Raw genomic sequence first — 144,179 nt, forward strand, 5'->3', positions numbered from 1 at the left:
GGACCAAGCCTCCTCATCCTATGAACAGAATATTAGCCCCTCAAAAAAGCAGGTTAGGCCAAATTATTGTAACTTAAAATATTCAATAAACCTTTTCATAAGTATAAGTATTGGCTGTTCTCATTTCTAGTGAATCTGTTGATGATTTCACACTATGCAACATTATACAGTATTTGATCCTCTTTCTGCATCTTAACTTCCTTTGCATTATGAAAATCTATTTTTGGTCTCGTCCAAGACTTTTGTGATGTGCGTAGCTCCATTTAATCAAAATATTCAATTAAATGTATTTATTTGACATTTAATTTTTACGTCAGCTGTGTGCTGTAATACATACTATATGTCTCTGCTAACAAGTAAAAAAATCAGTCCTGAGATTGTTTTATATTTTACAGATATACTGTATCTATACTGTACATCACTACACTTTTAAAGGAGTTGATATGAGAAACTTTTTTATGGGCACAATACAGTATATATATAATCTCTCAAGGTACTATGGTTTCATTAACCATTTTCTGCTTTATATTGAATTTTTAATCTATTTAAAGAATTCACTTACCAATTAATTAAACTTCTAATATATAGAGCTACAAAAGATACATTAATGTATTTAAATCTCAGTTGTGACCATATATACTGTAGGACAAATGTATCAATATTATGTCCCTGACCACTTTCTAGACAAAGTTGTTAACTTGAAATGCAACATTAAGTAATTAAACAAATTTCAAAAGAAGCAATAGAAACTGAATTTTCCTGATTTATTTCCTCAATTTGCCAATGTGCCATAAAAAGTAATGAATTGCATTTGTAATGTTGTAGATTAGGTCTGGCCATGCATTGACAATTACACTTTTAATACCATCTAATTCTAGTTAACTTTCAGCCATCTAACTTCTGGAATTTTCTTTTAATTGGCCCAATATTCAAAGAACTTAGGCACTTAACTCTCCATGTGAAGCTTAAAGATCTACTATAAGTCTATTAATGTGGAGCCCAAAAACACAAACGTTAAACCTTTTTACAAGAATATGTAAATTTATGTTATTTTATGTTTCAAAGATTTGGTTTTTAGCAATTAAAACACACATTATGCATGCACACTGTTTACGAATTAAATCCATAACTGGCATTTTGAGAAACCTGTTGCCAGTAAATTGTGAATAGTTTGGCATTTATACTTAATTAGGCTTAGCATATCTTCAGTTCAAGCCTGCTACACCTCTAATTGCAAGGAGCTAAAATGAAATGCAGAAGGGCACGTTGCTTTAATGTTTACTGATCCTACAACTTTTTGAGAGTCAGTTTTCAGGTTTTCCATCAAAATGCTAACTCACCATTGTAATGAGTCCAAAAAATCATATGCCAGTTCACAATCACATACCATTATATAACTATTTAATTACAGTCCATCGATCCATTTTCTATCCACTTTATCCAATAAAGGGTCACTGGGGAGCTGGAGCCTATCCTGGCAAAAAATTAAGAACAAAGCAGTGGATGGGAGACCAGTCCTTTACTGGGCCCACACACTCACTCACACAAGGGCCAATTTTCCGAGAAACCTATGAGAATGTCTTTAGACTATGGAAGGAAACCAGAGCTCCTGGAACCCACACTAATAGGGAGAACATGCAGATTCCACACAGATAGCACCCCAGGTTTGGAATTGAACCCAGGGATCCAGCATTGCAAGGCAACAATGCTTAGCACTGTGCCATCATGCCACCCTCATTTAATTATTAGTAAGCTGAAAATCCAACTAATGTTCACAAATGCTCTCAGAAATGCTGGAGCCCTTCAGGGTTATATTTTGTGTTCTTATAGTTTCTGTTTTACATAAACTACATGTCCATGGCCACACTACTGGTTTTAATATTGATTGCACCTTTGAGTTTCTATAGTTACCAATCTGTGAATGCTTAATTCAACACCTTTGTTGTGTGTGGTCTCTATTCCTGTGGTGCTGAAGCCATGTGTTTAAAGATGCGATAAAACACTTTAGAGTGATTAGCACTGTCAAATAACATCATTCACACCAACCACTTATGTGCTGTTTTCTCAGAAAGAGCAGAGCACACATAAGTGTCATTTTACCATTATGATAATTCTTAATATTTTCCACATTCATTGTAAACATTTCACATATTGCCAAAGTGGTTATGTGTTTCAGAAGCTAAGTTCCTGCAATATAGGGTTCTGCATGAAGAAAAATGGCAATGAACAGTAATCTTTAGCAATGTGGCACAATTATAAATGTACATACTACAGCACTGTCTCTCTGTAAAGTATTATTGATCTTTTATTTTAATCAGCTATGGTGAATCTGAATTATTTAATAACCAAAATATTTTCCTAAATATTTCATTATCGGTATCTCATTGTTATCTGATAGGTAAATAGCCTTCGATTGCTTTTACTTTCTGTATTTTTTTTTTACCTGTGCCCTTTATTTCTTTTATTCCAAATGTAATACATTTAAAACTAAATAATAAGATATTCTATGGGTGTCAATTTCTGGAAAGTGAAACAGGAGAAACATTTGTTTAAGATTGACTTAAACAATTAAAATATATAAATAATGGAACATCTGTTTTATAACATTCTATCACCAAAATGTATAGAATATAGAATATCAATGTAGAGAAATATAAAGTGCATTGGTCTTCTCACTGTTTTGTAAAACATATAACTACAACCTGTGTTTGGTTTGGTTGAAAGGAAAGTGCAAAAGAGTAGCAGCCTTCCGATTCCACTTTTCCTCTCCCATCTTCTCTTTACCAGTGAGCCGACACCAAGACTGCTACTCTTGTGAGTGTCCCTGCTTTTAATCACATACTGTAGGTCTAGGAGTCTCAGTATTCCTAGACTGCCCACTCCTAACCTTGGGACATTTTAACCTTCCACTTCTAATTAATATCTCACTAAGAGACTGATCTTCCCTTGAAGCTCCAACTCTGTCTCTCTCCTGAGCAGACACAGACGTCTCACTGTGAGGCGTCTGTCTTTCTTTCAGACATGCCTGTTCACTTCCTAGAAAAGGCTGTCCATTGTATTGATCAGTCCCCTCTGGGACTGCACTGGAAGCTGCCCCTTCCAGGGTTTAGATTAGTGGTCCTCAACCTGTGGCCCGCGGCCCACCACACACGAAAGTGCGGCCCGCAACATCCTACCCATTTTTAATAAATTACATTTGTCTGCAGTCGATTTGTTTGATAGAAAATAATAAAAAATAGATAGAACTCGCAGCCCGACTAAGAGTGTGTTCTAGTCACGTAAAACTGTTTCTGAATAGATTCGCTGGTGATCTGATTAATTTTCATTAATCTTTAATTTCAATAAAGTGCTGTACTATATGTAGGCAAAGAAAAGCCCACTCACAGCAGCGTTGCCTAGCCTAGTAGCCTGCTAGTTCGTATGAAAAAAAAAGAAAGAAAAATAGAAAATGACATAGGCCAGAGAAGAAAATGACAACAAAACAAATACAGATAATGAAACGTGTGCAAACAGAATAAAGAAGAGTCGAAGCATCAGCAGTGAGGGTAGGAAAGTATTGGAATGGAGGAGCAATTTGCCATGATTGATAGAGATGGGCAGCCTTTCTATTTGCTTTGTAGTAAAATTATTGGAATGTAAAAAGACATTTTGATACTACTTGCAAGAAATTTGACAAGCAATACTCACCGGATTCAAGTGACAGGTCTCTCAAGATAAGTAATCTCGAAAGTAATCTAGAAAAAACTGCTATTGCCAAGCAGAAAATCATGCAAGGTATTTTAAAAGCATCCCAGGTGGTGACGCTAGCTACTGTACATTCAAAATTTCATGGCAAACCATTCAGTGATGGTGAACTAGTAAAGAACTGTTTTCTTGAAATGTCTCTTTGAGGACTAGAGCAACAAGAGCGAGATAATTCACAGGATAAAAAGTTTACAGCTAAGCAATGACACAGTAACACAAATTGCAGAAATGTCTGAAAACTTGACAGCACAGCTTGAAGTAGACGTTGCTTTGGCTATGTGTTTAGCTGCAGACTAATCTATGGATATTGGGGATGTGGCTCAGCTTTGCTTTTGGGTCACATGTGTGAATTCAGAGTGTGAATGTGAGTACTATACTGTCAGGGTAAAGAATGTTAAGAATATATACAGTATATATATTATGTAAAGGAACAAGTAATAGGTTTATTCCATGCTGAAAAAAAGAAGAAAGAGAACACAACGTTTCGGCCGTGGAGCCTTCTTCAGGTGTGGTGAAGAAGGCTCCACGGCCGAAACGTTGTGTTCTCTTTCTTCTTTTTTTCAGCATGGAATAAACCTATTACTTGTTCCTTTGCAGCCTACGCATGCTGACGCAGCTACCCACCTATATATTATGTATATAAGAAAATAACTGTAGTGTAACTGCAGTGTACCTCAGTAGTAAATGTAGAGGTTCGGACAGAAGTCCTTCATCAGCTGTGCAAGCAAAGTGCTTCTGAAGTTGCCCACCTGATGAATGACTTCCGTCCAAAATGTCCTATTTCTCAAGAAACCTTGTGTAACGTTTCCAGCCTTTCTCTCTATATACAGTGGTGTGAAAAAGTGTTTGCCCCCCTCCTGATTTCTTATTTTTTTGCATGTTTGTCACACTGAAATGTTTCAGATCATCAAACAAATTGAAATATTAGACAAAGATAACACAAGTAAACACAAAATGCAGTTTTTAAATGAAGGTTTTTATTATTAAGGGAAAAAAAAATCCAAACCTACATGGCCCTGTGTGAAAAAGTGATTGCCCCCCCTGTTAAAACATAAATCAACTGTGGTTTATCTCAGCTTTGGAAAGCTGAGTTCAATTTCTCTAGCCACACCCAGGCCTGATTACTGCCACACCTGTTCTCAATAATTGATATTGATTTAAATCGCATTTAAATCACCTTTATTTAAAACCCATAAATAAAGCTGATACTGTTTAGACTTTTAATTATTTAAAACTGTATTACAGCAGGACAATGCACAATGCAACGTAAATCACTATCTTTGTCTTCTGCGTAATAATGTTCACCTCTCTGTCCAGCAAATTAACAATAATAATAATAATGAACTTTATTGTATATGGCGCCTTTAACTTTATTGTATATGGCGCCTTTAAAGGTGGCTCCTCAAAGCACTTTAAAGGATAAAAACAATAACAACAATAGTGTTAGGCTGGGCAAACAATTTTTTTTTTAATAAATATACAAAATGAGATATAATGATGTGTTTCGGCTTAGACTATAACGAAGAGCATAACACGTGGGCGGTGTAATGGGCGCCTCTGGCTTTCCTATCTATACCGATGCACTGCAAGTACAACCCCCTCTCTGCGGGAGTGCTGGCTGTGACGAATTAAGCCGGTTTCACAGGTATTTTCAAAGTAGAAGGGGGCGAGATTTCCAGCGAAAGACACCTTCCCCCCTCCAAAACCACCCAGTAAGTACAGTATTTACTAGTTAAGAAAGCTAGGCTCCTCAATGAAATCGCTTTAACACGCAAATGCGTTGGTGTAACAGTATGGGCGTGGCAAGCTTCTAATGTCAACCCGACTACGGTGAAAGGAACCCTTCTTTCATTGGAAGACAATGAACATATTCTAGCCCTAAATGAATTAATAGCAAACATGGTTTACATAAAATACATTTTTCCAAGAAAGTTTAGCCTTTGTCACTAATGAAACCACTAAATAAAGACATAAATATAGAAATCTTAAGATTTTTAAAATACATGACTTTGCTAAAATTTATTTAAAAATAAAAACGATTACAAACACCAGCGGAGAGAGAGAATGTTGGTTTTGCATAAGGGGCGGGGTTATGGAAATAAGGTCTATTTGGAAATGTGGAGTTACATGTTCTGGCTGTTTGTGAATTATCGTTGTTGAGTATGGAGTGTTGAGGTATTGATTTTGTGTAATGCTTTATGTTGAAAATTGAGGTGGATTTTGTTTATGATAAAGAGGATAAACTGGGATGGGAGGTGGGTTTGGTTTTGCATAAAGGGCGGGATTATGATAATTTGAGGAATTTAAGAGAGTTTGCTGGCTATTTTTAATTTGTATTACAAATAATTTGTACAAGATATTGAGATTTGTTGTTGTTTTGTTGAGATTTAACTCCGCAAGTCTGAGTTCTTGTGTCTGTCCTATCTGAGCCTGAAAGTATTACAATATGTATCTTTATAGCAGGTGGTGTACAGCTTTTTAGTATAGATTACACTTTTCTAAAATGTATTTAAAAAATAAAAATGATTACAATCAAATCTTTCCACATTTGATCCCAAGATCCCAAAAAAATAAATCTAAACGGGGAGAAAGCTATGCTGAAAGTTTATTAAGATACTTAGAAGACAAAGATATCAATTTATGTTGCATTTGTCTGATTGTGAATCAAAAAACACATATATGACGTGATTTAAATCAATATAAATGTTTATATTGTAACACATAGGTGACTATTCATTGTTATTAAAATGACTTAAATTCGATCATGTTGTGATATTTAGAAATATAAAAGTCAATTAATTGTCCATAATATTGCTATTCTATTTTTTCAAAGAAATGTCGCAGTACACGAATATAATCATATCGTTATTAATTTCTTTAGATACGCGATTCCATATTATATTAGCAGAAAAGTTTAAAACTACCACTTTTTAACACGCTATTTCACATGTTAGTTAAAGACTTCGATGCTTAAAATGTTTAGGGAGAAATGGAATACCGGTGTGTATTTTTTCTTTAAAATACCGATTCCTGGAATCTGACTGGATGACACCCTTCTGAAGTGGTTCCATAATATCTGGTATACAGAAAAGAAAGTGTTGATTTTATGAAAAATCAATTATGAAATTATGAAATGCTCTATTAAAAGCAAGGGAGTTTTTATGTCCGTTGCAGTAAAAGACAATGCGTGACAAAGTACGGCTTGGACAGAGTCCAAGTGCTTGTACAAATGTGCTAAAGAAATTAGCAAAAAAAGTAATTCCTTTATCATTCCTTTATCGTATTGGCTAGCTAATGTCCTGTTTGTCAAAGAAAAAACTAAAAGTATTTTCGTTTAAAATGCATTTAGAAAGAATGTGGACCAGCGTAATACTTTGAGTTTACAGCTTGTCCAAAGTCATTCATTATTAATACTGTTAGTAATATCTTCAGTAAAGGCTTTGATGCATAAATATTTCTGATAAAGGTAGGTTGTGTACTTTTGTCCAACTGAGCAATCTTGCTTTCATAAAATATACCAACTTTTTAATGACTGATGATTAACATGCTGTAATACACAGTTTAAATTTAAAAGCTCAAATGCTGTACATGAGAGGTTAAGCTTTATTGGCTTCTCCTGGCGGTTTTACAAGGTGATTCCGGATACCTTCCGGCATGACGTCAAATGACGCGATATACCGTGTGATACTGCGTTTTGATGCGACACGCCCACCGGGGGATATACCGCGAAATAACCCACCCATTTTGAATGGCTGCATCTGTACACATGATTAATAGCTGTTATGCATGCAGATAAGGTAGGTCTAGTAGTGATTTATCCTGTATATGCAGCCCACGAGACTTGCTTTTAGCCACGGTTGCAGCCCAGTTGATAAAAAGGTTGAGAACCACTTTCTCTTGGTCTCTCATTGTCCCTGTGATGAGCTGACAATAGAGACTCACTGAACGCTCTGATATTCCCTGAAACGCCTGACAGCGAGGGTTCAGATCCCCTGAGTGGAACTGGACTGTCTATTCACTAAACCTTATATACTGTAGAAGATGGGCTTCACACAGGTGACACCAGCTCCATAATAACTTTGTGAGTATGCAATCTTAATGCATTCTTCAGTGTATCTGGAGTGTATCAGGACATCCTGGTTACTTAACCCTTTATCTGACCCTCCAGATCCTGTTGCCCTCTTATACTCATCCATCTAACAGTCTCCCATCATCAAACTTTTATGGTTCAGTTTTGCCAGATGTAGAATGTTCTCTGAGGGGAAATGGATCAGGGAATGACCAACATAATTTAATTACAAAAACATTATTATTTAAATAATAATTCAAAGGTTAACTATAATTATTAACTACCCACATAAATGTATCAATCTACTTTAAAGATATTGTCTATCATTGTGAACACATAACCTTTAAAAGAGCCAGGAAGACTTGTGGAGCATACCTTTTTTGTTTGTGTAGAATAGATGTCAACGGTGCACTATTCCTCTAGATTTATTTTTTATTTTTGACAAAGATATCTATAAATACAGGTCTTTGGATCCATTCCTTTCACAGTCATAGTAATTTATCTCAAGCAGTTATTTATACACCTCAAATCTAGAATGTCCCAGTGAACCATGATTTGCAAGGTCCATACTGACTGCAAACCTTACTTTTCTATTTATTATCATATGAGAGGAAAAGAAAAACATGAGTCAATGAGAAGGGCAGAGGAGGTAAAATAACACAACACAATCAGGTTTTGATTTCCTCGAAGACAAAGTCAATTGTTCCGAAATGCATTTTACTAGCTAAATCGAATATTTCATACATTAACTGGCCTGCATGAGGAGAAATGTAACCGACGAGTCATGATGAGTACGGCCTAAAATTCCACTTGTCAAAAAGCTGCTGCATTTGAAGCACTACAATTCAATCCAGTATAAATAACATTAAATAAAAGCTTTTTTATGGATGCACATTCAGTTTTTCTTGGTTCTGCTTTTTTCATAGCAATCCATTGATAGCAGTTCTGAGCACATGTACACCAGCCCTCTGCCTAGGTATAAAAAGAAAATGAAGCTGGTGTTCTGGGCTATCTGATCTGTGGTTAAGATGAAGGCTGTTTGTGAAGAATGCATAATGAAAGGAAGAAAGTAAAAAAAATCTGTATATGGGAAAATGAAAACAAATTATGTGTGATTTTTAAACACAAGATGAAAGGAAATCAATGTAGTGCTACAATAAAATGTTGGAGAAAAGTCGAAAAATGAAAACAAAGATTTAAGGTATTGTCTGTGTCTGTGTGACCACTGTGAACATGACTGTATTATTCAGTACTTCAGTAATATTCCATCTGATTCCTCATGTATTGTTTTAATTTGTACATACAGTACTCCAGTATTTGTTCTCCACCATAAAGAAATAATTAGTGAACAGAACAGACACCTGTTGATTAAAAAAAATGATTAAAAATACAAAGTGTGTCTTTATGGAAAATATTGGCACCTCAAGCTATTTAGGCATTGAGGATTTCCTCTTAAGGACAGTGATTCCTTTTTAATGGAAAAGTGATTATTTGAAGCCGCAAATGCTTTGTTCTACAAACTGCTGTGGCCAAATGTAATCCAATTTGGATCCCAAACATTACAAAGTCTTACTCACCATTGATGTGTGAATCCCGTGAGCCAGGCTTCAGAAAGACTTATTGAACTTTTCAATCCTCATATTAGATTACATAAGGAAACTGCCTTAAACCCAATTAAGATTCAGCCTTTTTTTACCCATGGATTTGAAACATTGATGAAATATATAATGCACCACTTACATATCCACAATTCTATCTGTTTTTCTGCAATTATGCCCGGCAGTCAAATTGATTTACAATACCAATGTTGGCTGTGAGGTCCTACTCAAGTAATGTGAGATGGTTGAAATCGAGGCGAATGGCAGGCTGGTGTCGAATGCATACAGTAGTTGTCATACTGTATGATCAAGAATACACTTTCAGAATTTTTCGGGTTCCTTTACTTGGTTAAATTGTTTCTGACAATATTACGAAAATAAATCTAAGAGTGTTTTATAACTGGAAATGTAATGCCTATCTTTCCTTGTAACAGAAGAATGGAATGTTGTCATCTGTAACTGGGTTTTCTTCTAATCTTTTGGAAATAAGATACAACTGTAATTCTTAACTTATTGATAGTCAAATAAATAATTATATCCTGTCCTATATTTTAAAACCTTAAACCTATAAAGGTATTTTATTCAGCATAGTGCTTAATAAATTCTCTGTACGATTATCTTTACAAAGTAATCACAAATTAATTAATTAAATCTGGCATAACACAGGTAAAAAACAGGACCTCACCTGTGAAGTTTCCGAATTTACTAATACTCTTAAATGATAGCACTTCAGAGAATTAAATTGTCCACCCAATGTTTTTATCCACAGAGTCTGAATACATAAATTTCAGCACTTCTTGCAGAAAGAAACATCAATGTCCTTTTCTGTTGGCTTCTTTGCCTTCACAATATGTACAGTAAATGCATTTGATACTTAGAGAAGTATGAAGCAAATGGTTATATATTTTTTCATGTAGAAATAAAATATACTTTCACACTGATTATAGTTTATATACTTGCTGCATCACATTACCTCCACAGACCTATTTCCAATCTTTAAATCTGATTATATCCTGGTTATGCTCTCTCTCATTTAATTTGGTTATAGGAATCACTATACACTGGCATTTTATGTCATTCTTATTTCAGAATGACATCTCCTTTAATCACATTTCTCACTGTTTAAAAGATTTTTTAGAGATGAACAATAATCCTAAGATCATAATCATAATGTAGTTCTCTGCAAGCATTAGAAGGGCAATAAAGTCACTGAGAGTTTTATTCACCTTTCTACTCTTGTGAGGCAAGCACACAATCAAGAAATTCTTAAAAACCCCACTTGACATTTGCTCAATTAACTCATGAACAGGCTGAGCTCTCTGCATGGATTAAAGAAGATTAAAGAAGTTGAAACCTCCTTACTTACACAGCATTTTACCTGAACTGTTACTTACTAGTGATGTAGTGTCAAGCAGTACCTTAAATACTAATATCACCATTTTTTCTATTGTCTCTTTCCATAAAGATACTGTAAGTATCAGATGTAATTTTGCTTTTTTTTTAAGTCAAACACCCATTGCAATGTTCTAGCTATAGTCTGCTATCTACAGTATATGAAACTCAGGAAAAAAATATTTACAAAAGCCCCTTTTAAGCAGATAGAGACATACTGTACATGTGTCCCCTAATTCTTTATGACTGGACAGGCTTCTTGAAGGACTAGTTTGCTTCTGAAAACATATGGCCTCTTTTCCATATTCTGGATAATGTTCACATTAAATTGGCTCTTCTATAATACTGTACTTGCTTTAGATGAGAAGAAAACATTTGATCACTGGAACTATTTATGGAGTTTTGTAGAAAACTTTGGTTTCAGACATTCATTTATTATTATCAAGTCAAAGCTGTCATGTTTAATTAGACATATGTACAATAAATCTAGGAAAGCAATAATTCAGACATGAAATTCAGACAAAGGTCCTCTTTGGTGCTTCTGAAATTATTCTGCTTTCACAGCACAGCACAGAAAATGTTTTACCCTAATGCAGAAATCTCTTCTTCATCTTGGAGTGTGGAGCTTTATGCTTTATCTACCTAAGCTGAAAATCCTCCATGGTCGGCAGCCCACTACATGCAAAAGTCTAACCACTTTTCTGCAGCGAGTGTCAGTAATATCATCTCAGTCTATACTGGAAGGGGAACCTGACAAGGCTGTTATCACAACCATGATTATTTGTTCTTTCATTAAAACCTCTAACCAAAGGTGTTCAATGAAATATCAGTGTGTTAGTGCCACTGGTATACACGGATCCAAATATATTTCAATCTATATTGTTGACATTTTCCTGGTTCTCTGGTATTTTTAGTTCGGTTCTTCAGCCTTAAATCTATTCGAAAACTCTTCATATAAAAGAAAATTGTAAAAAACAAATATGTCTTTGAACCTCCTTGCTGCAGCAACTTCACTTCTAGTCTGCATTGTTATTAATTTACAGTTTTTAGGTTTTGTTTATGTGTATACTGTACCAATATCTCCTCTAATGCTCACAATAGTAATGCTTCAGTTTGTGTATAAAAGAAGGTCTAGTCTATTTTCTACAAGGGACCTCAAGCTTGATCAAAGCTCTGCAGTATGGCATGATACTGTACCTTTTCCACGTTTGAAAACCTCAATCACAAGCTAATCTATTTTAAAATTGTACATGGATTGTAACCATTACTATCCTGATCATTTGAGATGAAGACTGTTCCCATGCCTCTTTGTCAGAACTGTACTGTGTTTTTAGTTGTGATTGGTGTATTTCTGTTACTTAAAAAAATAATATTTCAGAATTGTCAAAAAATTATTGGTGCAGGCTTTACAGACTGAAAAATAGGTGTTTAGAGAGAGTGTTATATTCAGGAATAAAGCTTTAATTTATTCTTTACTATACTGACAGTGTTTAGTGGCAGAGTGTATGATGTAAGTATTAAGAATCCTTCTACTCTTAAAGACATAAGGTTAATAAGTGGTTTCTGCCACGTTTAGGGTGAAAAACTGATGGCATTTCAGATAGAGTCACCATTAACACATATTGTAGCTTGTGATACAATCTTAAATATGGATAGAGTACGGTATGTACAGTACACTATATGGCTTAACATCAGCTGAGCAAACAAAGGAATTCACAACTGTCAGCAGTCTGACAGCTTGAGGTGAAATATAATGTATACCTTATATGTATAATAAATATGTAGAGAAGCAGTATGCTGCTGTAAACATTTTATTAGGTTACAGTATTATAAAACTTTACACAAATGCACCAAACAATGTTCTACATGCACAACATTAGTATACAAGACAAATCCATTACTTTTCAATATGAAATCACCATATTTTTGGATCAGCTATCTCACAGAGATAGGGAAAACATTGAATTAATACAGCAGTATTAACAATTAAAGGCCAAGTGTTGAAAACGTATTACGTATGTTTGCCTTTCTTACACATAATATTCATTCTATTTATCCAATAAGACAACTGTTTCTCTTTTGTGGAAATACCATTTTTTAAACTGGCAGACTCTGTCTTTTGATTGTTCAGGTGTTCTGTGTTTCATACATGGGTGACTTAGTCAACACTGAGAACTATGGGTTAATGCATTTTTCCTTATACAACTCTCATTTTCCCACTCTTATCACATATACAGTAACTGTACAAGAATTTAATTTTGCAGATGTCTATCCCAAATAATATACGATATGTCTTATGTTTGTGCTCATTACTTACTGTAAGATAATATCATAACTTATTATATCCTTTTACCACTTCTAGAAGACCACTATGTTTTTTTTTTTACAAAATTTTGGGATATCAATCATAAAACACTTTTCACAAAAAGAATACTGAAATATTTGCTTACAAATGTGTAATCAATGGATGGAAAGGAAGTGTTATATACAGTGACTGATGGCTTTGAATTTTCACTGTGTACAGAATGCTTTCCTCAAATGCAGAAAATAAGATTAGAAGTGGGTGAATCTTTTTGGAATGTACACATGCTGTTGTTTTATCTGCTAATTTTAGATTTTTTGTTCCTATTTTTGTGCCAACACTTGACCTTTAAGGTAACTTAGAAAGGAAATTTGCTTTTTGTATATACTGTATTACTTCTTTTCAAATTTCCATTCTATTGGTAGATTTAATATTTAATGATTGAATAGCAATATTGTATTGTCAATGACAAAAGACAGTAGAAACAGATTCATCGTGATTTAATCTTATTAGTAAAACCATTTTGTGTTGTTGCTGATGTTTTTAATCATGAGGATGCTAAGGGAAACTGTTATAATGATCTAATTACACAGCTTCTCATCTTTAATGAGGAAATGCAGTGCTACTTAATACACATATGTATTTTTTAGAGATTACAAGCTTGATTTTTTATTAGTTCATCTCTTTTTCATCAGATAAAGGACTGATTACATTTAAGACCCAGCATGATTTATGATTTGTGATGTGTAGAATAAAAACAGGAGAGAGTGAGACAGATAGAGACAGATAGGCAGTCAAACAAATGCCCACAACAAGTACACTGGCATCAGTCAATCTACTGTCTAAATTGTGACAGCTGCAATAATAAGAGAGAAAATCAATATCCCATTGACTTCACTGCAGCAGAATCTAATCAAAGAACACAGGCCTTTATGAAATCACACAATGAGTGGATAGGACAACCTAATGGTAACTGCTAAGGACTTTAATCAGACTCATAGGCCTGAACACCTGTTCCAGTGGATGAACAGCAGCTGAACAGGGGTGCTGTGTCACCTTGGTTCATTCCCTTGTGATTTCTTTCAACTTTGAAATCAAGTGCAATGTATGTGCACAAAGTGTATCATCCATGGGAATGTGAGACTTAACCTTTATCAGGTATAACAGTACTTGTTAAATAAAGGCACAACCCTACAGCAGTTCAATGAAAAAATGATATTTTCATTTTTTTTACATTTTCAGGTTATCCAATCCCAATTCAGATGGATGTGATCTACAGAAGACACACAAGCTTTTTCTCAGCAAGATACAGGTTTAGATATAACAACAGCCATAATTCCACTGGACCTGAAAACTTCCAGCATGCTATAATTAATTCAGATGTCTTAATAATTCCTTAATTATGACAAAACAGCAGACCTTATACTGCATATGGGGACATGTTGACTGTAGTTTCGATGATATTATAATCAGTCATGTGTCATTGTATACCTTCCATTTTTTCCTTGTATTTATAAATTATTTCATATTTTTACATAATATACTTACTATAGTACTGTATGCATTATCTTCCATCTGATGTTTGTGTGCTTCATCTGTTTTCTTTCTTAAAAGTAGCTTTCATTTGTCCCATGTTCATTCTTTCTAGAAATTTAGATGAATAAAGATCTGAAAACTTCTTATACAGTAGATCATGGTCCCATTTTCTGATGAAGGCTCTAACTTTACTAATACAATGGGCAAGGCTTATTTTACAAGGGTATAGAATGCCACTGAAAATTGGAAACACCCAAGAATATTTTAAACAATGCTGAACAAATACAAACATTTTAAACCTGTATGTTAATGATGATTATAACATTTCTAGAACTTTTAATTTTGCTTTTCACTGCATTATCTTCAAAGGTGTCCTTTTGAAGAAATCCAATCTAATAAGCATTGTCCCTCCCCAAACGACAGCCAGATAACACATTAACATACAGTAGCCAACTGTCAGACTGAAGTCAACAATTCTTAATATCAACGCAGCTGTAAAATATGAATTATTAAAAGAATAACTGCAGGCCAGCAGTTTGCTATAAGTGCCATTAGAGCAGATCCAGTGTGGGGAAAGTGGTGTTTTAAAGCACTACTTCGCTGTAAGTGAAGAATTTCCATTCTGTTTCGGGGGGTCTGCTAGATAGTCTCTGAAGAACCTTAGGGCTCACTGGATTCCTGGTTGAAAATACCCTCAGTAATGTAATTCCTTAAAATCACCACAATCTGACACCACTGAAATGTGTGTGGAATCCTTATACGAGAGAAATATTTATACATTTTATGTCGTAAAACATTGCAAAGTGTTCATTTGCATAAAGGTTTCAAATTCATTTCCTGGAGGGCAAAGTGTCTTCTGGTTTTGTTCCATTCTGAGTTGTCAATTACTGTAGATTCTTTAGCCTAATTATTAAGATATTTAGTCATATAGGATTGTTCTTAGGGTTTCTTACTGTTGAAAAGACATTCAATTCACTACACCTCAGAGCCTGGTTAAATACTACAGTTATGCATTTAAATAATTAGACAACGTCACTTAGAGCTCAGCTGGAACTAAAATCAGAAGACACTAGGCCCTCCAGGAATTGAGTTTTAGACCCCTGATATACAACGGAAGAAAACAGTCAGCAGCCAGTGCTTATGAAGCATCAATGTCAATGTCAACTATAATTATTGTTGGGAAAACAGAAGGTTTATTTTCCTGAACTATGAAACAAACAATTTAATTGTACTGAAGTGAATCTTTAAGCTAAGATACAAACTTCTACTTAGATTCCGAGTGCTGATGTTCAGAACACCTAATGGGAATTCTGTTAACATTTCTACAGGCTGTTAATTCTAAATTGTTTCTAAGTCACTCAGTCGGAGTCTCACATTAGTTTTACATGGGTATTATCCTTTGGTAGGGTTGTGCAACAATTTTATCTGAAAAAGTGAGGCCTTTAAGAAACTTGTGCAAGAAGAGATTATAAATGTTTGTTATATATATATTTAGATATATAAAATTGTTGTACCTTAAGGCATGCTCACACCAATGTAAAACATTTGCAATAGTTAGCCGAAAGGAGGAAATGAAAAAGAAGTTAATTTAATGCTTTTTTCTGAATTTGAGTTAAGATGTCTTTAATGACATTCTTTCCAGTGATACCTTCGTATGAAGTTCAAATCGAACAAAAACATTCGATCGATGGTTAGCACAAGCAAATGTCTGCTGAAGGTTCTTGATATCATTTTGGGAAATAGCAATATTTTGTACTCCTGAAACTAGAGTGAAGTTTTCACATAAATGTGGCCCATATTACTGACACTATTCTAAAAGGAACAAAATTAAAATGCAGTTATTAATAAGTAATGCAATAATAATTAATTGTAGTTCAACTAATAACTAAAAATAATTAGTTTTTTATACATTCTGTTGAGGAGTAAGTTATTGATTACTTGCATTATGTGGAGATTTCTAACCCTAAAAATGGTGTTATCTCTGAATTTATGGAAAAAGCTTTGTGAATACAAGGGTGAATCTCTTTGTTTTGAAAATAAAAAAACAGATATCATAGCACCTTCTGTAAATATATACAGTATGTCCACAAAAGAGCAACTAAACTGGAATAATCTGCTTATGATATTCTATAATACAGTTTCAGAAAAAGCTTTTGTTTGATGAATAGTACTGTTATTTTGCTTTCTTTAGGGCATGTATTGTATGGGTCAAAACCTAAAGGTAAATGGCAAGAAACTGAATAAAAATTAAACTTAATGATACCATACTAAAAGCAACATAATTTTGATGAAATGAGGAAATTCCAAACACAGTTGCCTCATTTAACAACTATTTTACTAAATCATGAAATATTTCATTTGATCAGTTCTTTAGATACTTTCTTTAGATCAAGATACACAAGATACGCAAACACTAACGTTTGGAAATCCCATTCCAGACCGGTTTTCTTAATTAGGGATAATGATACACATTAATGTGTTTAAATTGTCAAATTTCTGCCTTAAGACATTTAAATTGAGTCCATGCTGTCATGTACAAATGGCTTGAATTTGGATTTATTTTAAACCTACACAAAAATATTGTCAGTAGCACAATAATGATTTTGTGTGTATGTTAAACTACTTTGGTATGTACGTAAATGGAATTAAGGCATTTATCATCTTGAAGGATAATCTAAGCTCAAAATAAACTGGTATACCACCATTCCCTCATGGACCCATGTATATTTAACACAAGTATATTGAACTGAAATTTTCAAATGGTTTTAAAGGCAAGTATAACATAACTTGGTAATAGATTTAATAAGCAACATGCACTCTATCCCAGTTTCTCTGAGTGTATCACCATGTTATGTTATACTTGCTATCAAACCCTTTCAAAAATGTTAAATACACAAAATAGCAATAAGAATTCATAATGGAGCTGATCAAAGAACTAAAGGGTAATAAAAAGCTTCTGGTGCATTCAGAAAGGTACAATATACGATAGTCTAGGCATTTGAAAAACTTTAGGTATCTCACAATGTAGATCTGACTGTAGAAAACAGTACTATGAGGACCACCGAAAGGGTGAAGGCATTGAAAGTTGACGTACTGGAGCCTCTAGCACTCATGCCTGTAAAGAAATAAGAACAGTAGGAGTTTGTGGCCAGGATTACAGTTTACCGTCACTGAAATATGAGTTTTAACATGGGTATCACACGTTTACCATGATTTTACCATGTTTTGCACTGGTTTGTTACACTGGTTGGATTATGTTGTTGTATAGTAAACATACTTTAGAAATGTATTATAATAGTTTTACAAGGAAACTACTGGAAACAAATTGACAAACAAATGCAAAGCCATGTACAAATCCCAATGAAAATCTACCTATGTTTTCATAGGAGATAATAATATGACATTGTTTCATTTTATGTACAACAATGCTACAGTGCCATATGCAGCTCATAGTGCAATCCTTTGATGTCTGTACAAAACTTCCGTATAGTCATTTTAATACATGGACAGTTAAGAGAGATAAGAGATAAGATCACTTAAGATAAGATAAGATAAGTTATAGGAGTAATAAGGTGATGAAGATATCAAAACCATAGCTGTTTAAAAAAGTAAAATAAACAGAAATAGCTCACACTTACTTAGTTTATGAATCCTAATTTGTTCACTCCCAGCTCCCTCTCCTCCTTCACTTAAGGCTTTAACCTGTATTAGATAGTCATCGTGTGCAGCAAGGTTCAGATCCACAGTGGTCTTGTTAGTTGTGAGTATATTAACAATGTTGCTTTTGTATCTTCTGAATAATACCTGAGTATCAACAGAAAAATATACTATACAGTACATCCCTGTAAACAAATCCTTTTCTTTTTCCATCTATTTTATGCACTCAGGAATGCTGTTTTCAGTTTTATAATATCCTTTATAATGAATACAAAATTTGTCTCCATTTCTTCAAAAGTTATACAATCTGTTTTGAAAATCCAATGGGAAATGATTTGCAGTTCTTTAAGTAATCGTTCCATTATTTCAAAACCTAATCTTGAAAGCATTGCAATTTAAATAAATCAAATACAGTACTTTTTGATTTTTTTTTTCAAGGGAAGGCTGAGGTTGACATTGTTCAGGATTTACCTGATTCAGTTTGCACTATCAGTTATGGTGAGGTTTTAAAGTAGGATTAAGAGACAATGGAAGATCTTTTTCATTAAAGGCAGTAGAATAAAGCATGTAATGTGCATAAAAAAGGACTGTCTACTGTATATACTGTTTACTTTCATAACAAAAGTGGATTGATTCACATCCATTGTTGCATTGATTGCCTTAAATCTTCACCGACGTCTACAGTATGTCTAAATTATCTTCTCACACATCAGGACATCTGTTACTGTATCTCTTCTTTTAGTTTAGAAGTTTTTAAAACCTGCACTTTTTGATGATTGCTTATACAGTACATGAACCACAGCCTTTGAACCCTTCAAACTGTCTGAATTGACACACAAGAGGCCTGGTCTGCTACTGCTTTATAACTCTTTCATTTATTCCTCATCATTTCACATGAGGTAGACCACCCTAGTCCTTGAGTGCCAGATTCCTGCTGGTTTTAGAGAAACATTTATACAAGCACCTGATTACAACCCCGAAGACACAGCTAGATGTTTCTTCTCATATATTTAATTGGTTAATTAAGTTAAATTAAGGTCTGAGATGACAAACAAACTCAGTAGTCCGGGACCAAAATTACATCTTCCTATTCTGGATAACACCCACTACTTTTGCAAGGATGAGTTATTCATATGTGATTATTATGGCAGGCGAACAGGTTAAAACCCAATTATTTGTTTCTTTTGTAGTTTTATGTGTCTACATCTGTAGAACGTTTTTGCTTTCCGACCATGCTAATTCACAGGAGGCAATAATCTGAAATACATTTTGAAAAATAAGCCAAAAAACAGATCTCTAATATAAGTATATACCTGTTACTTACTTGATACCCTGTGACTTCAGACTCATTTTCCATTGCTGTCACAGGATCCCAGCTTAAAGTTAGCTTTAAGCCAATCAGGTTCCACTCAATATTTGATGGAGGTTGACTTGGTGCTAAAAGGAAGTGAATTGGTTAATACAAATCACATGATAGATGTTTTATCTGTATCCTTACTTTAGAAGTAAATAGTTTTGGCATTTAACCCTTTTCAGTGAACAATTTGAAAAAAAAAAACATATTTTAGCATTAGTTTGTCTTCTACAGGACATTATGCCTACAGTAGTTTTTCATTTTGCACAAGCAGTTATACAGTCAAACAAAACAGAAGAAAGCTTGTCAGATAAACTGCTATAGTTGTAAGTACAGTACTGTACGGAGTATTTTAAAAGCACTCACGTGGTTTTTTGGTTGTGACGTTAAATGAAACAGAAGAAGGGCCTGTTCCAGCAGTATTAAATGCATTCACTGCTATGTTATATAAGCTGTTTCCTTTCAAACCAGTAATATTAACTGATGTCTGATTCCCATATACCCTTACTTTCCCTATAGTATCAGGTTTTGAGTCATATTCCATGTACACAACCTGTGGAAAAAGAGACAAAGCCAGAGGTAAGTCAATTATCCTTGCTGTTTTACAACAATATTATAGTTGAATGAGCCACTTTTGATATAAAAAATCCTCATTTTGGAAAGAGCAATATCGTACTTACAGTGTAATATATAGTGTACACAGTTTCCCAATTTTATTGCTTGTCTGCTTGGCCTGATTTCACAAATTAAATATGAAGCACACAACTTGAAAGTGTCAATGTTCAATAGCTTTTTTAGAAAGAACAAGCCTGGAATGTCAATACCTAGGTTTTCATTTTAGCACAACTTACAGGATAAAAAATACAGTTTTTCTATTCCTTTTACCAAATCATCTTCAATGACATAATAGCACTAGTTCTGTAGTTTGGCATTACTGGTGCCATGGCAACACAAGGACTGCATACTTTGGAGCAAAGGTGATGGAAATAGAAAGAGCATTTGATGAAACTACAGTGCACTTTTCACATAGAAAAAAATAAAAAGATGAGAATGGTTTTATTGGCATCAATATGCTGTTGCAGAGGCCTCAGTAACTTTAGACCAAGGTATTCAATGCTTTTTCGACGAAGATGTCTCTAAGGGAACCTGTGATGTACTGTACGCTCTAGATCCCATTAGCCATCAAAAAGTATTTCACAAACTAATGCTCAAGAGGTGCCATTTTGGGTGTTCATTACAGTGAAAGAAAGACATAATACCTCATATCCAAGCACCCTTCCAGAGGTCATCTTTGAGGAAAGAGCCTGCCAGACAACTTCAATTTGTGAAGCAGAAACACTTTTTGCTGAAACTATCTCTGGTGCTGCACTGGGTTCTAAAAAAAATTGAAAAGACAAGCTGCACTGGAAGGCTTGCTCCTCACAGAGAAAAATAGGTATTTCATTAATACATGAATAAGTATACAATTGTTTCTCTTTAATTTTAATTGGAGCTGCAACTGACATGAAAGAATATTATCTGCAAGACAAATTAAATTAGCACAGTAAGCTACTCTCAGAAATTAGGTGCCACAAAGCATCTTTTAATGTATGCATTGGAGCAATAACTAATCTAAAGTTGGCACCCATAATTGTTTAATCTGTAAAATCAAATTAATTTCTGAAATAGCTTATTTTTTCAGGTCCTGTCATATTAAAATGAAAACCGAAATGCACAATTGCTCAATTCTCCTGTGGCATCTGAGTGCCATTGATATAAATATCAGAGTTTTTCATGATTGTCTGCATCAGACAATGCGGATTCACAAGGCCAAACGACCAGTTGTGTATGGATGAATTTCTAATAATACATTTTTGCTCAATATTTCCTCAGAGATGTGTCATCTTTGTCTCAAGTCTTTTTTTTATTTTTAATTTTATTTTTTGTAGCAGGTTTATGAATGTGTAGATATGGCATTTGGTCATTGTCACTGTCTTAGACATGAAGCTATTTTATACTTACCTTCTTCAGCAGAATATACAGTTACTATAGGACTGAAAGGCCCTTCTCCTTTGTTATTGAATGCTCCAACCTTTACATCAAAAGGAGAAAATGGTGAAATGCTGTCATTTCGATAGACATATCGAGCTATTCCTGGTGTGGTTATAATCACTCGTGTCCACGTCACTGTGGAGGCGGGTCGAAATGCAACGATGTATCCAAAACCTTCACCGTTTTGTAGTTCCTCAGGGATGGGCTATGAGCAAAACACAAAACTATAGTGATATTAAAACAAATACAAAAAAGACATGTTCTTACTTCTATACATTCATACAAATATATAGGAACCTGTTAGGGACATAATAAAGACTCTTAGCACCTCATACACTACATGCTGAATCTACACCTTATATACTATACAGTGAAAACAGTGATACAAGTAGATCACAGATAATAGAAAAGACACCTTATAACACCTTTAAACAGGTAGACATAGACTTCAACAGATGTATACATTATTTGCATTCTATTTAAAATCACATCTCCATTATAAAAAAGTGCCTCCTCACTTAAAATTTCTTCAGTTCTAGATTTCCTCTTTTTCCCACTTTTTCCCAGTTTTGTGTATTGGAGTGAATAATATTCTAGAAAGGGAGTGTAACAAGGAGGCAGGAAAGGGAGTATGGATCCTGTGCTGGACGCAGGAGAGAGAACACTGAGAGTTCCAATCCAAATCACAAGGCTAAGACATACTGTAAACCACGAAACAAGCAAAAAGGTCTGATAGCGGTTAGACAGCAGGAGAGTAACAATCCGAATCACAAGACTAAATTGTAAATGAGGAGACAAGCAATATGGTCTGATAATGATTAGATAGCAAGAGCATATAACGCGCACTAGGGAGCTCATGGAGAATCCACACTAGTGAGCGGGTAAGTGAGAAAAAGGGGAACTAAAATAGTGACGGGAGTGAATGGTGATAGGTAAATTAGTTATGGCATGAGCGTTTGTTAAACACAGTGCTCGTGGTTAATGTGAGACCGGTCTGAGGCGTGTGCGTAATGCGTAACAGTAACCCCCCCAGGGGCGGCTCCTGACGCCCTACTAGTCAAACGTGGATGGGTATGAAAAACGTCTTCAATGATGTTTAAGTCCAGGATATCAGCCTCTGAAACCCACGATCGTTCTTCTGTACTGTAACCGTCCCAGTCTATCGGGAATTGGCGGGAGCCTAAGATCTTATTCACCGTACAGGTGGGTGAGCCATCAATGAGTCGAGGGGAAGATGGACGTGGTTGACGTCCAGAAAATGGGGATTTGTGGTAAGCCATCCAACACTGGGTTAAAAAACTCTGAAGTTTCGCAGGATCTCCCTCAGATTTTTCCGGAGTGGGGAGGAGTAAAGGGCTAGTAGTGGCAACAAGAGAATGTCTGGCATGGGTGCCACGGGTTAGGGTGGTGGATGGGTGGCGTGGTCCACTAATCGGTGAACTGCTGCATTCAGTTGTCCAAGAGCCTGGGACTGCTGTTGAAAAAAGGCGAAGGGGTCATTCCGGTCCGCTGGATCCATGTTGAAGCTAGTTCCTGGGGCTCTAACCTGAGAGATGCTGTGGGAAGCATTTTCCATGGTTTTTAAATTGTCCAGTTCTGGAATCAAGTGAATTTTCTATTTTGTACATTATCTTAATTAAGTAGATTCTTGTCATGGCCTGACCTGAGGTACCCACGAGAGATGTAGCTCTTTCCCATATGAACAGCTTCCTCACGGGACTCCAATTCCTACATGCTCGGTTCGTGTGCTGAGTCACACTTCTTTCTACCAAGCCAGCACCTCATCTAATTGGACCTGACTTCCTATTAAACATCTGAACTGCCATTGTGGAAGATGCTATGTCATTTAAGCTTCCAGTTACCGCTACACTTTGTTCTATCTTTGCATCTCTCTGTTCTTACAAACTAGCTCTACTTATAACCCTTCTCCTGATTCCTAATCAAGTTACCAGGACATGCCTGCTGGAAACTTCTCTGTGGCTAATCATCCTTCCTGCAAAACTAGTTTTCTTCCTTTTCTGGATCCAGCTCTGCCTCCTGACTTTCTGTATTTTCCCTCTACACCACTTTTGTTTTTACCTGTTCACTCAGCGATCTCTATCAGACTACAGAAATCACCAAGCATCTGTTGATGGATTGTGTGCCTTTCTTTTAGCCGCAGCTGTCAGCCAGAGCAAACTTCATCATAACAATTCTCTTTTCTCATCTTTTAGGCCTGCTAGATGATAACTCTAATCCTAACCTGTCACAGTAGCAGAAACAGATTTGACTGCATCTTCCTGCCCTTGGCCTTACGGGATCCTGGTCTATCCTAACATTATTTAGATGAAGCTCTAGACTTCCAGAATTCATGGTCACAGTGAAGAGAACTGGGGAGTCTGGAGTGCTTGGAGTCAAGGCCTCTTTGCAAAAGACTTCTATAGTAGCTCATTTGTAGGTCCATAAATGGAAACTCAAGAGGGTGTTTGTGTGAGGGTGGGGAGGAAGGTAACTATGAGGATGATGGGGGATTTTGTGGTATGAGGAAACTCTTTTTCCTTTTTTTTGTATGGTTTTTTATTCATTGTTTTTTGAGTTGAAAAGATTAAAAATAAGATTATGTTAATAAAAAATATCACAAGCGTTCACACATTACAGAATAGAAGAGCAGACAAATTATGTAGTGTAGTTGGCAAGGTTCCAGTACAGTATGTAGACTAAGAGTTTGAAGTATAATTTAATTGATTTTTACATCAATTAAAAAAGTATGATCAATAAATAAGTAAACTGATACTTTGGTTTATATTACAGGCCAATTCTCAATAAAAGCACTGGGAAAGCAAACAAAACCATCTTCCATTTTTGTTGCTTCTTATATTTGACAGCTAAGACAATCTAAATGAAATACTTTCTAATCCTGAGCTAAATTGCACATCCACGAAGTGCAAACTACTGACTTTGGCGGGGGCAGTACAAAACCTTCACACAATTGTGAGCTATTAAACAGATGTCATTCATTACCTATCATTGGAGTGAAATAAAGCGGTGATAGATCACTTACCTCCCATGTTATTACTAATTCTGTCTTAATGCCACCACCTCCGCTTACATCAGTAGGAGCTGTGTCAGGAACTGTAAGAAAAAAAGAGATAAGCATGTATACTTGTATTCTTTAATTGGGATTAACATATAACAGTATACTATTTTATTTTCAGGATATACAGTATTAATTGCTTGTTAAAAACATCCCTATAATGTCAACCCTGAAGTAAAGTCAATAAACATTACTAAAGCTTTGCTGTCAGTTCAGCATTCTGCATAGAATGCACCTTAAAGACCATGAAGGTAATAACATTCAATATTTGGAAAACTTTCAAATCCAGTAAAAGAAGTTACTTAGCTTTTCAAAATGGATGTTTTGACTTTCATATTTGGCACATAATTTGTAGTCATGTAGCTTTTGAAATCAAATCTGATTTGTTGTCATACTTTAAATAACTTCCGTTGACATGGATGAACAAAAAAGATTTTCACCTGCATCTTCTGTTCGAGTTTTGATTGATGGTGGACTAGGTTCCCCAACTCCAACACTGTTACTTGCCACTACACGAAATTCATACTCCACCCATGCATTTAGATCCACTACTGTGGCTGTTAATGTATTGCCATCAATAACCTCAGGAACTAAGGGAAAGAAATGAAGTTAGGGATGTTTTAAGAACTAAATTACTATCGCTGCAGCATTATTGTTTGTGCTGGACCAAAGAACATGTATTTCATAGAAATAAAATCACTTTTTAGCCTACGATGCCTACGATAGCTCTAGATTAAAATTCTGATTCTTAGTCCTACAAAGCATTCATAATCAGCTCCTGGGCTTGCTAGTAGGCTAGTGGACACATGTTTGTGAACACAAGGCTGGAATGTAGACAGGCTATTGACACACCAAAGTAAAAGGAATGGGCTCGTTATATTTTAATGCCAGCTAGCTTCCCTGCAGGCTTGAACCCATACTGTATTTTAGCACTTAAGTGAAGCATTTTTTTTTATTGTGCTTCACCGACTTTCCTCTTTAAAAACAAAAAATCAGTATGCTTAATTCCATCATTCCTCAATGTTTGTCAACAGTGACCATCGTGTTAAATCCATTTATACTGTATGAACAATTCAGTCAGGGAAACCAATGTGTTTAAATATGTAGTCAGAATCACCTGAACACTAAAAACATTATTCTAACCCAGTATGTTGGCTAACTATGCAATTTTTTTCTAACCCAGTTAGCTAAGTACATCATTTAATTCCAATTTATAAACAAGTGGTCTTACATTTTCTAGGTAGAACATGAGTGTCTCCCATCTTATTACTGCTGCATATCAAAACTCTTGAATTGCTGGTAAAAGACTCAATATATTTTGTGCAAAAGTGAGATAAAGGTTTTATAAATCATATAAATTGTTAGCATTCAAAGGTCTGTGAAATATAGTTACTTAAGTACAATTCAAAGTCAATTGGACGTACTCTATGCACTGTAGTCGACACAGACCTTTATTTAAGAGATTTGATATTATGTTTTCAAGGCATACTAAGCCCCCATTGAAACTACTGAAACTATTGAACATGAGAATTATATAGATCTGAGTTTGTACTCATAAGCATGTCTGAAATTAATTTAAGAGTTGTTGTTTAAAGTTCTATGTGTAAAATGGAACTTACTAATATTTTATAAATGTACAGTATATACAATACGTTGTAAGTAAATACTTCGTAACCTTTCTTAAGTGTGGGATATAGGTTCTGATTCATATGATGAAGCATTTACCTGTATCAATTGCCTGCCATCCCACAGTGAATGGTGTTCTCCCCTGTATGATATAGCCAGTAATAGGACTTCCATTGTCTCTCCCTGGCCTCCAGGATAGCTGAGCTGTGCTGTCTGTGATCTCTTCCACTGTTACAGCTTCTGGAGGGCCTGGGGGACCTGACTCAATCAAAACAAAATCCAAAGTTAGTTTTAAAATGATATCACCACATACCCTTTTGTTCTTCAGTGTGTCACAGAAGATATGAGAAAACATAAATTTTCTAAAATTAAGTATTTGCAGCAATTCTTTTACTATAAAAACACTAGGCAAGGAAAATTTCAGATTCAATATGCAAGACTGTATACTGTATGTGCATCTGTCTTTTTTACTTACAATGTCATATCACCACTATCAATCATAATACACTCCTTTAATATGTCTGAAATGAATTCAGAGGATTTTAACAACAAGAGCAAGTTTATTCCAATAAAAGCATAACAGTGCCCTAAAGTTAACTGATCAAACAACAGGGCAAGAGATGAGATACGCAGAGACATGATTAAATCTAACACACAATTTTCCTAGCCCACACAGGGGCACCCTTATTTATACCATTCTGGTGTAACTTGACATGGGACCTTATTTCAGGCAGGTGTCAACAAACCAGCTCCTGCCAAGCACCATCCAATATCTCATTTTTATTAGTAACCCCTCTCATCTATACAGCCAGGACATTATGGCCAAAAAGTCACCCCTGCAGTAGCTGACTGTTCTGTACATAGCTTACAAACTGTATATTAAGCAATGACATGCACAGGCATGTGCCTTTGATAATTAAGTAACAAAAGCAATTGGGTACATACTCTCTGTACTCCAAAATAATTTATTAATGCTTATTAATGTTTTAGCATACAGTACATACAGTAAACCTTCCATTGGACCTGCTGCTTTTGTATGAAAATAATCAATTTTAAGGTAGTTTGGACGAAACATGGTACATGCAAACACGACAGGTTGCCTCTCAAGAGCATGATCGTTTTAAACAAGCCGACATTAGAAAACATTGGCACTGTGATCCAATCATATTTCGTGTGTGCTTAATATGCACGCACTGCAACATGTATTTATAGGACAGTTTTTGTATAATCACAGAAGACTAGCTTTGGCAATTATAGTCCACAGCTGGATAAAGCTGATTGGTCACATGAAATGGCAGCCAAATAAAAGGTTTAATCTGTCCTTCTGGTCAAATAGAAGAAATCCTATGTGTTATACTAAAATGGTCCTTACTCTTGACTTCTAACCTTTTCTAAAGGTCACATGCAAAATCTATTTCCTTAAATGGTATAGACTCGGTCATGTTTATTATGGAATACATATACAGTAATTGTTAGTTGCTGCTATTGTATATTTTCCACTATAGTATGTCACATTCAGTCTTTAAACATCAACCCTGATAGTTAAAAAAACACCCATTCATTTTCTAATTGCTGTATCCAATATTTGATTGTGGGGGAGCCAGTGCCTATTCCGACAAGCAATGGGCGCAAGGCATTATACACCCTGGACAGAATACCAGTACTTCACATTACACACAGTGGCACAAACACTCACACCAGGACCAAATTTCCCACAAGCCAATTCACCTACCAATATGTCTTTCAATTGTAGGAAGACACAGGAGCACCTGGAGGAAACCCACGCAAAGACAGGGAGAACATCAAAACTGCATGCAGACAGAACTTCAGGAACTGAACCCAGGACCCCAGTACTGCTAGGCAGCAATGCTGATCACTGTGCCATTGTGCTGCCCTTACATAAAAACCATCAAAAATATACTGTATGCTTGTTTTTTTTATAAAGCAAGCCCTCAACTAAAAGAGAATTAACTTAATATAACCAGATTTGAGTCAAACCCCTACACTCAAAAATGTGTGAGATCACTTGCCTGCTGTTGGCAGAGACAGTTAGCAGTCATTTTTTTTTGCTTCAATATACCTAAAATGTAGTGAGTGAGTACTGTAGCGGTGGTGCATAATATTTGTTATCCCTGCCAAATATCAAGATACTGTAATGTCTACCTGACTTCCCATGTCTATACAAGAATGGGTTTTTTAATTGGTTTCCTGGCAAAAAATAAAAATAAATGCACAAAAAAGTCACTGGCCAAGTGGCAGTTCTAATTAGGGTGCTTATGAGATTTCAAGAACACTGGTTTAAAAAATGTGACTTTTTCAGTAACATTATCTTTCCCCTAATTACCCATGTATCAGATCTGCAATCCTTCTGAGCTGTTCACTTTTTCTCTTGATCAGGCAGAAAGAGCCTCAGAAATACAGGCATTACATTAAAACAGCTACATATTTGTGATGCATGGTCAACAGCAAAAAAATATGTCATTTGTTATTATTTCATGAACCAATACATGTTATGCTCTGTGCAGTAAGCAACAATATTCAAGTTCACTAAGGTAGAGCTACTGTATAAGTGCACTTTGTTACATTATTTATGTTTAAAAGTTGCTTTTTAAAAGGTGCATGATAACATTTTTTAACTCAATTGCAAAGTTCTAGATAATGTTATGTTAGAAAATCAAAGATATTTTAACTATAAAACGTGCTAGCAGTATTTAATTTATGTGATAGAAGACTGTATTCTGGAGCTGTCCATTTATACTGTATATAAATGTCTAACAAAAAAAACATTGACTAATTTGGTGGTTGTTTGATAAAAAACATATTTCTTTACTATTTGAGCTTTAAATTGCAATTGTTTGATAACTTTTACCGGTGGCTTCTACAGTAGTTTCACATATGTCTCCTTGCTATTGCTCTTTCTTGTCACTTAGAGATGTATGATAACACTATAGGCTTACTGTATATAGACACCTGTAGTACCTGTTGCAAATCATATTGCATGAACCTTAATTTATTTAAAACAATATTGCTACAATCTCAATAATCTGTTTATCATGAAAAAGTGTGGTCGTAACTGTTCCTATTATGACTACAGTCCCCATCCCATCTTTCCCTGGAGAGGTGTGTCTCCTTCACTGTCCCCATGTATCATTCCAGCAGTATTAGCCTGCTTTCCGCGGCAACGGTAAAAGGAGGACAAGCCACTGCAGTGCAGTTTCAATTGCCTGTCTCTCTTTTGTTTTCTGTGGTGAACAGAGAAGACAACAAGGGGCTTCAATTCAGGTATTCAAAATCATCATAGACAAAGTTGATCCAAAGAACGTCTTCAGAATCAGCTGTGAGCACAAATCAGAGAAGAGATATAGAAACTTTGAAAATGTGCATTTAAAACAGAAAAGGAGACATTTCTTTATACCATGGGTTGTGGGAATCTCCATCAGGCTGCCCAACTATTTTCCTGATTTAAGCGATACGCTGGCATCATCAGGGAAGTGGGTAGATGAGATGAATGGGTCAATTACCTACTGAAAATAAAATTAAATAAGCAAGATGGGCCAGATAGTCTCCCCTCATTTATAACCTCTTGTAATTTCTAATTTTTAATTGTTCTTATGTTTTTATTACTTTTTGTAGGTTATGGGCTTCCCCTTCTAGCTAAGCTACTGTACATTCCTCAATTTCTTGGTCTTCTGTCAGAGGAAGTCACATTTCTGGAAGTCCTACTGCATTTAGTCAGACAAACACGGGCTACATGTTCTTCAATGCCTCATCAAAATTTGCTGGTAGGCCACCAAGGTAGACAGCATAAACTAAGACAGTTAGAGAGGCCAAGGCCCAAAAGAAGCTTGGGGCACAACACAATAACACAATGGCTTGAAATTGTGCAGTTCCCTTCCCTGTGAGCAACCATTCTTCGGGCCACTTCTATCATTTGTTTTATCTACCAATACCTATTTCTTAGATTGAAGAGAAATAAACCACTGTAAACCAGAGATGTAGCCCAGCACCTCATTGATCTCAAGGAATAAATATAAATCATTACAGGTGAAGTTTTTTTTTAACTCAAGTCCACACAGAAACTAAAAGTCCATTCCTGAGCTAAATAACCAGAGCCTCTCTGAAAACTCAGCCATCCATTTTCCACTTGTTTACTGAGAAGTGTTAATTTGATGCTGTACTAGATTGGCACAGGTAAAGTCCTTATCAAGAGTATTAAAATGTGCTGAAACTCTCACAGTCTTTCAGCTGTGTTTTCTCTGACACCAACAGCCCCTCCCAACACTGCTGCCACAAATCCTCTATAGCCATTTCTTACTGCTTCTACAGTATTTCAAACCCCTGACTGGTATAAACTTATAGTTTCCCTTAGAAGGCCAATGCCTCCTGCATCCTTTTTGCTCTGCAGTGCTCTGAGTGGAAGTAGTCCTCAGTCCCAGCTGACAAGCAGGGTCGTCTGCTTCACTGGAGGCAACATCTTTCATGCAGCAGCACTCTCACAGAGCTGCTGGCGGAGCAGGTCAAGACAGAGGCCTTGTTGTGGGCCTGGAGAACACCTTCTTCCTGTGCTGCTCATGCAAGGGTGACAGACTGCTATTGTCACTTTTTTTTTCAGAGGGATTTTTGTCCCTTTCTAAACTATGCTACTGCTCAATGGCCATAGCCAGGAGATCAGCATGGTACTTCAACTGTTAATGCTTAAAGCACATTTTTTTAATGCTTAAAAAAAGTTTTTGAGGGTCTATCTTGACACATCAAGAACAGCGCTGTTAGTGGCAATGGTATCTCTGACATAACCATCGACCTGTATCTCTATTCAGCTGTCTGTCTTCCTCTGTTATCTGAAAAAAGAACGATTTACTTTTCTTCCAAACAAAGTTCTTCTGATGGCCCTGGAAATATACTGTAGATTTAGGACTGGCCTTGTCTCCCATCTTGTTGGAAAACATGCAAGCTCCTAAGTACAAATTGGCTCCTGGAGATCCAGGCCCAGGAAAGCGTGGGTCCTCCACATGTGCCAATCAGAACTCATGATTGATGGCATGTGTCCCAGCCTGGGCCTCCAACACTTGCAGTTGTATCATGGACTGTATTGTCCTGTCACTTCTGTCTCTTCCCAGCATCTTCAGCCCTTAAAACTGCAGACTGAATTCCCAGATTGAAAAATGATGATGGTGGAGACAATGTTAATGAGAATTTACAGCTGTATTGCAACAATAGTTATATGCAGGCCATTCCACTCAGCAGGACCATCCAGTAACACTGTTATTTCCTCATTTGATCAATCTGCTCCTTGCTGCTGCTTTGTAGGCAGGAGACAATGCTCTTGCCATCAGGTAGCTTTCCTTCTTGTAATCCTGCTCCTGCTCTGTGGCTGATCTTGGCCAATCTGCTGCACCAGGGCAACATGATAGCTCATGCATCTTGCTTGCTACAATTACCGTCCAAAGGTAATTGTTTGGTCAGGCACGGCATGTCCTCTACAATTGTCCACAGCTGCCAGGTCTTCAGCCTCCCACAATCAGTCAACCACTGAGATAGGGTTGAAATATGGTGCTAATAATATTATAGTACTTATAACTGAAGTTCTTTTTCCACCTGTTCAGAGTTCCACACAATGTTTTATTAAAACATGAATACCATTTAGATCCTGAGCTTTAGTCTAGAGACTGCCTTCAGGTACACCACTAATCTTATGTTAGGCAATAGTAGCTATAATTTATCAATTTAATCTTCTGTATGCATGTCCTTGCTTAATTTTCAAGAAGCTCATAAATGCACACATTTATGTATTCATTTACAGAACATACATTATACATTATTATTAATTTACCTATTACAATATTTTGCAGATTCACTGATTCACAAATAAACATATTTTACTCATACAGTATATCATATGACAGATACAAATTTTATAAGGCAATGTCTTATGTAAGTGATTAATAACAATGCACTTTGTTGTTTCCAATGTCTTTATTTTTTTTCTTCCTGCACCAGGAGCCTTCTAGGAGTGTTCCAGCTGTGTGAATCCTCTGTTAATGCTATAATTAAGAATCCTTTAATGCAGTGTTTCTCAGTCCTAGTCCTGAAGTACCCCTGAGCCTTCTGGTTTTTGTTCCAGTTGAGTACTTGATTAATTAAGGTTATTGAACACTGAATTGAACCAACTGGTTGGTTTTTGTCTATTTTCTGCAGTTATGTCTTTGTTATAACAGTAATTATTTTTTTGCCAATTAATTCCAGGAAATATTAAAAAGAAATTCTATTTCAAGCATGTAAGTTGTTGCTTTCCTATAATTTCTAAAAAATAATAATGATTTTGTTAATTTATTATAAATTAATTATGTTCAGGAGGGAGTGCCACTGAGCCAAACATTCACATCATAAGCATTCTTAGTTATGTACCATTGTCTAAATTCCAACATCAAGTAATCAACAATGAAAAGGTTTGTGAACACAGCTTCCAAGACAGGGTTATTGCTAAATCCCAACCTTTTCTTATTATGCATGGTCTAAAAGGGCTGATTTATAGAAGCAAATAGTTCAATTAAAAGTTCAATAAGCTACATTAATCAAAAGCTGAGGCAGAAGAAAATAAAATGAAGCACACAGGTACTTCAGGACCAGGACTGGAAAACAATTGTTTAATATAATTCACAGTATGATTCAGCTCAACTCCTGGGATTCCAAATGTATTCTAAATGCATATTAAAACATCAGAGTAGCATATAGAGCACAATGAACAGAATAGAGCTGAATATGTCACTGTTGTGCTTTAGAGTGAGATAATTTATTTGCTTTTACAATGCATTCATGTATTGTCAGTTTGAAACTGAAATTATTAAAAGGCAGAAAAAACAACTGCATTTTTACTCTTCAGCTTTCAGTATGATTTTCACAATAAAATGTGGATCTGCTAATAACTTTCAAAATGAATTGCCAAATTCATTGTTCCTCTCATTACTGAATATCTGGTTTTCTGTGGCCTCCTGATAAATTAATCTCTTTTATTTGATTTTAAACCAAGAAACTTTACAGTATAGTTTGATCTTTCTAATATCTACGTGCCTCTCAACAGTTTAAATCCTAGCTTAGCATCTGCTGTATCTACTGTATTTAGCTTGACTAAGTTTAATTGAAAGGTATTCATCATTCTTAAACGTATTAGCTAGCTTTGATAAACAGGTTTGATAAGGTTGTCTTGTTACCATGTACCTAATGAACACACAATCTGAATTGCAATTTCTGCATCAATTCATTATAATCATAAATTATAATTTGCTCCTATTGCTTAGAGTGAATTGATGAAATTGTAAAAAGAAAGTGTGGCACTTCTGTACATGATAGAATTCAAGGGAAAACCATGTTAAACTAAACAAGAAAACCTATGGAACTATGAAGTAATCATCAAGTTCCCAGTCAAAATTAAAATTAAAGCCAGAAAGAAATGCATCCCTGTTTTCTTCTTTAGTGATCATACAAATTATTTTGTATCCATTTAGGGCTCCACATAAACATCCATGTCAGTTATCTCATGATCAATAGGCAATGGGAAATGCACTTTTCTCCTCCCCTTCGATTTTAAATATTTAAACCTAACACAGATTGATTTGGATAAACAGTAATGCAATATGCCTGCTTGACAGTTAAAAAAAAATACTTTAAAGGCTTGAAGGCAAAACATTGGCACAACCCGCCAAGCTTTTACCTTCATCCCATCACCGTGAAGGATGTTATCTTTATATTTTCCAGTCTGTTTTTATCAGTATTTTTATATCAGTGAATCGGTTAATTTGAACTGTTATTTTATCTAGATTAACCATTCTGTTTGCCTGGATACTTTTGCAGTCCAGTCACTTACCTTTTACAATTAGTACGGCTGCAGATGACAAACTTTCTACATCTGTATTTACAAGACAGACATATTTTCCAGCATGATTCAATTGGATGTTTCGGATCATCAGATCTCCTGCTATACTCTGAAAGGCAAATTAACACATGTTCAAAAAGCTTATACTAAATTGATAACCATGAATATATATATATATATATGCCAAATTTGTACTTACATAAAATACAACAAAAAAGCAGAAAAATATAAATTAGATTTTGAACAGAATTACAACAGACTAATTTGCAGTATTGAAATATAATTAATGGTAAACTGCTGTTCCAGTGTTTAAATATTCATACTGTATGTTTTATATTGGATGTAAAAAGTGGTCAATAATGGAAAAAAAATTCACTGTGCATATTTTTGAGCAAAATCAATGATAAAAAACACCCTAAAAAATATCTTAATATAGCTGTGGAAAATGCAAATTTGGTAAATTGGAACACTCCCAAAACGTTTAGTGATGCAACCTTCAGGGGAGGTGAATAAGATGAAGAAAGCTTTATAATCCTCAGATGCCTGGAAAACTAATATAAATGTCTGCTGTGCTCTGTAAAATGCCAGACTTAAACAAATATTCACATTGGCCCAGCCTGGAGGCTTTGCAAGTATTATATAGCCAAGAAGAAGGGTACAGTGTACAAGTACCAAGGAAAGAAAATACACAATATTTAATTGGAAGGATGATGCTAATTAAATCTTAATTATATAAGCAAGTAAGAAGAAAATGGTCAAACACACAGCGTAATAATATCTTACACACATCAGCTCCTGGACTGAATTTATAAATATGTTTTTCTCTTTGGAGACACTATTAAAGAATAAACCTGTGTAAATATTTTTTTCTAATTTGCATTTCTAAAATACAAGTAAATTTAGTCAGGGATAAAGAATTTCCAGGAGAGGACAAAACGTTCTAGCTAAAAGGGCACCAAGGACAAATCACGAGAGTTCAAAAGAATTATGAATTATCTGTCAATGAAAAATATGTATCTTGTTTGCTTTCCCTATGAAAAGACACAATACTGTATGTACATTAAAAATGTAACTTAACATGAAGGTAAAGCCTTTTCCTATGTATAGTACTTGCATCACTACAGTAAGTACAGTACTTCACAATGCTGCCACAGCCAAGCCAACAATTTTATACTGAAGTGGAGCCAGCTCTTGGGAAATGCAAAATAGTTATTCTATGGCATTATATCACACAGCAACGCATGCCAAGAATTGCCCAGAAGAAGAATGGGTCCAACAACGGTTTATCCAAGAAGTAATCAGGTTGGAAAGAATTTAGGCAGGCCAGATTTTATTAACCTATATGGGTTTGGGCCATGACCCTGGAGTTAGCAACCTTGCCTTTTCAAAAGAGCATCTGGGGATCTGTAATGTTGACTGTAAAGCAGTGATAAAGTAAAGCAATATTAATACTGCTTGAGGCTACCTTCTATTAGAAAGGGAAAAAAATGGGCCTTCATGCCTCTCTTTCCGTGTGACTGGCAGGAAGCAAATGGTAAATTAATGGTTAATTCTTTTCCTTATATATAAGTGTTACGACCCCAAGTGTCTAGTGCATTTTCCAAATGACCTTACTCCACTACACAAAACAGCACAGTCATTTCAAAACCTTTTCGGTACTGTATCTTCAAACATATAATCAAATATTAAGTATAGATGCACTCAGATATTGATATGTTCTATTTTACCATTTATTGATAAATGCTGATGAAGGAAACTGCTATATCTGGAGCGTTGAATCTATGGGAGAATTGGCTTTAATTATATGTGCATATAAATACCATATTTGGTTGTTATGAATATATTAACGAAATGTGTTTATGTTATGATTATTGTACAAGTTGTTCCATTTTGTTCCCATTTTGAATTTCAAATGATTAAGCAATGATAAAATATTTTACTTATGTCTCTTTTTTGGTGTTCGAAATATTTTCAATTTTTCAGGACCTCCGTCTCATTCAATAGACACTTTCAGAAGAGAAACTAGATTTTTAATTATCCTTTCCAGAAACATAATGTACTAATTAGTTCAGCTAACTTTAAAATATCATTCTTGATCTTCTCAATAAACTGTTGGTACAGTATGCCAATTTTCCTTATGTGCACCTCCTTAGTTTAGTACTGAACTTGCACACACACTTAGCCTGTATTGTACTGTAGTAACCTGGTATGATCTGCAGACTCTGGCGTCTCTTGAATTAATAACATTTTCCATGCAGAGTAGACCAATCTAATTTATGAAGGCTTATAGATTTCTAATTAACAATGTAAGCAAATATGTCATGACTTTTCTCTATGTCAATGCTGTCTGAGTCATTTCCAAATTATTTTGGAGCACAAGATGTTTAGATAGTGCTGTGCTTTTAATATTAATATCCTGTTCTTTTGAAAAAAAAAAGATACGCATCTTTCTCTCTGAATAATAAAGTCATTGGTATTAAAATTTCAGAGTGTTTCTAAATTGATTGATTGAAATAATTTATATTTGCATTAAAAATAAGTGTGCATTCATTTTCATGAGTTACGTTGAGGTAGAAACAACATATAAAGAAATAAAATCCAATTATTAATTAAATTATGATATGCAATAAAAACATTTTACAGTACACTAATAAAGTGAACCATTGCTTTTAGAAAAAAACAAAGTCACAACAAAGCCTTGTTATTATAAAACAAAATAAAATAAGAGGTGCTTTTAAAATTAACTGGTCTATTAAAATGCTGTTTTTTTTAATTTTCCATTCAAAGCATGATCTTTAAGTGTTTATGTGCTTATCGGAATGTGCACGGTGGAGCAATGAAACTAATTAAACAATAAGACAATAAGGGAAGACAGGACATACAGTACCATTGTGTGCTGCATAGCCTTGATGTGGCCACCATTTACAGTATGCTTATGATGGATGACACCCTCAGGTGGATCCCAGTAATGTTAATACAACATATTTTTTCTATTCCTCGTGCTCCCATTTGTACGTGTATGAAACTGTTACCAAAAGCATACCAACTTCATTTAATAATGCGGTTGTTAGAAAACACACAAAAGGACTTCCTGGACATGTACTGTATGTGTATTATGGTGTAACAATTAATTGACTTACCCCACCCACTTTTTCAAAATGATCTCCATCTTTGTCAAAATCTATGAGCTGCCCATTGAAAGACCAGGAAAATGATACATCCAATGCTGGATCGTAAGAAATCTGGCATGGTATAACGATGCTTTCTCCAACTATTATTTCCATGTTTGTTGGTCCTTGGAGTATCCTTGTAGGGTCTTTGAAAACAACAACAAAAGTGTAAATAAGTTACTCAACAAGTCAGCAATATTTATGCTTCTAATCATAGTCATAGTCGTAGTCATAATCATAGAATCATAGTATAAAAATAATAAATAAAGTATTAGTTTTTATACAGACTGATTTTTTTATACTGGAACAGTCTCAGCAAGTAAACAAATGATGTTTAGAAGTATTACTTTATATTTTGTTTTGAAACTCTTAATGTTTTTTTTCTAAAATAACAACTACACCTAAGTAAATGGTGAGAGACGTGTGTGGTAATTGGTTTACAGCTGTATTTGCCAGCTTATCTTAAGAACAGCCATGGATAAATTATATGAGAACATTAAATAATGCACCGGCAGTAATAAATGCTTTCGGAAATTGATGGCAGCAGAGTATAGGAATCCTTGGAGAGAAAGGTCAAGTTAATTAAAGCTACATTAGATTAAAAAGGTTTTCAGATGGTGATGTATAAGTTTTTGTGTGAAGTAGGAGAGTCCACTGTGGATATGCATGTCCATAAAACACCTACTTTTTAATTTTTTTTTTATTACACTTTAACATTTTCAGCGGATGTGTATTTTCTAGAGCATTTGCTCTGTACTCTTATATAAATTGAGTAAATGTGAACTAATTACAGTTTTTATCAAGAACACATAAGTTGGACCTACAGCAATATGAACAGAAATACAAATCTCCCTCAATAAAATATAATAAGACAGCATTTTTGTGTAGTAAACAAGTAACTATGACAAGTACAACACAGTTAATAAACACTTAAATGACACAACTGTATTAGTATCATTGATAGTGTGAAGCTGCATTACAGTACATCAAGATCTGTAATAAAACATCCTATGGTATTCTTAAGGATTAGATACATTGTGTCCCTTGAGTAACAGAGCTTTTGGTACACATACTCTATGTAGGTTATAAAGTGAACAACATAAAACAGACTCGTTGTGAAACCTCAAGTATTGATTTACATAACCAGTTACAAGAAAACAGGCCAAGCCATTAAAGCTACCAACATCAAATCATTGCAAACGCTTTTCAGATCTAAAGATTTAAAGAAATAAATTGTTAAATATACATATTGGAAAAGTGGTAGGAAACAACTGGCAAGCACCCAGAAGCAGTATAAAAAGAAATATCAGGAATAAGCTATGAATCATCAAGAATTCTTCATTGACATCTCGAATTGGAGAAATAAGCTGTACTACAGGCTTTAAATTAGTCTACATATCTCTATTGTTTCGGAATACAAAAGTACAAAGTTCAAGTTCTTTCATACTGTAACAATTGAGTCACGGAGAAAAAAATACTAAAATGAATCTGATATGTCTAATAACTGTGCAACACAATTACTGTATGTTGAGCTCTACCAGAATTACAGATAATACCCAAACAGTGGGTCTGTCCACTCCCAGCAGTAATTACAGTAGCAACACTTTTCAGCATTGATTCTACTTGATGCTCAGTCAACAGCATCTGCACAGCATTGCCTGAGACAATTCAGTACTTATTGAGGCCCAGATTCTAACTAGGATAGGAAGGGACACTCTTATGAAGCATACAATCCACTTTTATTGTTGAAAGGCAATGTATACAGTATGTGGAAAAACCTAAGAACATGTGAAAAACGCAGCTACAGAAGAAATGTTAATACTGCATATTACGTTTTAATGGTTTCAGAGATAAGGCATACTACAGCTTCTACTTCTTCCATGACACTGCAGAGTTATGCACTGTTTTGTAACGGTGCATGTACAATATACAGTATGTGCATATCTTAGAACAAACACATTTTCAGAATTATCCTGTTTACCTGTTATGAGTAATCTTCCTGTTGTGCTTGCAATTCCGAACTGATTTCTTGCCACACAGGTATAGCTTCCTCCATCAGCCTTTGTGACATTTACTATTTTAAGGGTTCCATCTTGAAGAAGAGTGACCCTACTGAAAATAAAATCTGATGTCATTAATTATTTTCAGCTTTGGGTCTAAGTTAAAGTGAATATATTTAAAACAAATAAAGCTCATATTGTTAATATATTGTATGTATAACAGTTGTCATAAAAGATGACAATTTGAGTGTTAAAAACAACTGGGATTTAAGAATTTATTATGTTTAGTAACACATGGTTTAAAATAAAAAAAAAAATCAAATACAGCACACAGGTTCTGTGAACCCAGAGACCTTGAATATTCCACTGAATACTGGATTCCATGTAGAAATGCCCTTTTTTCCCAATCTGATCAGTTTAGACTGAATTTCTTTTAATAAAGAAATAAAGTTTAGACCTTTATTTCTTTTCTCAAAACCTAATTCAAAATTTAAAAGGTTCCCCCAGACTTCAAAACCCTAGAGACATCAAGGCACACAATTTTGTCACTGGAAGTGAGCCAATGAGACAGTGCCACCCACTGCATGATGCACCTACATAATAACAAAGTTAAATGCCATAGATAAATGCAGTCTTTGATAAGCTGCCTCCAAAGAAAGCATGACACCAATCAATGAATAAGACTGATAATCATATCTGCAGTTGTCTTTTAAATCAGAGAAAACAGAATCATCCCCAGTTCTTATCAAGTTAAAGATGCAATTAAAATTAGCCTCCTGAATTTAAACCAAGGGCAAGTGAGAGCAGGTGCAATTCAGATGTTTTTGAGGCAGGGTTTGTATTGCCATATTGTTCTTATATTATTTTGCTGTAAATTTATTTAACCCAGCACTGCATTATACAAATGCAAATACAATGAAAATTGGGAAACATTATTTTTGACTAAAAAACAAAAACAAAAAGAAAACTCAGGTCTTTAAACTGTATCCTTAACCTTCAATGAAAAATAAGTACAGTATATATTTGTCACTTTTTAATCCTCTTCTAAAGTGAATGAAATTGAATTAAAAGCTAGAAAAAGATATTCTCAGATTCTTTATAATGTTTCTTCTGAAAAACCATAATATTATAATAATAAAGTTTTTATACAGATCTATACATTCATGGTTCATGCTTAAAGCTATGGAAAATGTTAACTGTTCTTGAACATTCAATGTTAAGCATTAAGTTTATATTCAGTATACATTATAGTGCAATATATTATCAGCTTACCATTGGAACACTTTATCTAGACTTACGTCTCTACAAAAATCCTTCTAACTTGACAGCCAAGGATTAGGGAAACAAAATGAACACATAAGATTTCAACTGTTAGAGAGCTTGAGTGAATTGGCCCCTTGGGGATTTTTTTTTAATAAATTAATACTATCCCCTAAGAAATCGGCAATTACTGTACATGCTTTGACAGTATTTGTCTGAAAACTAGAAAAAATGAAAACAAAATGAACAGAAAACTGTATTTTGTGCCTGCTATGGATAAAAGCATTTTTAAACAATTTGCACAGGCTCTGAAGGGAGCATAAAATAACTTATATAACCTTAAGAGAACCTTTTATACAAAGAGAGGCTTGAATTTGACTAAAAAATGCACATGGATTTTCTTAAATGTCCTTTTTAACTTCTATTTAATGGCAGCCACACTGAAATCCAAGACAGCACTAGGTGCATGTCCTTTCCCATTTTGTTTTCATTCAGCCCCACTAGCAATTACAGACCCAGGCCTTTCATATTTACAACATTATTATTCTTGTTACAGCCCCCATCTCCCACTTCTGACAAAAATGCAATTCTTAGTCTCTCAGTGTTGACAACAGGGATTCCACTATAAACCATTTGAATTGATCATCATTTATGCTTCTAAATGACAGAAGTTGAAAAACTGCTGAGGTCCCAATGGGTTTTCTGATTTAGTATGTTACAACTTATGGTATTTCAAATGTAGCTTTAGATCCAGCACTTAATGGCAGGATATATAATTCATGAAGATGATGGTTAACATTATTTTTCTCTCTCCCCTAAATCTGTCCATTTGTTTCCTGTTCCCCATTTTGAAGCAACAGGGTCAAGTTTTCCATAAATGCAGGCGAAACTGCACACTATTGATCATCAAAATTATAAATTACCTTTCATTTCTGTGAAGAATCTCATTCCCCTTCTTCCACAAGCTAATTGCTTTGGGAGAAGCTTGGGGCCTGCACTCTAAAATCACTTCGCTGCCTGAGCGAGCTTTAAGCAAGGCCTTTAGTGGGTTCTTTGAAAAATCAGGAGCAGAAGCTGGAGAAAACAGAATGAAAACCAATAACAAATAAGCCAATCACAGCCATCACAGAATAACAAGGCCCCAGAATAACAGTGTTTTCACTGAAGTATGCAGCTAAATACAATTCATGGAAAATAAGGATATGATTCAGAGTTCTGACATATCAGTGACTGGGTATACCACCTGAATATAACTAATTCATCATTTATCACTAACATTTTCTCTAATTCAACATTTTTTGAATTTGACTCTTATGCTACTCATCCACTTCAGAATTAATTCATACAAGTGCTACTGTATTTACTGTGAACCAATTTCTTTTTCATAACCAAGGGCTTCTACTTCAGGATATATAGTTAGAAAATAGTGTTTTTGCAAAGGGAATATCAAAAAAGCCAAAGTAACACTAAATACACTTTTTGTGATGGATTGTTAAACATTTTTTGGAAGAATGTGCAGCTCAAAGTGATGATTGTTCATCAAAATAAGATTGATTTAGATATTTTCTTGATGATATTTTTAATTGTTCACAGCTATACTGCTGGATTTCAATATTAATTTATGTCTTTATTGCATATGTAGAACTAAGATGAGATTTTATGAATATTGAATATTATGTTTTGAAAGTTCGAGAAAAATCAGTAAATGTTGGCTAACAAAGTACATTAGGACAAAATTGGCAGAGGGTCAGTGCAAAGAACAAATGGTGTTCTGTAAATTCAATTATGAAAAATAAGAGCCTATTGTATAATAATTAATTAAGATTAATACTTTCTATTTCCTGAAGGTTCAAAAAAACTTTGTACATTTAAATATACAAAAAATATAGATATTTACTCCAAATGTTTATTAGAGAAAACCTGTACTGGAACATTAAACCAAACTTTTTGGATTAGTTTTTATTTTTTTTTATTTTTGGAATGCAATAACCTGTGAGAGATTAGCAAAGTTATGCTGACAGGTTGCCTGTTTTGGTCACCATATTGGAATATTGTGCAAAATGTAAATACTTTTCAAATCTATAATTCTCTTAAACTGAATATCTTAGAGATCAGACACTTTTTGGGCCATGTTATGCTATGTTGTGGTATAATCTAATTCATCACAAATTGATTGGTCTTGTGGTTTGGTCACCATCTTGGATTTGTGAAGAAACTTGAATGACTTCTCCTTTGAATCTGCCAAGTGAAGCAGACCTTAAAGTAGATCCTGTTGTCTATGAAGCTGTCTATCAAGTTTGTTAATGAAAGGATATAAAAACAACGGTTGCCACGAGCCAATCAAATTGAAGGTTTGAGTAATTTGGCTCATGAAATGAGTAATAGGCTCATATAACATGAGGTAGTCCCAAATCCTATGTCCGTACAATGAATGTGGGAATGAAACTGACCAGACACATTGTGTGGCTTCCATATGCAATAATTCAATTCAATTCAGTTTCACAGCACAGACCTGAAACATGGTGAATAATGTTACCTCATGTTCAAGACTTCACACGTGGTCAGGACAAGGTGATAGACCAAATGGTTTGGGCTCCATGTTGGATTTGCAAAAACAAATTCAAGCAATATCTTCTCTAAAACGCCATTGTCAATTGTAATAAAATATGTAAAATAGGTAAAGATCTTCATCTAACTTGTTCAACACAATTTGCTGTATGTAGAAGCATGGCCACCACGAACCAATCAATCAGTTATGACACTGAGCTTAATAAATATATTAGGTGCAAATGGGTTGTGGTCATTGTAACACATGTAGGAAAACATATATACTGTAGTCAGAAAAAAAGTCCTCATCTGTGACTTCTTGTACTGTATGTACTCCTGATAGAGTCTATAAACTGTACAGTATAGCCATAGTTACTCTGCAACACATAAAGCAACCTCTTTAAGTTCTGTCCCAAAACTATTTGAGTTGTATGACTGTAGGTCTTTAACAGCCTCAGAACTCCTTAGAAGGTGCAGATAGATTCAACAGAGATGAGGTAAAGAAAGTCTGGAGGAATAGGAGGAGCAGTGAAGATGAAAGGAGATGTAGGGATAGATAAGGTAGGAAGGAGTAGGGTGGTTGAGACTATGGTAGCCAAGAATCAGGGTTTTGCACCTGAATAATACAGAGCAAGTGCAGGGGCTGGATTGATGGAGCCTCTTGAGAGAAGTGAGAAAAAGAAAAGACAAGGCGAGCAGCACATTCTGCAAGAGTTAGAGTGGGTGGATTGCATTGACAGGGAGAACAGCCAAGAAGAAATCACAATAGTTTAGGTGGGAGATTACCAGGGTCTGGGCCAGACATTGCATAGACTATTTGGCAAGGAGGGGGTGGATTCTGTGAATGATGCTCAGGAAGTGACAGGAGTGTGCCAGGGAAGAAATATGTGCAGGAGAGGGAGGGGTCAAGAGTGACACTGGGGTTCTTGGCAGATGAGGAAGGGGACAGAGTAGTATTGGAGTCATAAAAAAGAGATGGACCAAGAAGATGGTGAAGGGATACAATGAAGGTTAGTTTGATGTGATACTTTAAGATGGTAGTGCAGTCCACAAGGAGATGGTTGTGAGGCAGACATATGGGAGGAGACATGCGTATCAGTGGAAGGAAATTAAACTAAATTTGAGGATTATCAGTATAAAATGATAACCAATTGGAAGAGATTAGAGGACACAGATAGTGAGTGTAGAAAGCAAACAGCAGGGAACACAGGATAAAACTCCAGTGGAGGGAGAGTACAGAAAAGGGAACAAGCTTCACCAGCAGACCTGGTATGTACAATCAATGAGAGAAGAGAAATGGGTCATAATTCATGTCAGAAATTCCTTGGTCAGCAAGTGCTGACAGGAGAATGGACAGATCTGCAGGGTCATTGGTAGCAGAGAGATCAAGAGAGATTAAGAAAGAGGAGAGGGAAGCAATACATATTGTGAAGAGAAGTAACATAAGAGAACAGTTTCAATCAAGTGTGTTAAGTGAAATACAGACTGCAGATCTGGCTTAACTGCAGTTTAAGAATCAAAAGGTACAGTAAGTTGGGAGCTGTCAGTGCAACACCCACTCTAGGGCTTTAGAAAGAAAGAGGGTGACAGGGTAATAGTTCTGAAGGGATGGTGGACCAAGAGTATGTTTTTTAAAGAAAGGTATAATGCAGGCCTGTTTAAACGCAGAGGGAAAACATCCAAGAGTAGAGAGGTGTTACATGCAGACGTACAGAGAAAATACAGTGAAGGAGATTAGCGGAAGCAACATAGAAACAGTGAGTATGTCTAGAATACATGTCTTAGGTTAATTTGTCTAGAGCAAGGTCTGAGTCAGCAAGGGTATAAAGGAGAAGAGGGAGATAGGAAATAGAGGAAGTAGTAGGTTTGGGAATTATAGTCTTCATAGAATCTGTTCTATTTTGTTGTATATTTAAATTGCTTACATTCCTTGTAACAATGTTGTCTAAACTATCCTTCTGTATTTTTGGTACTATAGTTCTATTTGGTCATATATTTTTCAAATCTTTGTGTGATCTTTGACCAAGAATAATTAGTGATAAAGTACATTGTTGTTTTTTTTCCTTCTGCAAGCATGTATATAGGTTTCACATAAGATGAAAAGATGAACAGACATATTGTATTACAATAAAAATGAAAAGCAATTTTACCTGATACCATTAGTTCGGCACTAGAATATATAATACCATGTTTGTTTTCTGCAACACATTGATACATCCCGGAATCTGACATATTTAGGGATGCTATTGTAAGTGCTCCATTTTCAATTTGTATTCTATCCTGTTAATGAAAAACAGATTAGTTCTTGTGTGTAGTGCTGTATCAGGGTTTTACTTTTACACTCTGAATCACATTTGTATTAAAAATATCAGTTAAAACTCAATGTTCAATTGTGTTATTTTAACTGAAATTAAAGTGGGAGAACAAGGTAGGTAAGAGACATGCAGTGTTTAAATAGAGAAAGTCAAATCCTGAACTTGAGATGCAACACAGAATAATGTTCAGAGACAATCACTTGCATAACAATAAGAGAGAATTGTATTTATTTCACTACCAACTGGAGTTCAAAGTAAAGAACATCAGAGTAAGGAATTAATATTAAGCAAACACTTTTTTTTTAAATCGGTAATACAAATTTTAGCCCCTTGCAAGCCTGTTACAGTCATGTTACTTCTCTGGATTCTGAAACGTCTGCTGTAAATACCATCTGGATCCACAGACCTTAACGGTCTTACAAAAAACAGTGCAGACATTATGGAGAATGGCAGAATTTTCTGTTTGAAGTGATTTACCTCCACCAGTAATGTCTGTCCATTTTTCAACCAGCTGTAGGAAGGCCTTGGTTTACCATTGGCCTTACAATCCCAAGACAGACTATCCTCGATTGACATGGATGTATCTCTTATTGTTTGTATCCAGTGGGGCTTAGCTATAAATAAATAGAAAGTTTAAGAAGAAAGTAAGCATTTCATTCCATATTAAAGTGAGTGTTAAACTATTTTACATTTGTTGTGAGTGGTGATGGTTAAATGTGATTCTGAGATTAAAATTACTGTTTAAATATTTTAAATGTATGACGTGTGCTTTTATTAAACTATCCTATATTTCTCAATGCAAAAAAAGGACATGCAGATTTGAACAATCTGAAAATATAGTTATGCATGCTGTGAACACGTAAGAATCTGTTCAATGTATGGAAAATGCTTTTTGAAAACTAATTTAACTTTTGTAGACTGAATTCACACGCAGACATTTTGTGAATAGAAAAGTTAATTTCCCAAAATATTTAGTACAATTTGACATTCTGCAAACAATCATGTAAAATTCCACATAGTACTGGCATCATAAAGTGACAGAATTAGATTTAGTTCAAAAATGAAAAAAAGATGCAGAATAAATCCCATGCGTTCAGATCAAGGACACTGAAATAAATATTGAACAATATTTGTGGATGGGTTAATGAAACAAATCTCCAATGCTCTGACTGCATCTTCTTCTTCAAGAAACCAGACCGATGGGATTCTTGGATCAATTTGCAACAAACAATAAGATAAAGAAAACAAACTGAATGTCTTTCTTACTTTGATTGTAGGTAGAACAAAAACAATTAAAAGGTAATTTAACCCACTGGTAGGTAATGGACTAAGTAGCACAGTAGTTATGATAAACCCTTTAAGAACTAAATTACATTTTTACCAGGGTTTTGGAAATTGATATTCAAAATTATTGTGGAAGATTACCTTTACAAATGAAACTGCATATTTTCTTATTTATTTTGTTTATACTGTATGTCACTGGCTCCAGTGTTAGCTTCAGACAATGTTATTTCACAATATATTTGTTTGGTGCATGAAACAGTTGAACATTTTAAAAAGTTCAAAGTTAGGCTTATCTAGGACCCAGAGGCAAATAGCCTAGTTTTCCATGCAGGAATTAGCACAGAGATGCTTCACCAGCCTTTAATTATAATCAAAATCTGTTTTACAACTAAATACACAATAAATCACTACTGCCCCCCTTTTAACTTTCAGGGCAATAAAGCTTCATTTCAAAAGCTTTCACAGGAAATAATTTAGTGCTATTGTCACTTCTTAACATGCACAATGCTCTTCATGTTAACATTTTGTCAACGTTTATTTAATAAGCTTTATTTTTTGACCATTGTGGCTGTAGGAGGCACAAGAAAGGCTACAAATTCAGAGTGGATCTGGAGAGAAAAAAATAATTATTGTTGCAATGAAATAAAATATATTTAACACTCATTTGCTGGCCTATTAACAAATTTTGTATCAATTACACTTTTTTCACACAAAAAAATTATCAGTAATTATACTTTCCCATCTTTCTAACTGTGCAAGCACATTTAAAACAAATATCATTGCATATTGCATCACTTTCAATCAGGTACAGTATGAACGATAAAACAAATTGCTATTCAGTATCAGAAACTAATACAGTATAAGGAACACATAAATAAAGGTTTATTCCATGCTGAAAAGAGAAGAAAAGAAACACAACGTTTCGGCTGTTGAGTCTTCTTCAGGTCTCACCATGGAATAAACCTTTACTTGTACAGTACAGTACGTACTTGAACTAATACAGTATAAGCCTTTTAATGGTCACAGCAACCCATATCCTATCCTAGACACATATGATGCAACACAGGTCTGGATAACCTGGATGGAGCACATCACCAGTAATGTCTGTGTAAATATATTCTAAATCCATAGACATTAAAACTATTTTATCTTGTCTGTTTTTCAACCAGCTGTATGAAAGAGTTGCCTTTCCATTGGTCACACACAATGACTCCGATAACCTAGCCACTACATCTTTGGAACTAGGGCATCTGGGGAAAACCCACAAGCCCAACTCCACAAAGTACTCCAGTTTAACACTGAACAAAATATTCATTGAGCTCTAAGGCAATAGCATTGACGGCCACACACCTGTGCATTCTGAAAACTAGCCTATGAAAAACCAGCATTTTTTAATATGATGATCTGAACTTTTCTCCACACATGATCTCCATTCTTATTTCAGGGCAAAGCCAGAATTTTCAAAGAAAAGATCATTGTACTGCACATACCATGAAAAGAGAGACGCCCTTTTGCAGCATTTTTGCCTCTTGTATTCTCCACAATACATTCATAAGACCCTGCATCTTCTTGTTGAAAATTTGGAATCTCAAGGACTGCATTAGATTTCTTCATTTTGACTTTGCTTGGAAATGGAACTCCATTAGTCCTCCTCCAGGATATTTCAGGAACTGGGCTACAATGTGAAAAACAATACAAGATGGTTTTAAAATTATTCAATATGTTTAATGAGAAAAAAAAGTATTAGCATGTTTTTTTATTTTATTTTAGCAAAGAGAAGGAAGAATTAATAACCTCCCCACCCCCATCTTCTCCTACAGTATCTACTGTGTAATAATGAATCAGTCTAAACTGAAAAAAAGCATCAGAAAGCACTGTAAGCTGATATCCTGAAATGTTATGAAAGGTGGGCAGCAATGCAAGCCGCTTTTAATGCTCATTAAAACTTTTAACATTTCTTTGTTACTTTATTTTCTTTATTGTTTGACTAGTGCTATGGCATTGCTCAAACAAACCCAAGCACCATTACGTCTCACACTATTTGCTGTTTATTATGGGAACATTGCAAACAGATCTAGTTAGCATATAAGACACATCTAGGTGCATTACAAAAGAAATCACCACTGTCACTCTTGTTCTTCTGAACATTGTGCACTCTCCACAAGTAAAACTCACCCACAAAAACAATAACCGCACTTCAATTTGCCACTTAACTAACAGTTACTCTTCTCCCCATAGTCAAACATGGGTTCCACTCAACAATAGGCCACTTAAAGGCCAACTACTGAATAGCATTTATATCAATCTTGTTAATTCAAGAAGTGTTTGCTTATGTTTAAAATCCAACCAATTTCTCTTAGAAGTTCAATCATGTGTATGACTGAGTTATTTGTGTCTGAAATTCATCGTTTTGAAGATTTATCACATTTAACAACCTGCTATGTGCTACCGAGTGTTAAAAAATTCATTAAGTAGAGAACCAGGGGAATTTTTCAAAATAACTCAACACTGCTGACACCAGTGAGTTTGAACGAGAACTGTGTAAGAATGTACATGTATCTTGTTCTTGTGAGCCAGCTGTATTGAATGCCTTACATTCCACTTTTCTTTGATTATTTTATCATTATTATTTAATGATACTGACCCTCCTTTCCACCATTCACAAGCAAAGTAAAATAATAAGAGTTTATAAATATACAGCACAAAAGATGAATATTGTAATAATAAATATGGTTGGATTTTTCATAAAACAAGATTGCTAGCACTGCAGGTAAAACAATGAATTCATTGTAACATACTGTACACACCCTCTTTAAAACCTACAACATACCAGATGCATTGTACAGTACGTACATTACTGTAAAATTTACACATCTTCTTTTAAATATATATTTTAGTCAAAACCAACAAAGATAAAACTCTTGTCCTTTTATATAAATAGTAAAAACTGATGTGTTGTTTAGATTTAATGGACTGTATTCATGAAACATTTATCACTGCGTTAAATTGACACCTTCTTAATCCGAAGAAAGAAACATGAAGTAGCAGTTGTAGGCATCACAGTTCTAATTAGAATACTAAGAGTCTTCATTTTTCATAATGAAGTGCTGTGAGTTTAGCATAGTGGAAAACACTTACAAATATGTTAAAAATCTAACAAATATATATAATTTTCTGTAATTTCTTAAATTTATTAATTTCATACTCATACTAGTTGGTCTTTCTTCCTTCACTACTATATAACTTTAGTGGTACACAATCAGCCTCATCTCTCGCTTAGGTTTTCCACCCACTGAGGACTTATTGATGAGTAAAACCTCTTTGAACAAATTCTATAGTAATTGAAGTTCTTCAATTAATGAATAATAATAACTGTCTTTCAAGACAAACTACATTAAAATGTACATTTCTTTTTCATACAAGAGAATTCTGTATGGCTGTGCACATTTTGATGTGAAATATTAACTTTGATGTCCTCACTCATTAGTAAAGCCCTTACCAACTTTGGAAAATAAGGCTCTAAGTACAGGAAAAGTCTTTTGATCCGGCTTAATAGGGTTATTATTTTGTCAATATGCCTTGATTTATCTTTGAACCCTAATGTAATATCTTAGTTTAACTAGTTATAACCATGTCCCTAATTATGTCTGCACCAAATTATATACACTCTAAATAACTTTTACTTTTACAAAATTACCGGGCATGTCTGCTCACTCTCCGCTCTGTGATGCCACTCGGTTCAATAAACCAGAATATAGATGGTGTGTTTTAGTGAGAATGGGAGCAGCATGATTCTCTGAAATGTATTTCAAGACCTGCTATTTTGTCTTCCACATTTGCTGCATTTTATTCAGAGATTTCACAGGATGTACAGTACAGTCTGAGTACAGTATTAAATCAAACAAATAAACACTTAATAATCTGTATAATTACATATTTAATGTTGATATTAGATTTTATTTTTTAAATCAATCTAGTGGTACTCTAGACAAATATATTCTTTTTTTTTTGTCGTGTACAGTAATACAGTAATCTTACACTCATCTTACACTCTCAAATGCATAGTAACTGTCGATGATCCCAAACATGTACATACTGTATACACGATCCCAAAAGCACAAATTAAGACAATGACTTAACTAATGAGAAGAAAGTACAAGGTAGAGTAACTGAGCATGATATAACAGCTTGGAGCCATGTTATAATCAATCCAACTTACTTTCCCAAAGCAAAGCACTCAAGTTTAACAACTGATCCTTTAGCAGCAGGAACAGTCTCAGGAAAATGTACTTCTATTTTTGGTTCATATTCACCCATTGCCCCTGTAACAGAGAGACGATAAGTAAATTGTATTTGTAATCAATATTGTATGACTTGTACAGTTTATGCCTCAAAATGTATGTACAAGAAACACGTTCTCTGTATAGTTTACTTGAAGTCACTGACTCAAACTGGTTCAAAGCAAAAAAAAACATCCTCAAAACAAATAATTTATAATACACATTTCAAGTTAGGTAGATGTTGGAAGTTCAGGTTCTTCTCATGTGGAGTTCTGGCCTCTTTCTTTTTCAGACTGACAGTAAATATTTAATCAACACCATAGGCAATGTTTGTGAGCAATGTGAGACTGCTAGACTTGTACAGTATAAACCAAAAGTAGGATGATAGAGCTTTGAGGGAACACAATCTGTAAACTAAGGAAAGGAGCTATATCACCAACATAATGGGAATATGTAAATGCACAAGGGCATACATGTGTAACATATTTATTTTTAAAGGATCTATCTCTTTATCAAAACTTACCATCATTCCTCAGGACTAAAGGAGTGGGTGAACTCAGAACTTTGCCCTTTGTTATGCTGTTGATCACAGCACAGGTATAGTTGCCTACATCCGAGGGCTCCACTTTGGCAATGTACAGATTTCCTGTTTCTTGAGACACAAAACGTCGATTGTCTTGCTGGACAAAGTAAGGATATTCATTGAAGATCCATGCATACGTAAGTTCTAGTGTGATTAAAAAAAAGATTTGTTAAAGTTTGTTAGTGTTCAAAACATTAAAAAAGGTTATAAATTTATAATGGCTAGTTTTTGCCTCAACTGAGATAGACTGAAGATAGAAGACTAAAACCGATTCTTGTGATTTATTCGTTAGGTGTGTGACAGCTAGGCTAAATATATAATCTTTCACAACACTGTCATTTGAGACATTCTACTGAGTAATTTCTTACACTTCAGTATTCATTTCAGAACATCAATAGATACATTTTATAAGCTCCAACAAGGCTGAAGATGCCTAGAAAAGTATTTTGCTCTTCATCATTTCTCAGGGATAGCTACATTTACATACATAAATACATAATTCTCAACATACCTTGATTTATACTATCTTCTGTATTTATTAATTAAATAAAGCACATCAGAATAGACAAAAAACAAAAGAATTAAAGCAAGTGAAAAGCTCAGTCCTAGCATTTTGTTCCACGTGCCTTTTCAAATGTCCCAGCATGCTCAGTGATTTTTCATAATGCTTAGATTCATGCCTCTCTCCCTCCTGCAAAGACTGAACTAAAGGGGGAGCTTCATTGCTTTGATGCAATATTGTGTCATCCGGCTTACATCCTGAAGAAACGAAGCTTCATGTGAGCAGCTTCAGGCAATAGAAACAGCCTTGTTGGAAGCTAAAAGGTGCATGCAAAGCCTGTCACTCACTCTTATCCCCAAAATGCATACTGCATAACCTTGGCCAAGACTTCATTTCAGCCGCCAGAGCAATGATGCTTAAACTAATTCACTCTGACTAACTAGGTTGTATTCCAGCACACTGATCTAGAGGTACACTGTTATAAGACAGAACTCACAAAACTGAAAAAGTGACAATATAAAAAAAAGAAATAAAAAGCTACTACGCTGGCAAGAACAAAGGAATAATAAATATGTTCATAGCGGCATGTATGGGAACATTCTGTACTGTCTTTTTTTCTGAGCTGTCTGCAGGGCACAACAAAGAAAGACCATTTAAAAATGACCAAAATGAAGATCACATTAAACCAGAATAAGAACAATTTTAGACTTAAAATGAACTGCACTGCATTCCTGTTCTAAACTATTTTAACCTTTGCATGCATAAAATATTCAATTGCTATTAAACGGATCACAAAAATCCTTCAACTATCTACAATAAATTGAAATAACAAAATGCAAAGAACCTGGCTTAGGTATCCATATATTAATATATCTATAATCTGAATCTGGTTATTCTTGGTAAATGTTGTAGCTGCCAGTCAATTTCCTGGAAACAAGACAAGACTACATCCTAATCAGGACGATAGTCCGTCACAGGGAACACAAGCACATTGGCACTCCACACAGAACATTAATCAGTCAGGAACCAGATACAAAGCTATGAAGATGCATGGTTAGTGGCTATTCTAGCTGAATGTCTAAATATTTTAAACAAAATAAAATACTCTGCATTTATGTATTTCAACAGTTGCTTGGAAAAACACTAGTCTTGGCAATTAACAGATGAACACAACATATTAACATACAGTGCATTACAAAATCACACTATTATAATGTTTAAAATTATTAATTTTACTTTTTGTTTTCAAATATGCTTTTTAAGACTTTTTTAATTTCACTTTAATAAAATATGTATGTATCATTTGTAATTCAGCAAAATGAGTCATCATTGGAAGGGGTGAGTATCTTTGATAATCACTGTACAGTCTTTGCTTGAATGTATTTTATACAGTACAACTACTATTTACACAGGATTCTTTATAATTGGTTTACAGGGATATCAACAATGTCTCTGTCATATTGTCCATCATCACAAATTTCACAGACACAACAGTTGTTCATTGCATTCTGTGTCAAAACTTTTTTTTTCATTTACTGTATAGGCAAAGCTATCTAGTTTTTACAAGTGAGGTGTACAGAATAAAAAAAGAAGGCTATACTTTAACTAAATTACAGCTCTTGAACTGTAAAGATATTATGTATTATTATCAACATGTGGGTGCTAACAATTTGTATAATTTGTGATTCATGTTGTTTTATGTGTAAAATGCCCATTATTAACTAAACAATTATGTTTGATGACTGACAAGCTGTTTAAAATTTGCTTCAACAATTGGATACTGTTAAAAGAACAGTAATTCATTTTTAAAATTATTTCTTCTAGCAAAGGAGTCTTTCCTAGAAATATATAACACGTAGCCCATTCTATTTTAGCTACAGAAGAATGTCTGTGAACAAACAAAAAAATACTTTCGTGGAAAGAAGAACATTTCTATTAATTGTAAATCAAATGCCATTTGAATTTGTTTTGAATGACTTACAGTCCTCACATTTGAGAAAAAGGAATCCATCACCATTCAAACAAACATAAAAAACTCCAGGGATGCTCTTATGTCTATAATGGTGAAACAATCTGAAGAACTTCAAATCTACTGCATGAAGTGCTTTCATGCTTCAACAATTCCCAAGTACAAGAGGGTGGAATCGTCTGATGAATCCGGAGAAAAATACTGACTCAAAAAGCTAGCAAACTGTTTCAGTTTCAGTTTATCAGTAGGCGGCTGTCGCATTGCGTGTCCATGTGAGAATACAGCATGATAAAGACGTATCTTATCCTTGATCAGCATCAGATTTAAACGATGAAGGGACATTAATTTATTCAAACAATGCAATATTTTTTTAGATCGACTTAATATTTAACAAAGAATACTGATTCTACCATGTATAACTTCAGAGCTAGCTCCAGCTAATGTTATACCAAGCACTATTTTCTTATTAATTATTAATTAATAAATTATTATTACAATTATTTTGTGTAATTAGTAGCACATTACTGTAATGTAAAGGAGCTGCTTTGCGATAACTTTTCACATTCTATGACTTTTAGATATCTGAGAAACAATGCAGTAAATGTCATCATAATGCCTTATAGCATTCTCATTTTATTATTGGATGTGTTTTGCATTTGAAGGTCCATATATGAGGTAAACAGCACTAACACTTTTTAATTGAGATTATATAGAAGAACCCTGAAACTATATTTTGATTGAGCTATTCTACTGAAAAAAAAATGTCAAACAACTAAAGTACTATTGTATTATATAAGTGATCTTTATTATAACTCATAGGTTGCATATCACACTTCAAGATGCATAATAGCCCAAGGCCATAAAATTAAAGAAGTTCTTTAACCAAATTAAAAACAATAGATACTCTAGTTATAATTTTGACAGAATGAGGGTAATATATACAGTACTAAGACATAAAAAATGCAACCAAGATACCTAGATATTAATTTTAATATCCAGATATTAAAAATGAAACAAATGTATATTTGACCCAATAGCAGTATGTTTTTAATTCCTTTTAGTATACACTTAGTATAGTTAGTACAGTTCACAATGACCAGATGTCTTGATATTGATGCACAAGTAGGAATTTGTACTGTAGACATCATAGCAATCAACTGTTGAACAACTGTTGTGCATACACTTAAAATTAGATATGTATAACATGACAATGATCACCTGCTTAATACACTAAAGCAAAATGTAATACAGCACTAGCAAACATTCTAAAATTCTTCTTAACAGAAGACAGAAAAATGCACAACAATTTTTGAAGTATTCATCAAGTCCTTTATTTTAAAAACCATATGCTGAACTAATTAAGTAGGTCCCCATTTGCCTGTAATAAATTAGCTCAGGATACATTTTCAATTTATTATCCAATCTAAGCTGAACACACTATCTCCTCAATTTATATTTCCTACCATTTAGGTCAGGATTCCCATTTAAGAAAATACATTTTTATTTGCTTGGATACTGATTTTGGTATAAATCAAAATCAAGCACAATTATTGGGTATTTGACACAATTCCAGCTACATTGCAAAACAGACAACCATTGCTTGATTCTTTTAGAATCAACCATGGCATTAAGTATTTTTTTAGAATTATTTCCACTGAATCACTTCAACTGAAGTGTATAATAAAATGTTGAAATACAACCATCCTTGCTTGCACAATTCTGGTGATTAAGTAGCTTTTTTTAAGATTCTCGTTTATGTCTTCTGTATAGTCTGGTATTCTTAGGACAGAAGAAAGCACCATAAGAGTGCCTGTTCATTGATACTAATGTTTTAACAACATATTTTCTATTTCTCTGGTGCAGTTTTAGCACTGCTTGGTCACTAAGATAACTATTTCCAGATTTCATCCACTTTCCTCTTATTTAATTCAAAGATAAGAAAAAGCAGTTTTACCGCCAGAATGCATTGGAGGTCCACACAGCAGCACAACTCCTTGTCCTTCTCGAACAGACACTGTACTTCTTGACTGAGTTTTGAAATTATCGATGACTGCACAGAAGAATTAAAAATGAAAAACATTTTAATGCATGGAATGGAACACAATTCATTAAAAAGTAAAACATAAATTAATTTTGACTGTGGTTAAAACAATTTATTCTCAGATTTACATTCACCTACCATTCAGTCCCTGATGTTGCTTCCAGATTTTTTAAATAAATCTTGAATTTTTGAATAAATTACAAATGATGTGGTTCAATTATAATTATTATGAGTTAAATGGTTTAACTCATGACAGCTAGATACAATTCTCAAAGTGAGAACCAGAGTGTGTTAAATCTATAAGCATATTTATTCCAGTGAAGCTGTGGGTTACATTAAAACATTATTTATTTATTAAAATTTTTGTACATTTCCTTTTATGTGAAGACATCTCAAACTATTTGATAATATAGTTAAACAGTAGCAGAAATATAACATTTTCAAAATATGTATTCATTAAATCAATTAATTAAATCAATAGTTTTACTTACAAGTTGCTCAAAATTGTACTGTAATCACACTACAATAACTGCAGTAATCCTATTTTTACTCCCTAACATCGTATGCAATATTTACTGTATACTTATATAGTATACAATTACGTAGGAATACCATTTTTGTTTTTCCCCTTTTCATGTGTTTTCTGTTCAAAATTGACTTTGGCAAATCTTTAATGCTTTAACTTGCAAGACTTAACACTTCTCAGTCTTTTACCTCATTGAAATATTTTTCTATTACCTAAAATGCTCATTCTTAAAGTCCTAAGCTTTTAAAACTCTTTCTGTTCCATTTGGAATTGGCCATGGCTAAGACTGCAAAGACTGCAAGTAAGTCACTGAACATTGATTCCCTAGGAAGTTACCAATGCAGACACAGAGTATTTGTACAAGAAATCTGTAAGTAAGTACAGTTATATCATTTGTTTTGCGAAACGTAGGTGACAGGTGACTCAGCATCACTCTTGCAAGGTATTCCTAAAGCTTTAAAAAGTTTCGGAAGAACAATCCTTGTCAGACCACATGCAAAGACATAAACAAAGGCATCCACAACAAATTGTGTGTGCACTAAGTACCGAAAAATACACAGTAACTCATGCATATTGTATTGCATGCTTTTAACTTGAAACATTAGTTAACACATTTCAGGTATTAAAAGAAAAATCAACTATAGGTATGTTACGATGACTCTGGATATCACTATGAAGGATACCTTGCAAGCCTTACACAATGTATTGCATTTAATTTCATGTTTCTTATGAATCCTTAAAACAGAGATTAAACATATTCCATCTATGTGTATTCGTGGTTTCAAATGAAACAAAACATCTGAGACAGGATTGAAGCCTCATCAAAATCCAAAATAATGCATCAGCAAGAACATTTCTTCCATGTATACTTACACAGTAGTTGCACATGGTTATATAATACAGTATATTATATACAGTATATGTAGTCTACTTCAAAGCTGTCTTTTCCTTGTAGTTTTCACAACAATTATTTAGCCAATTACTTATATAACAAAAGATGGAAAGGTGATGGCTATTAGTAATTTGAGAAACAGTTTTGTCTTTTCATACATTACTGATATACAGCTGTATAGGTTATGCTATACAACCAACAAAAAATGCCTCCTCTCAAATGATCCAGAAAGTCAAGTACAAAATATTAACAAAAGAAGATAACTCAGTGCCTAAGACAAATTATGACCATTTTTAAAAACAGGATTAATGCTGCCATGCAGGAGAAGATTAATGAATTAGTCCCTTATGCTCCTGGCAAAATCCCATGCAGTGAAACTATATTAGGGATCATAGATAGTAAACTATGAGTTTTAATCTGACAATTATGCCCCTAACAATCACGGAGGAAGAGAAAGTAATGGCAAATTTCATTCTTTAACAAATTCTCATTTACACAAGAATCGCCAGCAGTTCATCTAAAAGGCTATTAGAGTGAAAAGTAAGAGAAATTATAAACAATGCAAGAATCATCACAAAGAAACGAAATGCCAGAACAGTTTAGAAAATTTAGTATTTTTTTATGTGACAGACTGAAACATAAAAGAAATATATGGTTGCCTTTCTTCCAATGCACAGTGTTAATTGGAGAGAAAAAGACATCTACATTGTCTCTATCTACTCCATACGCACATCAGGGCACAGCAAAAGATCAGTTCTGTCACAAATATCACAGTAAAAAAATGTTTTATGTTCATAGCAACACCTGCAATGAAGCATAGATTTTTCTGGGGTTATGCTGTTTCAGCTGAGACATAATTTAACACCCATGAGCTTATCTGAACTGACAAAAATGGATGTTTCCACCCTTTTTAATGTTCATGTACTTAAAATAACTGTGCTGTATTTGTGGATGAAAAACAAAGACATGAATAAAGGCTAAAGGAACAAGTAATAGGTTTATTCCATCCTGAAAAGAGAAGAAAGAAAACACAACGTTTCGGCTGTGGAGCCTCCTTCGGGTGTGAGAAAGACAGGGCAGACAGCAAAGATTAAATAGCATACTGTAGGAGAACAACAGCTGGGAGAGTAGAGGAGGCGGGAGCAGGGGAGAATAGAGAAGATTACACAAAAACAAGTCTGTCTGTGTCACGACTATAGTCCCCCCTCCGTAAGGGTGCTCCAGCCCTTTCACTAAAGACTTCATTCTCTGCACCTGTTTCCCATTCCCTGCCCACCTTAAAAGCCAGGCGCTGACGCTCTTCCGGGCTCTGCATCTGATTTCCATATCGTGCGAGTCCGGGACCAGGAAGCGCCTGGTCCCGTTAAGGTTTTAACCCCTGTTCCTTGTCCCTGTCCGCCGGTTCCGACCCGGTCTTCGTGGTTTTTAATTCTTGTTCTGATGGATCTCCTGGTTTTGGACTTACTCGTGTGTTTTGGATTTTCCCTAAGGATTACTCTTGGATTGTTCGCCTCGGCCACACCTCCCCCGTGCACCAGCGCACCTTGGACACGCCCCCCTGTCTTCAGCCCCGTTTTCCTGCATGACGTTTCCCCAGTGTTCCCCCACTTCGTCGGATTGTGTCGTCCGCATAGGGTCCGGAAAGAACTGTTCGTTACAGTCTGGAGCCCATAGTTTCTCATTTCACCTCAGACAGCCATGATCACACTGATCTCTCCTTCTGCATTCTCAAAGAAGGGTTTCTTAACTCCCATAACAGGAAGACATCAGAAACAAAAATTATCCTGAAACTTGGGTCACACCTCCTCCCTTCTCATAATGACAGACTTTCTGTGTAATCTTCTATATTCACATGCAGGTTTGACTTCACACCTCTCTTCACTTCGCGCCACCTGAGTGGCCTCTCTGCCTCTTCCCTGCTCCCGCCTCCTCCACTCTCCCAGCTTTTGTTCTCCTATGCTATTTAATCTTTGCTGTCTGCCCTGTCTTTCTCACACCCAAAGAATGCTCCACAGCTGAAACGTTGTTTTCTTTCTTCTCTTTTCATCATGGAATAAACATATTACTTGTTCCTTTGCAACCTACACATGCTGATGCAGCTACCCATCTGAAAGGCTTAATTAGTTGAGTGCAGCATAGACAATTCCAGTTCATTAAAAGTATGGGTGCTACTGTTTTCTTTTGAGGTACTGTACTTTTTTCTCTGTTTAATTTTAATATATTAGGATAACTATTATCAATACACAACATGTATGAAGTCTAATTTGTAATTTGTATCCTAGTCTATTGCAAATATTTAAGAAATATGAAAAAAGTAAAAGATAACTACAAACTAGAAAAGATGTGAGCGCTTCACTACATATTTAGGGTGCCCCAATAACATAAAAGAATGTTTTAGCAAAAAAGAACTGTTCTTAAGCTGCTTTTGAATATTTTTTTAAAGAAATAAAGGCATTTCAATACCTGTTACTTAGATATGATTTAGATTTAAATATGAGACACTGCATATGTACATCAGAAAGTAAAAACTATTGTGTAAAACATAACAATTTGGAAAGCTTCACATTTTTAAACATAAAAGAGGCTTTGAGAAAAGAGCTGCATTGGCTGCAAAGGAACAGATAGAGGTTCATTCCGTGCTGAAAGGTAAAGAAAAGAAGCTGGCTGTAGAGCCTTCTTCAGGTATGAGAAAGGGAAATGGCAAAGAAGGTGTGTGAAGGTGTGTGAAAACAAAAGACAGAGAAAATGTGAATGAGTGAAGGGGAGTGAGGGATGAACACATAACAGGAGAGCATCTGTGTCCACACTAAGGGAGATCAGGAGAGGTGCGGAAAGTTGAGATCTACAAACGAAGGGAGATTCATTAGAAGGAGATTAATCTGTCATTGAGAGAAGGGGGAAGATGTGATCCAAGTTGAAGAATAATTCTTGTTTTGGATATCTTTCTGCAATAGGAGTCCTGAAATATTTTAAATCTAACATTTCCTTATTGTGTCAATATTTAAAACTGAATATCTAAAACCACTAATTCAGACATAGAAAGGCTGTATACAAATATTCAAAACATGTGAATGTGAAAATCGCTCAAGATAATCCCAAAGCTAAACAAATAAAAGGGCAAATATGGACTTAATAAAGAGAACAGGAAATACTTGGTGCTGCAGAAAATTTGATCCCATGTATGCCACAATGATCATCATCGATGAATGTTGCCATGCTACTGAGATCGGATTGAGAGAAATCATTTGCCAAAGTAATTGCCAGGCCAAGAGTTGCGCTGAGCTAAATCATACCAAATAATATGTTTTTCATTTTCTGAAACTCTTAAAACTTTTTCTCATAAAGTTTGGTTCAAATGCACTTTTGTACACTGTTCAAAATGTTCTGAGAATGTATTAACCTCTATTTGACAAGGTGAGATCTTCTAATTCAATTACATCGTATTCCCATCAATTCAATGCAATCAAACTCCCCAGTTTGTGATCTCCTCAAACACTGCAGTCTGTCATCATTATGAAACTGGCAAGTAGAGCTCAGCTATTTGACTATAACTTGAGCTGTAGTGGCCCTGGACAAACAGCTTCGTCTTTGTATTTCTATAGTACATGTTTTGCAAAACTAATTAGTCCATAAGTGGTATATTCACTCAATGGAACTCTACACAATATGAATCAACATGAAAATGACAAGTTAAAAACATATTGGCAAAATACAGTACAATCCACTCTAAGACATCAGATGCAGTTAACAGTTTTCTTGGCTATATTGCCATTTTTACATCGTTATATTTGGGGGTTAGAAAGAATCAGCATTGATGAGTGCATTTCAAACCACAATAAAAATAAAATGTGTGCACTAACTTGTAAAACCTTCAATGTACATAATAAAATACACAAAATTTCCAGGTATTACCAAGTGCCATATTTTACAATTCACAAAAAGGGCAACAAAACTTCCAGTGTTGTGGCCCTGTTACATTCTAAGCAAGCAGGCTTGTGAATACTTCTCTTTTAATCAATTCAGTTAAAATATTGCCCTTGACTTCGAGACAGTTTTGCCGATAAATGAAACTTGCTTGTTAACTCTGTAAGCAGATTTTCTGATGTGAAATATCTGCTGCACAACCTGTACTTTTTCGCCCGTACTTCACATTAATTTAGTTACTGTATTACATTGACTAGTGAGCAGGAAGGACAGCATTCGTGGGAACTCTTACTGTCGCCTGTGGCTAGACCAGAGGTTTGCGACAACATGGCAACTTATAGTACTTACACAAAATTCACAATTTTGTGCTTAATTCGAAATTTGTCAATATTTTTTATACCATCAATTAATTTAATATAATAACCAGTAATTACCAGTCTGCAAAATTGGGACAGCAGTACCCCTTTAACACATCTAAACTAGATTCAGACATATATTTGTACAAACCCATCTACTAAAATACCAAATATTTCACATTTTCCCAATACTGCTTTAATACCATAGCCCTCTGAAAACTTACATGCAAACTGTAGGCTTGCTTCCCTGCTAACAATGGTTCCCGATGGATTTGTTGCAATACACTGGTATATTCCTGTATCTTGGTTTTTGTCCAGTTTTTTAATTATTAGGCTGCCTTCAGACAAGCGATGTCGGTTGTCAATGCCGAGATCAATCAGTGTTCCATTTAGTGACCATCTGTAAGACACAAAGCAATCATTAACACATGACCTAACATATGTTCTGTTTATAATATATTTATCATTTGTGTTATGAAAAATAATGTTGGATGACTTTTTCAGGAGTAAAGACAGAAGGGTAGGGGCTTACATAAAATAAAATAGATCCTTCTTCTTACACACCAAGGTTATCAGATGAATGTACAATACAAAAATGAAAGCCTTAGACACTCTTACAACCTTGCCAACATTATCCATTATATACAGTATGTCCTGCTTTACGAAAAGTACCCAGAAAACAAATGAGGAACAATTGACTTGAGGAGGGAAATTGTTATGCTCCTTCATACCCATTATGGCTTACAGATTTTCTGAATATGTTGCCAATCTTGAACATTTGTTCACTCTGTAATTATGCAGACTTTGACGCTCAAGTCATCTCATCAAGTATGAATGTGATCATTTTTGAGTGGGTCTGTCTGTTCACTTGTTTGTTAAATGGCTTGGTATTTGTGCAGAGAGTTTTGTATTTTAACATTTTCTGTTTTTTATTTAATTCTGGCACAAAATTCTATTATTTACCAAATCAACTTAATTCGTTTCAGATATCATTAATATGTCATGTGCTATCATCTAACCTTTTGAAAAACTTGCTTACTGTATATATATTTCGTAGAATTCCTTTTCAGCTTTAAAATCTCCAAAAAAGAACAGCTTTAAGATTTACTGTATATACTGTATATACAGTAATATAAAAATATTTCCCTAACATTTCTCATCTAAAGTCCAAGAAACAGTCATCTTTATTAGGAATGTAGTTTGAACCACAAACTTAACTTAATTTAACTCACTAAACTTACTGCGTTATTGTGTTGATGGCATCTAAATACAACAACCTTTTCATCTTAAAATGTTTTAGGTATTTAATGTTGCCCATAAGATTCCCTATTACTATTGCACTAGTTCTAAAAAAATGTAAATTAGTACATTTTTGCAAACAGTGTTTTTATTGCTCTGAAATTGTATGTTGAAGCGTAAAAAAAACCCCATCCCCATTCACAAAACCATTTTATTTCCTCCTTTGAAAAATAAATACACATCAAATAAAAATAAGAAATCAGGTCTCATAATGAGTAGCATGTCTATATTGTCCATATTTTTCCTATCTTCAGTCTATTTATGTCTTCAACATCTTTTACCTTCAACATTTTGTGCTACATCATAAAAGTTGACAAGTTCTAATAAAAAGACTTATTGAAGTAGATGAGTGCCTAACGCATCTTATTATTTTCACCAATTTTAACTGGACAGCACCTCGACAATCTGGGGAATATATTCTTCTTTGCTCCGTTTGCCATCTCAACAGGGTGGACACCAGCCCTGAAGAATGCTTTCATATTTCATTTATCCTCTCTATTAACTCTAACTAAAATAAAATCTAAAATTATGAATCTGCAAACTGAATGTAAATTCTCAATGGCTATCAAGTACATGTTATTGCTGTTCCATGTTAACAATTCAAAACTTGTGATCACATAACCAAAGGTTATTTTTTCTGTACATTTTCTGGATGTATTTTCAGAACTTCTCTTATAAAAATATCGGCATACAGTACTGAAGCAAATATATTTGTTTCAAATTGCTTTAGTCAACCCTAATGAGAGACTTAAATACAGTAAATCAATTTTTTTAATTTAAGTGATTAATGTATTTCACTATTTGTTTGCTAGTTAAGATGATTAAAAAGGTTAATTAGCACTAAATACTACACATGCTCATTTATACTGAATGAAACTTTCATCCATCCATTTTCCAACTGCTTTATCTAATACAGGGTTGTGGAGGGGTCAGAGCGAAGGGGGGACACCCAGGACAGCCTGCCAGTTCATTGTAAGAAAAATACACATTCACTACGTATCAGACTGAAGGAGGAAACGTGAGCACCTGGAGGAAACCCAAGCACACACCGAGAACAAGCAACTACCATGAAACTTTATTTCACTTTTGAATGTAAATTTAAGCAGCAAGTGTATGTTTTAATTCAGAACTAATACCACTATCTCAACAGGTCTAATTAACACCAGTAATAAAATAGTAAGAAGTAAAACGACTTCACCACTCTAAGCACTGGTGTCATAGATATAAAGAAAACCCAGTTAAACCGAGCTTCAGTGTCAGGAACACAGGATGGCTAAAATTGTAGTGATACATAAAATACACATTTATGCCTACATCTCATACCTATCAAAAAACAACAACAAAAGCAGGGTTGAGGCATTGCCTTATCAGTTGCAGGAATGCTGGGCAGTACAATGAATTCTGTTTAGTGAAAACGAACTCAGGCTGACCTTACTGTTTGTATCAATTTTGTATGAGGTCCCTTAATCAAAATGAGTCTGACAGCACTGCTGCTGCACATTTTTTTCTCTGAAAGCCTTTCACCTTTATTACACCTATCCACTCCCCTGTTCCCCAGTGACCATCTAGCTTTCTGTGTGCTAATAGCTTTAGCAGCAGAATGGCTACTTCTCCAACATTCCTTTACCACAGAAGACGAAAACCACAGTAAATACTGTATACCAGAAACAAAATAACAAGAAGAAACATCAAAGAGCAACAAAAGATACAATCACTATGCATACTACCCAATTACATAGAGATGTACTCACATTAAGCAAGAATTGTTCAATCACAGGGTACTCCAGGTAAAAATATGAAGAGCTATAATTGGAGACTATGAAACCTCCTTTGTGCCATTAGTAACATTTAAAAGTAGTATGTTAAAAATTGACTTAGCTGCTGACAATAACAATTTGTCAATACCTATTATGTATTCAATTGGAATTGAGCAATTTTAATCTAAAAAATAGCGAGACAAGTACAATTGCCTCCTTTAATATATACAGTAGTAATATACAATGTATACTGTATATATACTCTAGCTGTTTATTTCAATATGATTTGTATCATCTAGTTTCTCCTAAATGCAGTATCTCTTGACATACACATATTCTCATTTAACCACACATAAAACATCTCAATTTTAATTCTGCAAAAGTAATTAAAAGTATACATATGTGCTGAAAGTGACAAACACAATATCTTTACTTAAGTTAATTAAGGATGTATCTAACTACTGTACTCTGTGCAGTTTTGATTGAATGCAGAACAACAAGAGCAGCTAATTGGCATCAGCAGAGACAAAGCTGTTGTAATTTCTTTTAAATGTAGATTTCTGGGAATATAATTAAGAGCTCAAACATCCCTTTGCACAAACAGGCACAAGTAAATCAAGAGGATTGCTTTGTATAATTAGGATAGGTGTTCAGACTGTTGTAGCTGTATATGAATTGAGGTCTAAGGTTTTTGAACTCTATATTAAAGAAATGGCATAGTTATGTTTTTCCCTTTTTAAAGATTTCTGTCCTAGTGCAGTAATTTCAACATGTGGATTTACTTACCGGTGAGTGCTCCCTAACTAAACTCTAATCCTGCCCTTTTCTAGTTGTTCGGATAAACTTGTCAAGTTATTGTAGGATTCCTAGTCCACAGGGTCTGGAATAATGGCAAATGTGAGCCCATAGATACACTGCTTACTTCAAAGCTCACCCATATAACTCATGCATTCCATTTATCATCCACAACACAGAGCTGTTCATTGCTTCAAGCTTCTTTCTACCACTTAAGTACAGTATCTGAACTTTAGAAACCAGCAACTCCCTGCACTGGTATCCTAGTTTGTTTGCCTTGAGGTAGGGCAATCCATTAGTCATGGACTTTCAGAGATATCCCCCTACAAAAATCAATTTAGGTTCAATGTTTTTTTTTATGTCCCCTGAGTACTGAATACTAAGGGACCCAGTCAGCTCTAAAGAAACAAATATGCCTCAGTGTGCTATGCATCCCCTTCTTGTTCTCAGCTGTTCTTATCCTCCAACATTTACACTGAAAATAACTTTAAACTAAAAAAGGAGAGCAAAGTTTGATTGAATCACAAACTTCTATTTATTAATTTGCCTTCTAAATCTGTTGAGAATGTCTTCTTAGTAAAATGTCTCACAACTCAGTTCCTCATAAAAGTTGGAGAATGAAAACATGTTTTGGCCATTTATACAGGAATTAGAAATGCATTCATCTCAACAGGACAAGAATGTATTACTAATGCAATCTTCCTCTGTTGTCCTCAAGGTTTCTCTTTAAAAATGCATATATACAATATGTATACTAAGCTTGCTTAGTTGCTTAGAAATAAAAATCAGAATCTCGATTTGTGTTAGCACATTAATAAAAAGTCAATGTTTTGGGAAGAGTGTAATACCTTCTCTACATCCACTGCTGGGAGAGAGTGGAAAGCAATTTGAATTTGCCTCTGTTGGTTTCTATGAACCCTGGCGCTATAACAAGGCAATTTATTTTGTGGCTCTGATGCTTTGCATTTGTATTACCAATGGAGAGAAATTGTTGTAGCCCCTTTTCACTTGGGAAAGAGTACAAATAAATGAGGGCTCTGGTTGTTCTGATCAGCACAATGTTTTTGTTTTGTAAAAAAAAAAGCGGTTGCACTTTAGTCATCTTAAGAAAAATACTTTTTGTTACCAAAACAATATTATTTCACTAGGAATAACAATACCCAAGAATAAAGTGTCCTGAAGGGATTATAGAGTTTTCAGTGAAAATTTGCCTTAAGCTGCTTGGCTGAGGGCTAACCTGCTGGCCACAGGACAAGGAGGCCAGGACCCCATGCAGGGTGAGGAGTGACCAAGGGGCTGCTGCAAAGGTGGAGAGGTGGGATGCAAAAGACAAACACGAGGGACAAAAGGCATGGTGGTATGGCGTATAACATTGGTGCTTCACATCTCTTGGATTCGGGGTAGAAGCCTGGCTTTAGAGACATTATGTGTGGAGTTTGCATGCTCTTCCCACAGTCAGGTGCTCTGGTTACTTTCCCTGCTTCAAACCAAGCTATGTTAATTAGCATCTATAAGAATGTGTGCCTTGCATGTTTTTTTCCTGTCTGTGATAAATGCTACCTTGCATCATTGTATCCTTTTGTTGGGCTTCAGCTTACCACATCTCAGTTTTGGACTAAGCAATTGTTGAAAAAGGATTCATTAAAAAAAGAGAATAGCAAGAAATCAATTTTGTAAACTATGTACAGCATGAATTATCTGACCTCTCCTTAGTAAAAACATGTAAACACATATTTTGGATAAATAAAAATCTGAGAATAAAAATATTAAAGGAAGTTACATAATGAAACATGAGGGAATAACAATTTATAACAATTCAATATTCCACATCTGTGACTATTCACACATTTCTTTAGAAAAGAAACATTTATGACAAACATGTCAATATTCTACAACAATGTGTCTTAAAATGTCCTTTTTTTCTTTGTCTAAACATGCATTCAAAGATCTATTACAGCGCTTTAAATTGTAACAAATTTACACAATTATTTACACTTAATGGTGATGATGATTGTTGTTTAGATAGGGGCAGTAAACTATTATGAGCAGTCCTAAGTTGTTGCTTAAGCTGATTTTAACATTTACATTTAATTTGTTAAATTCAAAAGCATGTTTTTACTATTTTTGTTTAAAAATGATGCTACAACATGACATTCATTTCTGAATCACTCTGCTAAGAAAGCGAGCAAAAAAGAAACAGCATTTCGGCTGTTGCTTTAAGGGCATGTTTTCAGAACAGGCACATTACAGGAAATGTAAGCGTTTAACAGAATGTCACTCACAAGGTTATTACTTCTTTCAGATGCTTGCTTTGCATTTACACGCTGCTGACCAAGCTAAGCTACACAATCTCTTAAAAATTTCCCTAACCTTTATTTCTGGGCAGGCTGTGCCTGGGGGTCCATTTTATTGTGCAAGTGAAAAAAAACCTGCATCCCTAATGTAAATTTGTCACATTATGGTCTCCCCCTGAAAGTTTGTCTTCTCTTGACTTCATTATGGACCTTGTGTGCTTCAGTGGGAGTAATATAAACAGGCTCCACAGGTTAGATGCAATTTTCTTACAAGTAAGCTCAATATAAAAATTGAAAGAATAAATCTTACATTTAACATTACAGCATATTATGGCACTTATTAATGAATACAAAGATAACACCTTGTAGGCAGGTCTTAAAAGCCAAGCAAGGTTAGTACTGGATTGGACGACCTTTAGGGAAAATCAGGTTGTTGTAAGTAGTGTAGGTGGACCAGTAGGTGGTGCTCCTCCTTCTGTAATTTCCAAACCAATGCCCCAGTTTGATGAGAGGGGAAGCAGCACTGTTGGAAGTGTAGTCTTTTAGATTAGATGTTGAACCAAGTTTCTGGCTGCCGGCTCATTACAGACACTGTTCAATACTGCTGTCCTGGCTGAATTCCACTTTGGGCTTCTACAGTCAGGTCTCCTTAAATGTCCTCTTAACTCATTTCTCCTGATTTTGATCTGCAGAGTAGTTGGGATTGTCAGTGCAGAATGACTGCCATGCTTCACCCAGCTGGGTGCTGCACTTCAGTGGATGCAAATGCAAACAGGTGCTATTGATACATTCTTCTTAACGTTATTATTCAAAAAGGGAGACAGTAACAGGTTCTTGTAACGAACAGTTCTTTCCGGACCCTATGCGGACGACACAGTCCGACGGAGTGGGGAAACACTGGGGAAATGTCATGCAGGAAAACGGGGCAGAAGACAGGGGGCGTGTCCAAGGTGCGCTGGTGCACGGGGGAGGTGTGGCCGAGGCGAACGATCCAAGAGTAATCCATAGAGTATCCAAAACGCAAGGGTAAGTCCAAAACCAGGAGATCCATCCGACGAAGGAATTAAAAACCACGAAGGCCGGGTCGGAACCGGCGGACGGGGAACAGGAACGGGAACCGAGGTTAAAACCTTAACGGGACCAGGCGCTTCCTGGTCCCGGACTCGCACGATATGGAAATCAGAGCCGAGCCCGGATGAGCGTCAGCGCCTGGCTTTTAAGGGGGAACGGGAATAGGGATCAGGTGCAAACAATAGGAGGGAACGAGGAAGAGCTGGAGCTCCCTTAAGAGGAGGGGTTAGCGATCGTGACAGTACGCCCCTCCTTTTCAGGGCGGCTCCGAAGCCCTAAGGAAAAAAAAAGGGGAGAGAAAAAAAAACAGATGGAATCCAGGCTGCCAGGGTGCCGTCCGCGGGGTCCAGTTGTAGGCTCTGCATTCTGTAACGAACAGTTCTTTCCGGACCCTATGCGGACGACACAGTCCGACGGAGTGGGGAAACACTGGGGAAATGTCATGCAGGAAAACGGGGCAGAAGACAGGGGGCGTGTCCAAGGTGCGCTGGTGCACGGGGGAGGTGTGGCCGAGGCGAACGATCCAAGAGTAATCCATAGAGTATCCAAAACGCAAGGGTAAGTCCAAAACCAGGAGATCCATCCGACGAAGGAATTAAAAACCACGAAGGCCGGGTCGGAACCGGCGGACGGGGAACAGGAACGGGAACCGAGGTTAAAACCTTAACGGGACCAGGCGCTTCCTGGTCCCGGACTCGCACGATATGGAAATCAGAGCCGAGCCCGGATGAGCGTCAGCGCCTGGCTTTTAAGGGGGAACGGGAATAGGGATCAGGTGCAAACAATAGGAGGGAACGAGGAAGAGCTGGAGCTCCCTTAAGAGGAGGGGTTAGCGATCGTGACAGTTCTCTTCTCTTAGGCAGAAGAAAAAAGGGCTGGAAAGCACTTGAAGGAGAAATACACAGCCATGAAAAAGTCTTCATGCATATTTAAGACCAGCATCGTTTACAAACAAAGATCTACTGTAAGCTTTCACACATTTTAAGTTACTGGGCATCAGAGGTGAGCTGATTGCAAATTCAGGTCACAGAATTCCTTGACCGTGGCTTATCAGGCAAAGACCAGAATCTCTATTTGCCAGCATAGTTGAAACAAAGTGAAATACATTTTAGTTGATGTACCTGTATTTGCCAAACTCAAAGTTAAAGTGACGTACACTAGAATTGTTTTTCTTTCTATAAAGCAGTAAAATTGAAAGTTATCGGTACATACCTGTATTGTGGAGCAGGGTTCCCCTTGGCCTCGCAGGTCAAGGTTGCCTCCTGTTCTGGTAAATCAATAGGGAGAATGAGGTTGCTTGGTTCATTCACCCAGCTTGGTCCATTGAATACTCTGTCTTCTGTACAGAACAAAAACATACAAAACAAAATTGTTTGCATGCAGTGCTGTGTTAGATAATTCTCAATGTTTTTAACATACTGTATGTACTAACTTAAAAGAGACTACGTATCGAGACAGGTAATTCTGGCTAAGCTGCAATTTATATCAGGATTACACAGATAATGTTTTTTAGCACACAAATATGCATGTTAAAAGACTGGTTGGATTGGAATTAACATGAATAACCAGCATTTTTCAGCATAAAATGATCTCCGTGGGTCTCCTTTTACATAGTCCATTATGTCCTTCATTAGTGCATGAACATTGAAAGCATGTTTACCTGCCTGGAAGTAAAGGGCATTTATCTGGCTTTAGAGACAAGCCACTCTTTTTTTTCTTTGAGAAATATGTCTATCTCCTTTTGTGTAGACGCTTAAGAACATTAACCAGAATCACATCTGGAACAACTGATAATGAAATCAAGCATGACACCAGGGAGGTGTTTTTTTGCAGGAAGAGAAACCACAATGCAATGTTTCAATGAAACTGAAAATAACTTAATTTAGATTCAACAAGATCCATATCTTTTCTTATATGTTCCAATAACAATGCAACAGGAAACAGAATAGGTAGACAGTGATTGGATGAAGAGTTCATTAAAATGTATGCATTATAAGATGTATAAACAGTATATACTTTCAGATAATTAAAAAATGAAGACGTATGATACAGTTTTTGCTAGGAAAAATGTCAAGTGATTTTCACAATATCAATATACACAGAGTTTAAGAAATGCTTTGTTGTAGAGCCCACAGGCTTCCATTGCAGTATTTCAAACTTCTTCCAAGTAAGCTTTTCATAATATGATATTACAGAATAGTAGAGAAACAAAAACAGATATACTTATAAATGTATATGAGATATACTATGAGTATCATGTGGTCATGTACTGCACAGTATACTGTACACAGTATACTGTATGATATATACGGCTTCTCCTGCTATGAGTCTTTAATGCAGATATTATACTTACAGTATAATGCAGAATGCTGAAATTATTAAGTAAATACATGTTTGAAAAAAAGTTAAATTTCTGACAACTTTTTGATAAAAGGAAATTTAACAAGTTGCATAATGTTTGCAGAAAAAGAAGTCACATTTTGGTGTCAAAAAATAAAAATAAATCAGTTGAAATTGCTTTTGATTTTTCTGGGCGAATGTGAGCTGTTTCCGAATTTGTAGAAACTTCACTTCACATTGCAAGTTATTTTCATACTGACTGAACCCTTCAACTGAATCTTATACAACACAGAGAAATATTACTGTGACATCACCTAATATCCTTGCTTCTTGTGTCCCTGTTTTTCACAAGTGGGATTACATTTTACATTAAAACATTGTGTGTGAAGTGAATTATATGTGAGGAAAATATAATTATACAAATTACTTTTAAGGCCTGGTCATATAATGATGCATCATGAATGTACTCTAAACACATCTTTCCCAAAACAGTGGAGATGAAGTGCTTTCCTGCTCAATTACCCCCTTTTATATAAATACTGCATATATAAATGACCGATAAATCACTCAGCACTTCAAAAACCCGAGGGTATGCAGAAAATAATGTGCAAAGCACTAAAGGTCACAAGGAGTTTGGTTTCAATAAAATCAGTTAGCACCTTGAACGTGGACTGTACTGTAAATGACCAGGTATCCATATCCCTCTAGAACTGGAGCACTGGAGGAGACAATTAGAATGTCATGCAGTCAATATAACTGGGACTATGAAGTAACTGAGCTTTATTCTCTTCATCAGAAAGTCAATGCTAGTATACTCCAAAAAGCAATTTGCTTTATACAAACATAAAATTTGCGCATATACTCTAAGAACAGCACCTGATCATCATCGTCATCATCATCATCACCATTACAGTATGTGCTCTGATGTGTGAAAGAGACAGATTCCTGCTAGAACATACATGTATTATGTTATTGATCTGGAATGAGCTTATGATGCAGTAAAGGTCATTAAAAAATACAAATTCCATATTTTTTCAATACAGAACTTTGTTTTCATGTGCACTGTATACTCTGATTTATCAGGTACTTTTTCTTTGTATATAAACACATCACGCAGACCTAATTTTAATTTAAAAAATCATCTGCATTTTCATGCTATACTGTACATTTCATTATAGTATGTCCATTCAGTACAAAATCATAGGACAACATGCACTGCAAATCCATTAGCATTTTAAATGACAGCAAATTCAAACAAAATAATTCAATAGGTTAAAAGGTTCATTCTTTGCAAAGTATATGAAAGAATGCAGCATAAATTCCCTTTCCTCTAAAGCAAAGGGAAAAATTAATTATTATTGTTAAAAAGCGTTAAGCATTTGTATACTTGAGTCGTAGAAGGTCATTGTTTGCATAAAATACAAGCACTGAATACTAAGATTTTGTGCAGTAATGGGCTGACAGGTATGACTTTGCACACTGAGAAAAAAAAATATTTCCCCATTAAAATTACTAGGTGTATTTTCTACATTATGTTGCCTGGGTATCCAATATCTAGATTTAAAATATACCTCCAAGAGTGCAGGAAAGTTTTAAGGAAATTGTATTTCTTTTGTTAGACTACAGTTTATCAGCTTTGGCCTCATTACCTGACAATGGCAGGTAATCATCATCATGTTACAACTCATGGACACCCTCCAACAGACCTATCACTCACGCTTTCTATTCGATCATTATTTGATGTGGGATTTCTTTTCTCATTCCAACATCTCTGGAATGGGAATTCCAGTAAGATAAACACTGAATGTACCCTATGCTCTCTTCAGTTCCAAACACCAAGTAGAAAACTTCAATTAATTCTTACACCTATTATGCATGACCTGCTTCTGTTTGAGCACATTCATTATTACCATTTATGTTTTGATGCTCAGTGTTGTCACTATTCTTCATTAGAAATAAGTCGCTGTTATATCTCACCTACGATAAGACAAATGAGTAGTTTATTTTTTTTCCTCACAAGTTCTTTGATTAAAAACACTAAATTGCTTCACGTTGTGACCACAGACTTTCTCAAGGTGAAACAGAACAGTTATGTCCCCTAAGAGAGCATAACGTTCCTAAGACAACATCAGTAAGAAATGCACTTAAAAAGGCAAAACCCAGTGGAAAATATTTAAGGTATGACAATATGTTTGACAAAACCGCACTTACACATCTGCATTTATTTGTCAGACCCATTGTTCTAAATCCAAACTAATAATTTCCCTTTAAATCAAAGTCGAATAATTGACTGGAGTGAATGTCATTCGTTACAGGTAGTATATCATTCTCAGAAAACAGTGACGAGAGAGAGAGAAAAAAGAGAAAGATTTCAGCATATTTCTCAGACAATGTTATAGTAGAGAAATGTTAAATATTCAGTGTCTTAGAACAGCTCAATTGCACATGTACTGTAGAAGCCTTTCATTAGTTACAGCTTCAACCATATCAATAAGTTATGTATTATAACTTTTATCTACCTTCAATCTTCATCTGAATTAATGCTGCTGTTGACATTGATTATATGTTTAGAAATTGACCAAGAGAAAAAAAACCAAAGAAATGACTATGGCTATTAACAATGGCACCCCAGTCCTCATTTACAGGAAAAAAAATATTGTATACAACTTAAGGGCACAAAATACTTTCCTGTCTTTACAGCTTTCTTTCTCAGGCAAAGCAAAAGTTATTTTTATTATTACTTTATGCCCTTTGTGCTTATAGGTAATGATAGATACCTTCTGCAGCACTTGAGTGTACTTTGAAGTAGTGTCAAATTATACCTTTAGATCTAATAAGAATGGTGTTCAGCAGCTACATGATTTATAACATCCTTAGGTCAAAAGGCCTTTGATTGCAGCACTCCCTTTTCCACTAACTCATTCTCTTCATCTTTAAGCTACAAATGTTTAGCATATAAGTTGGAAGCTGTTTGCTCTTGAATGCTAAAATCTTTTTTTTAACAATTTTCTAAACCCTCGTGGAAAATTTCAGTTTTCTGTCTGTGTGCAGGTCTGAAAGATTCACTACTTTATATATTATAATTGATTTATTGATTCCGTGGGATTTATTTTGACAGTTTTGTAAAAAGTGATCTGAAAAATGTGTATCTTAGAGTTAATGTACTATGTAATTGTTTGACATAATTGCATACTAAATGTTATTTCAAAACCTATCTATTTTATATGGATGGATAGGCCTTTCTATCATTGATCTAACATTTCTCAATTTTGGTGTTGTAATTGAGGAATTAATTGAAAGGGATCACGTTTGTAAACATATAATCTGAAAAATGTGATTGTGAAATGAAATGAATCACATAAGCTGTTTGACAACTAAATAACTTACTTTTATATACGTTAATTAAAAACAAAGGTTAGTTTCAAACCTAAACTTATCAGTAAACTCATCAGATTATTTGTCAATATTAACATTGAAATTTCGTTTTTAATTTGTAGCTCTTTACCTTTATCTTTATCTGGCATGAATTTTTACTGTTAAGATCTTCTGCTAAAATAGGCATGGTTTAACTATGGGACAGTATGAAAAAATGTAATTGTCTGAAATCGTGATCCATGGCGAAAGGAATAATACACATAAAATTAAATCTTTACATATCATGTTGGACCTTTAAAATACCATAACACTTTAAAAGGTCATGGTTAATGGAATAAAATGAACATTTCAGTTTTCTCTGTTTTAGAAATATTGTGAAATTTTACGCTGGCCCAGAAGGGTAATCAAACTCCGTAAAGTCTCAGTTAAGGGCTAAAATAAGCACTAATGACAAGGGCACTTTGTTTGTTCTTCTCAGTTATGATTTTAACATAATCATACAGTAATTACTGTACAATGCATTACATATTTCTGAAAAATGTGTAGAAGGAAATTAATGCATATAACATTAACAAAGGATCTCGATTTCAGTTAAACAACTGGCTTTTATAAATTCAGTCCTATCAGCGACTGGCCAAATCATTGTCACTTGTGAAACTGTTCTATTTAACTTCAATAAGATTCTTTCAGCTAATGTGATTAGATTATGGATCAGTCATCCATATTGAACTAAACAACTATCCGGTTTCAAACTTGCAAAACATATCCAACATAGTAAAAAAAAATGCAAGAAATAAGAAATTAATTTAAAACTGTACAATTAAACATCAGAATAAGTGTGCATTGTATGTTTTTGAAAATAATGACTTCCTTGTGCTGGTCATTTGGAAATTGCATTATACTCTTAAAATAAAATAATATTGCAAAGGAATCAGTTTTAAATAAAAAGAAGTAGTAAGACATTTTACCTGCAAGGCAGCCAATGATTGATAGCAGGAAAAGTCGTTTCCATAGTAACATCATCTTCAGTTGCCAAGGGCAAAGAAGACTCTCATCCAATCGCTTGTGAATAGAACACTTTTCCCTTGAATGCAAGACCCTTAATCTGAAAAAAAGTAATTATAGAAAAAATTAATAGTAAGCCATCTAGTGCCAGATACACTAAGCATTTACTCTTGCAAACTTTGAATTATATTATATTATATTATAAATATTATTTATCTTTATTTAACCCATTTTCATGTAATAAAAGGTGTTTAAAAAGGCAATGTGTGAGAGAGATAAAAAAGGAAATGACCCACTTTCACAACAGAAACTATATCAACAAGTTAACACTAACACAAAAAATTATATTTTAGAATTCCAATACACTGTTGTGCTGTAAATAGCCCGCTTTCCTGAATTAATTTTCTCTCAGTTGCTATTTTTGCTATTTTTGCCTGCGCATGAGTAGCAGGTGGCCACATGTTTTCCATCCCATTGTCATTTGGAATGTGATTTGCATTTACATATGAAGGAAAGACCTTTAATAGATGAGAAGTGAACTAAAATGCAATACTAAATACACCTAACAGCAAAGGTTATGTTAATCTGGCAGTTATCCTGCATACAAAATTGTTATGTTTTGTCTTTCATTCCAAACAAAATGCATCCATAGAAGCTACCAATTTGTGAGAAAAAATCTCAGATTATATGTATATTCTTCTATTTCATTATATGAATAATGAATGATAATCATGTATTTTTTTCTGTTTTAGGATGTTTTGAGATGTACAGTGCCTTGCGAAAGTATTCGGCCCCCTTGAACCTTTCAACCTTTTGCCACATTTCAGGCTTCAAACATAAAGATATAAATTTTTTATTTTATGTGAAGAATCACCAACAAGTGGGACACAATTGTGAAGTGGAACGAAATCTATTGGATTTTTGAAACTTTTTTAACTAATAAAAAAATGAAAAGTGGGGCGTGCAAAATTATTCGGCCCCCTTGCGTTAATACTTTGTAGAGCCACCTTTTGCTGCGATTACAGCTGCAAGTCGCTTGGGGTATGTCTCTATCAGTTTTGCACATCGAGAGACTGAAATTCTTGCCCATTCTTCCTTGCAAAACAGCTCGAGCTCAGTGAGGTTGGATGGAGAGCGTTTGTGAACAGCAGTTTTCAGCTCTTTCCACAGATTCTCGATTGGATTCAGGTCTGGACTTTGACTTGGCCATTCAAACACCTGGATACGTTTATTTGTGAACCATTCCTTTGTAGATTTTGCTGTATGTTTGGGATCATTGTCTTGTTGGAAGATAAATCTCCGTCCCAGTTTCAGGTCTTTTGCAGACTCCAACAGGTTTTCATCCAGAATGGTCCTGTATTTGGCTGCATCCATCTTCCCCTCAATTTTAACCATCTTCCCTGTCCCTGCTGAAGAAAAGCAGGCCCAAACCATGATGCTGCCACCACCATGTTTGACAGTGGGGATGGTGTGTTGAGGGTGATGAGCTGTGTTGCTTTTACGCCAAACATATCGTTTTGCATTGTGGCCAAAAAGTTCGATTTTGGTTTCATCTGACCAGAGCACCTTCTTCCACATGTTTGGGGTGTCTCCCAGGTGGCTTGTGGCAAACTTTAGACGAGACTTTTTATGGATATCTTTGAGAAATGGCTTTCTTCTTGCCACTCTTCCATAAAGGCCAGATTTGTGCAGTGTAAGACTGATTGTTGTCCTATGGACAGACTCTCCCACCTCAGCTGTAGTTCTCTGCAGTTCATCCAGAGTGATCATGGGCCTCTTGGCTGCATCTCTGATCAGTCTTCTCCTTGTCTGAGCTGAAAGTTTAGAGGGACGGCCAGGTCTTTGCAGTGGTCTGATACTCCTTCCATTTCAAGATGATCGCTTGCACAGTGCTCCTTGGGATGTTTGCAGCTTGGGAAATCTTTTTGTATCCAAATCCGGCTTTAAACTTCTCCACAACAGTATTACGGACCTGCCTGGTGTGTTCCTTGGTCTTCATGATGCTCTCTGCGCTTTCAACAAAACCTTGAGACTATCACAGAGCAGGTGCATTTATACAGAGACTTGATTACACACAGGTGGATTCTATTTATCACCATCAGTCATTTAGGACAACATTGGATCATTCAGAGATCCTCGCTGAACTTCTGGAGTGAGTTTGCTGCACTGAAAGTAAAGGGGCCGAATAATTTTGCACGCCCCACTTTTCATTTTTTTATTAGTTAAAAAAGTTTCAAAAATCCAATAGATTTCGTTCCACTTCACAATTGTGTCCCACTTGTTGGTGATTCTTCACATAAAATAAAAAATTTATATCTTTATGTTTGAAGCCTGAAATGTGGCAAAAGGTTGAAAAGTTCAAGGGGGCCGAATACTTTCGCAAGGCACTGTACAAGTATTTATTTTATACATAAAAAACTAAAAATATATTACTAATACAGAAAGGATGTGGAACAGGCACACAATCCTCTGAATGGGATGTGAATTTGCTACCGCCTTCCTATTTCTGCTGTTAGTCCCACTGTGTAGTGTTAGCTACTATATGATTGGAGGAGCTGCTCTCACTGAAATTCCACTTGCTGGGAAGTTTTGCAAGCCTTAATTTTTTTCCCATTTTAAATTCTGTCAAGTAACAGCCTGCCAGGTTTCAAGATATCACCTTAAATAAAAAAAAAAAACAAAATAAACAGAGCAAAGGTCAAAAGAAGCCTGTTAGGAGAAATCTTCTGTCAGTGAAAACTTTCATCACTATCACCAACCAAAAGTAACAAAGTCAGAAAAGATGGCGACATTAAAACTGATTGAAAGATTAATAAAAATGTAATACCATATTTTACAATAACACAATGCCAGAAAGAAATTGCATTGATTTATACATAACATGCCACTCTGAAGAACATGAACAGTAAGAAAACCAAATGGTATTGATATGGACACCAATAGCTACTGTTCTAAGCCTCTTGAATAGACCCAGTTGCAAAAATAAAAGAGAGTATAAACTAGAACACTAATTTTCTATTCACATTTGCCAGCAACTTGTTACGGTACTGACATCCAACCACCGGAGGGCGCATACACCCTTATGCCTTGCTTCACCTATTCTGGTATGGCGTGGGTTAACCAGGTCCCTTTAACCCATGACCACACCTCCCTCCCTCTCTATTTAAGCCCAGCCATCTGCATCCACCTTTGCTCAGTATTGGGTTGTACCTCTTGGTATACACTTCAGAGCCTTCTTTTGTGATTCAGCCTGTCTCCTGTTTTTTTGGACTTCTGCACTGCCTACTTGTACTTGCCTTTTGGGTTTTGACTGTGGTCTTGATGAATTGAGTGCTTTCCTGGTTTTTGGACACCATGTTATTCCTTTGAGTACGATTCCTGATAACCACTTTACGGCTTCCCGGTCTTCGTCACACTCGCATACAGTATACCCGCTGAAATCAGCATAACACAGCTCTATCACCCTGCAACTCACAACTAACAACCCACTTAATATAAGTAGGTGTGAGTAGGTGTGAGCCTGGTCTGCACCTGGATGGGAGACCTCCTGGGAAAGCTAATGTTGCTGCAGGAAGAGGTGTTAGTAGGGCCATTATAGGGCACTCACCCCACGGTCTGTGCCCCAGTATAGAGACAGGGACATAACACAGAGGACCTGATTCTCTGTGGTCTTTCCAGGGCGTTTCTCGGAAAGAGTAGCGGTGTTATCCTTCATCCTTGCCAAAGTTCTCATTGTTCTTTATCAATCGGCTTCCTAATAATCCCCGTCTATGAATTGGCTTCATCACTCTGTTCGCCTCCTCACTGATAGCTGATACAGTACAGTATGTGGTGAGCGTTCTGGCTCTCTATGGCTGCCGCCGCATCATCCAGGTGGATGCTGCACATTGGTGGCGGTTGAGTGGAGTCCCGATTATCTGTAAAGCACTTTGAGAGGAGTGTCCATAAAAGTGTTAGAGTATATAAGTGTAAGGAATTATTATTAATTATATAATTATTTGCAGTCTTGTTAACTGTCAAAAATGCTAGTTCTGTAAACAATGTCTCTTCTGAACATTAGATGTTTTCTAATCTAATGTTCAATCTAATGTTCGCTCACCAATATTCTTGTTACTGCATTTAGGTTGACAGACAGTTCTTTTAAAAGGGCTTAGTAAAGTAGCATTTGGGGACAATGACTTACCACCCCCTCATTCATTTATAGGAGATCATGCATGATATTCGGGTTATGTACCAGTGAATGGATTGTGGTTTGCGCTCTGGTCTTGTAACTTTTTTGCAGTTTCATGGAACACATGCTGTCGTATTCTTGCACAAAGCAATGCCGTGACTCATTGATGTGAAATGCCCTGCTTTTTAAATACAATAGATGTAAATGTTATTCTGTTGGATAAAAAATATCAGCCAAATTAATAATAATAAAGGGTCCTGGGTTTGGAGTTAATATATTTTCGCTAAGTAGTCTCCACCACCTAAAAACTTGCAGGTTAAGACGGATTGACTTCTTTACCTTTTCTTCTTTAACACCTTTCTTATGCAGTCGCAAGGGGATTTCATACTTTGGGAATATGTACTGTAGCCTGTACAGTATTGGATATGCAACAATGGAGAAACAGAATCAGATGTGCTCAATGGACCAAAAGATTTCTCATCTGAAGACTCTCTGAAGTTCTAATAATTTTGGTCAAATAGTTAAGTAACCAAAGTATATTTTGTTTATCATTTTGTTAATGTTATTCTTGTTTCAGGAATTAAAAGCATTCCCATGTCTTCAAATAACTTGAAGTAATAATAACAACTTATATTTTAGTTCATGATCGTGATGATTGAGTTTTAAGTGGTGAAACAGCACTCAATAACAACATGCAGGAATAATGTATGCAGCTGAATACATTATTCCTTTTATAACTCTAATGTGTCTAATCTGTTTTTCTTTAACCAAACACCGAGTTTATTCATTTTATGGATGCACTTTGTTGATATGTCTGTGGTTTTCACTAGATCAAGAGCTGAATGTTTTTTAATTTTTCATTTTTTCAAGTGACAATTACTTAGAGCAGTGACATGACCATGGGTTACAAAACACATACATTGTAGATTAATTATCAGGGTGGGAATATTAATTAGGCCTCAGTGTTTCTCAACACAACAGTAGACAGCAGAACAACCTAAACAGATGATTAATTCCACTTCACATATACAGTATAAAGCCAAAGACAGCAGTCACGAACAGCTGTTTCATCAGTGTGGTATAAAAATCTTTGACCAGTGAAACTGGTTCATATACAGTACTGTATGCATCTAACAAGGTCCTTTCAGGATTATGGTGTGTATCTTTAATTGCTAAAATGTTGCATATACTGTAGTTCTTTAGCTTTAAATATGTTATGCCATGCCCACCCAAATGATATATTTCATTTTGTAATGAGATGTATTATTATTGTAGCTGTTTTTTTTTTAAATGATTTTTATCTTTAGGTTTAAAATGCCAATAAAATGCTGGCTTCTACGTAGATTTTATTTCAGTATTTTAGCTAGGACTGGGATGTCTTGACTGGGATTTGTTTTTACACCTCTTTCATAAATTAATTTTATTAATGCAGAAGAAGCATTTATTCTTTTTAGGATGGGTGTTTGTCATTATAATGCTCGTTTTTTCCAAACATGATAATTGAGATTGTTATGTTCTTGCATCTTCATATTCTCTAGGCTTGAACTTTAGCTTTTTTTGGTAAGGGAGAATAAGCTATTAGCTGCTTTTTAGCATTTGTTGCTCCCCAGGCATAAAACTTCGGAAGGGGTGAAGGATTTGGCTCAGCACAGTGATGTCAAATAATCTTTTCATATATTTGCTTAGATGAAATTGGATGAAAGTTTTATCCAGTTCACATGTCATGTTTATAGGTCTCCAAGTGACAGCTTTAATGTTCCTTAAGTTGAGAATTGATGAAAGACAGAAAGAATTCTGTAGAAAGAACCTATTAAATGCCATTGAAATTACAGTTTTGCCCTAGAAGTGGCAAAGAATACTTATGTGAGAATGTGAAAAGATTAGCGTTATATTTTTGTTAGGAAATAATTTCTAACAATGGCTGTACTAACCCATAAATGTCAGTGACCCAGATTTAGTGCCTAGAGGCATTTTTGGAGTCTATTAATTTTGACCAGAATGTCAGTATTTGCAGGGATTTTACACATAAGACGAAAAAGAGTTGCAGATACTGTATATCAGGTGATATAAGCAAAATAAAAAAGGCATCTCTATGGAATTGACCATAGTCACACAATATCCACCTACTATGACACCACTTCTGAAAATTGATTTATTTTTACTGAATATGTTAAATAGACAATAAATAAAAAATGTAACATGATGTATTTCCTCCATTCTTATTTCTGTTGTGCAGCAAACTCTAACTTACAGTGCAGCGCCGTCTGACTCATTCAGTTAAGTGTTGTGGGTGTGCTCTTTAACCCTTGATCAAAGAGCTAACAAAGATTCCAACTCCATCATGCTTGCTTTCAATTTTAATTGCTTTATCAAAACAATTCCCTTTCACGTCACACTGTGTAGACTAATAGTTATGCTTCAGAAGGTTAAAAAAATGAGTTTTATGTTTTTTACAGTGAGGGAAATGGATTGCAGAAAGTAAACCATACTGTATGTTGACTAACAATGGTAGGGGGGGGGTTTATTGCTGTGTTCAGGCTGTGATTCAGAGGTATCTGAGAAGACAGCAACATTACATTTTGATGTTTTCATAGCTATAAGTGAGCAAATATTGACTGCAATCAATAAATATCCTTTAATCTTGAAACACATCTAAAAACAACCCCCCAAAATATAAAAAATCCATGAAAAATCAGCTTTCTTATCCACCTATCCATTTTCTAACAGCTTGCTCCAATTCAGGGTCACAGGGGAGCCAGAGCCTATTCTTGTAAGCAACAGGTACTGTATAAGGCAGGATTATACCCTAGATGGGATGCCAGTCCATCACATCGCAGACACATAGAGTTTTTGGACTAGAAGGAAGGAAACTGGAAATACTGGAGGAAATCCACACTAACACAGGGAGAACATACAAACTCCAAACCCTAGGTGCAGAATTTCACCCTGGATCCTTGTGCTGCGAGGCAGAAATGCTAACCACTGCACCATCGTGGTCAAATTATTCAGTCACCTCTACCATAAAAATGAAAAATCCCATGAATGATTTTAAAACAAATTCCAAAATTCCATGATCACACACCTTCCCTGCCTCTTAAAACACAATGTTTTCCTTCCAGGAGAGCAATTCTGAAAAAAGTCATTAGAATATTGCCTTCAAACATTCAAATTCCAGTCTTACTAAAGCCATGCAGGGGTATGTCAGAAGAAAATATACTTTTATAGATGAAAACTGACACATTCTTCTCAAGAGTAAACTTTGTTCATTTATTCAAAATTATATAATCTTCAAGTCACTCCTGGGTCAGTTCTGCTGGATCTTCATGCACAATTTTCTTTCATACCCAGTCACTAAAGCCATATGGGATTTCAATGTTGCTTTCTTTTCATATTAGGTTTTTTTTCCAATAGCTTTGGACTAACTTCAGTACTAAGCAGTATTGTGGGGGAGCAATTTGAGGTTTTGGCTTTAACTCACTTGGAATGACAACCAGGCTATGAGAATAAAGGTATTATTCTCTCTACTATATGGAATTAGCCAAAGAGGGTGACAATATCTTAAAGAGAGAGGTGCAAAAATGTCAACACAGCAAAGGGGTATTCATTAGCAGAATTTGTACATGGTGTAGAAAAGTTTTAACACTTTGTGCTTGATTTTCAGGGAAAAGACTCCATTAAGCATATTTGCCTAGATATCATTACAATCTCTAATTCTCTGGTAAAACTATATATATTTTTTTTTACTTTTAGATAAAAATCGATTTTCCTGTCTTGTGTAACATGAAAGCTTTTATCAAATACATCTTCAGTGTCACAGCCTTGATGTTGGCCTACCCTTTAAGCAACCTGGTGTCTTACTTGTCAAACCAAAGGCAAACACAGGTCAGGAGCCAGTGAGCTGTCATTCCCCCCTCACTGGGCAGAGCCAAAGAAGGTGCATGCTGGGGAGGCAAATTCTAATTCAAAAACAGCAAAAAATACTGATAGTGGTATCTTTATACAGGTATATAATTTTTGCTGTTCATTGGCTGACAATGAAAGGTACAGTACAGTAGTTATATTTGAGATTAAATACTTCTGGAAAATAATTCGTGCAATTGACTGTAATGTAATGAAGCTTAAGCTATACATACATTAGTAAGTTCATGGACAGCACACTGAACTGTTATGTATTAAATCATTTACTTCCTATTTGCTTTTCTCTGTCCCACCTTCTCCCTGACCTCCTTTCTCTCCTGCCATCTCTTTGATTTCTGTACCTCGTTGGCCCAGTCTCTCAATTATTCCCACCATTCCATCTCTCTTCCCAAACCCTCATCCCCTATTCCAGGTGGTAAGACCCATAAGGTCACTCTTTCATTTTCACAGGGCGAAATAACAACATCAGATGCAGAGTCCTTGTCACTTCCTCCACATACAGCTATCATGGAGATGTACACAATTCTTCTTTGTGCCCTCACTGCTTCTTCTTCAAGTCAGTCAGATCACCTAAATAGCTATTCTGTGTGTTGCGCAACCTTTGACCATGCTATGTATCTGATCAAAGCAGCGGGGCAAAATGCCCAGCTCTTAAACTTGACATTGCTAATGCTTTTAAAGTCATGCCTGCTGACCCTTAACTCTGGTGCCTCTTTGGCCAAACAAATACTGTTTGGCAGTTGAGCTATACAGTACTATGTTTCAGACCTCCTACAGAAAAAAGGCTCATTCTCTCATGTCCAAAATATAATAGGTGATACTGCTTAGAGAAGTACTGTCACAAGAGCATTTATTTTTTATCCATCCACGCATTTTCTAACCCACTTTATCCAATACAGGGCCAGAGGAGAGCTGGGGCTTAACCTGAAAGCAGCAAGCGCAACACAGGATACACTTGGATGGGACACCAGTCCATTGCAAGGCACACACAAAGTCAAACAGTCATACTTGCACCTGGGCCAATTTGTACAGAAGCCAATTAACATACTGGCATGCCATTGCATTGTCATTTATTTTTTAATACATTTTAAGTCTTAGTTCTAATTTAATGGTTTGGGGTCCTACAGTACTTCTTTTGGGGATCCTAATTCCCTTGTCCTTTGTCCATACACTTAACCCTCAACCAAATGGATTAGGCCAAAACCTTCTTAACATTTCAATAAACATTACTGAACACATTTTATTCTTAATGGGTGTTGTCATCCCTCATGAACTGGATGTTGCCCCACCTCAACCATTGTTTGTCTTTATGTGCTTTTTTTATCAAAGCTTCTCATTATTCCATTTTGAAGAAATGTTAACAAATAACTGTTTCGTAACTGGATGGGGAATAACCAGTATTAAATGCTGACTAGTGCATTTCTCAATAGCAGTAAAAATGTAACATTTCTCTTTATATAATTTTAAAGAAAAATTTAAGGGCATTTCCTGTTATTTGTTGCTTACAGATCAGTTCAAAATACACCCCATTAAATGTTTTAGTGTACAGAAGCTTTGGGCAGTAATTATTTAAACAACATACTGTTCCACCAGCTTAATGGGAGTTTCACAGCTTTTGCTTTCACAATAACTGAGCCTAAGCAGATATAGTTGGCTATTAAAAGATCAGGGGCTACAGATTCTAAGATTCAGCAAATTATAAGAATGTCTGTTTGTTGAGACATTTGTCTGCTCCTAATTGAGGGGAAAAGTGGTTAAAGGGCCATCAGCTTTCCCCTGAAGGGTATTGCTGCCACAAAGAAGCTATTGTGGAGGAAGGATTTCAAGAAAGATGCCAGAACAATATGAAACCGTGCGTCTACTGTTTAATAGATGAGAACAAACAATTAAGATGTGTTGAAAGCTGTTGCCATGCCTCAGACATCAGCAAACCAACAGTACTCCAGTACTCTATGAGGCTCTCACAAATCTTTCTACTGTATATGGAGGTTTAAATTGGGAGCATGTATTATTGGCTTTTGTATCCATACTGACCAGATTTATACCAGCATAGGCAACAGCTGGCATTATTTACCAGTACAGCTGCAAAACTGAACCATTATGGTTAATCTCTGGTGTCTATTTTGGCACAAGTGTATATCAAACCAAAAAAGATTAATTAATTAGTCTTGAGAAAGGAAATTATTCACATTATGGAGTAGTTTTACCTGCAGATATGTTTTATAAAATCAGAATTGAGGGGTATCAGCTACTGTATGTTTATGAACCATATATTTTGGTTCATGTTTCTCTTAAGGAGGTTCTTAAGTGGAACTCATAGATCCTCATGTCTCCTAAGAATTGTATTTTCAATTAAATTAATTAATTAAGCATGGATGCCAAATGGTATTCATTCTATTGATTTTTCATTTATATTGGTACAGATGCCAGCAGAGATCTACTGAGCTAGTCGAGTAACCGGTAATATTATGCACCTGTAACATAGAATATCATATATAAGTAAGAAGCTGTTCCATTTACATATAATGAGAAGAGTATCACTTTAGCACACAAACCATATTAATGTATTATGCATATATTTGCTAAGCATGCCAAAGATGCAGTTGTAAATAGGAAATAAAATCCAAATAAGAAAATACGGTTGCTTATTGTCATGTCTTCTAGAGGGCGCTCCGACCCTTTTTGTAGTTTAGTTTCATTATTACATTCACCTGCCCCTTGTTCCCCGTCTATTATTTAAACCTCATGATTCTGAAGCTCAGGGCCCTGCATTGGAATATGGACGCCCAGAGGCCCGCCTAGCATCGAGTTGCCCCATGTCCACGGCTTGAGGGCATAGGCTTCTGAACGGCGTCCTGACCAGCTGAGTCCAGGGCTTGGAGCGCAGGTCCTCGTCCCTCTGATTTTAACTACTGTGTTCCTGGTTCCAAGTTCCCTGTTCCTTGACTTTGTCTCGGATGAACCTCCTGGCTACTGGATTTTGGACTGCACCCTAATTTCCCCTTTGGAGTGTTTCGGACACGTACACCTTCACCATGCCCCCCAAGCACCAGATCTCTGCCATCACCACCCCCCTGTCATCCCGTCCTGATCCTGTCATCTTTCCCCCGATGTCCTACTCCAGTCACTTCCGGATTATACCGTCTGCACAGGGTCCTAAACTACACACTTTACGAGAGTCATGACTGGCTCCCATTTCACTTGTAGCTTATTGGTCCAAGGATTTTGTCCGGCCATTTCCTAAAGGATTCTAGGAAATCTGCTTCTCAACTTAGCTTTGCAGTTTATTACAGACCACCACAAACATTTGCGTAAAGAAGCACCTCTTAATTTAAATTATTTTAATTTCCACATGTGCACAGTTAATTTAATCTGCCTGTGTAAGAAATGTTTTTAAGGCCATTAATTAGCAATGTGGCTCTCCTTTGGACTAATTCCCGGGATTTGTTATTGTGTCACCAATGCTTTGTTCTTGCTAAGCATTAATGTAACAGAATATGAATTAATCAAAATTCCTAAAGCACCTCATTACTCATTACTTGTCACTCAGAGAATTTCTTCATTTGACTTGTAGTGCCTAATATTTTAGCCAGAGAGTGTATAACATACATAAACATACATACATCTACATCATCTATCAATATAATACAGAGCACATTTCAGGATTAGAATAAGCAAGTCACTATTAGTTATAAAATTGTGAATACTGACCATTAACTGGTTACAGTTTAGCTACAATAAACAATAAACATTGCTTACTTTGAGTTTGTACTGTACATGCAAAGACTCCTTAAGAGTTCTATCTTTGTGAAAAGCTAGAGCTAATTAAGATTTACATTTCCATAATTCATCTCATTTTCTGGCAGTTCATATCCAATGATTACATGGGCATTTTTGTGATTTGTGTGTTCTTTCAAAGATGAAGGAAAACTGGGACTTTTGCTCTCCTGTGTTTAGCAAAACCTACTCACATATCTGCCAGACAAAGCAGTGGAGTGGAATATATTTATTGTTAAAGTGATTAGAATTGGCAAGTGCAGTTTAGTGTAGGAAGATGTTAACAATAGACTGAAACTTCTGTTGCTGTTTTGTTCCAGGATTCATTCAGCATCACAGGCCTTTAGAATGCACCTTTTAAATCTGCCACTGAAAAAATATAAAATTCAAATATTAATCTCCTGATTTCCATTTTCTATTCCAAGTCACAACAATTATTGAAGTATGCCTGCCCCCTATTTCAAGTGCTGCTGACACAGAAGCTGGCAGTAACACATGCAACTACAGTATATGCATGTTAGTTTAACATTATCCTTGGTATATAATGAAAAAGAAAACTGACACTAAATGGCTAATCAAGTGTCTGCCATTGCTTAAAGATCATAAACAACAACAATACAGTTTTATTGTTATTTTTTAATTTACAGTAAGTATGCAAATAGCCATGTAACTGTTTTTTAATAAAGATCACATTTACTTTTGTTTTCTATGTCCTCACATGCTTAGCAACCTATTTGAAAATTACCTGATCAAGCTTGATTTTATTTGGATTATAATTGCTTTTTAAACATGTTAAATACAGCTGAATCATGTTATGTTTTTTTCTTTTAATGGTAAAACGGTCATCATTTGGTCACCAGAAGTTAGGAATATACCAATAAATCAAAGTAAATTGATACAGTATGCCTAAATTAAGTTGAGACTACACATTCATTGTACACCTTCTACTTTTTTCTTACATGATTGTGAAATTAAAAACAAAATGCTGCCAATACTGGAAATCTAAGAAATGTTGGAGATTGGGTTGTCTCTTTTATCCTTCTACTATCATAGCTGTCACAATTCAGTCCCAACAGATCAGTGAACTAACATATTGAGTCACTGAACCTTTGGTCTTAGTTGCTTACTCTGTGAGTGACATCTACTGTGAGAAGCAATTGCATTCTGAAATTGTCCATCATCTCTGGAAATTAGAGTTCTTTCTTTGTTACAGCATTAACTAAAGTCCTATCTCTTAAATTGTTAGACTCATAGTTCCCTTACAAGATCAGTAATAACAAAAAATAAATATTTTTTTCAAGCACAAGTCCCATACTGTATCTACCAAAAAATCGAATGAAACTGAAAAACATCTTGTATTGGTTCTTAATCTTCTTCCTATTTGTTGCACAAATTAGATGAAAACTATTGCCAATGATTTCCACCAGATAATGTACTTTACAACTATTCATGCAGAAAATGTAGCTTTCTTATCAAGGAATATCTCACTAAGTCGTGAAACAGATGGGTAGCACACACTCTGCTGAACAGATTGTTTTTCCATTCCTCATCTTCCCAGAAAGAAACTGCACTGCCCTCATCTTTATCATAAAAATAGACTTTATTGATAAACCATTGTGAGCTTCTTTTTGTGGGTGGTGTCTCATATTAAGGATTTCCTAACACAAGGGGAAAAAAACCTAAAATAAACATATGCTGCTAATGTTTTATGTTGTTAACAATTTACGAATTGCATTAACATCTTCTGAAAGTTTTCCTGTCTGTGGGACAGGAATATGAAATCTTAAGAATCGTATGAAAGTTTTCATTCTTTGTGAAATGTTGTGACATAGAATCTGATCACTTTACACCCTTGCACCCCTACTGTCCAGTTATAAGGTGTCACATTCTACTAAGCATTAAGTGAACCTGACAATTGGCTTTATAAGAGGCTTTATAATATTTGCCATATTCAAATTCACTTAAGCATATTTCACCGTGTTGGTTCTTCCAGTAAAAAGAGAATATGGACTTTCCATAGTTTCCAAAAACAACTGTGCATGGCCATGTGATACCAGGACATAGAGGAGTTCTCTTTTAAAAAATAATGATGTTCAGTCCCCAATACTGCCTTGTCCTCTAATGTCCTCAAAGTGCCTGTTTGTGATTAAGTGAATATGTCTGCTACCTACAGTTAGTATAACATATTCTATCAGCTTCCTGCTGTTACAAGACAATTTATACCTTTCCTCTAGTATACAATGAGATTAATTACTTGTAACTCTCTGAGATATATATAAAGATAGTATTGCATTATAATTTTCAAACAAAATTACAGAAGATTTTCCATTTATTCCTTTGACTTAGTGACTTATTTTTGCAAAATTGGAGGTGTTTATAAATGGAAGAAATTGGTATACTGTAGGTTAAAAAAATAAAGAAATATAGGACTGTGTACTACAAACATACTGTTTTATTAGTCTGTTACCTTTAGAATACTGAACATTTTTTAAAGTTTCTACAAAGAATAATTAGTAAGAGTTGCTTGCTACTAGGATATTGAAACAGCATTAATTTATCAGTATGTATAGTGTGTTCTTTATATATTATGTACTACGGACTTTATACATACATTTGCACTTCTTATAATGAAGCATTACCATTATCTGTTGTTTCATTGTACAAGGCTCATATACCTGTATGTGCAGGTTGATCCTTTTTTTCTAATCTTTTAGAAAAATGCTAAGAGGGGGAGTTAAAAGCTGGATTAATCTCAAAAACTGTATATTCTGCATCATTAGTCTCATCCGTGTCTCAGGTGAAGCGTATTTTGGCACAAGATACCGATATGACCAGGCACTGCAGTGCACACAGAAGTACAACATACGCTCATGCATAAAGCAATCCCTTTAGAATGATTCTATGTTTTACAAACCTTTCTGCTTAGAGAAATAAATACAGACTCAAAAGAAATCAATTGCATTGTGGATGAATAATTTGTATTAAATGTTTTCTGACTAATTAAAGTTATGAAGAGCAAACAGCTGAAAGGAAAATGTGACTGTGCTTCAACACAGATAGGACATGATGTACTGTATTTAAAGTTATTTGCTGTAAAAGAAATTGACTGTCAGTGCTGATATTTGCCCTAGATCAAAAAGAAACCAACGAGAGATAAATCACAGCAGCCTTAGGCAGCATTACTTTGCTCTTCACAGACTATTGTATCAGCATTATATGCATGAGGTGATGGTCACAAAATAGTCTATGTTGAAATTCCTGATGGTTCATTTTAAAGCTAAAACATTATTGTAACTTCATGATGAATTAAAGTTGCATAATTGACAAATTAATTTAAAGTCTAATGCTGACACAATGCAGTTATCTAAAAAAAGCTATTAATATATATTTATATATTATTTTGATGAGATACAGAAAGCATGATCAGGTCTAACTTTTTAAAGTATGATGAAGTATAGGGTATCAAAGATTTCATGTGGGACACAGAAAAATTCCAACACAATTCTTGCAGAACTGAACTATGTAGGCATTTGTAAACCACATCACTTGTAAAAGATAATAAATTCAGATAATGTTTTCTCCCGTAATGGTCATTTATAGCAATTAAATGAACGAGAAACAAATAATTATTTGTAATATTTGCCTGAAAGAAGCATCACATTTTAAGAATGTAATTTTACAGTGTATTATTTTTACAACACAAAACTTTTCCACATTGTTATTATATAAAAGAAATCTCAAAAAAGAAATGTTTGAATCACTAAACCAAAACGATATTGATAAATGAAAAAAATATATATTTACATTTTGAATAAGAAGTCTGAGCAAAACTAAAAGGAGTATTAAAAAAATCTGAACATTTTTCCCCTAATAATATTAATTTTAAAAAGCAAATTTCAAGTGCAGTAAGTCAGGCTTTTCTTTACTTACCGAACTATGCTGAGGAAAAAGCTGTTTCTTCTTTTTTGTTAAATTAGAGCTCCAGTCTTTGAGCAGGTCATTGCATTAACTAGGCAGAATCAGTTCTTACGGGCTGCCAGTACAGCTGACTGACAATGAAACCATTTTCTCAGCTGGGGCTGGATGCTTAATCACTTAACCACTATCCACGGAGCAGCACTGTGTATATGTCTTTCTTCACTGGATGCAGTCAGGAAACACTCGGCTTCTCTGCTGTATTCCCCAAAGCACCCACACAATTAGCACACAAATCACAAAGAGCCAGAGCCAGCGCTGTCCCAATATCCTCGATTGGATACTTGCTTATAAACCCGACAGTTTTTCAGCAGCCACCGGCAGGCATTTCATGGGCTGACTGAATTATTGTAAGCCAGAGAAGAAGGCTTTTGTGCTGGGATTTACATGCTGTGCATTTCACTTGTGCTGTAACCACGACTCCAGCCCTTCTGCAGAGAATGTGGAACGTCTGTGGTGGAGTTGGAGGCATGCATTGAGAAAATGCGCCACTGGTTGTGAAGCAGACTTCCACCTTGTTCAAATTCAGTGCAACCACAAGATAATTAAACACTCACAAATCTAATGACTGAAGCTTCATCCTGCTAATCATATGACACTCTAATTTACATTTACTAATTATCACCTGCATGTTTCCTATTAGAAATTAGATGCAGCCATTAGGTTAGGTCCAAAGACTGCAAAAGAAAATAAAATAAAATGAGAGCACTGATTTATACTGTAACAAAGCAAATACATAAATGTGTGAATAAAACATTATTCTCACTTAATTATTTTCCATGAAATAACTGAGGTGCAAATTGTACAACCAATCATAAAACAATCATGTCTGTCATTAGACAATATTATTTTGTAATATGCAAATATGCATTTTTATATAATTATAGTACTTTATGTGATACATGTACAGTTAATTCAATAAATGTTTTTGCCTGATACAAACTGATACAAACCTTTAAAACTACTTCCATTAGTTTTTTTTCTGAAAATTAAAATGTTGTATCTATACCCACTTACAGAACAACTAGAAAAAACAGCAATATTCTATTGCAAAATGTATTTTGAATAGATGAGGTAAAGTTAGCTTGAAGAAAAAAACTAGCAAAACAGCATCCCCTACTGTTAAGAAGTTTATCTGCTGTCTGCCTACAAATTCTGAAACAATAAACTTGTAATGTAACTGTTTTGTAATAAATTAAATGTCTGTTTAACGATTACTTTTTAACTATTTTTACACAGAAACCCAATGACTGACATAATGGCATTAAAATGATAGGAAACACATTTTTCTTCAAATACGTAAAGCTTTTTAGTTATCCATCTATTGACAATTTAAAAAATTAAATTCGCCATTAGATGTTTTCCTTTTGTATTGGTTTTACTACAGTTTCACAGCATTTTATCAGTTGGTTTCTTTGATTTGCTAAATGCTTTACTGCACTGGGCCATTCCTTATACACTTTTAGCTAACTGTCAAGACCAATGTAATACAACATAGTGAAACTGCAGAAAATCCTTGATTAATCCACAGCAAAACCAGCAATGTGTGAAATACTGTACATACTGTACATCAAGGTTGCCATAGGAAGTCTTGAATAAAAATGCAGATGAATCCTTCTAGTACAAAACATCATATAACATTAAAAAATGTAATGTTAAAAACATAATTCAGGTGTGGTTTGGAATATTTAAAGAAGAGGATAAAATAATCACTCAGATCACCATGTTATTTCTTTATTTTGTATGTACAGCAATATGTTCCATTATATCACCCATTCTTATTTTGTCTGTTTTGTCTGCAATAACACATAAATTAGTATTTTTAGATCCAGTAAAACTGCCAGTCACTAAAACCCTTGTCAAAAAACACCACAAAACTGACTGTACAGTACATAATGATTCAAGCATAGCTTTTTATTAGCATTCAATATGAATTCTTATTTATTACTAACCCCTAAAAAGTATTGCTGTTGTAACAAAGGTCTTTACTTGTATACATACTGTACACATCACAAGTCACTTTGAGGTTTGGGTAAATTCTGCATTTTGTGAAGAACCAAAGATCAGAGTACTGTATGTAGGAATTATGTCCTTTCATTTAAACAAAAATATTTTTGTCCTTTTCTTGTATGAATTTTCTATAATACAGTATGTATTATATTTTATTATTTCTATTCACGTGCTGAGGCGTACTTTGGCAGTCTCAGTATCTGTAGGCTTTCTGAGCTAGAGCTAATGTTATGCCTGAAGCAAAACTTGGTCATGGAACAAAAATAGATTCTGAAACTTAATTCCCATAAATCATTGTGATTTATTAAATTACAACATTTTTGTTGTAAATTGTCCACTTCTTTCCATGCGTTTCAGTATGTAATAGCACACAGTATGAATCACATTCTAACTTTAGGTTTTCTTTTACAGCCTAAAAAAATTGCACATTACTGTCTAAGGCTTTTAAAAACACAGAAGTTGCAATAGACAAGAACTGCACGACAATAGGTACTTACAGCTGCACACACAGTGTATGGTTATAATTCTAAGCCTCGGTCCTAACCCTCACCATGCACTGTACTTTGTTTTGTTCTGTTTGTTGTTTTGGAAGTACATAATCACTTTCTAAAGGATATGGGTTGGGGAAGAACATGATTGATAGCTAATTAAGCTACCAAACACATCACAAGGGGTTAAGTGAACAGGGACTTTATCTGGCTGATATTTCTTAAAAGTGGTCAACTGTGTATTTTGCATGTGACCTTTGGATCTTGGCCAATCGCTGACATTGTGTTTGGTAGAATAAGCTCAACAGGTTTTCACTTGGATCTCAACTTTTGTTTTTCTTAAAAAAAAAAAAACATGGCCAATATAGAGATTAAAGAAATCATGTTCTGTATCCACTCATGTACCTTTGTGCATGCCTTGCTGCTAAAAAGTGTTAGAACAAGTGAGTGCAACCCTAATGATGTTTCAGCAGCTATAAGATTTGTCATGTTAAGTACAAAAGCACACGTTACATATAGAGTATATACACAGACATACTGTATCATGTAGTTGAGTGTTCAGCATTTTCATTAAAAGGTTTGGTTTCAGTTTATTTTTCAAATTTTGACCATTTAGATAAAATAACATCAGCTCTCTGCTTTGGTGCTTTCATGTAAGGCATTCAAGTGAATTAAAGCTTTTGTTGCTTCACAGCCAGTCACAATCAAACATTGATTTTCTCTTCCTGACCTCAATTATAAAAACAGTTTTTGCTCCGTTAGACTGAACACAAGAATGAATTGTAGCACCAAATATTTGAGCCATGCCTTGATCTTGAACCTAACAAAAAGAAATAGAAAGTCACAGAGATTCAAAGATTTAACTTTAGCTTTTACCATTAGTCATATCAATTTTTTTATGGCTCTCTGACCCTAAACATGAATAGATATTTTGACGATGTTCATATTTTCAAATGAATCTACCCATGATGATATACAGTTTGCATTCTGATTGAGAAAAGGTTTGTGGGTAAAAATCATAGAATGCAGGATTAATGTAATTAGTGAGGTACCACATACTGTAGATCTGTATTAGAACCATCACTCTTCCTCATTTCTACACAGTAGGTGGCCTAGATTCTGGTATAGTAAGTAAACTAGACAAAACCACAACTTTTACCAAATTGGAGTATTAGAGAACTTTGTGAAAGTAATAACTAAAATTTGAAAAACCCAAATAGTTTTCAAGACTTATAAAACACTTGGGGGATGATTTTGTTAAGCAGAAGAGCACAGAGTTTTACATACTGTATACTGTAGCTAATAAACACTGATCTTATGAAAGCTAAGGAAAAGACTTACTGTAGGAGTTGACCTATCATTTTCTTCTCCACAAATGCAAAAAAAAATGGGTGAACATAGACAAAATCAATGAACTTTATGTCATGTTAGAATGATGCAATAGTAAGACTCATTTAGTATATTTTGCACAGTTTTTATCTACATATTATAAAAATTATCGGTGCTTTAGCTTAAAACAGTATCATACAACTCACATACTGAAATAAATTAACCTTTTTAGTCTAGTCTATAAGGGGATATAATAATTCAAAATCCTTAAAGGTACAGTACTGACAAAGTCAACCATATGGTCTTCTTTTCTATCAACAATAAAACATAAACCAGAGGTCACAAGTGGAAAATACTGTGACATTTAGATTTGAGGACTTTTTTTAATGAAAAGGTTGTTAGTCTCTGGAACAACCAACCCAGCTATTCTGTTAAAGCCAATGTTGTGACTTATATTAAGAAAAAGCTAGATGAAATCCTCAGATCAAATAACTATTAGCAACCAAACAAGTAAGATTGGCTGAAATACCTCCTGTTACGACCACCCACCACACCTGACCACATTAATTGCACTCGTTACCTCATTAACCAATCACATCCTTTTTTTCACAATTTAAGCTCCTTGCTCCCACACTTCCTCGCATGGTATTTTGAATCACAGGCTAGTCAGTTCACTGCTTGCTTCCTTTTTCTCACTGCGCGCTTTTCCTGAATGATCTCACACGGATTTTGACCTCTCCTTTCGACCCTTGGATTTTGCTCTTTTGGACTACATCTCACCATCTTGTTTGCCATCTCGGACACTCGTTACACATAGGGTTCAGCTCGTTTATCGACGCTCCAGCGTAACACCTTCTCTCTTTCAAAATCTTTTGCATATTCTTTTGCATATTTAAACAATGATTCTAGTTTAAATTGGAATTGTTCAAATCAGAAAACACCAGACCTACTTCTTTTAACTTTGAAGAATCGGAACCTAATGATTTCTTATTACAATCAATGAAAGATGCCTCCTGTTTGTACACAGCGGAATTGCACAATTGACAACATTTATGCGTGTGATGCAAAAAAACTATTTAAAGAGTGCTGCACAATCCATGGACTGTACTGAACAACTCCAAAAGCTTGTGTTCAGATCACACCATTATGTGTTACAGTCAATATGAAGTAAAGCATGAGACCTTTGCTTTCTTGAATTACATTTTTTAACCATTACTTTAATGGTTTTTAAATTAGAGATACAAAATTATTCATGTTATTCATAATGTACATAGGCAATGTTGCTGACATTTGGGAGGCTGGGGGCCATTACAAAAACAGAAATTATACCTGGATTGCTGGTACAGGAGACCAGTGATAACAACACAGTTACCAAATAGCCCAGGCTGCCTGGCAAACTTGGAAGCAGCTAAGGGCATCCTTGAAATTCCTCAAGGGCTCTTGCGTGCCACAACGTAATTTTACTTTCCCCTTTAAGAACAAAAAAGTACAAATAATTATTATGTTTGAAGCAAAATTACAATTAAACCATATAAATGCAAAGAAGACTTTATATGACTTAAATTTTACTTAACAATGTTGATGGGTATTTGAAATCAACTTCCAGTAAAATCTGAAAAGCATTTGTTTCATTTTTATGTGTAACCTCCGAACATTGGGTATACTCTACATAGTTTTTTCAGAAACTGTGAAGCTATTCTACACTTTTGGTTACAGTGAAATGCTTCTCTCTCAGATTATTTCAATTATGAAAAGACTACAGTATACTATTCCATTTCTCACAACAAAAACAATGGAGCCATGCTGTGACCTTTTGATCAAAGCATCAATGTTCAATATTATTTGAAGTGACCATTTTTATTTAATCTAATGACTGCAGAAACAGCTCCTTCTATATTTTGGTCCCTGAGGTACCATTTGTTGTTTATGCACAGAATGTTAGGAGAATAGGTTTAACAGCACGTCACCAACACATGGTGTTCTCTTGTGTACATTGAAAATAAATGGGCCACAGAAATGTTTACTTCAGAATAGTGCCCATTAAAGAAGCAGTACCCACCCCTTTTCCTGAGAGACCACTGATTCTTGTTCTAACAGATCTCAATCACTGGTGTTTAATAGTGGCTTTAATTAACCAGCTTGCTTGTCTAGGCTTTTCCCTTCTGTAACAAGTCCCTGGTTTTAAAAGAGACCCTACTTCAAGCATTTTGTTTCCAACAACATCAGGATTCATATTGTTATACAGTCTCCCCTAATCTTATTAAGAGTTTTGATTCATATTCATGCCTTAATAGTTCTTAAGTACTTAATTGATATTGAACAGATACAGGTAGAAATGATACTGTAAAAAATACACGCTCATTGTGTGGATTATGATTTCAAAGTAAAGCAGGAGATAAGAATCCATGTGGTACAGGATATATATATATAAATCCATGGTTTGCATGTATTAGAAATTTAGATATATAAAAAAGCTTCACATAAATACTAGATTACCAGACATACAGCTTGAAATACTTACATTGCCTTGTTGCTATGGGAACTCTGATTGGATGAGAGCTGTGTGTCTCTTCTTACAGAAGTTAAGCGTGAAGAGATGAGCCAAGTATATTTTACAGAAGTAGACATCAATAATGAATTAAGAATATTATTATTGGATATATTAAGCTTTAAGACACACAATATATTATAATTCATTTTGTGTACATCAGGTGATGAGTGTTTGTAGTCTGTCTGATAAGGAAAGTATTTTATACAGAGTACAAAAGAAACTGTTTTCTCTAACATTGCATGACTAATTGCTTTTCCCATATTGCATATGAATATTTTGGTTTTAGGTTGATTAACTTTGAACAGACACTGAACAGTATTTTAGATTATCAAGCCATGCCCTACACATGATCACTGAAACAAATCATTTCATTCTTTTAATGAGAATTGTACTGTATATTGGATCTCCAGCAAACCAAATACGCTGTATTTACTGATCAATGAAATCTGCAAGATGCAAAAGAAAGGAGCCTTACATACAGTATTTGCTGATTCTTTTGAGTTTCTTCCTCTTTCCCTTTTCTTAACTTTTCTTTTAATTATTATACTGTAACTGAGCACTACTGTACATACTGCATACTGTATTGCATGGAAAGAAATAAAACTTCAAAATGGAATAAGTACGCAATTAGGCATCGACCCCCTACTGATCCTGGGAGACTTGATGGCAAGCTATTTTATTAAACCTACTGTATGTCTTTGTTGCAAAAACACTGAAAACAGTTAACTTCTAAGATATCCGAACCAGGCTTCTCTCTTTACTCTTTGCTATTGAAAGTGATCACTTTGAGGCAAGAAATTTGTGTGAGTATGAGCTAAGAAAATTGGCCATTATTTCAAAACATGGAGCACACAAATTAAAAAGCAAATTGGAACCTACCCTGGGTGCACTGGGTCAGGGCAAATTGGAACCTACCCTGGGTGCACTGGACATATGATAGACCTGAGGGCATATAACAATCTATTCCCGGAGCAGCATGCCAGTCCTTTGTAGAGTCAATTTGCAATGGATAAATTATCATTATCAAACAAAACTTCAGGAGGTCGACAGAATACTTGGCAAAACCCTTTGTGAGCCTGGGGAAAGCATGCAAACTCCATAGAAAATATTACTAAATGTAACTCTGGAATCGAGCAGAGTCAATAATGATAGAGCACCACTAACCACCAAACACAATACCAACCTCTAAACAGGGCCACTGGATCAATATCGAAAAGCATCTGGTAATACGGAACTTGTTATGGATACAAAATTATAGGTTTGGATTGAGTGATTTTTTCTCTTTTTAATCTTTAGGAATCCTTCAATTGTTCAACTGTTTAGTTCACTGTATTTGGAATCTTTATAATGTGTGTTCAACAGGTACATTTTCTCATTTTTTAAAATTTTATCTCCAGGTCAGCTTGATCTATAGAAAATCAATCAAAATGGTGTAATAGTGAACTTCTATAAATAGTTACAGTAACTTCAATAAATAGGTAGATTTTATGTCTTTAAATGTATTTCTGAAACTGAAACAAATTCAGTAGTTGTCACTTTTTTAGCAATTTCAAGAGATGGTACAAACATGTGGACTTATATAACATGAAGTTATGGTCACTGTAAAGCAAGAGCTAACATAATGTATTTTAAATTGTTTTGTCTGATGGAGAGCTATGAGATTGGTCTTAACCTTCTATGGGTACATACCATTTGTTTTATACAGCTTTTATTGTTTGTCAGATGGTGTGAAAATTAAAGTATATTAATCTTTGATGAGCACCATGATGTGATAGCTACAGTACTATCCAATTATATGTGCTGTCATCTGCATCATGTAATCCTGGATATGCTAAATAATGAATACACAACTACATAATATTAAAAATCGTGACTCTTCAAACTTTTTGTATCTATGTATCAATGCATTTCTATCAGCAACTTTAATGAAAAATGCAGTGTGCATAAAGAAGTCTAAAATCATATCATGATCAAAAGTTGTTATCAGCTAATACAAATAGTTCAATGGTATTATTGATTGAATGATTGATCAGGTTGATATAGAAATTATTAAGCTACTAGCACATTGATAGACTCTGGATTTGAATTTTTCAATTAGGATCCAATAATAATGCAGTGAAATAAAAAAAAAACTTCAAACAAATTAGCGGCAGCAACATGCACACCAGTGAGGTTCTGTTCCAGGCTTCCGAGTTTTTTTTCCATAAATCAACACCAGCTGTATTCCTGTAAGATTTTCTTCCCCTCCTCTTCCCCATTGGTGTGACTGTGAAAACACTTTGCAAAGACTATCATCCTCAAACAGCTTGGTTTACAGCGACACCTGTAAGTACTGAAAAGCTGACAGATGTCTTCCTTAACATTGTTGGTTAATACGGTCCTGTTATTAACTCATTCCAAAAAGATGCAAAAAGAAAACTGTGTTCACATAACTCTGTAGACATTATGCCAAACATTTGGCCATCATTTAGCTATATCAAATACACTTTTTCATGTTAACTTCAGGCTTCTATGAAATCAAAACCCACTCAAATGTCTAAAAAAGGATGTTTCAACTTTTCAGACTCACAAAGAATTTCTGCCAGGCAAATGCAATTTGTCCTTAGTTTTAAATTGAACTGATTTCTGAAACTATCCTGAAAAGCTGCTTTGCAGTAGCACGGTGGTATTGTATAATGGTTAGTGTTTCTGCATGCCAGTTCTACTGTCCTGGGTTTGATTTCAGATTGGACTGCCTCTTGTGTGGAGACTGTTATGTTCTCTGTGTACCCCTGTAGTTTTCTTTGGGTTCTCCAGTTTCCTCCCTGGAAAGCTTACTAGGTTTTTTCTCAATTCTAAATCATCCATGATCCATGTGTGTGTTCACTTCAATGGTCTTGCACCACATTTAGAGTGTAGTCTCACTTGCTTCTGGAACAGGCTCCAGGTAGTTGAGACCCTTATCAGGAGTAAGCAGATTTCTGATAATAGATATATAGAAGCTACTTTGCAGGACTGAGATATAAAAGATACTGTATGAGTCCTGATTTTCTGTAGGGATGGAGAGGCTTGAACATTTTCAACACCACACCATCCTATTGCTTTGTAATGTGCAGGACAAATAGATTAACAACTTTTGAACATATTGATAATACAAATGGTGAAAATTAATCATGTTACCCTTTTTTTCTTGTTTTTATTTCAGTCAAAGTATTTTTACTTTTCAAAAATAAAGTCTGTAACTATGACATTTTACTGATGTGACATTTTTCATCCTTGTGGTATTTCTAATCTTTACTTCTGATACAGCCTCACAGATTACACATTGAACTTTTAAAAGGTTACCGAGTTTCCCAAGAGCTTGTGTACTGTCAATAGTTGAGAAGAAAACAGCATCATAAACACCTCACCTAAAAATATTTCTTTATTAACAGCAGAAATGTTCGGTATATATATAGTATAATTTCACCATTAGTGTTCTTCTATAGAATCTTCTTTGTAGTTTTTACATTATGAAAGGGGAAGTTGCCTTAAGGAACACTGAATTACCTCTAGAACTGTCAGGTTAACAGTATGAATACCATATCAGACCACGGTGTGCTTATTCCACTATATCAAAGACCTACTAATCCCCCTATCTATGTATAAAACTTCCAATAAAGGCATTGAAATGATCATGAAACAAGCTGACATTGAATTGTGTGCTTAATGTAGTAAAACACTTCATAACATTGCTTAGATTGCAATCTGGTGAGCCAGAAAAATGCAAAAATATGACTGGTGCTAACCATCAATGGGGTTACAATGCTGTTCAGACACATGGAAATCAAAAATGGAATGCTCCAGTAATTACTCCTTTGCCTTATATGGTGTGCAAATATAAAGTGTGGTTTTACAGGTCTATCAGAACCAACATTGATATCCACTGGTTATATTACAGGTTGGTGTCTGAATGCATCTCTTTTTGTTTCTTGGGTGGGAATGATTTTAAACATAATAAATACAGTATGCTATTAAAAGCTAAAAGCTTACTTTGAATCATAATCTTCTTGTTTTATACCAAAACATTTAATACTTAAAGGAGGATATTACTTTCCTAGTAACTCTTGTAAGCTTACTTTATACCATACTTGATTGAACCAGGGGTATTTTTGGTTTCTCCTTGATAGGGAAAGCAATTAAGTGATTATTTATGTCTAAATCCCCTTTCTGTATGACTGTCAGCAAGACTTGTCAAAATGTGTTCTGAGCACAAACTTCAAAAGGCTGAAAAAATGTCAAGCTGGTATTTGTTTTTGTTTTTTTAAATGTTCAGTGAAGTTCTTAGCTCCACATGGTCAAGCACCACATTCAGTATGAATAGAAAATGAAGAACAGTAAGGTACAGGGTACATGTTTTTGACTTTATACATGATGCTCTGGGTTTCCCTGTTATGTGACAATAAACTTTCAATTTTTCAATTTTTTTGGTGAATTATATTGTATGTAAGGGTGTCTTCAGCATAGTAATCATTTTGTGTAGTCTTTATTTTACTACTGCTCTTGAATGGAACGCATGTTTTCTTCCATTTTTTCAGTAATGCTCATGCAAGCTAATTAAACTGTCAAAGTGTAACATCGAGTTGATTAAAGGTTGCTTTCATTTCACTCAGGCTCCAATTTGAGTTCAGTCCATTGGTGTGTCAAAAACACTTTCTATAGAGCACACAATGAATGCAGAGCAGGAAAATAATACTTCATAAAAGATCTTTAAATCAAGCAACGAATGGTAAAGCTAAATGGTAAAGAATTATGAATACTGAAAGGATAAGGTTTTCTGAATATTTAGATGTCGTGACCTCCCACATTAGGGTGTCTGAAGCCCAGAGTTGTTATTTAAAAGAAGAGTGCTTGGTAATAAAAAACATTCAATTCCTACACACTGAAAAATGTATCATAAAAAAAGCATATCATAAGAAATCAGATTTCAGAGAAATGTATTTACCAGAATCTCATACAATCCTAACATTGGTGCTCTTTACATTTCACACAACATGCTATCTTCAATTTAACCCACAGGCTAATTCTTCTGACAATGCTAAGCAAACATTCCTAGAAAACTATGAATTTAACTTATTCCTGCTATACCTGCGTTTCAATTAATACGACATAAAAGCTTCACATCATAATATACATACAATATAATCATATAGTAAACATGGTATATTGATTTAATATTAACCCATACAGTAAATAAAAAATAATGTATACAGTATATATACTGTACATATTAATCCATTTTTAACTACTGGGAAGTAGTCAATTCCTACAAGCAAATCATGGGATATTTGTTAATTCTGTTGTACACATTTATATTAGAATATTAGAATATTATTATATCATATTAGAATAATGTACAAACCTCTCATTTTTTAAATAAAAAATATTTTGTATTCAACCTAGTTTTTTTAACCCAGATTACAAGTCACTGTAAGCACTGGGACACATTTGCTATAAATAAATTTAAGAGCATAAAAGTCAGCACTTGGTTGCATATCCCTTTGAGGAAATAATTGCATTAAAACTGTGAATCACTGAGCTCATCAAACTGTTTGCGAAATCATTTATCACTTTTCCTGCAGCCACTTAGAGTTCTTGCCTGTTCTTGGTGTGCTCAGTTTTTTCTTCAGAATGCCAAAAACATCTGTGACAAAGGGCTTTGCTGTTGCCCTTGTTGCACAGCCTATAAGGCACAGAATTGTTTATTTCAATAGTATATTTCTTATAAAATTTGCGTGGCTGTATTTTGTGAGTTTAATGTGTTACCTGTTGTGGATCCATAAAATTGTTGTGTTCTGTTTGTTCAGCCATCTCGGGTCACATTTCAGAATCTGATGCCTAAATAGGGTTCACCTGATTATCACACAATCCTGCATGAATAATACATATTTTAAGCTCTATGTAATAATATGGATATGGATTGTTTCATGTATTGTGTTATTATTTTTATGATTAACTATTTGTTTTGGAACATTCCAGGCCATGTAAAAGGGATGTGTTTTATAACCCAATCTTGTTTTTGTGATGTGGCTTTTGTTTTCTTTTACTCTCTGCATTGTTTATCTGAGAAGACACCCTGAGCTTGCTGGTGGTCCTGGTCCCACAACTTTAATCTACTTTTTGTTTGTCCGGGGACCTTGACTATTGAGTTTTTGTAGCAGGAAAGGTCATAATGCAGATGATTTTTAAAGAAGGTAACAACTGTTTCCCTTATTTCATCCTAGGGGAAGAACAGTGAGCCAGTCTGCCTGGTAAAACTTAATGGGAGACCACAGCACGCACTAGTTTATATGGGCAGGAGTTTCAATTTAGTCAATCAGATTTGGTAGCTAATGACTGGTTTAAACATGGAGTTTAGCATCCACTGTATTCATGGTGATGAAAAGAGGTAGACCGGTGCTGGGGTCTTGTTAACAGTATGAAACCAGCAATATGTGATGACTATTGGAGCAGTACCACATTTATCGTTTCTTGTGGTGCTAGGAGCTGATCTTCCTGGCCAAAAAAAGAGTATTGCAGCTTGGGTAGAATGTGCTGTTGCTTCTCCCTATATTGTAGAATCGGTGACAGGGACAATATTAGGCTCTTAGGAAGACGAGGCCAGTGAATTATGGACTGCACCTGCCAGGATGGAAAAAAGTACAAACAAATATCTCACATTAACCTCCTTAAGCCCTTGGAAAAGCCTGCTCTGACTCATTGTGTGAGGAGGAACCTGAGGAAGCCTTTCCATGAAGCTTCAGCCCTCCAGTGTCTGTTATGAATCATTTAAAAGGTCCTCAGAAACATGAATTGACCAACTCTACTATTGAAAAAGAGTGATTAGCCTTTAAATGTGCATTGAAGGGCATCCATTATTAGCTGATGGAGAGAACATTTATCCTTGGAATAGATCATTGGATTTAACAATGGTTAAAATATATGAAAGACACAAACCATCATTTGACACATTAGTGTTATTAACTATGGCACAGACATCCATTCTAGACATCCAATTTTAAATTCTAATCTACCCAAAGATTTACAGAACAACAGGTTTGGGCAAAAATAGTAAAGGCATTGATTACTGGACTTACAGATTTTAATGGGATTGGTGAAAACGAAAGAACTGGAAATGATTACTTCTGAGTTGACTGTGAACCTAATTATTGTAAGCATCTTTTTTATTGTTTTTATTATCTTGTATTCCTTTACATACATTTAATTTGATTAGTCATTTACTGTATATGTCAAGGTAGATTTATTTTGTCCTATTTACAATACTTACATATTTATCTTCACCTCTTTATTGCATTGATTATTTTGCACATCACTTGTATAAATAAATCAAATATAAAATAGCCTAATGCACAAAAGCTTTTGAACAAATGAGAAACAGTGATGAAGGTCAACCTAAAAAGACTTCACACCGCCTTCCTGGGTTTCTGCAAAGAAATATATAGAATGACCTGGCTATTGAATAATATATAGAATATTTACAAACAATAGCAGGCCATTTGACCCAGTTAAATCATTTAATTTTTATTAGGTAATTGATCCATTGTCCAGACCTTTCTTGAAATACTGTAAGTCATGGTATCTGCTTCACCATCATGGTTGAGTTGCCTGGTTCAGTTTCCCACAACTTTGTGTCAAAATGCTTCCTATTGGTAATTTTATTTTTCTTTAAAAATAAGCTTTTCAAAAGTATAACAAAGAATATATGTACTGTATATAGCTTTTGTCTGTACTCCTGTTAATGAAGTAACAAAGGAGAAAGGAGACACACTCACATAAAAAATATATAATAGCTACTCCTCCAGGTTTCAATATTTAAGTTGTTAAGCTAACATCATTATGGAAGTAAACATATTGTAAGCAGGGGGTCCATGTTTTATCAAAAAGATGTGGCCTGCCTCTTACTTTATCTTCTCAACATGAGTTATCTTTAGTTTATCTTCTCATTGGGCATAGAGGCATTTAATTCATGTATCCAAAGAGATACTGTAGGTGGATCATCCTGATTTAATTTAAATCTTATATATCTTTTGGCACCAGTCATATCTATATTTTAAAAGTATCAAGCCTAGAAGCAGACAGATTACATTCTGTAGTGTATCCCAGACTTCTGCATACCATTTAAGTAAATGGATTGATTTATTCCTAAAGTGCTTAATGTGGAAAACTTACAAACCACTTAACATGGCTGCAGGCCTACATGAAGCTAAAAATGCAAAGCAGTCAGTTGGAAAACTTTACAAATGCCTTAGATAACACTTCCTCCATATTAATTGGGGGGAGGGGGGTAGTAACATACGGTATATGATATCATGTAAATAAATGTAAGATTTTTTTCTTATAGTTCTTATTAAAATACCAAAAGGTAAAAAACAGTAGTATCATTATGTCTTAATTTTCCATTGTTTTTACTATAAATGTTAATGGGCATACTGTAACATGCAACAAATCCAGAGAACATTAAATATAAGAATACTTTTGAAAAGGTATTATGAAAAAATGTCATATAACCCTAAAACTAAAGATCATTTTCAGCACCAAGAACAGCTGTGCAGACTTTTAAGATTTCTTTCCTGACCAGGTGGAAAACAGATATCACTACAGAGCCATCTGAGCAAGCTTGCATCTTTCACAGTAAAGAAGACAGATGTTGATAAAGTAAAATGTGCAGTGTTAGAAGAGAGAAGAGTCCCCAGAGTGAGGACTCAACAAGGCTTCTTCGAAATACTGAAAAGAAAGTTTTGTTGCTGGTATGTTTATAGTAGCATTTTTACAGGTAAAAAACTGCTCTAGTGAATGGGGTTCAATCCCCAGCCCATACTAACTTCCCTTCAAACATAATACTGGTGTTGCCCTTGGGATGGAGTGTTTCCTGTTCAGCCATGTGTGTGTTGGACTGCGGAGACTTGCTGCTATTGAGAAGGGAGTAGTGTTACTCACATGCCCTTTGGTAATGTTCCAAAGATACACACAGCAGCTGATCTCTGCCTCATCAGGCAGTCAGGGCCTTTCGGCAATGCACTAACAAGCTTCCTAGTTGTTCTAACAATCTATATTCATTCCCTGGCCCAAAATCCCCCACCCCCAGAAAGAATATGCAATTTAATTGAAGACGTATGGACAAACAATGAGAAGAATTTCACCAAAAACAACGATACATTCTTATATGGTTTGAAAGAAAAACCATTAGGCACAGAGTTGCTGTGCTACAGTTTCTATATGAAGACTACTGTATTTCCCCCTGTATATCTAGAAATCACGTGTGTATTTTTAATGTTGTTAGATGACTGTGCTTTTTTTTCAAAATTTTAAATGTATTGTTCTTTCAGCTCTACAGAATATGCCTTATTTCCTTAGGGTGTCTTTTAAAACTCTCTAGTTCATTAGGCAGGATATTTCCAATATGCTATGGATAATGATTGTTCATACATTTTATTGCTTACTTCACAAGTCCAGTTCAGGGATATTTTAAATTTGAACATCCCAAATTGTCCCTTCTTAAATAAGGTACTCTATTACAGAGTAATAAAAATAATAATTTATATTAATAATTTACATAATAATAAAATAATCATAATTTACATACTCCTTTAGAGGCTAATTCAGTCTCTTGGTGACAATAAGTCAAAAATGCATATAATGTAAATCTAATCCTCACAAAACATTTTTTAATTTTAGATTACTTTTCAATGAACTGGAAAATATTTTTGCTAGCTTTTTTCAACCCTATTTCCTTTAACTTGTGAATTTTCTTGAATATTATTTTGAAAACATACAGTATGTACTGTTTAACAAAAAAAAACTAACCTGAGTTATTTTGAGTTTCAGCACTTCTAACATAAATGAACAGGACAAATTCTGAAATGCCATCAGCTTATCAAGCTTGGAAAACATAATGTCAATGTGTACATCAATACATGTTTTTTTTAACTGACTTTCTATTGTGTTAAACATTATGATATTAAAATATGCTTATAAAGATTCAGAGAGATCACAAGCTTGTGAGAAGCTGTGTGTGACAATGTATACTGTAGATATCTAAGTTGATTCAGAAACTGACATCATACGTACAGTACCTGTGAAATATACAAAACCAAGTGCAAATACTTTACTAATTTCTTAAATCAAGAATAAATGATTTTTGCAGTTTTCATTTTGTTTTCCTTTTAATTTGAAAACATTTTTTTCTTATACTTTTTTTTTCTGCAGTTGTTCACAAACCCAAAAGCATTTTAGTGAAGATTATATTATGTCTTCTTGAAATGACTGCCTCTAAAAGTCAATAATCTTGTTACATTCTGCTGCTTTTTGTTCTGGGACTCTGCAACAAATGATACAGGTTCGGCAACAGTGGGTGAAAGACGGAAAAGGACCTAAGAAAAGATTTAGTGAGCAAGAAGAAAGCAAAAGTACTGTACAAATAAACAAAAAACCTTTGTGCAGTGGCCATCCCAAGCTAACAGCTTAGTGTCAAGCCCGGGGTGACTATTTGGTATTCTTCCTATTGCTTTCTTAAGGAATCTAGAGCTGCTTTGGAGATATTTTCTGTCTTTTCAAGTTCATTTTGTCTTCTTTCATGAGGCAACTGACAATGCATGATCTAAACCTCTTTTATAGAGCCAGGGGATGATGTATAGAAAACCCTAACGCTATTGATTACCAGAGACACCAGCTTCAACAACCCTTTGGAAGACGTTTATTATCCACTTAGATGTCATGTATTATAATTATATTTAGAATCTTCACAGATGTTAAAATGCTCTGACAGATTGTACTGTTCTAAGAAAAAAATAATGGGTGTGGCTTTTTGCAAGGTCCAGTTATTGTAACCATAGTAACCTCTACATTTAGACAAGATGTTAAAAGCAATAAGAAGATCCTGATAGTGTATAGTTACTGGAATTGTAATGATCTCAATGTAATCAGCATACGTGTATGCCAATGCTGAGGACATGCAGCTGGCAGCATTTTAGGAATTTATGAATCCTACATAGGATTACATTCCAAATTCAAAAACATTTTTTCCTCTTGAGAAAAGATGGTTGTCAATTTGTATTTCCAAGGAATTCACTTTAGGTTATTCAAATGTAATACTGGTTTAAATTAATAGGAAATCTTTTTCAGACATGTCAAGTTTAATCTTCTCACTGTGTATTAGAGTGAATTATGTGCCCCTGCCATTACATCTCAAACGAGCTCTCTCCTCACACAAAGGGAGCTCAATAAACTCACCAACTCTAGAGGCTGTAACTATCATTTTTGATAGTATACCGTGCTTTACACTTTTTTATACATTTAAGCATTAATACTTGTCAGGGTCTGACACTGGCCTATTTATTTAAAGCTAATAAATATTTAATCTGCAAACATGTTGAAGAAGATCACACTAGCACTTGCATAGGACTGGAGCAGAATATGTAATGCCTTAATAAATATTTCATTTTCCCATTCCACTAGCCCCCCTGTTGACTTGACGTGTGCCTCATGCAGTTTTTTGCAAGAATTAAACATGCTTTGCTTGCAATATTAAATCTTTAAAAAGGCATAACATACTGTGCGAAACTGCTAAAATGTATGCAGCTTCCAACTCACCTTTTTTCACCTGCTTTTATTGAAGCAATAATGGGTGCTCAAGGTTATAACAGGAAGCATATTAAAATGTCCATTCAGACTTAGAATCCTGTAATCATTAGATTATCACATTTTCGTTAGTGAGGCAAAAGAAATCAAGACTAAAAATCTGTGCTTTCATTGTGAACACAACACACATGTACACCTTTTACTTCAAATCAACTGCATCTTCTTCTCTCTTTCTACTAAACGTGAAATTTCCAACACCAAGAGCAAAACCAAAATTGAACTTGATTTGCCCTGATGGCATGGTTCCACAAGGAGTTGACTAAGACTACTAGATTAGAAATTGCTTTTTTTCAAAAAGCAAGGACAACTGCCAGATGCAATTCAGAAATCTTTGCATTTATTCAATCAATCACTTAGATCTTTGAATTATTCTTAATGGAGAACTTTGATCTTGTTAGTAGAATAAATTAACAATACCAAACATACTTGCATCCACAGCATCATTGGAAATTCAGAAAACCATTTATAAATCCCTCAAGATAACACTTAATTTCGGTAACAAATGTGTGGACATTTGTGTACCAGACTGAGAGACTGCGGTCAACATGACCATAGTTATGTTACTGTATGTTTACTGTAAATAAACGTCTGATCAAAGCAAAGCAGATTTTATTAAAATGCCATTGTTCACAAACAAATTAATGCACATACTCTTAACACTCATTTAAAAAAAATGTTTCACATAATAACTAATTATTGGATGAACAGACATTATTCATGGACTTACAATAATGTACCTTCAAGTAATAGCTTAAGAATATTTTCATCTTGTATAAGAATGTATTAAATTAAAAATGTACATCTTTTTAAAGTCATTTCAAAGTGTAGAAATGGATTACACTGAATCGCTTGGTATTGACTATTCATAATGTGAAATTAGAGCTTTCTTAGAGACATCATGCAGAACTACAGAAACATTTAGACATACTGATGGCTACTTCAAGACATAACAATAAAGCTATTACATTTCCTTTAAAAGATTAAATTTGACAAGGGCTTAATGAAACCTATTGTAGACTTTATAATCAGCAAAACGTATTGAATGAAGAATCATGAGAGTTTAACCCATCAGAATTTGTTTCCCACTTCTAGCTGCTGTTGAGTTGTGCAATGCACTTAAAGCAGCTAAGCCCAAGCATCTTTAAAATGATATTAGTTTGATTCATACAGAAATAGGTACATTGTCTGTTTTTCCTACCTCTTTGTAAATGTCAACATTCAAAACTTGTGCTGTCATGTGAATAATAGGAAAGGTATTTTTACATTTGTATTTTTTGGAAAAATCTGAGAATTCGTTTTCAACAAAAATATAATTTATTGGGGGTTATTTTTTTTTTATAATGTGCTGGGGCAGAAAACAAAAGTAATTTCTGTAATTATCATTTGAGAGGACTTATTTGAGCAAGGCATTGAAATGCAGTGTACCTCACACAAAACACATTTTTATCAAAATCAGTCCTTATTTAATGCTCCAAAATGCATTTCACGTTTCACACCTTCTGAATTAACTTGTAATGCATATGGAGCCACTGTATCATTATCAGGCACTTACACATCCAAATCCTTACTGTGTTTTTTAATCAGATTGATGGATTGATATTCACGTTACATTATATTCCTCACAGTATCCTAGCCAGTCAGAACTTAGATGCTGTTTCACTGTGATAAAAAGAGGGATGAATCAATATGGTACTTGCAATTGATCAGGTTAAAACAGCACAGTGATTTCCCATGTATGTAAATATACTGTTGGTGAATGAAACGTTTGTTAAAACAAAAGTACATTCCCAGAATCAGAAATAAAACTAAGTGCCAGTACATTTGTTGTAGTCTGATGCATCTGAATTGAAAATCAGTCACTAGGAAGAACAATTAACATCCTTCATGTCCAGCTCAGTAAAAAAAGCTTTATTATTTTTCTTCTGTAAATAGAGTAGGTTTACTTAACATCGATGACTTTTATAATAAGTAAAATCTTCTTGCACTTACTTTTACTATAGCTTGACATATTTTCAAGAAACAATGATACAAGGAAAAGTCCTGCATATTATAAGCAACTTTAAAGAAAGATTCTTCTTTTAGCATGGTTCTAATTGGGCCAAATTCCCTTTCACACATTAAACTTTTCTTAAATTATTCAAAACTGTTAAATAATTTTATAATAAAGGGTATAACACCTACCAGCAGCTATTAGTTTCCACATATCAAAACAGACTATACCTGAATGCAAAAACTTTAAGAATCATGAGTATTTCAATTTCTAACTGCTGCAGTTTTCCCTATATGAGGAAACTCATCAATAAAGCAATTGTTTGAACTCCCACAAGATTCTGCTTGCGCTTGTAAAATTTATGAGCAGTAGTACAAACAGACACAGGATGGATCGAAAAAAGTCCCCAAGGCAGCAGGAAGAAAGTCGTTAGCAATAGCAATGCAATCAATCATGTCTCACATATGCATGTGAACTCTGAAGTATACAATAGTATGTAATAATGCATTTCCACGTTTCCATTTGTGTACGGATTAGCTGATTACCTATCATATGGTATGCTTATGTTAAGACTTAAACTATTAAGTCTAGAACAAGACATCAATCCATAATCCATGCAAAAGCCACCTCCAAATTATAATACAGTTTCTCAAGCTTTAGCATTTTCTTTTTTAAGAATGCAATTTCATGTAATTCTAACATGGGAAAAAGATACAGCTAAACTATCTTTGTTTGGGATAATGTTATGAAAGTTGGGATGGCACAAAATGATCCCAATAATAAGACTATGTTGTGTCCTGCTGAGCTTTAGGTTGATTCCTTTTAGATTTTAGGTATATTCCTTTTCAATAACAGTTAAAGATTCATTCCAGCTGAAAGGTAAGGAAAAGAAACACATTGTTTTGGCTGTTGAGTCTTCTTCATGTTCTTCACACCTTAAGAAGGCTCTGCAACTGAAACGTTGCATTTCTTTTCTTTACCTTTCTTTAAGTTCATTTATTGAATGAACTTTTACCTACATGTTTGCAACCTACACATGCCGACACAGCTATCTTCTTAAATGGTTCCTTTTAAGCCAGTGGTTCTCAAACTTTTTAGACCAAGTACCACCCCTGATCAAACCAGAGCATCCAAGTACCACCTACAAGTCATCTTCTTAACTTAACTTCTGTTCGCAACCTACAGTACTGTATGTTGTTGTTCAGTTTTCGTCCTGTACGTGTATGATTATGTCATGAGAGAGAGAAATCGGGTGTCAGTATTAGTGTCTTTACTCAGTCTGTCCAGTGCAGAAGCATTCCCTCGAAAAGGCTCCCTATTTTGTTTCTCGTTTTCCTACCCTCAAACACAGTGTCAAAGCGAAAGTGTAAATTCACAGCAGAACTAAAAAAATAAATGTCCATGTTCTCGAAGTGGCAGAGAAGACTGGGAACCTGAAACGGACATTTTGTGTGTAAGCCTGGTACTTTTGTCTCTGTGGCAAATAAAGGTGTACTTGACTTGCAAGCTTGTGTTGACTCAAACACAAAAAGGAGTTCGAGGAAAGAGTTCGTCAACCAAATTATCAGATTCTTTTGTAAAATCTGGCAGCAAAACAGAGGATACTGTTATTGCAGCAGAGGGGACTTATGCATTTCACACAATTAAACATAATCACAAGTTACTTTATTGTAACTATTTATAGTTATGAACATAAAACATGGGATTTTTTCAGAACCCTCTCCATCCCGACCCCCTTCCCAGATAAGGCAATAGGAAAGTTTCTCAGGGTGTCCTCTTTTTTTGATGTTCAAATATACAGTAGTTACCCTAGTGGCCGATGTAAAATCCTCCTTGTTCTCAATGGGTGTGCGTGATCTATCGGAGCTGGCGCCAGTACTCTTGGCATCTATTCCTTTCAGGCATGACATAATACTTGATTTTTGTAAGGTATTCATTTTCGATCATTTGTTCTGTTGGCAAACGTGGCGCTAAGCTGTGTCTGAAAGCTCGAGGGGAGTATGAACATTCAAGTATTAGTGCGCGCTGTATCAATGTAGCTAAGTACATAGGCTGCGTATATGACATTAATTTTATTAAAATAGAGAATATGAAAACCCATCTCCACCTTTCTGAAACCGATTAAGTAAATTACAGATGACACATTTACATAATTTTTAATTATTCAATTTTTAATTCCCAATTTTTCAGTGTGGTACCACAGTTTGAGAATAACTGTTTTAAGCCATACAATTAAAGAAGAAGGAATTGGAAGTTTAAAGCTGAGAAGGGGATGCACGTCTTTACCCAAAATGGTTGCGGGAATGGGACAGGCTACCCGTCCATGCTTTTGAACTTGATATCGTGGCATCCTGGCAACCCTGGCTGGATGGTTTGAGTCAGTTAGCAGCCATATTTGTAATCATGTATATTTTCTAAACTTCTATACTACTTTTAAACTGAATGCAGACCTGCCTCAGCATATACTGTAGGCTTCAAGGGAATAAAAAGAGGTTAATTTCATACTAACAATGAAATAAAAAAAACATTGGTTCACAGGCATTCAGCCAACAGAAAAAAAAAGAAAAGAAAAAAACACACAATGTTTCAGCATGGAATTAACCTAAAAATGAACTATGACTGCTTTGATTTTGATTTGATTCAGGAATCAATGACAGTGACTGGTTTTATTTAGGATCACCTCGGAAGTACAGATGTTTTTTTTCAGAATTCTCCAGCCAGGCTTACACTGGGTCAGGGAAATACTGGCAGAACTACAGTACATGTCCTCAATGATCAAACAACAGTGTGAAAGAATGTCAGGGAGGTAATAGGTTGTTATACAGTGTTAGGATATTGAAGCACTGAAAACAATTAAGTATTGTGAATAGACTATTATCAAAGCTGGTCTCTATCTGCTCTGCAATTATTTTATACTTTGTCAGTTCATTTAGCTATTTGGCTGTGGAAGCTTAAGTATGCTCTTAATACTTAATTAAACTTAGTGATGTGGTTTAAGAGAAAACAAATCTCTAAAATGAAAATAATTTACTATTTAAGGATTTACCACTGAAATAACAAAAACAATGCAGATGACTTCATAAGACCAAGAAACATCAGATCAAAAGAGTGCCAGTAGAACAGAAAAGAAAACTTGAAAAAAGCTAAATGTAGACCAAGAGATTTCTCACTTCCTCTCCTTAACAGTAATTTTAAATTTATACTTACAGTTTTTGTGAAAACAGGTATTTAATAAAATATTTCCACATTTCCTCTGATGTGTTGCATATGTTGTGTGAACCACTAGGACATTTGCAGGTTTTATCAGTTTGTCAACTAGGAATGATGATAACTGTATTTTCTTTCTTAGGCTACCTACAGAGTTAATTCTATTTGCTTCAAAATTATAAAGCAATTATGTATTAATAATTTTATGTAGCTTCGAGGTACGGTAGATAACTTTGTGCCAGCTTACTCTAACACCATTACTATCTTGCAATCTGTGCAGCCACAGCTTTCCCTGTCTGAGACCTACTGTATTTTGTATTGTCTTGGATTGTAAACCTCATGGACAGCCTGTAGCATTCCCGCACATTAGGTACAGTACATACCTGTGTAGGAATATGTGTGTGCATATATATAAAATGGATTTAATGCTCTTTCCTGAACCCACAGTGATACCACATATCAGGGTGGAAAGTAGCAAAGTGCATCCGAGAAGATACATTACATAAGCACATACTGTATGTTACAACAAATACAGTAATGCAATAAATGCTCTAACATTTCATAGCTATCCATGGTAACTCCTGTCTTTTCTGTTACCGTTGCCAAAGGATTATTTGCATTGTGTCAACAAGAGACTGGTCAGAATAGTAGACCAATAGGAGGTACTGTAGAAGTCCACACGTATACATTTTCCTTTATCTACAGCGACTTATTAGTTCAAGAGATCAAACTATTCTGTTTATACTGTATAATGTTGTGTTATTATGTCTTGTTTTTAGATATCTTCATCCTTTGTAGTGACTGGACCTGTCAGTTAAAAAGGTATCAAAAAACAAGTTATCAGTATAAAACAACATCACTGTAAAGACAAGAATCCATTGAATACCTCTAACCAGTATGAAACCCAATTGTAGTTACTAAATGTTTAGACAGTTTATTTGAGAAGATACTGAAGTCCATTGGCTTTATTTGGTCCATATATGTTGTGTATGCTTCTGTAAAAAAAAAAAAAAAAAATTGCACTTTTTTCTTGCTCCTTTTCTGCAGATGAGTTCCTTATAAAGATGGTATTTTCAATGTTATGAAACAAATTAAAATGGAGAAACAATACAAACAATACATATTTCAGTAGAAGCAACTGCAATAATCCTAAGAAGAAAAGGAGTCTGAAGGGATTTGTGGTTTCCATCTGTAAACTGTTTCCGAATGAAGTCATATGTTAGTTATTGATGAATAAAAACATAAGAATGTAGCTCACAATACCTTTATTACTGTATTTAAATTCATTGAAATGCTTTTTAAATTTCCCTTTGGTTTCCATGTGTTATTTTGGCTGTAGCTTTGTATAGCAAAATAAATCAAAGTGAATGACAGAGAAATCCAGAATTGTTTTGGAAATGTGGGAAGAGGAATATGCTGAATGCCAAATGTTATTTGTAGCAAATTAGCAATTTAAACCTGATTATATTTAAGCACAAACGTTGCATAAGCATTTAAATGCCTTAGCAGTGAAATAAACAATTACACATAAATTGAGATAGTTTTCTCTTCCAGCAGATATTCAGCATTAATAAAGAGCATGACACACCATGCCTTGTACAAGACAAGATTTATTGTAATGCAAAAATCCAATGTGCTGCAGGACATAAATTAATAGTGCTCAAAACCCCAAAATAATCTAAGGTCTTTCTTCCCACATGAAGGTGAAGTAATACTGTACGTTCCAGAAACAATTTTGTGAATTTGCAAAGCATTTAACCTTTGACACCTATATAAAATGAACCAGTATACTGTACACATCTAATCATTCCATTCTCACATATAATGAGTCTATGCCATGTATCCACTTCTATCCTAAAGACATATACAGTAGGAAACAAACAATTGAATAACAAACACAGGCATATTCTACAGGAACAATTATAAGACAATTCTTGCCAAATTGCATGAAGTAAATCTTGACTAACATTATAAAGCAAATAGTTATAATTATGTCGTATAACACTGTTGCAGCATTTAATACATTTCACACAAGCATAGTTATATAAATATTTCATTTATCTCCATGCCCTAATATTTCACTAATTCTAATATTAAAATATGATCTGAAGATGAGTTCAATTAGCATTTTTTTACAATTTTACATCAGTTTTGATAGCTTTTTTTAATATGCAATATGGTGAAGATGCAGTAACAATAATACTGGCACAAGAAAAATCTCAGAAGGCCACATAAAGGCAACTCATTTCCAATGCTTTGGAAATGGACTGAATCTTAGTTCACCACCGTTTTTAACTGCTATAGTTTTCAAAGGCTATGCTGCAAGAAAGAAAAAAAAACACTTCACAGGCCACTACAGGTGGAAGGCCAGATAATGTTAGGGTTTTTGAACCAGTATTGTATTTCATCATGCTGCTAAGAGGATGTTTCAAAAGAAAAATAAAGTGATACTCATGAAGGAACAGGGAAACATGCATGGCAGCCAACTCTTTCATCTGATGCCACTTACTGTACATGACAGGAGAAAAGTCAACACATTCTTTTTGCTATTTAAAATGAATCCCATTCCTCCACATGTACTATAAACATCTTTGGTCTCATGCTTAATTCCCCCCCATTACCCAAAATGTTTGAACAATACATTGTACGTATTGTATGTATAAATATCACTGTTAACTTTACAGTGCTACACTCTTAATTACCTGAAGACTAAAGAGAAGGACACCTACTTGTGACAGTCTTTGAATCCCTAAAGTAATTGTCTACACAACTAATCAGATGTCTTTCCCATAAGCATCAACAGGTAAATCACATTCAATCATTTTAATGCTTTACATTGAATATTTTTTCAGAATGATAAATGCTAAATCTATGCAAAAATGTTTATAACAGAGTTTACTGTACTGTATTGGGAGTAAAAAAAAGAGAAAACTAAAGAAACATGACTTAATTTATTCACAAAATATCCTCCACTCATGCATGGAGATACTGTATGTTTTTGGAAAATAGATTGGGGTATTACAATGCCAGGTCAATTTTCAATTAGTCTTTTTAAAACTATCTGCTTTTGCTATATAAAACACCAGTTTTTAGTATTTTGATTTGAACAATTTTTGCTGCTTCCATTTGCTGCTTATATTACGTCTTTCTGAACTAATGTGGACACCAAGGTTTCCTCTTAGAAGAGTCAATTTTTGTTTTTCAGGGAAAACCTTTTATTACTTGGTGTGTGGAAGGGGAGCAATCATCCTTCACAAATACATTTTGTCAGCAGTCCACCATAAAAGATTTTAATCACATTTACTGATGGATGGCTACTGACAATCTTGTAAAGAGTCTGGTCTTCACAGATTTAAAGTTTTTGCCCCTTTATTCTAAAAAACAGTCAAGATTGTGTAACTTTACTGTAAGAGTGTTAAAAAATTAATGCATTTTGCTGGAAGTGTAGTGTGCCCAAGATCAATACAATACTCTAAGTGACCTGAAATCAAAATTGGATGTGCAAAAGGAATTCCAGAAAAAAAACACTGGTATACTAAGAGTCTTATCACTTTTTAACTTTTATGTCATGTTTACTTTCAGTCAGCAAAAACACAAAGCATGTGAATGTGCACTTAAAATCTCTCCACCTGCTCCTGTATGCTTTTACCATACCATGCTACAAAATGCACACATATAAAATTTATCACATCCGACACACAAAGCACTTAAAATACGGCACTTAAAAAAGCTCTACCTAAAAATAATTAAAAAAAACAACTGATAATAGGGTTTGTAAAATAAAGTCTGATAAATCCAACTCAGAATTGGGTATTTTTCTGGTCAGACCATTTTTCTTAAAGAAATATATAACTCAAAATTCATGCAATAACATTCTCTCACTGGGTAGGGTAAATGTGTGCATATATACAATGCACAAACTTCACATTAATAATTATAGGATTCTCAGCAGTAGCATTCCTCTGTCCATCCCCAAGGTCCCTACAGAGATCACTATCTTTGTCCTTTCAAGTCTGCGTTACTCCTGCAAATGCCTTTATTTCATCTTCTCATCTTCCATGAGGCCTCCCTGTGAGATATGGTTTAGAATTTCCTTTATCTGCTGTTGATCCAGTTTTCTTGTCATGTGCTCAGCTCATGGCCATTTTAGTTTCTTTTTCCAATGTCATAGACCCCTGTTTGCTCTCTTTTCTATTAATTTATTTTTCTGTTTAGCCTATTATCTCCCACATTCATCCTTTCTATGCCTCTTTGTATCACTCATAGTTTCTGAATCCTTTGTGCATTCAGACTCCGAGCTACCCAACTGTATATAAACACAGGAGGACAGATGTTTTAGAGGCAACAGAGGGATTTTTTGGGGGTGATTCTACATGGTCCAAATACTGTACATGTACTGTAAATTCTAACTTATTAGTTACATTTTAATTAAGGTCTACATTATTACTATGTTTTAAATCAATTCTACCATTATTAAAAATGTTATAAAGAGTTCTAAAGGGTGTTACATGCCCATAACCAAAGGTTTAGGTGGATGGTTCAGTGTATGGTCAAGTTTGGATTCTGATATTAACAACCAATCAGTCTACAATACAGGTTCAGCATGATCATATTTACTGTATGTAACTCCAATAATGAGCTAAATCTTTTCTTTAACAGATTCGATACAGGGTCCACTGTCCATTCACCTCACAGGCCTTCACCCCAGACACCCTCTTCATGTCCTCAGTCACCTCATTACAGTATTACTGTACGTATTCTAATTTTTTGTCTATCCTGATGTCTGTTTTTTTTTTGCTTGTCTTGGGCTGCTGTTACACATCAATTTCCCTTTGGGATCAATAAAGTCTTATCTATCTTATGCTTTATAAATGTTTTAATTTAAAAAATATTTAGACATGCTATCTGGACTCAGGTTCATTGACTATAATATATCAATTCAAAATACTTTACATGTATATGTATGTGAACATGTATACTGTACATACTGTAATTGCACTTAGGGCTTTTAAAATATCCTTTCACAGGGATACTTTGAATCCAGTATCCCTTGACAATGTAGCATAGCATTGTATTTTCAGAAAAAGTGCACTTCTTGAGCAGTCATTATTGCCTTTGCCAAATGCCAAACCCTTTTTTTAAGATTACACAATTTGACATTTAAATAGAAACTCAAATGATTTATGCAAATACCAGTTTTTCCTTTTTTTGTGGATGAAGTTAGAACAGTGGGTGCTCATAATTGTTAATTTTTCATAACCTGGATAAAAAGGTAAGATCAAAGTAATGAGAAGTGGGAATAACAGCCCTCTGTTGCAATTAATAATTTCATTTTCAAATTTTAATTTGGAACTGTAAGAGTAGAATTCCCGAACACCCATCAGCCGGTCTTAAGGATTCAGACAGATGGGATAGATTTTTTCCTAATCAATTTTCCACATTTTCTTAAAAAATATGATAAAAGTATGTCAAATTACAATACATAAAAATTACAATACACATCAATTCTTTCCCTCTTTACTTAGTTACTTAAACTGGCTCACAGGTGCACTGCTTTCAGAAAGCAAATCAGTTCCATTATCTCATTTACCTGTCAGTTCATCATGTTAATCATGCAGTTCACCTTTTCGCCTCTTTCCAAAAGAAACAGAACTGCTTCCATCTTTGAAATGTACTTTATGTTCAGAAAACACTCTGATAAACGTCTTTTCAGAATTGTGAATACTAAGCCACTGGTAATGACCCTCTACTATTAAAATAAAACTTTTGTAAATTTGTAAATTCACCCTGCAGTTCACATCTGGCAACCCACTGAAGCTAAGCAGGTGTGATCCTGGTAAGTACCTGGATGGGAGACCTCCTGGGAAAAACTAAGGTTGCTGCTGGAAGAGGAATGCAGGAGCCATTCATCCTTCGGTCTATGTGGGTCCTAATGCCCCAGTATAGTGATGGTGACACTATACTGTATAAAGGCACCATCCTTTGGATGTGACCTAAAACCGAGGTCCTGACTCTCTGTGGTCATTAACAATCCCAGGGTGTTTCTCAAAAAGAGTAGGGGTAGAACCTCGGCGTCCTGGCCAAATTTCCCATTGGTCTTTACCAATCATGGCCTCCTAATAATCCGCCTCTATGAAAATGGCTTCACTCTGTTCTCCTCCCCACTGAGAACTGGTGTGTGGTGAGCATTCTGGTGTACTATGGCTGCCATCACATCATCTTCCAGGTGGATGCTGTACATTGATGATGGTGGAGGACAGTACCCATTGTCTGTAAAGCGCTATATAAGTGTAAGTAATTATTATTAATTAATTTTAATTTGTAATTGTTCTAAACAACGACCAAGGGTCTGAATTAATTGTTATAAGGGTGTAAAGTAGTGAACAAATTACCTCATTATTCTTTCACAAAACTGCATTGGAATCAAAAGGCTGGGTGTCTTGGTGCTATTAAAGTTGATACCATCAATAAAGAAAAAGATTAAAACCAAATGCAACTAAAAACTCTGGTAATAAACTCTAGTGAAGAAATCTACAGAAACTTTACAAAGAAATCCTTTTGTTTTGTAATTATTCTGTCACCCACTACTTGACTACTCTGATTAGTTCTTCTCTTCTCTCAGTCCTGTTGTCACCCTCCACCAAAAACTCTGCTCTATGTCTCTTTCTACTTTTGTTTCCTTTAGGTTCTCAGAGATTTTAATGATACTGTAATGAGATTTTAATGAGAAATGACACCAACCAAGTTTTCCATCTCGTCTGTCTATCTAACATCTTACCCTTTATGACATAACTTCCTAAAAAACTAATAATGCCTCAGGAGGCTCCTCTCTTCCTTCCATTCATCTTTTCCCTTTTTCTTCCTTTCACTATTTTAGCTACCCCTTGGTTAACATCTCATTCTGAATGAAGGAATAAAATTGCTTATCCTGCGGCTAGACAGGCCTCTGCCAAGCTGTGTTAGGCAAAATTTCTAAACATTCCTAAACACATTTTTCTTGTTGGGCATTAGTCCTCATGAACTACCTCGTTGACTAGTTCAAACTAAGCTTAATGGAGACTCTTCCACCTCCCTGTCTGCTTCTTCTTTACCGCTTGACCTATCCACTCACCTCTTACCTTGCATAGAACCAGATTAAAACAGAAGCCCTACACACATCAGCAGGGCTCCCTCGCTTATATATTGCTAACAGTTATACATTTTAAAAGAAACCATTGACTAGGTACAAAAAAGAAATGCATAGATATTATTATATAACCAACTCTACACTCATTTTCAAAAATACTGATAGAAAATAGGTTTGTCATTATATCAGAATGAATATATATAATAATAATATATATAATAATATCTGAAACAGACTGAAATTATTGTCCTAAATAAAGATTGATTTGAAAGAAGTTTTAAAAAATAGAAGTATGCTGGTGAAATGTAGCACAATTCAATTCAACTTTTTTTGTCATTATACTTACACGGGTGCATAGTATAGTGAAAACTGTTTCTCATTAGTCTCTCAGGTGCAGTAGATAAATAGAACAGAAGACAAGACAATAGACAGTAATATAATAACAATAACAGCATAAACAACAGTATGGTGCTAGTCAAAAACTGTGTAAATACGTAAACAGAGAAAGTATACAAACAGGACAAAAACAGTGCAAAAGTAATTCGGTGAACAGTGCAAAAATAATACGGTGATTAATTAATAGTACCACTAGTACAATTGTAAGTACAATTTCGGCTTGCATTCAGTTGTCGTGTATATAGTGGTGTTGGAGTACAGTCATTGTGGGTACAGGAAGAAGTGAGGAGAGATCATAGTATGGTGGGAGGGAGTGGGGGCGTCACCAGCTTGACAGCTCTGGGGAAGAAGCTATTTTGGAGTCTAAGTGTGTGCGACTAGAGCATCCAGAACCTTCTACCAGATGGTAGGGGGACAAACAAGTTATGACTGGGGTGGGTGGGGTCAGACATTTTGGTGGCTTTCTTCAGACTCCTGGTGTTGTGGATTTCCTGGATGGATGGTAAGGCACTGCCCATGATGTGTTGGGCAGTTTTGACCATCCGCTGCAGTGCCTTAGGGTCGGATGCGGTGCAGTTGCCGTACCAGACTGTGATGCAGCTGGTCAGTATCCTCTCCACCATACATCTGTAGAGGTTGGTGAGGATCCATGGATGCAGGCGTATTTTCTTCAGCCTTCTCAGGAAGTACAGCTGCTTTTGTGCCTTCTTGATGAGACTGGAGGTGTTGAATGCCCATGTGAGGTCCTTAGAGATGTGAACACCTAGGAATTTGAAGTTATTTACCATCTCCACCGCAGACCCTTTGATGTAATTTGGGGAGTGGACTTTTCTTTGTCTCCTGAAATCAACGATCAGCTCTTTGGTTTTGCTGATGTTGCAACATAGGTTTTTGGTTTGGCACCAGTCTACAAGTTGTTTTATCTCCTCCCTGTAGGTAGTCTCATCATTGTCAGTGATCAGGTCCACGACTGTGGTATCATCAGCATACTTGATGATGGTATTTGTGCTGAACTTGGCAGTACAGTCGTGGGTGAACAGGGAGTAAAATAGTGGGCTGAGCATGCAGCCTTGAGGGGCACCGATGTTAAGGGTGAGCGTGTTGGAAGTGAGGTTGCCAATCCTGGCAGTCTTGGGACTGCTGGTGAGGAAGTCTAGGATCCAGCTACAGAGGGTGGTATCTAAACCCAGAGCCCTGAGCTTGGTAGCAAGTTTTATGGGTATGATGGTGTTAAATGCTGAGCTAAAGCTAATGAACAGCATTCCTCTATAGGTTTTCCTTTTATCCATGTGGGTTAGTGTGGTGTGTAAAGCTATAGAGATTGCATCCTCCATGGAGCAGTTTGTGCAATAGACAAACTGGAGAGGATCAAATGTTTTTGGAATGCTGGCTTTAATGTGTGGAATAAGTACAGTAGTTTTTCAACGTACTTCATTATGATGGGGGTGAGTGCAATAGGGCAGTAGTCATTCAGGCATGTGGTTGCTTATTTTTTTGGTACTGGCACGATGGTGGTTGTCTTGAAGCAGCTAGGTACAGTAGCCTGGGCCAAGGAGAGGTTGAAGATGTCAGTACAGACATCAGCTGTTATGCCACGCCCCCTGAGGAATCGGCATTCCACCTCACATTCCAGCATGGTTCCCAAATAGCCATTTTCCCCAGCCTATTTAATGCTGCCTCACACTCTTCCCTGCGCTCAGTATTAGGGTTTTCCTGGCTAGAGCTGCTCCCAGTCTCATTGTTATTTACTACTTGGTTTGTGGCTTCCTGACCCTGGTTTGTTCCCCATCTACATCTCCTGGCTTTGGTTTTGGTACTTTTGCTCTCGTTCTGGTTTTGACTCTCGGTTTCCTCACGGTTTACATCTCCGCCTCTGGTTATTTGTACTTTTGCACCGGCTACTTTACCTACGGCTTTCGGACCTCGGATTGTTCTTTTGACTACGCCTTTTAGGAGTTTGCACGAGTTTTCTGCATACGGTCCTCACTACTAATTGGTATCTGCCAGGCATATGTTCTGAGTACCAGGCCAAGGATACCGTCAGGTCCAGCAGCTTTTTGTGTGTTCACTCTACTTAGTGATTTCCAGACATCTGGCTTGGATAGTATGGGGGGTGAGGTGGCAGGGGAGTCAGTGGTCCAGGTGGCTGGTTCAGGTTTTGAGCTTTGAAGCATGCGTAGAAGGTGTTAAGCTTGTTTGGAACGGAGGGGTCAGTAGGGCTTGCTTACAGGGCTTGTTTTGTTCTTGTAGTTTGTAATTTGTATTTATGTCTTGCCACATGCGTCGTGGGTTAGCGTTGGTGTTGTAGTGGTTTTCTATCTGGGATTTGTAGTGTTTCTTGGCAGATTTTATGCCAGCTCTTAATTTTTTCCTTTCCAATCTCAATTTTTCTTCATTACCAGATTTGAAGGCTGCATCACGGGCTTTGAGCAGGGAGAGGATCTCAGTGTTCATCCAGGGTTTTTGATTTGGGAGTTTGCATATCTTTTTTAACGCTCACCACATCATCAGCACATTTGCTGATATAGCTGGTGACTGATGATGTATACATGTCGATATTGGTGTGGGATCTGTGGGAGGCTGCACACCAGTCTGTGCACTCAAAACAGTCCTGAAGCATTGATTCTGCCACTGTGGTCCATGTTTTTACAGTTATAACTGATGCCTTGGTGCGTTTGAGAAGTCGTCTGTAGGCTGGGAGGAGGAACAGAGAGACGGGGTCAGATTGTCCAAGAGGGGGGTGAGGTACTGCTTTGTAAGCGCCGGGTACGTTACTATAAATATGGTCTAATGTGTTGTTTCCTCTAGCTGGGCAGGACTGATTTTAGATTTCCCTGATTCAAATCGCCTGCAATAATAAAAACACCATCAGGGTGTGCTGATTCTTGTTTACCAATAGCTTTGGATAGCATTTTGACTGCTTCCTTAGCATCAATGCACATAAAAGAGTCCATATGTTTCTGTTACTAATCTCAGCTCAACCAAAATAGCTTCAGCAAAAAGGAAAACTGTTCAATTTGTAGATCAGATGACTGAAACTGCAGTAATTTCCTTATCATCCTTTCCTGTATTTATTTTTTAAATGAACTGTTACAATATGGCTTATTACACAACAATAACTTGGGAATTATCTTTGTGTAAGGACAGTCTGGTGCTCATTGGCTGAGATGAGTTGCACTAAAGAGCACATCAGATCTCAAAAGTATCACAGATGACTCCCAAAATATATGTAAATAGTTGTCATTTATACAGTATGTTACAAAAAGGACTTAAAGCAATGTTCATTTGCACCTGACATCTTGTTATGTATACAATTTTAGAATAGACTAAAATGTAGTGCACTTTCTAGAAAAAAAAAACTTTTCCCAGGACAATATTCAGAACAATATACTGTAAATTTGACTCCTCAAAATCCTAATCATTAAACAATCTACTTAATTTTATTCACAGGAAGAACTTTACTCATTGTAAATACTGCTACTGTATATGAAGTTAGATGCTATTCTCCTATATACAGTACACTCTGTTCCTGGAGGAATAACTACCCTTTTTAGCAGCAGCAGAAACTGATCAGGGTGGGTGGCTTGACTGCAGGTAAAAAGATGCTGCAATGGGAGTCACTGCATTGCATCTCCTGTACTCATTGGATCCAGGCCTAACTTGACATTATCTATGCAGAGATCTCTAATGCTTGGGTCCAGAGACAGGATGTTGAACGATTTTAAAATAAAATAAATGTAAAATAATTTAAAACTTTTTCAGAGAAAATAATGTATTTTAAAGTATTTTTAGGGTATATATACAGTATATATATATGGTGGCTCTCAAAGTAGTGGGGCCAGCAGGGGGCGCTTACCCTGCGGTCTATGTGGGTCCTAATGCCCCAGTATAGTGAGGCCCCGTCCTTCGGATGAGACGTAAAACCGAGGTCCTGATTCTCAGTGGTCATTAAAAATCCCAGGGCGTTTCTCGAAAAGAGTAGGGGTGTAACCCCGGCATCCTGGCAAAATTTCCCATTGCCCTTTACAAATCATAGCCTCCTAATAATCCTCATCTATTAATTGGCTTCATTACTCTGCTCTCCTCCCCACTAATAGCTGATGTGTGGTTAGCGTTCTGGCACACTATGGCTGCCGTCTCATCATCCAGGTGGATGCTGCACATTGGTGGTGGTGGTAGGGAGTCTCCATTACCTGTAAAACGCTTTGAGTGGAGGGTCCAGAAAAGAGCTATATATGTGTAAGCAATTATTAATTATTATTATTAAAAATAATTGCTTAACTATTATTCACCTTTGCTGTGACACACCTAAAAAGTCTCTAGTGCAAGCCAATTGTATTTACTGTAAGTCACATAATTAATTGAATATAGTACACCTGTGTGTAATTAAGGTGTTTTTGCTTCCCTTCATTGTTTTGATGAGGATACAATCTACATACAGTAAATTCCCAAATCCATTTTGTGCATTACTTCCTGAAGTTCAAAATCACTCATGTGATAGGTATAAAGGTATTTTTGTGCCTTTTTGGTATACAAATAATTTACACTTTACATTTGCTTCTGCCATTCTGTTTCTTCCCCCTAAAAAACAAGACCTCCTTTAACCCCTAGGAATCTCATTCCCTCTGACGTGAAGGCTATAGATATTAAGCATTTCTTTCTTCAAAAACCTATACATCCAGAACTGTGGATTATGGTTCAATTGATATCTACAGTATGTTCATTCTTCTAGACTGCTGTGTCTATTTCAATAGGAAAAGTACCTATGATTCACCTGTCACTTTTCCCTTCATCAAGATCCAAACATGTCCAGGGCCCCACTGTTATGTTCACTAGTGAGAAACAAGCCTGCAATATTTTTAATTCCATCAGCTGCACAAATCTCCCAGCACCACCTTCCACACTTCTACAGCTATTGTGAAGGCAATAATAATTGTTCGCTGTCGAACGCCTTTCACTTCAACACATTCAGTTCCACCAAAATGAATAGGAAGTTCCCTGTATACACCCATGAACATTTCCGCCCTAGATTTCGAACTCTCTCTGCACCCCAAACCCTCAATTTTCCTTTTCTTTTAGACAGCTTCTCTTTTGGATTTTCCTTGAGGCCCCATTTCTTCATTTGGGGATAATTGCAACAAATTCCAAATTACTTTCACCAACCTGTCACCTTGGACTCTATTTTACTCAAGGTCCTCAATTAGGGTTTCAGGATTGGTCTGTTTCCTTTCAATGCTTGCCCAGTAGAGAACTGACTCTCTAGGTATAACTATCCTAAAGTGCTTAGGAAGAAATATCATCGTTCTCCAGCTCTGCATAATTCTTCCACTCCTATCATTCACATACTTAACTCCAGCTTCAATTCCTCTATGCAGTATACAGTCTTCGATCATGCTATTTATTGGATCAAATGCTTCTAAGATAATGCATGTAAATACAAACATCTGTAATCTGTTTAGGTGTTCTAATGAAAAATGTTACTTTATATCTCAGCATCCCCAAACTTTTCTGGAGTCCCCGTGTGTGGCACTTACTGCTGAACTGTAGACATACAAAGAACTCTAAAACACCATAAGACAATGGTCTGGAATGCCATTTCATCTGCTGTCAGTTAATTGAACACAATACTCACATTGTGTAATATGTGACAGTTAAATAATGAAATAAAAATATAATTTCTTTAATAAAATAAAACAAAGTTGTGCAGTTATTCAATATGGCGTTCGGTTATATGGTATCCCTGCTATAGTGTTGACAAAAATGAAGATTTAAAATTTGTGTCATTTGTGCAGCTGTCAACTGAACAGAATACACTTTTAACACTAGTTGCATAAAAAACCCTATGCGAGCAGAATCTATATGCCACAAGCTACGTAGATCTTTTAATGCACTGTTACTTATGTTTTCCCTTGTACACCCACACTTCCCATTCACATCGAGCTGTAGCATTACATGATTTCAAATAAAACAATAAATATAAATTTCAAGCTTCTCTTAAATGTGTACAATGTCGTTTGTACACACCACATGCTCCACATGCACATTCTAGAACCACCTAGAACTAGTTCCTTTGTTGAGGAGAGGAAGTAAAAAAAATGAGACAAAGATTTACAGTTGATTATTATATAATAGTAACATGTTTTGTCTTTCTGTGTGTTTTATAACTAGTAGTCGAATCCATAATTTTCAATATTGTTGTAACAGAATTCTAAATATATCTCAACACTACAAATTAAAGGCATAGTTCACACCACTGCATCCAGAAGGTTACTCCCAAATATCAACAAAAATCAGATTGCACCAGTTCAGGGCAATAATTAAAGAATACTTTCTGAAGTCACAAAAATCTCAGGTAAATTTTCACTCCTGTCCACAAACAGAAGCGAGAGTAGGGGTGGAGTAATATTTGTAAGACTTTGGCTGCCACACATTTGAGAGTCACTGTTGCAAAGATTAAGCTAGGGATTTTGCTGCAATGGTGTAGATGGGGATGCAGAAGGGATGAGATAAAAATATGTGAAGGGAAATCCTGGGTGTGTGACTTATACAGTATAAGTAGGCAATCAGAAGTGTATCTTTAAACAGAAAACAAATAACATGTGAATGAAACACCTGTTAGGCACACCTTTACTAAGATTAGTTTTACTTCACAAATGCCACCCACAGTAAGCAACGCCAAGCATCTTTTCACTGGCCAATATGAATGGTGGTACACAATAATGTGAAACATTTCCGTGAGCAGTGCAGCCGCTACTCGATTGCTGTACATCTTGTTTGGTTTTTAGTAGCAGCTAATGAAAAGGACATTTGTTTTCTGAATTTTAGGTTATTACAGTATATAGTGTTTCTCACAGTTCATTCAGTTAGGCTGCTCTGCAGGTCTCGCCCAAGCCTTATTATATATTTTGACTACTAGCTCTGACATGAGGGGACAAAGACATAAGACAAACATTTTCAATACTTTTGGCTTTTGTGAGTGGCACTTTATACTTTTATATTTCTAAAATAATTTTATTTTTTTTATTTTAAAGTGTCTTATTAAAAGAGAACAGGAAGTGTCTCTCTTACCAGGCAAAGCATTAACAAAATGCATAAAGATTAGTGTTGTTTGCTGTGTGTGGTATGGACTAAAAACTACATTTCCTGATGTAGCGGCGAGGCTTATTAATAAGGCAGAATTAAGTGTTTCTGAGCTTTCCCAAATTAGGCCCCATTTCTCTGTTCATCTCTGTGGTGCAGCCACAGAGAGACTATTCATGCAGGGTGATTTAAGGTCCTAGGACAGCTCCCAAAGGGGGATGCACTAAGCTAAGCCTGGCTATCATGATCAATGGTCATCCATTGGTGCCTATCTGTCTAGGGAGTGCCAGTTGGACATCTGGACTGCATTACTAAGTGTCAGGAGTACGTGACTCATATCTCACCTTGATCAACCAATCAGGGACTGGTAGGGCCGAGTAACCCACGTGGGACTCTGATGCCCATGGAACTTTCTGCCAATCAACGAGCTGAAGTTCCTCCAGGTAAAAACAGGCAACACAGAGAGCCTGTAAGATTCAGAAGGGAAGATTCAGTAAGATTCTGGAGAGGATTCTGTGGACTTTTCTAAAGGGAATTCAAAGGAGAATTCCAGGGCAGGACGGCCCAGGAGCAGAAGGCTCCCAAGGGCAGGACATTCTCGCAGCGCGCCTCCTGACCATCCTGAGACTCAGCCCGGACAACCACGGAACGGCCAGTGTGTCCGAGTGCCAGAACTTTCCTTTGTTCTAAGAGTCTAGAGCGGAGGTTGCCAGAGAGTAACCAGAGGATCCACCCGAGGTTAGCACCAGCAGCAGGCCTCGTGAACAGGTCGGAACTGTGGACAGCTGAATCACTATTCAGAACTAGCTCTTCATCAGGAATGAACCGGACCTCTTCCTGACTTGCTGGGACCCACAGTCATCTTTTCTCCTGTGCACAAACTTTGCTAGTTAAAGCCAACACTAACTAGCCGGTCAGTGAACATCAGCAGCGCACCGTCGCAAGCCGCACAGCACAGCCTGGCACACAGCCAGAGAGCGCGGATTGGACAGCAACAGCCTGCAACTGTTTCTTTGAGCCTGCAGGAGATCTGAATCCCCAGAGATAGGATGAGTATTCAACTTCACTGCATTACAGCTCGAGAATTCAATTGTTATCCCAACCAGTTGATATCAATTTAATTCCTAAGAGTTATGTACTTGTTTGAGTATCTAATGTAGAAGTTATAACCAAGTTCATTTATGAAACGGTCTTAATGAATGATATACTGAACGTATGTCCTCTTGATATGTGTAACACTTCGTAACTGACTGAATATATATCTTTTGTATTCTGATAACCCTCTCGATAAGATCTGTTAGGTTTATATGCATATTCTATGTATTAATAAATGTATCCTCGTGTATTAGTACCTGTGTGTGTGCGTTGTTTGAGTTATGTCGCATGGTTGGATTCTAAAGCCATCAAAAGAATCAACTTTGTGATTTACTGCTACAATTAATAATTGTCTCAGTAAATGCCCAAACCCTACAGAACTGGTGCCTTCAGAGAGCCACTACATTACATTTTGGCTATGGCAACGTTACATATTTGGCGTCCCTGAACGGCTATGAAACATTACACTGACATCCCAAACAAGTTAAAGAATTCAGTGAAAAATCACAGATATGCATACTCCACATTTACTACAGTGTTAGCTTCATTCTTGCAGCTTGCCATTATCTAGATACATTTATTTACATCACTGTATTGCAAGCTATTATTAAAATATTAAAATGTTTTGAGAGGTACATTGTTACGATACAGAAAATGAAAAAACAGCAAATTTTTCTATTATATATTTACAAATGTATTTATGATAACAAAACAAAACTATAATTATAATTACAATAATTTATAATGAGTTAAGAAAAACACAAAAGTTCACTTATCTAAGAGTCCCTTTGTGTCAATGCGCTTCCGTCACTGTTCTGTAAATTGTTGTTGCTAGGATTTCCCTTTCAATTTTTGTCCACCAAAACAAATAAGAGGCAAAGTTCAATATCCCTCGATAAACAGTAAATCCAAGTATATATTTTATATTCCTGCTCATAGGTATAAAATGACTTTAAAACAGACTGTTCACACTCCTTCTGTTAGTCTCTGGTGAATTCAAACTCCCCCCAAAGTTCTAGAACTTTTTTGTTGTGTGCTCCTTTTTAACGATTTAAATAATCATTCTAGTAAATTCTGGTTAAGAAAGTCCAAGATGACACTAATTATTTACCTAAAGCAATGTTATTCACAAATTATGAATATTCTAGTAAATCAAAACATATTTTCAAAGGTAATTATTCATAGCAACATATGTAATTGCAAATTACAACATTAACAATTTAAATATACTGATCTTAATACAGTGCAAGTAATAGGCTTATTCCTATTCCACGCTGAAAAGAGAAGAAAGAAAACACATAATTTCAGCCGTGGAATTTCAGCCGAAACGTTGTGTTTTCTTTCTTCTCTTTGCAGCCTACACATGCTGATGCAACTACCCACCTGAACTACTTAATATAGTGCATACAGTACTTGTATCAGCTACAATTCAACTTACAAATACACTACGAAGTGATTCTAGTCACAGCTGAATGACTTTATAATAAAATACTTTTATAATTAAAAATAAAAAATTATATTGTCTAATTACAGTATAGTACTTTTTATAATTACCAATAATTCTACATAATGCATGTAATTTAAAAAAGGATAATTCTATCCTTCTATTCTATGTGCTGTTACATATTTCATTTGGAGTTGTGGTAGTAATATGGTGACAATATCCTGTCTCAACAGGATATTGTATTTATCATTGTATTTAATTAAATTGTTTGTTGCTAGTATACGTAGTGTGATTCACACAGGAAAGAATTAATGGATCAATAAACATTTAATGCTGTACATATTTTGTATGTACACCTGTGGTCCTTTAAGTATTCACTGTGTCAGCTGACAATTTAAGTAGTGCAGTATCAAATTCATTTGAAAAAATTACAAAGCAATGAAACGTTACATTTTGTGACATTGCACTGCCTACCGTGTTATACCTACTGACACCTCGCCCTAGATGGCTGCATCTGTACATCTTCTGTTTTTGTTGGTTTGCAAAATTCAATGAATTGTTTGATCAAATTGTATACTCTATTTTATGGGTACTAAATAACACATCTTCCTACCAAATGAACTCAAGAGCTTCTGCTTCTAAAGAAAGTCAGGTAACAGCCCAGAAAGGTATTTGCCAGTTATTAAAACATAAGTGATAAAAAAACTGTGAAAACTGTCCGTAAAGACAATTTTTCATTTTTTTTATATTTTCAGCTGTTATTACCAAAATTGTAGTGTTTCCATGAGAAAGCATAGACACACAAATAGCCTTACACTGAAACTGGAAAGAGTAAAGCTGGCCTTTATTTGATATATTTACCAAGTGCTGACACTAAGCACTTTCTGAAATGATAGCTGAAGGTTCTGATGAAATCTTAAATTGCCTTTTCGGCTTGTTTGTTCCACTTGATGTTATCTACAATAAAACCTCAAGGCAATGCTTACCTGCGTATGGACTGAGGATAAACACCAGCTTTTCAAAAACTCACACAGCTACAGTACATGAGTTGGGTACAGTGTTTGGCTTCTGAATAAACCTCTAAATGAGGAGTTTCCTTGTAATATAAAATGGAAGAAAAAAGCTTGCTTGGAAAAATAACCTGCTACTGTTGAATGGATCATAAATGGTTCTTATCTTGTTCTTGTGTCATGAATAGAGATATAAAAACAAATGGAAGGGATGAGTTCATTTTAACATCCCCCCCCCCCCCCCACAAAAAAATGCATTCGCTTTATAGCACTTCTCTAAAGATAAGATTACAGTGGTTTAAATTAGTATTTCTTTACCATGGTAATGTTTAACAAATTATCCAGGAGATTTTAATCAACAGGGTGTTGATCAAGAGTCCACTGTTTTCAAGCAGCTGACTGGTAAATGTCTTCAACAAGCTACTGTATAGCGAATTATGGACATGCTTTTTGTGTGATTCTCCAAATTTGTGATATACCGTAGCATCTTATTTCTTACTTACAGTACATCAGTTTTATTTGACTTAATACAAAAAAGATGCAACAGACACATGTATGAGTAGGTCCAGAAGGACAAAATAATAAAATAACATGGGAAAAGCTGTTTTTTACCTGCCAGTTCCATTTTTCGAAATCAGTGTGCCATATTTTATCTTCGCCCATTTAAAAAATACTGTAGTTTATTCAAAAACAGAGGAGCCATTTCTGATTGATGCTATTGTTGAGCAGCTGTTTTGCACAAACTTTATGTATGCCATGTAGCCAGCATTGTCTCAAAATGTTTATTGCTCCATATATTTCTAGGTGACCAGTTTGTTACAATGTTCACATATTCTCCTTCACTTAATAAGCAGTACACGAAGCAGATGCTACCTGTAATATCTGCAATCGATAAAGGTACACTTGCAAGTACTAATGCTTGAACAACACATCAATCAAAAGTTGAAACTGGAAGGACCACATAACATACACTATATTTTATATTGTAGTATTAGGTTGACTCTTACCATTACTTGAATGACAAATATTTAACAAATGGTCAACAGACTTGACAGCTTAATTGCAAAGGGATTTCTGATGATAAAGCCTGAACAGACAAGGTCAAACCAAACACTGTCTGATATTTAGACTGCTAGAGTATCACAACTGCAGAAGCAGCTCTTACATTAATGTGGATTAAATGCCAACCACTGAGTGTCTTTTAATGCATATTCCACATGGTGAGTTCTTCTAATCATTTTATACCAATCCAACAAGATTTTCATAAAAAATTGTTTTGAATGAAATAGTAGTTACTGTAGGTGATCTACCCATTCATTTTCAAATAGTTTTTATTAGGGTCTGGGGGAGCCTGAGCTAATCCCAGCAAGCAAGGGGCATAATACAGCATACATCCTGGACAGAATGCCAGTCCATCTCAGGGCACACACAGACGCAAAAACTCACACACTCACACCAGGGACAGTTTTCCTAGAAGCCAATTAATCTACCACTATGTCTTTGGACTTTATGAGCAAACCAGAGTACTCAGCATCAAGACACACGGTCACAGAGAGAACATACAAGCACCACACAGATAGGATCCCAGGTCTGGAACTGAACCCAGAGCAGCAGCACTGTGAGGCTGCAATGCTAATCAATGTACCACAATGTAGCACAGGACATTTGCAAATGATTTGAAATTAAATGAACTTTAAATTACAGCATGGGCACTTTTTAACTTTCACTTCACTTTTGTACTTCACTTTTTCACTTCTGCGATGAGGACCTCTGAGCAATTTATTTATAATGGCTACATCACCGTGCCTCCCTTAATTAAGTGATGTATTTTCTAAATAATGACTGAGACTGTCTATAAAAGGAAATATGAAGGGTATTGTCACAGGGAGGGCAGGAGGGGAGCCCAAGTGAGTCCTTTTAAAACTAAATGATGGCTCAGCCACAATTGCACTTAGGTGCAAAGATGATGGTATATTATGACAATGCTCCCCACAGACAATTTATATATAGCAAAACAAAAAAAAAAAAACAAAGTTGAACTAATACACACACAAAAAAACAAACCCTTTCTCTAAGAAAGAGGTACTAATTAAGAGAAACAGAGTTTGTGTTTGTGTCTTTTCAGGTAACAGAAACGGATTTTGAAATAAGAGGTGATAATGTATTGCGTGTATGAAAATAGGAAACTGCTAGCCAAGCCCCGAGTGTTCACCCTCATGAGCTAGCTAGCTGACAGGAAAGTGTATGCGAGATCGTGTGTAACTCAAGATGGATAATGAGTGTCTTGTAATGTACTGTCTGCGGACGGTGACAGAGATCCCTTTGTCACAGTATTTTGATAACACATCAATACTATATTTAATAATGCAAATTATATCATTTTATAAAACATTTTTCTTTTCATAATGCACACATCTGCTTCCATGTGTGCTTCCTGTATCTATGTCTTAGACACCTACAGTTTTTGAAACTTTGTTAACTATGATGGTATTAATCATGCAAGAAAAACAGATGTAGTACTCAATAATAAACAGAATGTCATTTATATATACAGATGCATCCATCTAGAATGTATGAGGTGTCAGTAGGTGTGCTGAAGAATCGAAGAATCTGATACATTAGCAACCCATTAGGCTTTCCTGTGCTAATCATACTATTGATCTTCCTTATCAAGAACCACTTCATTGACATATCAATGCAAAAAGGGGGCATCCCAGGAGTACCCGGATGTCTGGAGCACACTGGTGTGGTGTCTCAACTAATCAGAGAAGTTAGAGACCACAAGGGCTTAATGCAGACCACACTATCATGTAAATATCATGTTCCAGACAGAGTCAGAGATCTAATTGCAGATTACTACAATAACTTTAACATAAGAATCTCCTCAGGATCAGTCACATCAAGTTGGGACAAGATCTAGGTGGGATTATTACAGGCTGTATCATCTCCGTGATCCTGTTTGTCCTGGCTATGAGCAAGATTGTGAAGTCTGCAGAGGCGGAATGCAGTGGCCCTAAAACCAAGTCTGCCATCAATCAGGGCTTTCATGGTTGTCTTGACAGTCATGACAGTCAGTGCCAGGATGCTGGTGGATCTTGCTGGGCCTTGAGAAACTGATTTGGTGGCACAGAATGAAATTCAATCCAGCAAAGTCCAGATCTATGGTGCTGAAGAAAGGGAAGATTATGGACAAATTCTGTCAGCATTGATGAGACACTTACCCCAACCATCTCTGAGAAGCCAGTCAAAAGTCTCGGTAAGATGTTCGACAGCAGCCTTAGAGACACAATATCAATGCAAGCATCCTGCACATAGCTGGAAGGCTGACTGAGATCAGTCGACAGGTCTGGATTACCAGGGAAGTTTAGGGCATGGGTATACCAACATGGCATCTTGCCCAAGATCATATGGCCACTTCTCATTTATGAAGTCCCCATGTCAACAGTTGAAAATTTGGAAAAGAAGGTCAGCACTTACCTCTGTAAATGGCTGTATCTACCAAGGAGACTGAGCAGTATCGCTCTCTATGGTCACGGCAACAAGTTAATGTCGCCTGTTAAAATCTTGGAAGATGAGTTCAAGGTGATGCAGTACAGAGACTCAAGTGACCCAATAGTATGATGGGGATGAAGTGAATACTGGAAGGAAGTGGAGAGCAGAAGCTCTTCAACAAGCAGAGGCTCACCTGAACCACAAAAGGCTGGCTGGGGCAGTCACTTGGGTTAGGGCAGGATTGGGATTTTTCCCAACCCCTCACAGCAACAGTGGGAAGGATAGGTACAAACTGATTCAGGAGGAAATAAGAGAAGCTATGGAGGAGGAAAAAAAGTCCAGTAGAATGATAGGGATGAGATAGCAGGGAGCCTGGACAAGATGGGACCAGGCAATTGAAAGGAAGATGACTTGGGCTGAGTTGTGGAAGACAGAACCCCACCACACCAGGTTTCTGATCCAGTTGGTGTACAATGTGCTTTTGAGTCCATCCAACCAGTACAGCTGGGGCAAGCCAGAGTCTCCCAGGTGCTCTCTGTGCTCAAAACAAGAAACCCTGGAGCACATCCTGTGCAGTTGTTCTAAGGCTCTAGGAGAGGGGCGGTTTCGCTGGTGCCATGGCCAAGTTCTGAAGGCCATTGCAGAAGCAGTTAGATTCTTGAAAGCACGCAGGTGCGACACACCACACAGGCTATCACATTTCTAGGAGCTGGAGAACAGCCTTAGCCCTCAACAAAACCATCACTGGGGGTCTTGGCTTCTGCCAGGGATTTGCAGTTGTTGACAGACCTGGAGAAACAGCTTAGATTCCCTCTAACGTATTGTAACCACCACCTTGAGACCAGACATCATGCTGGTCTTGAGGTCACCAAACAAGTTATCTGGAGCTCATTGTCCCTCGGGAACATCATTTGGAGGAGCGCTTTGAAAGGAAACTCACCAAGTACAGGGGACTAGTCAGTGACTGTCACAGCAAGGGGGTGGAAAGCAAGGTGCATACCGGTCGAGGTCGGATGCAGGGGTCTTGCAGTTCGATCACTGTTTAGGATTCTCATTGAGCTATCCCTAAAACAACAAAGCAGCAGAAAGAAATGTTGCTTGCAACATTTCATTGAATACAATGATTACATTGTTGAGGCAGAAAGTTGTTACCATATTACTACCACAACTCCAAATGAAAAATGGAATGAAATATCTCACAATGCTGTATAACACTAATAGAATTAACCTTTTTTAAATTACTTTTTATTAAGAATTACTGGTGAGTGTGTGTACTGTAAAAAGTAATAAAAAGTCCAGATTAAAGTAAACATTTTGAATAGTGATTTGAATGTCATGTACTCAAACTTGCATTGAAACTGATACAATATGCTCTATATTTAGATCAATATATTTAAATTGTTAAAGGGGAACTGCAAAGTTATTTTTATATTTTCATGTAATAAAGTTATACAAATTTGAATCTGTTATAATAATCCGATAGAAATATTGCTCTTAGTAAAAAAAACGTTAAATGCACATTTTAACATAATTATAACGAACAGGATCACTTAAATTGTGAAGATATATTTTTTTCTATTTGTCTAGAAAAAGTTTTGATATCCCCTCTCACTGTGCTCTCTTTTCATCGGTTGCTTTTATGGTAAAAAATGTTAGGAATGGTTTGAGCACATGTTTTGGTTCAGTATCAGAACTGAGAATTTATTTAATATTAGAAACTGTCAGGCTTCATAATCATTTAAACTGCAAAGCACAGAAAATTTTAATATATGTCCTATCCCAAAATGACAATAATTGAAAAAAATATTCTGTTGCAATAAGGCACATGCTTCTGACCAAGCAAATTTTGCTAGTTAATGTATATACAATGTTATAAATCCGACACATTCAAGGCAGCCATTTTTTAGATATTTTAGAATGCTGATTTGAGTGCCAATTTAATCCAATTTACCATATCAACTTTGATACAGTATTGCTTATTTGTTAACTCATTGGAATATTTCTGCAGTGCAATGTCTGCTGCACAACTTATGCTTTTTTCCTCATCCATCGCACTGAATCTCGACAATAAACGTGTTAATGGGACCAACGTCAGTAACCATTTTAATACCCATTTTTGGCTTTTTGAATATCCCTTGGAAAATGAAGATTTTCTGCTGATTCGATCCTTATTGTTTTGTACAGATGCAGCCATTCAAAATGGGTGAGGTATTTCGCGGCATACCCCGGTGGGCGTGTCGCGGTATCACGCGGTACCACGCAGTTCACATGTGTCACGTGACTAACTATCCGGCGTCGCCTTGTAAAACCGCCAGGGGGAGCTTAACCTCTCATGTACAGCATTTGAGCCTTTAATTTTGAACTGTGTATTACAGCATGTTAATCATCAGTCATTAAAATGTTGGTATATTTTATGAAAGCAAGATTGCTCAGTTGGACAAAAGTACACAACCTACCTTTATCAGAAATATTTATGCATCAAAGCCTTTACTGAAGATATTACTAATAGTATTAATAATGGATGACTTTAGACAAGCTGTATACTCAAAGAATAATTTCTTTAGCACATTTGTACAAGCACTTGGAATCTGTCCAAGCCATACTTTGTCAGGCATTTTGTTTTACTTCAACGGGGCATAAAAACTTCCTTGCTTTTAACAGGGCGTTTCATAATTTCTAGCTATGAAAATGATTTAAAATGCGACACCTATCATTCAACTAGAGCTTAAAATATCACAAGGAAAAATACACACCGGTATTCCATTTCTCCCTAAACATTGTAAGCTTCGAAGTCTTTAACTAACGTGATACCGGAGTCAACAAGCATACTTTTAGAATTTGATTAAAAGGGAATATAATATGGAATCGCGTATCTCAAGAATTTAATAACGGTATGATTATATCCGTGTACTGCGACAGGGCTGTGTAGGGCTGTTTCGCCTGCCTGATCATGCGAGCTGTCTTGTAGCCTACTGGTCTAGGTGCGTGACTACCAACTGGCAGGTTGTGTGTTTGAATCCAGCTGGTGCTGGACTTTTATTTTAACAAACATTTCTTCGAAAAAATAGGTAAGCGATATTATGGACAATCAATTGACTTTTATATTTCAAAATATCGCAACATGATCGATATTTGCGATATTTTGAACATATCTTCCCTTCTGACAGCGGTTCCTGCTTCTATTGTGTGTGTGTGCAACAGTAAATTTTTATAGAGAAATGGAGGCTGGACAGTATGCGTTACAATATAAACATTTATATTGATTTAAATCGTGTTCTGATTTAAATCGCAAACGCGTGTTTAATTATGTGTTTTTTAATCATAATCAGGCTAATGCATTTCTACATTTTCTGTATGAACCAGCTTAGAGGTTCATACAGAAAGACAGCTTGTGTTTAAATTGAGTGTAAGGTAATTTATGCTTCTAAAGTCATGGTCAGTATTATTGTACTGTGCTGTACTGTGTCACATTATTTTATAGCGTTTTTATTGCGTTATTAAATCCGGTGGCGCTGTGTTAGTTTCCTGACTCACATTATTTAAACTGCGGCACTGATCATTCATCTCTAAATAAACTTTATTTTATATAGCGTTTTAAGCGAATAGGTAATTAGATTGCTCATAAACCTAATCGCTTTTTCTACATAAACACAGCGTGATTGCTCTCTGAAAATGCTTTTCCTTTATTTTTCAAGTAGGCTCAGATTTCAACTATAGATCGTATTATTATAAACTTTCTTCGAAAAATGTATTTTATGTAAACCATGTTTGCTATTAATTCATTTAGGGCTAAAATACGTTCATTGTCTTCCAATCGAGTCGAGTTGACATTGGAAGCCTGCCACACCCGGACTGTTAAACCAACGCATTAGCACGTCAAAGCCCATTGAGCCAGTATTGGCTTTAGTATTACCCCCTTCTCCCCTCAATTCAATTCAATTCAAGGTGTTTTATTTGCATGACAGATGGGTACAAGCAGTGTTGGGTATGTATATTGTAACGCTTACGGCAGACAGGCACTGTGTAGGAGCCGACGCACCAGAGCAGCGCACCGAGGGAGCGTCTGCATTTATAACTTAGTTTTTAAAATTAGTCAAGCATACTGCAACGCGTGTGAAGCCCATAAACGATATTAATTTTGGAACTTAAACATACAGTATATGGCTGGTCTCGGTACTTTAAAGAAAACACACACACCAGTATTCCATTTCTCCCTAAACATTTTAAGCATCGAAGTCTTTAACTAACGCGATACCGGAGTCAACAAGCATACTTTTAGAATTTGATTAAAAGGGAATATAATATGGAATCACGTATCTCAAGAATTTAAAGACCAGACAATCGCAAACTCGTTTTCAATAAAATTATTTTATTCATTCAGCAGTTTGTGAGAGGGGCATCCAGCAGGGAGAGACACACACACCGGTTTTCATTGACAAAATTGTTTTTTTTCAATTCCTCTTGTCTAACAGGAATGTTTTGTTTGTGGACAGACTGTTAGACAAGAGGAAAAGACCGCCTCCTCCTACGAAGCATTTCGTTGATCCGATCACGAATTCTTTTCCAGTCGTACGCAGCAAGGGTTGAGAATCTCCGATTCACCATCATACTAATGGTTTCCCGGAGATTGCAAGGCAAGGCACTTTTGCCTCTGGACCCATCGAAATTTACAGACGTGGTCCACCCCCAGTAAATTTCAAAAGTCACAAGATTTCGAAACACGAGGGCGGCGTAGCGGTCGGCTCTTGCTTTCCCGTCTATGCCGATGCACTGCAAGTACAACCCCCCCTCCATCTCCTGGGTGATGGGTAGCAGTTGGACATCTGGGAGAATTATTCGTCCCACTGGCATCTGTGAATTCCGCTGTGCTTCCTGGGGGGAGATAGCCGGCGGGGACAGCATCAACAGATTCCTGCGCGGTGGTGAACCGGGATGGAGTGTCCTGAGGCGGTGTGTGCTCTGCGGGGGGCAGAGCTTCGGCCAGGCATTGCAGCCTGCGCGGCGGGGAGAGGCACTTTTCGGGAGACAGCTGCTCAACTGTTTGACTGCTGGAACTCTAGCCTCCCAATCCTCCCCAGTAATGCATCGTAATGCTCCCGCTGCTGCCGAAATGTCTCCATACAGGTGCTGCTTGTACAGGTTGGCACCCTGGCCAGTGGCCGAGAGCAGAGACCCACAGCCTGTGGCAAAATAACATAATTCATGTAAGAAATAAAGTCACACAGTAGTATTCATCAGTCGCGGAACAGAAGTCAAAATAAACTTTTCTTTTTTTCCATCTTACCGCTTTCTTTTTTACTGTCCTGGTGGTAGATCGTTTCGCCCATGCGGTGTTTTCTTGAAGAACAGGCTACGAAGAAATAATTATAATTGAATTTAAAATTCAAAATGGCAATAATACCTTGTAATATGCGCTGTAATCGCGTATTTCAGATGAAGCCTGCTGTATTTGCTTACCCTTCGCTCTTTGGAAGCTGGGGCGGCAGAAACACCCCGTCTCTTCCCGTAAAATGCCTTGGTCTCCATACTGTACTATGGTCGCTGTAGTGCAGGTTCGCAGTTTTTTTTTTTGTGATGGGAGCTCACCCAATCCCTTGGTGTCTTTTATGCGTCACACATACTGTATTTCAGCGCCATATATTTCATGGATATTATGGAATATAATGGATGGATATCTTAGTTATCTTTCTAGTTCACAGGTTTGCATGCATAATTTAATTTTGAAAGCCACTGAGACATCAGGTACTACTGTTGTATTTATGAAAAAGAAACAAAACAAAAAACATACTAACAACTGTGCCATCCTACTCCTTAGTTAATACATTTTATTATTCATAAACAGTTAACATTGTTAGCAAAATATTTTGAATTATATTTAACCCTATTTTTTCTTTAGTTTTGTATTTAACTTATTATATGATAGTCAGACTTAATGTATATTTGAACAATGAAAATATATTTTTACAAGATTTTACATTAAGCACTTAAAATGAATATGGTTAATGATAGTAAACTGTAACATGCTGTAACAAGATCGGTTAAACTGCGAAGAAAATGCTTTCAGAGAAAATGTTTCAGGTGTGAAGAACATAGATCTTCAATGCAATTTCAACCAAACCTGTTCCCACACACCCTGCCCCCACTACCATTAGAATATACACAAACATTTTAGCGTTTCATTCTGAGCAGAAGACCCTCACACCTGAAGAGTGCTGGCTGTGACGAATTAAACCGGTTTTACAGGTTTCAATCACAGACCATGTGACATGGGACTCAGTAAACTAAAACACAACGCCACTGGATTTGATAATACCTAACCCAAATCCGCAATATGGAAACAGAACCTGTGTAATTGTTGATAGATGATGTACTCGTAACATTTTTTCAAGACGAACTACAACATTTAAAAAATGACTTGTATGTACTTGATATGTCTAATCAATCCACGGGTTCCAGCACAAAACGAAACTAAAACGCATACCGTTTCGCGCTTCTTATTAGTTGCTCAAAAGTAATTTGACCGTATGAAATGCATAATATAAACCTAGAAACATATACGTGAGCAGTACTTAAGCACTGTAGTATCGGTGTTAAGACATACCTCTCAAATACTGTAAATCAAGTTAAAAATATCTCAAGACCGATTCTGGTCGTAATGAAACCATGTTTCGTGTATGTTTTCTTTTTCATCTTGATATAACTCATTTCTAAACCCGTTGTTTATTTATTTATCCCGTATTAATAAATAATAAATTTATTTTATTGTAAATATAATAAATTTAATATAACATTTATGTTTATTTATTTATCCCCCGCCAGGGGAGAGAGAGAACAGGGGAGGGATGTTGGTTTTGCATAAGGGGCGGGGCTATGGAAATTAGGTCTGTTTGGGAATGTGTAGTTACATGTTCTGGCTGTTTGTGAATTATCGTTGTTGAGTATGGAGTGTTGAGGTATTGATTTTGTGTAATGCTTTATGTTGAAAATTGAGGTGGATTTTGTTTATGATAAACAGGATAAACTGGGATGGGAGGAAGGTTTGGTTTTGCATAAGGGGCGGGATTATGATAATTGGAGGACTTTGCGAGAGTAAAATGGTTTGATATATTTGATTTTGTATTGTGGTTGTTATCTATGTTTTTGGTTGGTATTATGTTTATATGGTTGTTTTTGTTGGTTGGTTGTTATTATGGTTATTAATAATACGATCTATAGTTGAAATCTGAGCCTAAATAAAAAGAAAAAGCAAGTGATTAGGTTTATGAGCAATCTAATTACTTATTCGTTTAAAACGCTATATAAAATAAAGTTTATTATTAATTTGCTGGACAGAGCGGTGAACATTATTATGCATTAGACAAAGATAACGATCGTGATCAGTTTAGAAATCTGTGTACGCTGTAAGGTTTTTACTTCTTAAACTTTTAAAATACACGTTTTGAATAGAAAGAAATCCTCTTCCTGGTACAGTATGTATAGCAAACCAGCACGTCTTTTTTCTCCAATCAGAGGGGTGTCAGATGGTGTCAGCCAATCACCATTCTGCGTTGGGTAGCAACGGGTGACTGTTCTCAGGCGGAAGATGTAAACAGCTTAATGTTCGTGTTAAATAATTTTTTTAAATTCAA

The 144,179-nt window shown here is 35.6% G+C and overlaps 1 protein-coding gene and 1 pseudogene across 2 annotated transcripts; one reads left to right on the forward strand and one right to left on the reverse strand.

Annotated features, from left to right (window-relative positions):
- Nucleotides 1-12,598: 12,598 nt before the first annotated feature.
- LOC148661891 (contactin-3-like) lies at nucleotides 12,599-92,138 on the reverse strand. Of its 2 annotated transcripts, none has more exons than XR_015939639.1 (23): nucleotides 91,634-92,138; nucleotides 75,801-75,937; nucleotides 70,330-70,456; nucleotides 62,126-62,301; nucleotides 56,117-56,212; nucleotides 51,632-51,835; nucleotides 51,048-51,150; nucleotides 48,319-48,503; nucleotides 46,022-46,158; nucleotides 45,380-45,509; nucleotides 41,606-41,756; nucleotides 39,404-39,534; nucleotides 37,393-37,568; nucleotides 34,244-34,361; nucleotides 26,482-26,640; nucleotides 25,197-25,346; nucleotides 24,724-24,794; nucleotides 21,654-21,888; nucleotides 20,912-21,027; nucleotides 20,019-20,205; nucleotides 19,612-19,735; nucleotides 18,280-18,445; nucleotides 12,599-17,756 (listed from the first exon to the last, which is right to left on the reverse strand). XR_015939639.1 is itself a non-coding variant. In XM_088636346.1 (23 exons), the coding sequence occupies exons 2-23, from the start codon at nucleotides 75,853-75,855 to the stop codon at nucleotides 17,659-17,661; spliced, it is 3,084 nt and encodes a 1,027-aa protein (XP_088492472.1). In that variant the 5' UTR covers nucleotides 75,856-75,937; nucleotides 91,634-92,137; the 3' UTR covers nucleotides 12,599-17,658. The 2 variants fall into 2 exon arrangements, 1 of the variants encoding a protein (XP_088492472.1); XM_088636346.1 differs by having other exon boundaries at nucleotides 19,623-19,735; nucleotides 91,634-92,137.
- Nucleotides 92,139-134,553: 42,415 nt separating this feature from the next.
- Nucleotides 134,554-137,763, forward strand: LOC148661892 (uncharacterized; annotated as a pseudogene).
- Nucleotides 137,764-144,179: the final 6,416 nt, after the last annotated feature.

This window comes from Lepisosteus platostomus, chromosome 6, assembly GCF_059453375.1.
Source record: "Lepisosteus platostomus isolate fLepPlt1 chromosome 6, fLepPlt1.hap1, whole genome shotgun sequence".
NCBI lineage: Eukaryota > Metazoa > Chordata > Actinopteri > Semionotiformes > Lepisosteidae > Lepisosteus > Lepisosteus platostomus.

Excerpts from the sequence above, each read along its gene's own strand:
- LOC148661891 (XM_088636346.1), bottom strand. The coding sequence starts at position 75,855 with ATGATGTTACTATGGAAACGACTTTTCCTGCTATCAATCATTGGCTGC. Across the intron at positions 19,736-20,018 it reads CGTCACAACCAAAAAACCAC|CACCAAGTCAACCTCCATCA; the intron begins GTGAGTGCTTTT and ends ACTTCCTTTTAG. Across the intron at positions 17,757-18,279 it reads AATTAGGATTCATAAACTAA|GCATGAGTGCTAGAGGCTCC; the intron begins GTAAGTGTGAGC and ends ATTTCTTTACAG.